This window comes from Rhamphochromis sp. 'chilingali' (genome assembly GCF_963969265.1).
Source record: "Rhamphochromis sp. 'chilingali' genome assembly, chromosome: 9".
Taxonomy (NCBI): domain Eukaryota; kingdom Metazoa; phylum Chordata; class Actinopteri; order Cichliformes; family Cichlidae; genus Rhamphochromis; species Rhamphochromis sp. 'chilingali'.
In genome coordinates, this window is record NC_137936.1 from 18,207,818 (window position 1) to 18,340,186 (window position 132,369).

Genomic DNA, 132,369 nt, shown 5'->3' on the forward strand with positions numbered 1-132,369 from the left:
GTTTGAGCATTATGAGAGTTTTTACATTCATTTCAAATGTTATAAAAAATGTGTGTGGGGAAAAAAAACGAAATCTTGTGTTCAATGTTGTGATGTTGGTTCAAAGGATGAAGACGCTGACTTACAATAGATTACAGTCTTTTGATTACAGATTACAGAACTTAATTTATAAGCACATCTTTTATGCTACTGAAGCAAATGAACATGATAGATGAGAGGCAAAAACTGTCAAATAATAGCAAGCATGGTTTATATTTGAGACTAAAAGCCTGCGTCTAAAACCAGGTTTTGAATTTAATGACTGAAGTTGTCTGAGAGTGTCGGAGCCTGGAAGCTGAAGGCTCTATCCCTGAGCGTCTGAAACTTGGAGAGAGGAATGTACAGCAACCACATGTCAACACAGGAGGAAGATTTCTCAGGTGGGGCTGGGGGTGTAGAGCTGAAGGAGATCAGAGAGGTACTGAGGGCCATGAACATGAAGGAACATGCAGGTAAGTCTTATTTTTAGCTTCATGTTGCTCGTGCCAGGTTGTGCCCTGTCTTTCTTTCAAAACAGCTTTAATTATTTGTGGCAAAGATTCAACAAGTTATTAGAAACATTCCTCAGAGATTTTGGTCCACATCAGCATCACACAGTTGCTGCAGATTTGTCTGCTGCACATCCATGATGAGAATCTGCCGTTCCACCACATCCCGAGTCTGGTCTATTAGATTGAGAGCTGGTGACTGTGGAGGCCATGTGAGTACAGGGAACTCATTGTCATGCTCAAGAAACCAGTCTGAGATAATTTGAGCTTTGTGACGTTGTGCATTATCCTGCTGGAGGCAGTCATCAAAATACCAGTTCGATGTGGTGATAAAGGGTTGAACATGGTCTGCAAGAGTACTCGGATAGGCTGTGGCATTTAAACAATTCTGTGTTGGTATTTAGGGACCCAATCTGTGCCAAGAAAATATCCTCTACACCCTCACACCATCAACAGCAGACTAAACTGTTTATACAAGGCAGCATGGATCTGTGCTTTACTGCTTACCACCAGATTTTGATAGCAAAAGTTCAGTTTAACCCTTGGTTTCCTGTTCTTAGTTGACAGGAGTGATCCTCTGTGTGGTATTCTGCTGCCGTAGCCCAGCTGCTTCAAGGTTCTGCTTCTTCACACCTTGGTTGTAACAAGTGGTTATTTAAGTTACCGTTGCCTTCCTATCAGCTCAACGCAGTCTGGTCAGTTTCACCCAGAAAAACTGCATAATGGATGTTCCCTTAAAATTCCGCCAAGCACAAAAATAAAAAACAAAAGCCTTCGTATTAATTACAAGGTTTCGTCTTCATTTTCAGTAGCAATATTAAGATGTTAAACAAGCAGACAAACATGTAAAAGATGAGGCAGTGTGAGTCTATGCAATGCAAATGAACAACGAGACCACTAGGATGTTGTGTGTCACATAGTCAGATGACTGAAGGACAAATGGCCTCTGCGTGATGCAGAAATTTCAGGCAGTCTTTTGCTTGGAGTACTGAAATTTTTTATGTTCAGAAGTGTAGAGCAGGTGCCAGCAGCACGAGTTTATGCCTTTTCATGATTTTGCTTACTGTATAAAAATTCTGTTTATATGTATGTGTATAGACCCAGCTGCAATTTTTAATATAAAAATATAATAATTAATTAGTTAGACCATATAATTAATCATAATATAAAATATTTGACTTGTAAACTGGTAAATTAAAGAGCTCACATTGTGACTCACTCTTTAATTCATAATGATGAGCATTTCTCTCCACTAGAGGGTGCTAAGCACCATCTGGTTCCCTGCTTTGTAGACCAGAGATCAGATTGTGTGCAGCTTCGATGTTTCGTTTGGATTTTCTTTTTAAATAATCTTATAAAAACAAGACAAAACAACCTGATTATTACACATTTGGGAACATAAATCTTCTGGATAGCGACCAAAGGCATCCATTAAGTTATACACTGCACATTATAATGAGGCTAGGAAGGGGTCCTCTGGCCTGTATTAGGAAAACTAATTCATGGAAAAGACAATAAATGACAGGAAATAGCTGCTGACTTACACTCTGACTGATCGATTGCAGACTGTTGGTTTAAGATGGAAATAATTCATATTTCCCAGCAACTATGCTTTAATGGGTCATTTATATTTAAAATAGACGGGAAACATGGAAGGATAAATGAACTGACCTATCAGCCTTGAGACCTCATAGGCACAAGGGCCAAAGCAAATATCGAGAACAAGTTACTCAATGGGTCCAAATAACAAGAGACACACAACAGTCAGGAGACGCTAAAAGAGACACATGAAGTGAAAAACTAAAAATGATGATAACAAATATCTGAACAACTTCTTTAATTCCACGAGTGTATCAGGACAGCACGAGATTTACCGATATGATCCAACACAAAATTATTTACATTCAAGACGACAATGACGAATGAGCACCTCGGTTTTATCTGTGTTCCCTTTTTCCTCTCTCTGCTTGGTTATGACAAGCTTTGTGTAAGTCCACAAATATGTTTAGTTCAGATAAGACTGACAATGGCAGGGTTAAAACAGGCCACCAGACAGAAAGCACAGCTATTCGCTAATCTCCAGGGACTGCAGGGATACACATAACTCGTGTGGATTGAGATCCTGGACTATAACTGGGATTTACAGTCACTTGGCAATTTCATGGATACAGTTATTTGAGGAGGGATTTAAGATCTCAGTTCTCTGTGGGAATAAAGTGGAATTGGTCTCCTGTGAAAATATTACGCATTATGCAAAGATCCATCAAAGAATTTTCAAAGGAAACAGGAAGAAATGAATACATAAACACCGTGAAGCACAGTCTCTGTGGTGACACAGATATATACACTTCATGTACACACACACACACACACATATATATATATATATATATATATATATATATATATATATATATATATGTATATATATATATATATATATATATATCTGGAAACTGGCGGGCACACCCTGAGAGGAAATATATGCCTGCATTTACACCAATCAGCCAAAACATTAAAATAACCTGCTTAGTGAAATGACCTCTTTGGAGAAAGGGTGTCAAACATAAGGCCTGGGGGCCAGAATCTTCCTGACACAGACACCAATCTGGTCTACTGGATAATGTGAAAGAGGGCGTAGTCTCGACTTTTAACTCTATTTTGGTATATTTAACAGCTTTTTCTGCTGATAAGGACTGCCCTCCTGCATTCATGCTACACTAAAGTATTAACAATTAGAAAAAAACAGAATTTTTGTTTGCCCCCATTTTTTTTTACTCTTAAATGTCTACTCTTAAAACATTTCTTGTTTGTTTGTTTTATAATGGGTCCACATTAAAAACAATAATAATAAAATAATTCTAAAAATGTGAATTAACAACAATGTTCTGTTTTATAATTACAGGACAGTCAAGGAAATGAGGTACCAGAACTTTTTCTGTAATTTTACACAATTATTTCTTACAATTTAACCCCAAAGTCATCCTGATAAAATTAGTTCATGTCTTATGGCAACATTTTTTTTAATCAAGCAGAAAAACTGAGACAAAATTTTGAAATTGCACTTTTTTCTTATATTAAGATATCACAGGCATTAAATGTGTAGATAAACCTAACCCACTTGAAATCAAAGTGGGCTATATGTGCCCCCTCAATGTAAAACAAATTTGGCATCCCAGCTTTGGAGGCATGGATGCAGGTTCACTGAGTCTGTGGAAAACTTTGTGTTCTGTGGAATGGACGTGTTGCCTGTGGACGGGGCTTTCTCGTGCCTTCGTGCAGATCCTCAGTCAGAATGAGTAAAGTTTGGAGGCCAAATCAACAAATCTGACTTTACGTCCAGTTTTTGCAGTGCGTATTGTGCACTGTCCAGCTGGAAGAGGCTGCTTCGCTAATAAGGTGGAAGAAACATCCAGATGAATGGCAGCACCTAAGGCTTCGCAGCAGGTTTTTGCATTGCAAGAGATGATCGGAATTGTTCGGTTCATCTTGTTTTTAATGTTATAGCTGATTGGTAATGTATATGCAGATGCACTCAAATGAATACAGTCACACCAAAGTAACTTCACTAGAATAGTCCCCACATCATAAGCCTAAAGGAAATATGAGACAATATGTGAAAACAGAGACGCGCAGACTCGGACAGCTTGTGTACATGAGTGGAACAAAGTGTCCTGGCAGTCAGACCTAGTCGAGGTACTCCAGCTCCAGACACTGCAGCGCATTATTGCTCGCTCTCCTTGAGCTGATCCAAGTTATTTAGTTGATGCGCTGAATAAGTCCCAGCGTCCTTAAATGTGATCGTCTGGAAACTGGCGGGCACACCCTGAGAGGAAATAGGCAATTTTTACACTGGCATTTGAAGCAAAGACACACTGCAGATTTTCAAAGGCTTCCTGTTAATCAGGTGATTGATTCTGGCATCAGTGTAATTTAGTACATTTGCAAAATAAGACTGAAAAGGCAAACTTTAAAAATAACACGGAGATAAAAGAATTGTGCTGTTAAGGCTGTAATATTAGCATTTGCAGAATAAAGTGATTTGTTTTCACCACTTGAGGTAAATTTGAGGTAATTTAAACAAAAATTGTTAAATTATTTAATACAGTATGCACAAAAAAAACTATAAACATACATTTTAAAAATAGAAACTTTAATCAATTAAAGTAATACGAGAAGTAAATAAGGCTATGCTTGCATAATAAAAAGCCAGGAAACCCTGCTCAAGTAGAACTCAAAGCAAGCAAGAACAAATAGGGGTTTTTTAGTCATTAGGTAAATCATATGTGAAAAGGTCAGTTGTTGCACCGATTATGAAGGCCCTGTCACCTCTGCTCTTTTAGCCTGGATCTAGGAGAATAGGGCTGCAAAAGTTATGTGCAGTTACTTCATCAGTAATGAAAAATGAACCGGTACTCAGTGACTTTCTTTACATAAATGTAATTAAGAAGCTGTTACATAAAAATGGCACGGAGTCAGGAATCATGCATGACATGTGTGATAAAGGCTGTGTGAAAAGGTAGATAGGAAACTTTTATTTTATTTTCTTGTGCATTTAAAGCACAATAGAAACACAGCTGATCCAAAACACAAAGAGCAAGCCAAGAGGACAAGAACAACTTTGTGGAATCAGGCCAGATCAGCACGTCTAATAAGTATTGTAATCAAACTGCTTCCTCCTCTTGGTGGAAGTCTGAATGAATGAGATAAAAGAGCAGGTCAACGGGTTTTCCATAAACTGGCTGCAGGTTAGGTCAACCAGGTTTGTAAATCCATGCAGTAACAACAACAGGATATTTTCACAAAGGCATACAGAGAGTCATTTCCCATCACCATCAGTGATCGCCACAACAAACAGCCTCAGTCCACGCACACAGACCAGCTCCACAGAGCTGATCTACATCACTTTATTTTATTTAGAAATGCTGACTGCATTGAATTATATCACATTCTGCAGCCGACTGCAACTAGTGTTGACTAAATGGCTGCCCAGAGCTTGATGGTTGTGCACATTCACCATCCCTTTGATGACAGGGCAATTGTCCAGACGACTGATTGGATCTTTCTGCAAACAGTTGCAGTCTGACTTGGACGGACTGCAATCACTCTTAGAGACATTGTTGAAATTTTGCAAAAAAAACCTGCTAATTTATAAATGCAGACAGACTTGTGACATTTTGCCATCAGTCTGAATGAGTCTTTGACCAATGACCACAGCTCAAAGGGACCCGACTCAATTGGCTGCCTGCAAATGTAATCGTTAAATGTGAATTTCTACCTATACAGATAATTTGGGTTCAAATAGACACTTTAAATGTTCATTGATGACACCAGTGCATAACTATAGACCGTAAACAACTTTTACTGTATTTTCTTTCAGGAAGAATAAATTATCAGCATGGCAGATGCCTCATCTGTTAAATAACTGAGGTCAGTCAGTGTTGTGTATTATTTACCTGCAGGCTGTGATAGCTGCAGGGAGCCAGGCCATTGGATGTGCCACAGTCACGTCTCACCTCTGAGCACAGACTGAGCTGCATGGGGGAGGAAAGTGAGGGATGAGCTGCACAAACTGTTACCACGCAAGGGTTAGACACCTTAAAGAGACAAAGAAGTCAAAGTTAAATCGTGAGAAAAATACAGATGCATGTTTGTGCATAAATATGATGGTGAGCACTGCTGTTTCACACGCACCGTTTGCGAGGCCGGGCTGTGCTGGGATGAATGCATAGAGGGCAAGGAGGTGTTATAAGACAGAAAACAGGGCTGCTGACGCCTGTCCACGGATGCTGAGGTGTGAGGCCACAGGCCAGATGCTGATGTAGATGGAGACTTTGTGTTCCTGCCCAGGCTGTTTGACTTACTTTCCCTCCGTTGGTATTCTATCGGAGATTGAAGAGCTGCAGCAGACAGGAAGATATGTTGCATTATTCAGACAGACCAAACTCTTAAATCAACAGTCGTATAGAAGAAAGACTGAGCTCCGGTACCATTAAGGAAGTTCCTCTGAGTCTCTAATATCTGGACCACATCACTGTGCCAAGCCTGCTGTATATCCGGAGATGATGCCTGCATGATGAAGCGCGTCACACTGCCGTCAGTGCCTCGAGAAGTCAGGACCAGACAGCAGGGATCTTCTTCAGAGTGCTCCTCCACACCAAGGCAGCTTACCTGCAAAACACAACATGCTCATTTTGAACATTAACAAAAGCACTCAACACTCAGCACTCAAATATAATCTCACCTTGATGCTGTTTCTAAAGGTGTACCCCGGCAAAGGGAAACCCTTTTTCTTATCAATTGGCTCACTGAAGATGACCAGCTGCTCAAACAGGAAGACCCGCCTCTCCCTCGCTTTGGACAGGAAGCCACTTTCCTGCTCGCTGACGGAGAAGGTATCCTGCTGGAGCAGCTTCCCCTGAGCCGTGATTTTCCCCTGAGCAGTACATATATCATATACCATTGTCAAAGAACACAAGTCATCCCGGATATGCGTCTTATTTTTTAAAAAACGGCGGATCTTACCTCAAAACCTTGGAGCCTTCCCACATTCATCATATCATTACATCGTTTTGGCACAAAACACATAACCTCCACTGCTCTCTGAGTCAGATGGATAGCAGTGAAAACATAATTTTAGTGTGCGATTGAAATGATAAAGCATTTTATTGGAGTTTCCATTTCATAATGAGCTCGTACCTGCAGCTCCTCCACATCCTTCCCAGCTTTGCTGTAATACTTCAAGAAGTCCTGAAGGTGCCAGTCAATAAGAGATTTATTTTAATTTTCATAAAATAAACTGAAACAACTCGAATAGAAAACTGTAACATAAAGTAAGGAAATAAGGACTTATAATGGTGCAGTATAATAAAAACCTCCTTGTGACTAGGATCAAAATCAGTGGCTGAATTTAAATTTTCATATTTGGCAACCGGTTGCAAAAAACTGGGTGACAGCTGTTTGCAACCAGTTGCCGAACCTTTTGCATTCACTTTGCACAGGTCACCTGGACCTGTGCAAAGTGAACGCACAGGTCACCTGGACCTGTGCAAAGTGAACGCACAGGTCACCTGGATTGAAGGAAACTGTCTCAAAATAATCTTAATCTCCCTCTGCAACCACTCTCAGACAGATTGGAGAAGGTTTTTAAATAGCTGCCCTCTAATTTATAAAAGCAAATGGATTTTCAATAAGTTGCAATCAGCATGAGCCTGAGTACAACTCGTTCGCAAGACATCTTTCTGCAATAGAGAACGTGACTCAACTGGTTACCCGCTAGTTGTATGCAAGGTTGCTGAGAGCCTACTCACAATTTTCAGTTGTGAACGTTTTAATTTAAGTAAATTAACCCTTTTACTATTTAATATTTTGATCATTTTGATGTTTCCTGAATCAAACGAATGACAGATTATTTTAATATTAACATGTAGCAGGTGCCATGCAAGTGAATAGGTCATCTTTTTAAGTAGCAAACCTTCAACAGTAGCTGATACTTCATGATCCTCTGAACAGGTTTGATAAGCAGGTCATTGAGCTGCAGCCTGTGACCCAGCTGTTGTCTGAGATCCTGTCAGAAGACAAAAATGGAAAGAAATGTGAAAAACAAGGGTTTTTTAGGCTGAAAAAGTCATCTCTGCGGACAGAGACCATTGGGCTCTCACCTCAAAGTATGTCTCGATGTATTCAGAGACAATGTGCTCGGACTTGGGTTTGTTCTGACAGTAAACCACATACATGTGAAGACGCCGCTCCTGGAAGTGGAAGAGGGATAATGGAAATTATTACAAATAAGTGTGGAGCAATGAGCAGGGTAAGAATTACACCTTAGTGTCCAAAGCTGAATTAGACATGCTGCAGAAACTTAAAGAAATAAAGATGTTTGGATCGAAAATCAAATCAAAATTATGAGTTTATTCTGTTTATATTCCTGCTGTAGCACAGCGATACGGATGCTCGACTGTAAAGTGCCAATAATCGTTTTCCACACCCTTCCAGTTTCTCCACATTTTGATGTTTTACATCAAAACACAAAATAAAAGTTGCTTTCTTTGTGTTTAATGTTGCCGTTTGCAATGATGATCATCAAATCTTCTGAAGTTTAGAGTAAAAACAACAAAAAAATTTAATAGAGCTCAGAGAGGTGTAGATTCAGCTCCTTTTTACAAACAGCAGGGTCTCAGTGGAAGCGTCTTCGACACTGATTGCTGCCTGTTATTTACCAGCTGCACCTGCAGTCAGCTGATCTACAAAAAGAAAACACATCTGCACAGCAGCAGGCCGAGGCATTACATCACTGGGGACTGTGATGACTAAATGTTCAGACTGAGAAAAAAAAAGGACACTAGTCTCTCACTGATCTTTAGGCTCACATGTTTGATGAAGAGCCGGGCCAGGCTGTCTGGATCACCCACACATTTCTCCAGCTCTCCCAGGAAATAACTGTGTGACACGAAGCACAGAAGGTCAGGCAAAAGCAGCCAACCAGCCAAACACACACACACGTACTCAGAGGCAGGAAACAAACAGCAGCAGGGGGTATGACACATGCTTAACAGCTATGAAACATGAGAAGTTTAGGGGGAAAACTTGTTAAACATAAGAGATGTTCATATTCAGAGGAACTCAGGGGGGAGACATTCTGACTCACTCCTTATGCCAGTCATAGATCTGGTGGATATTTCCAAACACAATCCTGTCCTTTCCTCTCAAGTCCTCAGGAACGCCCTGATTACCCATGGTGGCCATGTAACCCTGTATAAACACAAACATGTATCTAAGTTGCTTATTTCTATACGGGAAATAAACTCCTTTGCTTTTGGTACAAATTAAGCAATGTCAGGTGTTTCTTATATAAATACAAATAAGTAGATCATTTGAGGTGAGGCATACCTGCACTATAAGTCCAAGATCTTCAACATATAGCCTTTCTGTCTCTATCAGCTCTGTTAGCACGTATCTGAAAGACAAACATTAAAAAACATGATGATGATCTCAGGGCTCTGTGCGAAATATCAATCATAGTTAGTCACAGTTCTCTCAGCATAAAGGCATGAAACAAGGGCAAACACATAGCCTTTATCTATAAAAGGGAAAAATGATAAAAGAGCAAGGGGATCATTCCACAATTTGGGGGAAATAATTGAAATCGGACAATTGCCCGTGGTTTTCAAAGGGGCTTTTGGAACTGCCAGGAGCAGCTGGTCCATGGACCTCAGCAATCCTGAGGGGATAAAGAAGTTAGAGAAGTTACAGTATTTGGTATAATGCTTTAGACTTACATGCTCTTCTCTAAAGCAATGTTTCTCTCTTCTTCACTGTCCACTGTACCAGAACACTGGCTGGTTGAGTCATCGGTTACAGTACAGCTGTCCTCCCGTTGCAGAGTGTTGATGCTTTGACTCTAAAACACAAAAGGAAAACATTACATCTTTTGGCATTTCTGTAACATACAGTATTACATTCAATCAGAGAGGTCAGTTGGTTAAAGAGCTCTGGATGACTGTGAAATAAAGAGTAGAAAAGTAACTCTAGGTACTTTTATTCAAGTAGTATTGTAGATACAGCAGTATTTTAATCTGTATGCTAGTTAAAAATTCTGTTACTTCTTCCCCCACTGCAACACAGTGCTGTGGAGCAATCCATTCACACACACTAAAATCATTAGGCTTCATGCACGGCACATCCAAGGCAAGTTTATTTGTATAGCAGTTAGTAATCGCCGCGGGAAACACATCAGTGGGGCAATTTTGAGTAACCTGAGAATAATAAGCACATTTTCTGTGCTGCTGAGGAGAGTGTTGGGCAGACAGCAAGGTTAATAATGAGCAGTTTGTCAAGTCATATACTGTAACTGAGAGCCTGCTAACTGAAAAATGCACAGAAAGCTGTTAAGTAACAAACATCACTCTTCACCTAAAAGCACTGTAATCTAATGTGAATTTAACTGGAATCCTAATTTTTATCTTTTGCCTCAGTGAACAAGAGCCTATTGCAGAATCAGAACATGTTGTCAAGTAGATCAAATGTACATTTTATATTTGGAGAATGATTCAAATGTGTGGAGCTCAACTGGTTTGCAGGGATGCTCTGTTCTGCAATGACTTGCTGTTGTGCTGTCAGATAACTGGTAATGCTCTGAGATCAGGGAGCAGCTCAGCGGCTTCTCCAGCAAACAGTTTAATTTTCTAATTTATTCAAATTACTGAAAGAAAAAGCAGCAAGTACAAGTAGCACATGTACAAAGCACTACTACTTTAGACAATGTATTACACAACATCCCAACTTTCCATAGTATCCTGGCCCGATTCACCTGACAGTGTCCAGACTTTTTGCGTGCAAACAAATTTATGGAGCTGCTCATACATGCTGGTGATTAGTGGTTGTTACTAGTCTCTGCGCCAGGCTAACTGCCTTTTGGATGTTTGTTATACTGACCATACAAACCATGTATCCAATATATTTTCCAAACTATTAAACTACTCTTTTAAAGGGACAGTAAGACTGTTTATAGTAACCCAGGCAGCAGCAGAGTAAACAGTTAATAACTGAAAATAAATATGAAGCTACAGGTATCTAAGCAATGACATTTTTCTGCAGGGCCATGAGTTAAAAAAAGGCTAAAAGTGAGAGCAATCATTTATTAAGAAAAATAATGTGCTTTATGAGTTAAAGGATTAATTTAATCATTTAAAAATTCCTCTTATCACCTTTGCAAAGCTTACAAAACTTTACTCTGTCATCTTTGGAGAACTGTCCAACATCCACAGACCTGTTTCTCACCTTGCCTTTGAGGCTCTTCTTCTAATTTTGGCATGCACTCCGACCTCAACCCTAACCCTGTTAAAGGCTGTTTTCTTTACTTAATTACTTCCAGATGCGATCAACGAAAGCCCACAGGATTCAATCTACTCCACTCCCTCTCAAAGATTACTCAGTACAGTGTAGGGTTTCTGAGAAATATTGTCGGTGCTTTTATATATTTATTTGTGTGTGAGCGTGCACATGAAAAATGCAGCAAAATTGAGTCATAATGCACAAAGGTCAGGTGGTGTATATGAATAGGAGTGCTTTTATATGGGCAGGATGTAGATGGAGACATGTGCAGTGTAAGTGTAATTATGCTTTAAGTTATTCATTATCTGCTACAAGCTCTGCATTACATTATCAGAAGATTTAATAACAAGAGACACTCCATGGAAAATCTGTGGGAAAGTGCAGAGGACTTTACTGTTTTTTGTGTTTTTAAAATATATTCTTAACCAACAAATTGCCCAATTAATTGTTTAATTCACAAATCAAACATTTGCCTTAAAATCTGTCTAATAAAATGTTTTTTATGGCCCAGAAGAGGCAGCGGAGTTTCTATTGATTTGATTTTGCATGATAGAGCTTTAAACTGAATCCATCCATGGCAAGTCAGATTGTGTTCACAGACAATGTTTTCTAGAAGTGTTCCTGACCCATGCAGTAATTTCCATGACAGAATCATGCCTATCTTTCATATAGTACACACAATTCTGATTTGTCCCGTGACCCTTTGATGATATTATGGACTGTAGACGATGACATATTTCATCTCTTTACAATAAGTCTTTACAATTTTACATTGAGGAACATTATTCTGAAATTTTTCCACACGTTTTTGCAAATTGGTGACCCACTGCGTCTTTAAGATGCTATTTTTATACCCAGCTATGTTACAGGTCTGTTGATGCTTAATCTAGGTAGTTTTGTTTTTTTTTTGCTTGTTTTTTCTTTTGATTGTCAAATTGCAGTCCGAGAGTCAAAATACTTTAATTAGTAACATACACAGAGGAAAAAAAATAAACGAAGGGCTCTTGGAGTGTGCATATGAGTGTGTGTTTCTCAAGAATCTTTCATCTGATCTTCTTAACACTTGGCAGGTGTACTCCTGTTGTTCAGTTCTCATATTCTGGCTAAAAGCTGTTTTCTGTTAGGCTTTCTCAACAGTCTGACACACAGCCTGAGAGCAGGAAAGAGAGGCACATGCAGAGTCTCTAACAGAGGAGAACCATTACTTTAAGAACTTACATTTTAATCAGGGAGCTAACATAAGATAAATCTGAATGATACTCTATAGAGCTATGTCTAGCCCCCCACTACAGACTGGTGGCATGTCAAGGGTGTATTCCAGCTTTTAATTGAATTTCAATTCAACTTTTGTATAGTGCCAAATCACAACAACAGTTGCTTCAAGGCATTGCATGTTGTAAGGTAAACACCCTACAGCAGTACAAAGAAATAAGAGAAAACCCCAACAATCATATGACCCCCTATGAGCAAGCACTTTGGCGACAGTGGGAAGGAAAAACTCCCTTTTAACAGGAAGAAACCTCCGGCAGAACCAGGCTGAGAAAGGGGCAGCCATCTGATGCAACTGGTTGGCGTGAGTAAATGATGACAGGACAAAGACATGCTGTGGAAAAGGGCCAGAGATTAATAATAACAAAAAAAAAATAGATGAAGAGAGGTGTATAAACATAGTGAGTGAAAAAGGTGACTGAAGAAGACTCAATGCATCATGGGAATCCCCCAGCAGCCTAGACCTATTGCAGCGTAACTAAAGAAGGATTCAGGGTCACCGGATCCAGCCCTAACTATATACTTTATTAAAAAGAAAAATTTTAAGCCTAATCTTAAAAGTAGAGAGTGTGTCTATCTCCTGAATCCAAACTGGAAGCCGGTTCCACAGAAGAGAGGCCCGAAAACTGAAGGCTCTGCCTCCCATTCTGCTTTTAAATTATTTAGGAGCCACAAGTAAACCTGCAGTCTGAAGGAGATATCCTGGTCAGAAATGACTCCAAGATTCCCCACAATGTTGCTGGAGGCCAGGGTAATGCCATCCTGAGTAAGTATCTGAGTAGAAACAGCATTTCTAGGATTTTCAGGGCCGAGTACAATAACCTCAGTTTTATCTGAATTTAGAAGCAGAACATTTGAGGCCATCCAGGTCTTTATGTCTTTAAGACATAGGTGTCAAACTCTGACCCGTGGGCCAAATTTGGCCCGCAGCCTAATTACATTTGGCCCGCGAAGCCATACCAAATTACTATTAGAGCTGGCCTACTGGTATTATACAGCTAATATATATATTGTTTAGTATTAAGCTTTGCTTGTTCCATATTCAGTTTTACAGCAAAACGTGTTTGAGTCCATAAGAAAAGATTCATTCTTATATCTGGAGGATTAAATATATTTCAATAAATATTAACGTTAGCCCGCGACTTTGTTTCAGTTTTGAATTTTGGCCCACTGTGTATTTGAGTTTGACACCCCTGCTTTAAGACATTTCTGCAGTTTAACTAATTGGTGTGTGTCATCTGCGTAGCAGTGAAAATGTATGCTATGCCTTCTGATGATACTGCCTAAGGGAAGCATGTATAATGTAAACAGAACTGGTCCTAGCACTGAACCCTGTGGAACTCCGTAATTAACGTCAGTGTATGAAGAGGACTCTCCATTTACATGAACAAATTGGAATCTGTTATATAGATATGATACAAACAACTGCAGTGCAGTAACCGTAATACCTACAGCATCTTCTGAGAGCTAACGGGGCTAAGCTACCTGCAAAAAAAACTGCAAAGAGGCTACATTTATTACAAGTATCATTATTACTAAAGGACACCGAGGAGTAACTAAACATCTGACACACAGAAGGAAGGTGCAAGAGGGCCATGCAGCTACCAAGTTGGCTACAAGCTAAGTTAGCGAATCCCTTAAGAAATAGTGAGTGAATACTGTGAATATAATTAGCAGCAACAGAGAGTGTGCTGTAGACTGTAAATGAGTAATTCAAACTTGTTGTGACAATTAAACAAGACTATTTTTTAAATTGCATTGTCACATTATTTTAGTAAGGACTCGTTAACAACAAAAATGTAAAAATGTATATATATTTTACACCAGATACCTTTCCTGTTGCAATCCCCAAGGAAAATAAGAGTTTATGTCTACTTCCGGGGTCTTTTGCTTGTTCTGCAAATACATAAACCACTACAATATAGAGCCACCATGTTAAAGAAATGAGCTCATTGTTTTTTATGTATGAAAGATTCAAAAATATTGACTGATACTTCCGATTTTTAAATCACCAAATATGGGTTGGAATACAAAGCTCTTCATGCACACATGTATGTTTGTGTGTGAATTCAATTATACCTCTAACGTAGTCATCATTTAATGTGTTATGTTGTGGATCAATGTTCAGTCCTTAACTGCCCACAAGTGACACAGATCATTTAGATGACGATGATGGGCTGATAACTCGTGGAATAATAAATGAATTAGTATTGTCATGTTTTGGCATTCCTGCTGTGCTTACTGTGTGAGTTATTTCCTGTTTTATTTTGTTATCCTTGGTTACGACCTCTCAGTTGTACTTCCAACCTTTGTTCTGTTTTTTTCTGGACAACCTGCATTCAATTAGTCAGTCAGTCCCCTGAGAATATATGCCATCAGCTGTCCACGTTTCACTTACCAGACTGACTTGTCTGGATAATAGTCAAGCTTTTGTGCGCATGTTTGTTCCTAGATTTCTCAGTGTATCACTTTTGGGATTTTTTTCCTTTTTTCTGCCCATTTCAGGATTTGTTTTCTTGGATTTTGAGTTTTCCCTGTGTCTTGTGTGTCCTATGTTTGGGTCTTGCTTCTTCTGAGAACCATCATAACTACGCTTTCAAGTATTTATTGCACAAATACACAACAAAATTGTTAGTTGTTTTTTTCTTCATGTGCATCAATGTACCAGGTTGTATTCACAGCATGCAAAAGAAACATTTACTGCCTGTGTCTGATATGGATGAATTTTAAAAGTGTGCTTCTAGCAGAGTTACTTTTATGACTTCTATGAGACCTATTTATGGTGTTTAACTGCTGAGAAAGAAAGAGGCTTTGAATCAGTTGCATTTATAGGTGTGTAAAGACAGGTTAGGCGTAACATCATTACTAGACTCTGTGCGTTTCTGCCTTGCAGGAGGTCCGATAAGTAGCTCGGAGAAGCTGGATGTAAAGGAGAATGAACTGCTGGATTCAACAGGCCATCTTTCCACTCCTGGCAACAAAAATAAACTGTAATTAGGAATAAATATATCATTATACTAATATAGCATATCTCAGTACCGTAAATGAGTTTATATGTCTGTCTTAAATACTAACTGTGTCTCCAGAGGTGAGGATGGTGTAGTTATTGTGCACTTCCATAGGCCTTTGCTGAGTTTCAGTGTGGGAAAGGATCAACATTGGTTGCCTCCCATCTGACCCAAACATCTGCTTCTCGCCTTTCCCCGCTCCACTTCTGGCATCAGAGCTCAGCTTGCGGACGGGATTGGTAAGCCATTTCTTCAGAGTGGTGACAGGGTGCCGTGAGCCTCCAGACGAGGAGTGCGAGCAGGGACTGGAGCCGCCTGAGGCCTGGTGAGGCACAGAGCCCACTGAGGGAGTGATACTGCCATCACTGCCTGCCACAGAGTACGACTCTGCTGCAAAAGGAGCAAGAAAGAAGGGGGGGAAGAGAACATGAATAAAGTCCAGGAGCTAATTGCAGGGTATATCCTCATAGGTCAAATGTTGCAGACAGAATTCTGCACAAAAATGTTCAATTTCCTGTCTTTATCCCACACTGTAACTTCAGTAGCTGCAGCTACTGTACCTACGGGCACTAAATGATTTTAAATACCAGAGCTGGTCTGTTCTCACAAGGAAAGGCTAAATAAATTCAACTGGAAATGTTATAGTAAAAGTTGATTTGCGTGCATTTGTTATGCAAATTCACAGGAAAATGTAGTTAAAGCAATACTTTTGTAAAATAATAATCATTTTTTTAAAAGATCTCTCCTATTTTAACATTCTTTTACTCAACACTATATAATTTGATTTATTTTGTTATGCATTAAAGGAAATACAAACCCAGCACCAGAAAACAGTTGGAGCACTGTGTAAAATGTCAAATAAAAGTAAGCTGCCAAACCATGGATACTATCAGAAGCTTTTCATGGTCTTGCTCTCTTCTGTTTCATGTTTTCCAAGCAGAATTTCAAATTTTGATTTGTCTGACCACAGAACAGTTTCCACCTTGTAGCCTCAGGCAATTTTAAGCGAACTTCGGCCCAGAAAAGCCAGCAATGTTCCTGGATCATATTCACATGTGACTTCTTCTTTGCATCACAGAGCTTTAATCTGCATTTGTGGATGGCACGGTGATTTGTGGAAGTGTTCCTGAGCCCATGCAGTGATTTCCATGACAGAATCATGCCTGTTTTTAAAGCAGTGCTGCCCAAGAACAAAATACACAACATCCAATACTGATTTTCTGCCTTGTCTCTTGCACACAAAGATTTCTCCAAACCCTCTGAATCTTTTAATGATATTACGTACTGTTTACGGTTTACATTGAGGAGCATTATTTTGAAATTGTTCATCCATTTGTAGATTGCAGTTTTTTGCTGATTGGTGAATCTCTGCCCATCTTTACTTCCGAGGAACTCTGCCTCTCTAAGATGCTCTTGTTACACCCAGTCCCAAAACTGATCTGTTGCCAGTTGTTGTGAGCTGTTTGAGGGCCACTAACTTTTCCAGCCTTTTGTTGCTCCTGTCCCAACTTCTTTAAGATGCGCTGCTTCCATCAAATTCGAAAAAATGTTTTATTGTGAATAAAATATCCACTTATGAGATTTACAAATGATTGCATTTTTTTTTCTCAAATTTGGGGAATTGGGGATGTAGTAGTGTAGTAGTATTCACATCATTTAGTTAAAAAAGTAGGTATAAAAAGTTAAAGTTGGCATTATGAAGCAAATGAACTTGTTTATATATCGTGTTATATTATTTATTGTTAGTTAAATATTTTCATGGAAAACTAATGTTTTAGCTTGTCATTGTAGAGCATTTTCTTTAAAAAAAAATAATAAAAAAATAAAGTGGCAACTATGTCAGAACTCTTCTGGTAAATATAGCTAGTGACCCCCGGATATATATCATGTTCATAGGATCAAACCTTTCTGATAACACAAATTAAAGCATTTTAAAATAGTCACAACTGAGATCATCATGTTTGCACTGAATGTTCTCAGTCAGCAGCTCAGCCTGGACCAGTACCAGAGATGACACCATTTAACACCACAGCTGGATCTTGTTTCCAGCTTTAAGTCTCTCCACTGTGGAAACTGGTATCAAATCGTGAACCACACGGTTTTAATCAAGAGCTGCAACCTTAAAATTTCACTCTGTTTTGCTGATCATAGCAAAATGAAATCTTTCAGGAGCCCCATTTTGTCATTTTGGATTCTTCCCAGAAGCCACTCTTCCCTGTCAGCACATTTATGTAAGCTGTAATCATAATAACAAGCTTTCTAGAAGCCAGTGGAAAACTGGGTCAGCCATTTGCCAAAACTGCCTGATGCAGCCATTAAACAAGACACCATACTGACAATAAAATACTAAATCATGTGGGATTTTTTTTTTCCTGTTCCATTTTAACTCCTTTTATTTTAAAAAAGACTGGAAAAAAACTGTTCCCTGTGTACAAAAACAGACAAATATTAAATGCACTATTCATGATATTTGCACGATTAGTGATACCGACTGATGCTTTCAGCCGGCATGAAGATATCCTACAAAACAAAACAATACATTTAATGGAGGCTGCATTCAAGTAAGATTATATACTAAAACAATTGTCTGCTGCTTTATTCGTGCAGTGAATAACACAAGCCGATTTCTGTAATGGGATGATTTAGACAGAGGGGAGGTGTTTGTGTCTGTTTAGAGTTTGGGATTGTTGACACGTTCAGAGATGAACTTGTCAACAGCTTGCTTATATTCTAAATGAACATGCTGACCAAAAATAATGGAAGAGTCTGGAAATGTAAAAGAAATAATGGTGAATCCAAAACAAGATGAATTTAGAGGATGAAGAACACAGAAAATAGATGCATGAGAAGGTGAGAACAAGAAGTAAAACAGCTAGAAGACATTATCCAGTACTAACAATTCGGTTTATAACGTTCTTCTCTTTATGTTAAAAACAAACAAACAAACTGTGGAACAGCGGTAAGCAAGCAAGTTCAGGGTTCAAATCTGACTGACGCTTGCATATTTTCACTGTGCCTTCATGGGTTGGATGCTTTTCTGTGTCCCTTTCTCATCAGTACTGTCGCAGATGTCGACCCTGTCCGGGTGTACCATGCATGTTGCCCACTGTCAGCTGGAAACTACTAAGATGACAAGTTAGGATAATGAATGCATATATTAGTTCTCTGGACCACAGCAGAGTCACATCACTGGTGAGTGCTACAGCCAAAATCACGCACAGTATAAAATGATGTTTTTTTCAGTTAATTTTTTTTATTTTCAAAGCAGATGTTTCAATCAGTTAAGTGACTGCAGCATCTTTATTCAGCATCTCAACAACTATGTGATCCAAATAAGTACAGAACAAATTCAAACGAGTCACTACAAACAACCCCGAGCAGAGACTGCCATCTGGTCTCCTTTTTTTTTTTAAATAAAAAAAAAAAACAACTATCAAGGTCATTCATGAATGCTGTCAACCACCCCAACATCTGTTAAAATGAGGTATGTACAAATCACTGCTCGTTTTTCTGCAAATACACTAACATTTACCCTGAAATGACTCTTAGTATTCATAGTGGCTTCTCTGACACCCAGATCAGCGCTGAGCTGAGCAACTCAGCCGGTCATGTTTGTTTAAAATTGTTATGTAAGGTGTCATTTTCCAACAGAGCAACAGCTGGACCACCATCAGGACTTAAGGGAGTGTTTGAAGTGCATGCAAGGATGCATGCTGCTAATGCATCCACGCATTCAGACATTACAGACATAAGATTTTTATTTTAAATACATAGTTTTATATTCAGTTTAAAACCTGTTGATTTAAACTGTAACATTAGCAACTATTTTCAGGTGGTTTCACAACATAAATGCTCAACAACATACAGATCCATGGATAGATGAGAGTTTGGAAGAGGATAATTTTCTCTGCATCCATGCCCAGATGGAAGGAGATGACAGTAAATGAGACCAAAACATTAAGGAGGGGTCACTCACTCCAACAGTAATCCTTTCTGGTGCATTTTACTACAGTATGGAGTTTGATATGTGAGGGCAGAAACTGACTCACTGAACTGGAGTAGACCATCTGGGTAGTTGTGGATTATTTCTAAAGCTTCTAGTGAGTCAGCAAATCTTACCCCAGTTGGAATCACATCGAGAGTCATTCATAGTCAGTTATCAAGGAAAAGGAGGCCAATTGACCTTTTTTGAGCATTTAACTTGCTACTTTGATGTTTTTCCACTTTAAAGAAGTGTAGGTCCTCCCATTCTCTAGTTTTATAGTTAGTCTCCTGACCAGTGTCAGCACTGACCACATTTCCTTGATGTGTGCACAGAAAGAATAACTGAATAACTTTTGCAACTGAGTGTTCAAATAACTCACTTAAATATTTTGAATTAGTACCATGTCTGGCTCACAGTGAGTGACAGCAATCGGTACATATTATCTAATTCTAATTTTCTAATGCTTTAAAAATTATGTTAAACATTTTGCAACATAACTGAACGCTTAATTACAGTTAAAGTTACAGTTAACATCATAAAGTATTATCCATCCAGGAAATTAAATTGATTGTATAATTTGATAGAAAATCTCTCCTAATAATCAGATGCCAACATGCGCTTTCATTTATTTAATTTATTTATTCCAGTAAAATAGATTTAAACAGGATCTGATCGAGACCTACCTGTGCACAAAATACACACCTGTTTAGACATGAGCCGCAACTTAAAGCCCTGTTTATTTAATTCATAAAGACCTCATAGTACCATATTATACAAACTGATCACTTTGCTCTCAGACTGCTGGTTTACTTGTGGTTCCTAGAGTTTCTAAAAGTTGATGGGAGCCGGAGCCGGAGCCTTCAGCGATCAGGGCCCTCTCCTGTGGAACAAGCTCCCAGTTTGGATTCAGGAAACAGACATCCAGGAAACAGGATCAGGTGACCATAGGCCATCCTTTAGTTATCCTGCTCTTATAGGCTCAGACTGCTGCAGGTCCTCTTAGCACTTCTTCTCCACTCACCATTTTCCCTCCCTATGTGTTAATACACCACAGCAGCGAGTCACTACATGCATTTTTCCCCCACAAGGTTTGTTTTGTCCCGTCTCCCTCTGCTCTCTCTCTCTCTGCTGTTTTCTTTCCTGTCACCCCTCCAACCAACCACAGCAAACAGCTGCCCCTCCCTGAGTCTGCCAGAAGTCTCTTAAAAGGGAGATGTTCCTTCCCACTGTCACTTGCTCATAAAGGGTGGTCTGACTGTTGGTAACACTGTAGGGTCTTTGCCTTACAGTAAAAAGCACCTCATGGATTGCTACAAAATAAACTTGAATTGAACTGAATTTTGAATTACATTAATTTTACATGAGTGTAAATTAATTCTGCATGGGAAGTTCACTACAATATCAAACCATGAAAGATCCACAATGGAACAAAACAGTGTGTCAGCAGCACGTACACAACTTCCTGCATAAAGTCTTACAGCAAGATATTAACTTATTGTACACATGAAGTGCAATAAGTGATGATTTAAGACACAGACTGTGGGTTCCCCTCAGTGCTTGGATTACCTAAGAATAAAAAATAACTTTGAACTAACCCGCTTTTACTCATACTGGTTACTTACACACACTGTTCCTGCTAACGTCTATTGCTAAATACACGAGCTACACAGCGTACGCCATCTTGCCTCATTGTAGGTAAGGTTAAGGACAGAGTTTAGAGTGAAAAGATAAAAAGTAAGCATCACATTGACCATTGAGCACATACCAGAAGCACACATTATTGTTTGCATCGTGTAGCTAATGGTTCCCAACAAACACTGATGTAGAAATATATCACAACCGTGTTTCCTGTTCCATGATTTTAGGGCATTGTTTGTGTAAAATATGCACTATAAATAAAACTGCTTTGTCTTAGAGAAGACTGAAACCTTCCCTTGCTGCAGGTACTGTTTAACTTTATGCTGTGATGTAAATCTGGTTAAAATCAGACATTTAGTTCAGCAGGAAACATACCATTACCCAAAAAAGTGTAAGATGGCTAAGTGAGTGTGTAAACTCCTGTATATGGAGGTGATCTGTGAAACTAGACACTTTCATGCTTGTTACTCATCGGGTTTACTTCTACACATGCTGGCAAGGATGATGTCACACACACTGGCTAATTGGCTATTAATCAAGGCAGTTTCTGCGCCACAGTGAAAGAATGTCTTGTGACACACCGAAAACTGTAGATTTCCAAGCAAGTTACCCAAAAATACTTTAACTGGAAGTGTTTCTCTGTCTTTATAAATAGCACTTGGACATTGTGCCAAATGAAATGAGCAATCAGTGAGTAGGATCACAGAGTGAAGGAGAAGAAGGAGGTCTTGTAAAATAAAGGAGAAATCTCCATACCAAACAAGATAAACACTATAAAATGAGAAGAAAAAAAATGCTGAATAAATAAAAGGCATGAGCAAAAAGATGTTAAAAAGCAGTTAGTGTTTTAGTGTCATCTATGACTAATCCACAAATAGAAAACAGATATTTTTAGAAATGTCTAGAGGGGGGTGGCGGGGGAGGGGGGGGGGGGAATCACATCACTAAGAAGATGAGTATCCCAAAGGAAATCAGGAGGTGAGAAAGTGAGGCAATGCAACGCTGCTTTCATTTTCACATTTTACATGCCTGTTTGCAGGGTCTGCCACAGTGCGGAGAGCTGCCCTGTAATCACTTCCTGAAACAACTGGAACAACAGAGGATTTAAGGGTTGCAGTTGTGGGACATGGCTCTGTGTCTATGCATGTGCCTTTGTGTGTGCATGTCTTAATATGTGTGTATTTACAGCCGCATTAGCTATGAGGCAGTGTCACAGTATTAGGGGAATGATTTTTTCTACATAGAACAGCACTCAAAAATGCATCCAACGTGAGAAACAACCAGATGAGAATTTTTTTTCTTTTCTAGCCATGGCTATGGGCATATCCACCTAATCTCAGTAAACTAATCCTTAATCAAACAAATAAGGAAATCCAGTGAAATGCAGTTTGTTTGTCAAAGGCTTTTTGTGGAAGTGATTCATTATTTGAGCCAACGAGAAAACAAGGGAATTTCTACAGCAACCCACACAACACAGGTATGTCATAATGAAATAAGGACTTAGTCAGAACCCCTTGGCATCAAATTTTAATGCATCGAGTACCCTTACGTGTTATTGTTCAGTGTGCAAGGTTAATGTTGCAAATGTTCCAATGATGCAAAGGGCCATATTTTAACACAAACCACAATGCTTTCTTAAATCTAACCAAGTCACCTTCATCCCTAAATCAAGCCATGGACTAGTAAATGACATAGTGGGGGTATTCTGAGAACATGGCCCTGATCCAGGAGCTCACACCTCACACCACAGCAAGGCTGGGCCCAGCAGACGTCATTTACTAACAGTGCACTCGGACAATATTTAAGACAAAATGTAAACAGCTGTTATTAGTAGCAGTAGTAATCGTAGTAGTTATAGTGGTAGTAGTTTTAAAGACTTCCTAAATATACTAGGACAGCCAGACCTTGATCATTTTTTCATGCGCATGGTCACAGTATGAAAAACTGGATAAGATATGCCCTGACATCCTCAAGCATCTCGATGTATCTGCTGCAATACTGCATGGAGTTCTGAAATAGTGCCAATGGTTAGCAGACCGAAGAGGTGGTCCCCCTTTTTAAGCGAGGGTGCTGCAGAGTATGTTCCAGCTTCAGGGGATCACAGTCCTCAGCCTAGGAAGGTTTTTACCATGTTACTGGATAGAGGAGTCTGTTAACTGAACCTTTGAGTCAGAAGGTTTAAAGTTTAAACTTATTGGTTTGGAAAAGGCATATCTCTGTGCTATTTGGTCCATGAATAACTGTTGTGAGAGCTTGGTCCAGATTCCAAGGATTAAGACTAGCTCCCAGTTGTGTAGGACTTTAAATGCTTTCCCTTTGTCAGAGATTCTGTTCATAATTTGTATGGACATGACATTTTAGGGGCAAAGGGTTTACCCTATGGTCATGTTAGCTTCACTGACCAATGACCTCCAGCTCACACTGGGGTGTATGTACTGTATGTGTGAAGAGGCTGGGATGGGAATTAGGACTTCCCAGACAGAGGGCATGGTTCTCAGTGAGAATGAGTTGCTACCCCCAGTGGAGGAGTTAGAGTATCTTGTGGTCACAAGTGAGGGAATCGTTGTGGTGAAGAGACAGCTGAGTGTGAAGTGAAAGCTGCTTATTAACTGATTGATCTACAGTCCTGCCCTGACCTTTGGATAACAAACTGTTGGTAGTCACCAAAAGAATAAGACCGTGGATACAAGCAGCAGAAATGAGTATCCTTCGAAGGGCATCTGGGCTCTTCCAAGGTCAGGAGATAGCTTAGGAACTCAATCATTCCGGAGGAGCTCAGCTCAATCAAAATGAACCAGTTAAGGTGGTTTGGGCATCTGGCTAGGGTGCCTCCTAGGGAGATGTTTCAGGTTCCACCCCAGGGTGGACCAAGGACACGCTAACGAGATTATGTCTCTCAACTGATTTTGGAATGTCTCAGTATCCCAAAAGCAGGTAACATTCAGATAATTTTTTTGAAAAACATCCTTCTTGGCAGTTTACCTCCATCCATAGGATTATGATGATCTTCTAACAGGTGAAGTCGAGGGAAGAGATTTTTGGTTGAAAAGTTTGCATAACTTTTCACCTGAAACTTTCCTGTTTCCTGTTTTCCCGTACAATGAAATGGAAAATATTAATAATTACCCGAAACCGAACAGATGAAAGATACATGCAAATAATTAAAAGATTAAAAATCAAAAGTAAATGAGGAAGGATCGATGGTCTTTATTATATTGTATAACTGAATAAAAGCTCTTACTTTGCAGTGAAACTACAGAGTCTGAATGCATCTCCTCATATTACAAAATATGAACACTCTGCAACATCTTGCAGACACCGCAACAACAGATGAATAAACCTGCAGTAAAACTTCTACGTACCTCTGGCTTTGACAAAGCAGCAGCCACATTTGCTGAGTAGTTTTCTAAACAGGTGCTGACACCCACACCCTCGGTGATGGTGACTCCCTCTCATGGTGATGCACTTCTGCCGGTCCATTCAACACCATCAGAAATAGGCATAGTGCTGAGCACACACACACACACAGAAGCACATGCACACATGCACACACACTATTTCTGTGGTAATCCCCGCAGGAGAGAGGAAAAGTGTACACAGAGCTTCACAGCCATATTCCAAATTCGAGCAACAACACCTGATGGGGAAAAAAACTCCACCACTATCCCATGATTTGATGGCAAATCGCAGGAAAACCAGAGAGGCTGTTGAGGGCTTCGGCTTATGAGCCTCTCTGCGCTGGGAGATAGTGGGCAAAGATTATGAGAGGGACCAAAAGTAAGTGAGGGAGCGACAGAGGGGCAGGGAAGGGGAGGGGCCCTGATGAGGGAGGGATGGTAGCGAGCATGCTGTGCTGCTGCACCAGCATCTGTTTTCCAGTCCCTCCTCTCAGCCTCTCCCCTCCCCTCCTGATCCACTCTCGCTTCACACCTCCTTCATCAGCTTCTATTATCAGTGTTTGCTCTCTGCTTACCATTAGCAGGCATGAATAACAACGAGCATGAACTTTTCCACTGAACAGGCAAACAGTCATTTTCATTAGGCAATGCCTGCCTGTTGACTGGTCCACGTTTGGTCTGGGCTGGGTTAGCAAGAAAGAAAGTACACTATAAATCATGTTTTTCAAAGGAAGAAGTGCTTATTTGAATAATTTTGATGTTGACAACTATTTGCTACAAATTTGTTACCAATTAATCTCAGGTGTTCCCCACTTCCAGATTACAAAAACTATTCTACTTCTACTATTCAACACCACTTGACTCCAAAGGTTGCAGACCGTGGACTCTTAGTTAAAACAAATCACTCAGCTAAAGTAATAAAAGCTGAGAACACATTGTGTGCCATCACAACCTACTAAGAGACAACAAGCTGCAGATTTGGAAACACATCAACGACCCACATTTGTGTATTTCAGGAGTAGAGGGGAAAAAGTGAGAAAGTGTGAAAAGAAATACCACAAGCAGTCATAATTTCGTTTAAAGTCTATAAAAAAAAAAGCACCCCCAGTTACTCAAATGGGCCCGCACTCTCAGCTTAATCTACGATTTATGTTTTCAAAACTTTTAACTAAACCATTCTCTCAAATCAGTATGACAGCCTACTCTTCCCCGCTCGCCACCCGTCGATACCAAAGCACTGCCGTGGAAAAGCCAACATATGAAAATATCCTGCACACAGCCCACCGAGGTAGCTAGATGGAGGCGGACCGATTCAATCTCAAAGCCAAGATTAAGTATTCTTGACGAGATGATCTTACGAGCACAGCTGTCCGTGCTCGCAGCGGTGACTCAAGAAGATTTACGGGTAAACTCGCATGATCCCAAATGTGGACAAAGTCAATGAAGAAGGGGGAGAAAAAAGGAATAGAAGAATTTGACACAGCTTCATTTTTTACTATATGCAAACTGCACAGTTTCACACACACATGCAAACCAACATTCACACATGACCAGTGCAAATGATGACATCTCAGTCCACAGAGGGGGAAATTACGGCTGCAAAAATGTCAAAATGCTCTCGTTCTGCCGGCCGTCGAGTTAAGCTTTTAAAAACTCTGCTGAGACGATGATCCCTCTGAGCTGAACTGCACTAATCCCGCCACAATTTAGGATTACAGTCCGTGCGTGCATGTGTATGTCAGCTTGCGCATGCCTAATCAGTCAATATCTAATCACCAGAATAACATAATGTGGGGTTGCATTCGGTGTTTATTTTGGTGTGTCAATTCTAACTCTTGTGCATGCGTTGCTTTTCTGTCAAACAGCTCCCCACTATGGGTGATGTAAGAGTTGCACCCAGCAGCAAACAGTGTGTGCAAATCACTCACTACTCACTTTATAGCAAGTATTGACTATATAGACATTTTATAGCACTTTCACTACACTACCTGAATTCAAAGTATCCCACAATTCCTCGTTAAATGCCGTGTACAACCAGTGGTCACTCCCCAACCACTGTATAGTATCATGGATCAAAAATGGCAGACAGATGAGAGGAAAGAAAGGAGCACATGACACTGCGGTACCTTTGCAACCTGCGGTCACAGGTGACTTCCTGGCCCACTTCTCCCGAGTCCATATGTCCCGGCTATGACCATGCAACAACATTTTCTCCCTGCTGGTGTCTGAAATCTTATACATGGAAAAGACAAGCGAGTGATCAGTGAAGGGAATTGGATTTGTATTTTGATACATATATATGTGATAGATTAGGGGGGTAGGTAGATCCTACCAGACAGAGCTAATTATACCAGGCTAACACTCTGTTTCACCTCTCCTCCACCCCCTGTCTCTCTTATTTTTGCTTCAGCTTAAGTGGGTTCTTATCTTATCTGTGGAATTTCTCTTAGAGAACAAAAACGATCAGGAGAGTGGATGGTATCACAGCCTGGGGTCAATGATGTTCACTCAAGTTAAGCCAGGGTAATTGAATCTTAATAGTCAGCTTCTAGCCTACAAAACAAAAATGCAGAATGCAGCTAGATTTGCTGATCACCACCCCAACAAGTCTTACTGCATGACATGTGAGAAAGATCACATGCAGCTTATTTCATTTGAATAGATTTTTTTAAGGAAACCACACTGCTCTGCATGTTGTTGTCTTTGCATTTATGACAAATTCGAACGTGTGGCCATAAAAACAGCAAGAAGCGCGTGTCTGCATGCTGGCTAAATGACTAAGGCTCAGGATTTGGTTTTCCATAACAGATGACGAATTAAATTAAACTGAAATGAGCCCTATTTTAGGGCAAAATAGTAATAATAATTTTAATAATAATGTTAATTTGTTTGCACTCATATTAGCAAGAATGGAATCACTTTTAATGGATTTTGGAAGAAATTACATTTATGTGATTCTTTGCATTAGAAATCTAAAGACTACATGGCAAAGAGAACAAGATTTGAAAACAAAAAATATATAATTTGAATCAAATAATAGTTGCAGTTTTTGAAAAATTACTTATTTTCCTGTATTGAGATGTCTTCTTGTGTTATGTAATTCAACATCCATTATACTGGATAATATTTGACATAAATTAATACCTAATTAAACATTTGTTCAAAAATATGCTGATATATACATAAGATTTTATATGAGACCATTTCCTTTTATGTCACACGGGTACTCACTTTATCAAGCTTGTATTCCAGAAGTTCTTCATTCCTCCCTTTTTCCAAAGTCTTCATTTTTCTTCCTCTTGAGCTTCTTCTATCATTGCATCATCTTTCTTCACTTGGTGCTGTACTCTTTCCCCTCATTAAATCATCCGTGCGCCAAGTTTTGGACTTTAATCAAAGGTAGAAAACAAGTTAAGCTTAGGCTTCAGAGAAACATCCAACTCATCCTGCCTGACAAAAAGACAAAAGCAGACAGCTTAAACTTTGCAGCGGGTCTCCTGCGGGAAGATGAGGACAGCTGGTCAATTTCAGTGGGATTTCTCCTTAGGCCGCTCTGGATTAGAGAGGGTCAAGCCATCCAGACAGGTCCTGCCATGTCCAGCAGATTCCTTGGGCTAATTTCAGACTGTTACTGCATTCCCAGAACAAAAAAATATACTCAGAATAGTTTATTAAAAACCTCAACTGTCTTATTATTATAATTATTATTATGATAAAGAAACACAGACTTACTGCCTTTTCTTTTAAACCAGATTTGATTTAACACTTTTATTCCAGTTTGTGCTCTGAGGTAATTCCTGGAATGTAAACAATCCACAGATTTAAATCATGCCAATGAAGTTTGTATATCCCATACACTTCTATCACAGATGTAGGATGTCATCACTTTCACTCTGCTGTGACCAACCAAAAAGGTAAATTTGAGAAATACCATCCCTGAACTGCAGCTGTTTGGGAATTTCTTTGTTTTGGAGTCTGTCCCATCTATTCCGAACACACTGGTCATGTCTAATGGGATTTGACTTTCTGCTAGTTAGTCTTAACAAATTAATTAGATTCTTTGGATTAAAGCAGCTTACTGTTAACATTTTATACTCGTAAATGAATTAAAGATGTCCACCAATAAAAATAATTTTGAAGACTGAAAAAACTTTTATATGGTAGTAGCTACTTATTTCCAGATTTTTATAAGGTGGTCAAAAAGAGGAGTGTATTCCTGTAAGCTACATCGACCTCTAGGTGACCCTGTAGAGATTGCTCTTTTTTTTCTCCTTCATAATTTGAAATATGAAGGAGAAGAAAGCTATAATCTTTTATTTCACAGAAACATTATGAAGGATTATATTTGTTTGTCCACAGCTACTCGTGCACATGTTTATCTTCATTCTTATGACCGATCAGGGGTAAAGCAGCTCATCTACTAATGGGAAGGTTGGTGGTTCAATCCCTCGCTGCTCCAGACTGCATACCAAATATGTTTGGGAAACATACCGAACCCTGAGTTGCTTCCAATGCAATCATTCAAGTGTCAATGTGTGTGAATGTGAGACAGAAAGCACTTAGGCATAGAAAATGGGTGAATGAGTCATGCTGTATAAAGTGTTCTTCTACTCAAGTTGAGTAGAAGAACCAGTCCATTTACCATGTGAAATGTGTGATTTTAATATGTCGATGTCTGTCTCAGTTTTTTTTTGTACACAGGTCTCTTGTGAAAAAGAGATTTCAATCTCAGTGAGACTTTGTGTTTAAATAAATACTTCAATAATAATAATAACAACTGCATAGATAAATAGTCCTCAAAATTCAGAATGGTATGGCTGAATATTAGTCTAAACCTGCTACTTTGTAGCTTAGCATAAGGCCTTTTTAAACTGTTTAAGAGCAGTCCACTGCAACAGAGGAGTCGGAGCGTCAATCTGCATATTCATAAATCGGCAGTAAAAGTCGTAAAAGCTATTTTATTAAACAAGGGTATTATTTATGAAAAGTAAAAATCCAGATGTGGAGCTGAGGTGCTTTTTGAGGTTTGCATCAATGCTAGCAGTGGAACTTGAATAATTTGTAGAAGGAGAAAACTTAGTTCATCCAGCTAAGACATACTTAGCTTTTAACTGCTATTAAAAGATGAAGAGAGCAACAGGTAATCCCCTCTATAAAGCTGTTACAAGTGGGATGAGCTAAGCATAGGAGATGAGCACACAGTGCCTCAGTGAAGACTCAACGAAGACTCCTCCTCTTAGTTTTATGTCATGATGACAACATGTGGGATGGAAATGGGTAAAGTATCTCTGTTCACAGGCCTGGGAGGAAACGGCTCCTCTGCAAACAAAGCAGGAGGGCTGAAATCAGAAGTCATTTAGCACGAGTCACAGACAAATGCTGACAGGTTCATGCTACTTATGGTAAGTGTATGTATTTCCTGTTCATGTCTATGAGTGTCTCATAGTTTGACAGTCATGGTATTATTATTTATTACATAATGATGAATGACAGTCAATGCAGCAGATGCGCCTCTGAATTTTTATTTCTTTACTTCTGTTTTATGAACTGTGGCTTCACAGTTATGTACTGATATAAAATACTTGAGAAGTCTATACTGAGCGAATAAAAAAATGTACAGTTCAGCCATAACAGGTCATGGCTGTACCATCAAAACACCTGTCAGTGATGTTCTTTTTAGATAGATCTTTAAATCATATATTTGCAGTTTTGATTTCAGCGTAAAAATATGTAAACTTAACTTTTTGCTGTGCGGAGTAAAAATTATACAAGTCAAAAAGCAGAAGTGATTACTTTCAATACCTATGTTGGCTTCAGATTGAAGCAAGCAGGTTCACATGTGACCAAGATTACTCTGAGGTGGGTTGTTCCTCATTTAGCCGTGTTGTGTGTTCAGCAGGGCATTTAGATTCTTATCCAGTTAACAGTGAGGCAGCGCTGAGCTCGGACTCATGTCACACTTCATCTGTCACCAAGTGAACCTTTGATCTTCCTGAAGCCTGATATATAGCATGTTGTGATGAAACAACAGCTTTATGCTTAGAATAAGTGGACAGATTGTAAAACAATAGCTTGCTTTCCAGGAAGCCAAAAAAACATACATCTGACAGGAGGTTTCTGCCTGACCAGTTTCTTTTTTTGATATTGTTTTAGATGTAGACAAAGGCATTTGGGCCCATTTCACCTGTTCTGCTGGAAGATGGCCACTGCAGCGGAGGACCCCCACCTGGGATCAGGCCCTGACGATAGCGAAGTGTCTCCATCCGGGAGAGAGTCAGACTCAGATAGCATTCTTTCGGATGACTCGGTGCTTCCAGACTACACGCCAGAGAGAAGAAATGGGAGTGCAGCATCAACACTGTATCAAGCGTGCGCCCGTAATGAACCGGTCTCTCTGCAGACAGTGCTTGAGAGGGGGGTCACAAAAGAAGAGGCGATGGAGCTGGACATCAATGGCTGGGTGAGAGTCTCATCCATAATGAACTCATGATCTCTATGACTAGCAGTGAGCAACATATTGCAACATCGCTGATCTTAACTGTTAACTTCAAACCAACAGAATGGTTTAATGGTGGCGTGCTGTAAAGGTTTCCTAGAGATCGTACATGGACTTCATACCTGTCCATATGTTGACATAAATCACCAGGACAATGAAGGCAACACAGCACTGATGATTGCATCCCAAGCAGGTATGTTTTACCAACTTATTACAACTGGGGTGCTCACGAAAAAGTTAATTTGATGCAAGTGACATGTTTGCTATAAAATCTGTTTCAGTAAAGATGGGGATGGGTTCCCCACTCACTCTGACTGCATGGACAAACAGTTCAGGAAAGAGATAACTAAATGCATTCCTTAAATGCTGGTTAAAGCTTTATCAAGCAAAAAAGAAGCCATGTAAATGGACTAAAGCTCATTCAAAATGAACTGAGACAAAGTAGAAAATGGTACTTTGGTCAGACGTATCAAAACATTTGACATTCTTTTTGGAAAACATGGACAACAGCTGTGTCCTTCCAACTGACCATCCAACTTCTAAATCTTTCATCAGCTGAAAACATCTGGAACAACATGAAATTAAAAATATGTCAAAGGAGACCCAGGACTGTTGAGCAGCTAGAATCCTGTATCAGACAAGAACAGGAAAACAGTCTTCTCCCAAAAGTCCAGCAGGTGGTCTCCCCCGTTTCCAGATGTTTATGGACTGTTGTTAAAAGAAGCGGGGATGCTAGACAGTGGCAAACTGCCCCAACTGAGAGTTATTGGTGCCAGTAATCTCAAAGTGAGCTAATATTTTTGTATGTATGTTTTTGTTTGAACCTTTGATATGGTTTATGTGTTCTATTGTGAACAAAATCTGGGTTTATTAGGTTTGTAATTATTCCATTTTGTTTTTATATTTTACACAGATTCCTGAGAACTTCTTTGGGATTGGGATTGCAAATAGCTTGAGCTTGATTTAATCGGAGATTTAACCAGTTGCAAATATGCACTCAACTCGTGTTTTCTGATGCACTGTTGTATAAATTCTGTGTTTTTACAGGTCACATCATGACAGTGACGTATCTCCTGAACTATTATCCTGGAATAGACACAGAAATAAGGGATTGTAGAGGTTTCACAGCTCTCATCAAAGCTGCAATGACTGGCCGCACTGACGTTGTGGCAGCCCTTGTTATGGCTGGTATGTAAGAGTAGAGTGCAAAAGCACACTTTATTTCACTGGATCATTACCTATACATTTCAGCTACCGGTATAAAAACAAAGGTATGGTATATTCTCTGTTTCTTAATGCTTTGGGAAATAGCAAATATGAATAAATATCCATCATTAATTGAGACTAGACTCTTATAGAAATATGTAGCACGCCCCTGCGGGCGGTTTATCCTTCAAGCTCGGGTCCTCTACCAGAGGCCTGGGAGCTTGAGGGTCCTGCGCAGTATCTTAGCTGTTCCCAGGACTGCGCTCTTCTGGACAGAGATCTCCGATGTTATTCCCGGGATCTGCTGGAGCCACTCACCTAGCTTGGGAGTCACCGCACCTAGTGCTCCGATTACCACGGGGACCACCGTTACCTTCACCCTCCACATCCTCTCGAGCTCTTCTCTGAGCCCTTGGTATTTCTCCAGCTTCTCGTGTTCCTTCTTCCTGATATTGCTGTCATTCGTAACCGCTACATCGATCACTACGGCCGTCTTCTTCTGTTTGTCTACCACCACTATGTCCGGTTGGTTAGCCACCACCATTTTGTCCGTCTGTATCTGGAAGTCCCACAGGATCTTAGCTCGGTCATTCTCCACCACCCTTGGGGGCATCTCCCATTTTGACCTCGGGACTTCCAGGTTATACTCGGCACAGATGTTCCTGTACACTATGCCGGCCACTTGGTTATGGCGTTCCATGTATGCCTTGCCTGCTAGCATCTTGCACCCTGCTGATTGTCTCTGGGGCATCTTTACACAGCCTGCACCTGGGGTCTTGCCTGGAGTGATAGACCCCAGCCTCTATGGATCTTGTGCTCAGAGCTTGTTCTTGTGCTGCCATGATTAGTGCCTCTGTGCTGTCTTTCAGTCCAGCTTTGTCCAGCCACTGGTAGGATTTCTGGATATCAGCCACCTCCTCTATCTGCCGGTGGTACATACCGTGCAGGGGCCTGTCCTTCCATGATGGTTCCTCGTCTCCCTCCTCCATGGTGGATGGAACTATATATATATATATATATATATATATATATATATATATATATATATTAGGGGTGCAACGATACTCGTATCGATATTGAACCGTTCGATACAGTGCTTTCGGTTCGGTACGCATATGTATCGAACAATACAAAATTTGTAATTTATTTTATCAACTTTCCTTCTGACGATGCTGTCTGTGTTGAGCGCTCAGTAAATCTGCGTTCGACTACTCAGCCTAGGCTGCACTGTCGAGCGCAGATCCACTGAGCGCTCAACACAGACAGCATCATCAGAAGGACGAGCGCAGGGCAAGCTAGCGAGACAGAAGTTAAGCTCTCCTTGCAACATGGCAAATTGAACCTTCCCCACCCTCATTCAGATGTGGCGTTTGGAATTATTTTGGTTTTCATGTGACGTATGACCCTGAAGGTAAGCGCGTCATGGACTAAAGTAAAACAGTATGTTGGATGTGCCACGCAATGCTCAATTACATGGGTGGGAACTAGTGTGTTAGCGAGCAGTTAGCTCGTTAAAGTGTTAGCCGTCTAGCCCCACGCAGGGGTAGCTCGATAACGGAGCACTAGTGGGAACACAACGAATATGACTGCACATTTACGCCGACATCATCCTAGTGCAAAGACAAGTGGAAGCAGACAAAAACAACAAGCATGCATGTTACAAACTTTACCCGAGTCATTTAGACAGCCGTTAGCACATGATTCTCCTTATGGGGACCTGATATGTTTAATATTGTGGCGAGCTCAGACAAGGAGGAGAGGGAGGTGTCGTTTGGTCTTGCTTACCGTGAGCTAGCCAGGGAGCACAGCCGTTTATTGACATCTGCAGAAGAACACTGCCGCTAGCTAACTCCTCAGCGCGGCAACCGCACAGCAACAACAACACACAGAGCGCCCTCTGACCCCGGAAGGACACACCGTCGCAGCGAGAAGGCGTCACCCGTCACTATGGCAACATAAACAAAACATAACTGTACAAACAGAACCCTGAACAGCCCTGACCCGCTACATAGCCCCCGCCTAAGGGGTCAGTCGTCCCCGACGACCCCATTGCCCCACACAAAGTCCTGCAAATGTCCAGGTGCCTTCTTTTGGCGCACCGGCCGGTCACGACCGGCGGGGGAAAAGTCACTCGGGTCAGAACATGGGGTGCCACCATCATCCCACTTCTGACACTAATGTGGCGAGCTCAGACAACGAGGAGACGGAGGTGTCGTTTGGTCTTGCTTCCCGTGAGCTAGCCAGGGAGCACAGCCGTTTATTGACATCTGCAGAAGAACACTGCCGCTAGCTAACTGCTCAGCGCGGCAACCGCACAGCCACAACAACAACACACAGGGCGCCCTCTGACCCCGGAAGGACACACCGTCGCAGCGAGAGGGCGTCACCCGTCACTATGGCAACATAAACAAAACATAACTGTACAAACAGAACCCCGAACAGCCCTGACCCGCTACAATATGCTGCTGAGAATATAGCCCAGAAGAAGCGTATAGTATAGCTTTTATTTTGGAAAGAGCCATTTCTCTGTAATAAACTCTCTTTTCCAAAGATGAGTGACTCCTCAATCAGATACAGGTGTTACCGCGCCAGATCCGCGGCCCCGAACCGTAGTAAGGAAACCTCTGGCAGTTACTTGAAGGTTCCGTAACTGACTCGTAGCCGGCAACAGCTTACTATACAGGTCAACTCCGCTAGCAAAAAGATCGAAGGAGGCGTAGGAAACTGCTTCACCGAACTTTATTTCTTCTCTAAGGCACGAACACAGCGTACAGTGGGCTGAAACAGTTTACTCACAGCGAGCATCGCCGACACAACTCTGGCTGTCGAGGGAGTTATTATATTCCTTTTATTTATTTTCTTTCCGTCTCTTCTGTAGCTAACCGTTACTTTTTCCCCTTCTCCGCTCTCTCTCTTCACACACACACACACACACCAGGCAGTCCCGCTACACACATCCCGAATACATTTCCCATCAGGCTTCATCCTTAAAGGGCCATGCCTGTAACACAGGGCTTGCAAAATCGGGCTAGCGATTTTTCCAGTCGGGCTACCAAAATCTATCTCTGCCCTGCCCGTCGGGCTATTGTAGGAAGGAAAAATATATGTCAATGCTTTTGCATTCTTTCGGAAATGTAGCTGGGTAATTATGTCATTGGCATCGGTGAGCCACTGTCAATATGTGACATATTGAAATCGCGTTTGAATTTGCGCTTGTTTTTTGCTTTCACTTTGCAAATATCCAGGTGCCTTCTTTTGGCGCACCGCCGGTCACGACAGGCGGGGGAAAAGTCACTCAGGTCAGAACATGGGGTGCCACCATCATCCCACTTCTGACACCAATGTGGCGAGCTCAGACAACGAGGAGACGGAGGTGTTGTTTGGTCTTGCTTCCCGTGAGCTAGCCAGGGAGCACAGCCGTTTATTGACATCTGCAGAAGAACACTGCCGCTAGCTAACTGCTCAGCGCGGCAACCGCACAGCAACAACAACAACAACACACAGGGCGCCCTCTGACCCCAGAAGGACACACCGTCGCAGCAAGAGGGCGTCACCCGTCACTATGGCAACATAAACAAAACATAACTGTACAAACAGAACCCCGAACAGCCCTGACCCGCTACAATATGCTGCTGAGAATATAGCCCAGAAGAAGCGTATAGTATAGCTTTTATTTTGGAAAGAGCCATTTCTCTGTAATAAACTCGCTTTTCCAAAGATGAGTGATTCCTCAATCAGATATATTTATTTTTTTAATTATTTTTGTTTCAGCAACATTAAATTTAAAAACTGTACTTTTGAGTTAAAATATATATTTATAATTTTAATAAATGACAAATTAAAAAGGCATGAACATTTTTTTTGTATCGAAAAAATATCGAACCGTGACACCAAAGTATCGAACCGAACCGTGAATTTTGTGTATCGTTGCACCCCTAATATATATATATATATATATATATATATATATATATATATATATATATATAAACAACAGATTAGTCACTTACACATATGAGCTACTCAGCTAGCTCTTTTTGCTACAATTCAAACTATACTGATGTTCCATTAAAAGAACTTTTTACAGTTTGAACATACAAATGCTAGCCCCAACTGATATCACTGGATCGTTTCTGAAACTCTAACATCAGCTCTTTAACTCTGTCTTTCACTGCTCTAAATAAAGACTAAGAGCACTGCTAGTGAGAACGGCTGACTACATGGTTTATCTGACCGTATTTGAACCCGGCTAACTCTGCGCATATGTCAACGTGTCGGTGACGTGAGACTGGTTTAAAGGATCAGTCTGAGGACATTATCACATCTTAACAGATACTGACTCTGTAATCTTTACCTTACTAGACTTGCGGGCTGGTCGCAGATTAGTCGTTTCCTTATTTTTGGACTGCACGTTTCCTCAAATCTCTGCCAGGAGTAACACTTAGTCCAACATTAATATCATACAATAAACTGCCCTCATAATGAAATCCATAAAGATGGATTTCTGAAAGAGACTGTGGGAAAGTCAGCTGAACTTTACAAACCCCTGCCTGCTTTATTCTACCGCATTTAGACAGCATATCACTGTATCAGAAAATTTAAGTTAGTAAGTCAAATAAAACATTAGTAAACAGGCATTGGCACACAAGTCATTTTCACATTTCACAGTATGACAACCACAGATGTAGATAATTTTAACTGTGCAAAACGGCTCAGGGCTGTGCTGTAACTTAGTTATCTACAAACTGTGAGACAGCAACACGTTTATTGCAAGCCACCATGCGCCTCATGAACCTCGAGAACTCAGGTTTGGCATCAAGTCTGACGTGTGTAGGCTGTATGCGATAAGATTTACTAAAAAGTATTAATACATTATCAAGTCAGACACTTTGATGTTTAACATTTTTTTGTAGGGCAGCCCAAAACAGCACTTTAACAAGTTATTAATATGAACTTATTATTAATGAGTTATTATTAATCAGTTCTTGTGTTTGTTTTTCCTCGTGGTATTTCTTTTCAGGGGCTGACATACATGCAGTAGATTCCACCAGAGGAAGATGTGCTCGGGACTGGGCCTTTAAGACAGGTCGCTACGAGACCTTGCACCGTCTCCGTCGCCTCAATATGCGTCCAAGAGCTGAGCAGTTCTGTGAGGGTTATGTCCCTGAGTGGCCTGAGCTCAAGGAGAGAGTAGCCAAGGCCGTATCTCAGAAAACTCCCAGGGAAAAAATTGCCCAGCAGATCAAAGACACCTTTGGATTCAGATTACCTCGTGACCCCGAGGACAACGGGGTGTTGGACCACATGGTGCGCATGACCACCAGTGTCTACAGTCCTCTGATTTCAACTGGATGTCACCCACTCTGCCCCACGAGCCCTCCAGAGATTGGCAAGAAGCGTCTGGCCGTACAAGAGCTGGTCAGCAAACATACAAAAAAGGACCTTGAGGAAAGCTCAGTGTGCCACAGTAATGGCTCAGTGTCACACATTATCCCCACAATCCACTCTGCGGAGTCGATTGCTACGACATGCTGTGCCGACACCGAGCGGCGAGGCAGTATGCTCTCCACCAAAGCTGCCACAACTTTTATTTCCCGGAGTATGGGGAGGCGGAACAGCGTGTTCCCCTCTGGCTGCATCCCAAAGATCAATGTAGACAGGCCAACAGAAGCAACGCCAAAGAAAGAAAAGAAGAAGAAGAGGGAAAAGGGCTATCTGGAACCACCCAAGTGGAAGTACAAGGAGATCAAGGATGAGAAAAAAAAGGACAAGAAGAAGGCTGAAAAAGAAAAGGAAGAAAAGGAGAAAAAGAAGAAAGAAAAGGACAGCAAGAAGGCCAAAAAATAAGGTTTTAAAAAAGAAAGGGCTGTACAAAATATCCTTTGTGAGAAAAGTGAGTGTCTTTTCAACTCAGGGCTTAAAATGTTCAAACCAAAGAGCATTCAAGTGAATACTAAACTTAAATCTGAAAGGGAGTGACAGAGGAAGAGAACTGTAAAGACTCTTCAGAGAAGGTTTGAAGCATCTACGCTAAAAGCAGTACCTATATTTGGAGTTAATGTGAAAAATAAGTCTATTATTCTATTAGGGATTAAAAGACTTTAAAGAACTTCTTAAAAAAAAGAAGAATATGGCACAGTGCACAAAATCCATATTTACTGGCTCATTCTTACCGGTGCTAAAGCATCCATGATGTCTACCTCATTATTCAAATAAATCACAGCCACAGTACGAGTAGACCTGCCTCCATTTATAACATGAGATGTAAACCTAGAAGCATATATGCTACAGCTAATTTGTATTATTAAGTAGTATGTATAATATTTATACATAAGAAGAGTTTATGGATGAAAACATGAACTGAAAATACTGTATAGTGTTTAGACAACAAGCATCAAAACTCAGGATCTGTTTAATCTACTAGGTTTATTGCCACTTTGTGATATTGCCAATAATGTTTATGTAATCTTTGAATACCGTGCACACAGTCATGAAAAAGGAAGTTTGCACATGACTCCGTACAGTTATGTACAAAATCATGTACACCCTTACTGAAGGGTAGCCGATCAAATGCACTTGATTAACTGATCATCAGCAGGTGTGAGTTTCTATACAGATGCGGAAGTTTTGGCAGTTTGCTGATCTGGAGCATTCAGGTGTCTGTAAACACAATGCCACAGTCTTCCCAGGAGAGGATGTCCCAGGAGATTCAGCCCTAGGTCAGAGCGTGCAATCCTCAAAATAAGCTGCAAAAAAAAACCTCCAAGAGCTACATCTGAGACTCTACAGGCCTCAGCTAGAATGTTAAATGTTAAAATTAATTAGAGAACAATTAGAAAAGTGAGGCTTGTTTGCTTATCTTTGCAAAAGTTGCATTTGAACAGACCACAAGACTTTTGGAACATAGATCCAAAGAGGAGATGTCTGGTGGCGGCACATTTGGCGAAAACCAAACAGAGCATATCTGCACAAACACCTCATACCAACTGTCTCGCACGGTGGTGAGGCCATCTGCGAAATCTTGGCTGAAACTGGGTCATGCATCAGTACAACAATCTCAAACTCAGCAGCAAATCTGCAAACGCATGTCTGAAAAAGAATCAACGTGTTGCAATGACTCAGTCAAAGTTCGGACCTTAACCTGACTTAAATATTGTGGTGGAACCATAGATGAATGCCTGCAAACCTCAATAAAATGAGGCATTGCTTGAAAGAAGAGTGGGCTGTTAAGATGTGAAAGACTGATAAAGTCCTAATGCAAAAGACTGCAAAAGACTGGGTCAAATCATTGCTGCTAAAGGTGGCTCTTTATGCAGGACTTCATAGAGTCCAGTGAAAACTTCCTTTTTGACATTACTGTAGATGGATTTCAGCTGTTTGAAATTATAAAAATAAATGAATAAATAAAGGACAGTGAAGATCTATTAGTAGATTTGTTGGGTCTTAAAAGCACAGTGGTTAGTAATTTTATATCAACCAATTTGTAAATATAGCAATTTATAAATATTGTACCAGAGTATTGAAGGCACAGGATGTAACTGCGCAGTCTGCGTGTCTCCATTAAACATCTATCTATAGTTAATCTATAGATAGATAGATGTTACCTCCTCGCTGTCTGCGTGTGTCACTGCCTGCTGCTGGTGGAGCCTCTACACTACTTGCGCTGTCTCACTGTCTACATGACGGCTCACCAGATCCTTGGTTAACAACGTGTTAATGCGATGAACCTGGAATGCATTGATTATGGCTGACCTACGGATGTCACTCGCTGTCCTGGTTGTTCACACTGTCCTATACACAGCCTGCCAGGGTGAGTAACTTACTGTTTGTTTTGTCTGAGGACTGTCGCTACCGCTGTGGAGCCGACGCTCCGCGAAGTTAGCTGCTAGCTACCGCTAAACTAACCATCATTAACCAGAAAAAAACAGGTCAAACCTCCTGCTGTCGATACGGGGAGCCTTTCACTGCATGTTTATAAATCATGTTATGTTATCTGTCTATCTATGTTATCTCGTCCACGTCGAGGTTTGTTAGGTGAGTCTGATACAGCAGGTAAAATAGGAGCTCAGGTAGCAGTCTGTTTATACTGAGAGCTACCTTAAACACCAGTTCCTGTATGCGTCCTTTAAAAGCATCCAGGTATCAGGCACCTTTGAAAAAATGGCTTAAAGTGTTGATGCAGAATCGATTTAATGAAATTACTCGTGGGTAGGAGTGATGCGTTGATGAAACTCTGCTAATCTTCTAGCTACAAAGGTAGTAATGTGTGCATTATAGCCTATTGGAGTAATGCTGGACAGTAGGGATTAAATCATGATCATGGGAGCGATTTTGCAATTACTTTATATGGCGCTATTGATGATGTGTATCATAATATGATATAGCCCAACTGGCATTTAATTGTCCTTAGATGAGATGGTCACATGGGGCATGTCTGCTTTGTGCATTCATCTGAAAATGCTGCTTCACGATGAAGTCTGATGTTCATAATATATTTTCCCTCACATATTGTGTTTCTGCAAAAGTTTATTTTTAATTTATTAGTTTTTAGTATATTGAAATGCTCTAGACAGCAAACTAATGCTAGTTATTGATGTTATTACATTAGAAAATAGTTCCAAAAACTTGGCGGACATTTTTTTCTTGTTTTTTCTTTAACTTGTTGAAAGCTTTCAGTGTGGTTGAAAACAGGAAAATTAAAGTGAACAAAGTCGGTGGCTCAGCCTGCCAAATTCCTGTGCTGATTATGAAGGCTTGTGTCACTGAAAAAAGCAAAGTAGCATGCTTCCATTGTAAATTACTTTACCCACTTGAAAAGTTTTATAGGTAGCCATCTTTGCTTTTGCATTTCTATTTTATTTAATTTTTTTGTCAGACACGGTAGCTTTGTGCCGCTTGACATCTTTGTGGTTTCAAACACAACAATGTATATTAAAATTGTGACATTTCTAGCTTTGGAAAATCTGAAATGTCAGTCTTGTTTCATGTTTAGTCAGCGTTTATCTTCCTTTTTTCTTCTGTGGTTCTTCTATTTCTTGCGTCCAGTATGTGTGGGCATCGTGTGAGTCAGCACTACAAAATACGTAGCCCATTATATTTCCCCCTTTATCTCCTGGATGTGTGGCTTTCTTGTTGTTGTTGTTTTTATCAATCCCATCCGGCACACGGGCTGTTGAAAGGTCATTTTCCCACTGAGAATTCCCTGGCAGCTCTTTGAGAATAACTGGAATGCCACATCCCATTCTTGCCTAAATAGCATTACTCCATTTCAGAGGAACCCAGTCTCTTGGTTGCCTAATTATACTAAGCGAGTTATTAAAAAAAAGAAAAGAAAAAACACTCTCCTGCACCTAATGCAATGACTGCACTTTTAACACTTCCTCTACTTCATATTTTTAGCACTTTGCATTGAGATATTTAGTTATGCGGTATATTTTGGTTCGCCATCCTTGGCAGGAAGTAGCCTTAAACAGATCCCCCCACAAATCAGTAAGAAGCCAAAAAGGGAAATAGCTGCATGTTAAACAGCAAAGCTGATCATTTAAAAATATTTAGGCTTTATTTATGGCTTTATAAGTTGTAGTAGATAGTAAAGCTGTATGCCAAATTACCAATACCAATATCAGTTCTTCACAGGTGTACTACATGTACCAAATCATCAAAATCTTCATCACTTTAAGCTCACAGGAAATATAACCACACAGTAACATGTGCTTTCAATCAAACTGCAGCTTTAAAAAGGTGAAAAACAGACCTTTTTTGAATGATTTAAAGTAGTATGTATGTTTCTGAGATTTTCCTGAAGCTGCCTCACCACCCTCTCAAAGCACATTTCCATCATGCAATGTATTTTAGGAGAAGAGTGTGCTTATTTACAGGGCACAGTACCTCCTTTGAGGTGTTTTAATGTCTCCTGACATGCTAAAACCAGCCTACAATCCTCACATATTTGTGTGAGGTTTTGGGACACAGCGGTAAGTCTTCAGGCTGTTGCTGCCCCCTGCTGTGTATTATAGGAGCTGTAAAATTCTCTCTAACTCTTCAGTACTTAAACAGTTTTGTGCCAGCGGGTCACAGTTCGCTTGACTTCATGCAAGCTAATGGTCTTGCAAATGTTTTGCTATGTCTCTTCAGCTCTGTGGTGTAACTGCACCACTCCTCTGTGTAAGAAGTCTGACTTCCAGTGTGAGACCGATGGGGCCTGCACGGCTTCCACCATCTTCAGCAATGGAAAACAGCAGCACAGCCGCGGCTGTATCCCACAGGAAGATCTCGTGCCCCCTGGAAAACCGATCTACTGCCTCGGTGTAGAAGGCTACCTATACACGCAGTGCTGCTACACCGACTACTGCAACAGCATTGACCTCAGAGTACCCACTGGTGAGATTCACATTTAGTTACCTGTACTGTTTATATCACCAATGTCTGTGAAAGTCTGCTGTGCTAAATTAAAATTACATAGTGTTAAATGTCCTGCCTGTTCAGTGATCCCTCCAAAAGAAATCCACATAATATTCCACATTGGGAATCACCAGTAAAATTTAAATCAAAGCTGTGGGAAGTAGGGGGACAGGTTCTAGTCAGCTGTTTGCATATAGCCTTATTGTATTTCTTGACTGTCTTAAAAGACTTTGTAGTTGCAATGAATGCAACTCATTTACTCACATGCGTCTCTACAGAGGTTTAATTATTCTGGTGTCTTGGAGTTAAAATATAGTGTGTATATTTTTCCCAGCTGTGCGGATGAGTTCACTGAAGTTTTGGCTGTTTACCAAACAAAACAGAATAATTTGGATATTTTAAAGAAAATGAGCCTTTACAGGATTAATTTGCAATTACTCTAATTCAATATTTTTGTGATGCTTTTTCTTCCATTCCATTGTGACTCCATCAGAAATCGGGGGAGGCTACGGCCCGGGTGGGACATGGAGGCTCGTGGAACTGGTTGCTGTGATCGCAGGGCCGCTGTTCCTGCTGTGTCTGCTACTGTTGGTGGGTGCGTTCATATATCATTATCACCGGAGGGGCTACAACCACAGGCAAAGGCTGGAGGTGGAGGATCCGTCCTGTGACCATCTCTACCTGGCCAAAGACAGATCCCTGGAGGATCTCCTTTGCAATCTATCCACGTCTGGTTCAGGCTCTGGTCAGTACGCAGTTTGGTGGTGGAACTGCAGCCTGACAGTCATGTTGTGGATCTTCATCAGCTGGTATCTAGTAATCTTTTTCTATTGTCATTTTTTTTTCTGGGCAGGTCTCCCTCTCTTTGTCCAGCGGACTGTAGCCAGAACAATCGTCCTGCAGGAGATCATTGGTAAGGGGCGTTTCGGGGAGGTGTGGCGAGGACGCTGGAGGGGTGGCGACGTGGCTGTGAAGATTTTCTCATCCAGGGAAGAGCGCTCCTGGTTCCGTGAGGCTGAAATCTACCAGACGATCATGCTTCGCCATGAAAACATCTTGGGCTTTATAGCTGCTGACAACAAAGGTGCAACCCAGTTATATGCAATATTTAATTTATTTAGTCAAAGAAACACAGTTCATCTTTTCAGCAGTTTACAAGACCTTATTATGCATTTTTGTTTCACTGTGCTGTATAATAACTAGTTATCCTAAAGTAAAATGATCATTTCTCGAGTATCTTCATTTATATGTCTCTCCCTTAGACAACGGGACGTGGACTCAGCTGTGGTTGGTTTCAGATTACCACGAGTACGGCTCTCTGTTTGACTACCTAAACCGCTACTCCGTCACTACCGAGGAAACGATCAAACTGGCACTATCAGCTGCGAACGGCCTCGCACATCTGCACATGGAGATTCTTGGAACGCAAGGTAGTGTTTGTTATTCTATTGTGTAATCATGTTAATTCTATTTATGTGTCCTAGATTACACTTTCAGTAAATATGCAGTTTTTTACGTATGTTTCAGGTACTACATGTAAACTTCTGCCTTGAGTAAATAGCCTTCCTTGTTCTTCTGTATTGTGGCTGTGTTTGGAGTCTTTGTCATAAGATGATCAAGACACCTCCCTGATAGTATTGTTTTAGATAAAGAGTCTCTTTCCTGTACAGCCACAGTCACAGTAATGACGCAGTAACACAGAGGCAGGTCAAGTTTACTTTCTCATTTATACTCACCAGCCAGGCAAACCTGTTCAGGTGTTCCATATCTCCATATCTAATCAGCCAATTACATGGCTCGACTGCATGCATTTAGGCATGTAGACATGCTGAAGTTCAAAGTCTTTTAACATGGCATGGTCAGATGGGCTGGTCTGAGTATTTCAGAAACTGCTGACCTGCTGGGGATTTCCCACACAAACATCTCTATAGTTTACAGAGAATGGTGTGAAAAAAGAGAAACAATACAGTGAGCAAGACATTTGGAAGAAAATGTCTGGTTGATGCTGGAGGACCGAGGAGAATGGCCAGACTGCTCTCAGCTAATAGGAAGGAAAAAGTAATTCAAATAATCATGTATTACAGCCAATGTGTGCAACTTTCAATGCACAACGCATCAAACATTAAAGCAGGAAACTGAGGCCACATTACACACTGGCTCAACAAAATTGCACAATAGAAAAACAGGAGATTAATTTCATGAATGTGCAGCAACTGTGTGATCATGTGATCTGTCATATCAGTATGGACAAACATTTCTGAGGAGTGTTTTACTGCACCTTGTTGAATCTGTCACACAAAGAATTAAGGAAGTTCTGAAAGTAAAAGGGCCAACCCAGGACTAGGAAGGTGTACCTAATAATTTGTCTGGTAAATGTATTCATGTAGAAACGACTGGCAGTTCAGAACATCAGTTTTCTGACTTATGTTTAAACTGGTATGCTGTAATTCAGTTTCATAAGCCAGTGAATTTAAGCATTGCTTGTGTGCACCTCCCTTACACTCTGTGCATATCTGCGTTATCAAAAAGTGCTTTGATCAACACCTTTTATCACTTCCACAGTAGTTTTAACTTTGCCTCCCCCAGCCACAGACAGGAAAAAGGCATCGGGCGTTGACAGCTGGACTTTTCCGTTTTTTGCAAGACTCTGACGTAACTGGCTTGAGTCAACAGACTATGTCACAACCTGATATTTAAATGTTACTCACAGAGATTGTGCACTGACAAAGGCGACTGTGATATTTTGTAATGTTTTGCATATTTTGGTTAATCAAAGAACAATGTTTTTTTTTGTTGAATGGGCGTGTAAGCCGTGTTAAGTTACAAAACAGCTGCTTTTCAGTGATTTATGTTCCATTTTTTTAAGGCTTGGTCTCACCTATACTTATCTTTGAACATTTTTCTCTGTTGAGTCTGCTTGATCATAAATTGTTGCAAAAGTGGAGGAGTAATTCTAACTTGTAGTAAATGAAAGTTTAAAAAAATGGTACTTGCACGAACAGGCTCTATTTTCATGTTGACAAAACAATTAGATGCAGAAGAAAGTATTAACAAGTGACTGTTTTCCTTCATGTCATGATAGGAAAGCCAGGCATCTCCCATAGAGACTTGAAGTCCAAGAACATCCTGGTGAAGAAGAACTGCACCTGTGCCATTGCCGACCTGGGCTTGGCTGTCCGTCACGACTCTGCCACGGATACGATCGACATCGCGCCCAATCAGAGAGTGGGAACCAACAGGTCTTTCTCATCTGCTGACTTAACGCTGACCATCGTTTCTCACAGATATCTTCTGACATCTTTCCCAGAATATCCCTTTATCCTTTACGCCAGCACAAACCAGGACTGTGTTTATGTTCCCCAGGTACATGGCCCCAGAGGTTCTCGATGAGACCATAAACACAAGACACTTCGAATCATTCAAATGTGCTGACATCTACGCTTTAGGCCTGGTCTACTGGGAAATTGCACGCCGCTGTAACAGTGGAGGTTGGACTCTCTTTGTTTTCTCTTCGGATACTTGAACTGCCTTGTTTGTTGTTGTTATTTTTTTCCTCTCGTTGGATATGCCAGAGACGGCACTGATCTGACCTCACACTATTCTGTGTTATCAGGTATCCATCAAGAATACCAGCTGCCCTACTATGATCTGGTACCGTCTGACCCGTCCATAGAGGAGATGAGAAAAGTGGTGTGTGACCAAAAGCTTCGACCCAATATTCCAAATTGGTGGCAGAATTACGAGGTATGAAAATTAAGTTCAAATCGAACTAAAATCTGCACTTACATCAGAAAGATCTTACTTTTGCAGTTTGGGCCTTTATTTATATTTCTAATTATAACATTGCATTCATCATCTTAAACTAACAGTGTAACCTCCACTTAGGTTCTTTGCTTGTGGTGTTTCTGAACTACACTGTTGGCTTTGTTACAGCTAGGACAACACATAATAGAGTTCATTCATTTCCAAGATTCACTAGTTTGTGAGTCTTTTAGTAATTTCTGTGCAGCTCCATGTGTAGCGTGATAAAGCATAGTTTCCCCCACCAGAGAGCAATGATTACTTTAGTTTGTTAGACTGAGGCCACACCTCTTTATCTTTAAATACACACATTTGTGAAAGAGGTAAAGAGAGCTCACTAAATTCCAGTGTGGTACTGTAACAGGATGCTAACAGTCAATTCATGAAATCAACTGTAAGTGGTATCATAGCAAAGTGGATGCATTTAGGAACTACAGCAGCTCAGCCGCAGAGTGGCAGACCATGTAGAGTTACAGAGCAGGGTCACCAAGAGCTCTTCAGCAGAAAAACTGTGCATTAGGGGCTTCGTGGCATGGGTTTGCATGGCTAAGCAGAACGTGTGGAGGCACTCTGGTATTTTTGTTTGCATACATTGCAAATCTTGATCACAGTTCCCAAAAAATCCACATTTGTTGAGATTTTTTTTTAAGCCAATCATGAAAACTTTTTAAGTTTAAATGATATTTTTCACAATGATCTTATGTTTTTGTTTCAGTTTGTTATATATATTTCCGTGTTGCCTTTTCCGTAATGTGTACAGATCATTGGTGATCTGCATTCATGCTGAATCTGATAGCCCAAACTACAAAAATAAGACCCAGAATGAAATAAACCGGGTTATTATTAAAACTGCTTTTCTACATTGTTTTGATTCTTATTAGTGTTTTATGTGAATGAATTAGGGTAATCTGATACTTGTATTCTTCAGTATAAAGTAGCACTCAAATGCTGTTCATAGAGTGTCTGAACTACTTTGTGTCATCACCACCATTATTTATATTGCAATACAAGCTCTTAAGCCTTACTGGTGTTTTCCTTGTGCTTATCAGGCCTTGCGGATCATGGGTAAAATCATGAGGGAGTGTTGGTATGCTAACGGAGCTGCACGCCTGACGGCCTTGCGCATAAAAAAGACGCTGTCCCAGCTCAGCATTCAGGAGGACATTAAAATCTGAGCATGTGTGAGACAGCAGAGCACTGAAGAGGACCCGGCCCCTCCATCCAGACTGAGAGGAAGGGGTCGGGCCTTCTAAAGAGATGGCACAATGAAGAGTGGCACTTTGTAAAATTTTACCGCACAGACACTTCTGTCAGGTTTGAAACCACTTTATTTCTGACAAACCCTACCTCGCTTTACCCAGCCAAAACATACAGGAACACCTTCCCTGTCTCATCCTTAGCTCCCGCTGCCAAACCTCGCCCTCTTTCCTCACCCTGTACGCTGCACTAACAGTTTCCTGAATTTCTTGTGTATGCAGTCATTAACAGCACATGTACTTAACCAAGTTACATTTTAAAAATCAGTTGCTGGTGTTTTATTGTTTCAAAGTGTGTTGACAGTAATTATTAGTTAGTAAACAGCATTTGCTTGTTTTGTTTTAGCAGAAGAGCATTAACTCATTTATACTGATTCTGTTATATCAGTAATTGAACACTGTGCGGGAGCTTGTGGGCTATCTGTGTAGGTTAATTCCTGCCATACCTGCAGCATTCAAAGGAAGATTTTATTGATACCAGTGTCATAGAGATCAGGACTCCTGGTACCCTTCAGCCCAGGAGAAATGAGGCCTGCACAGTTTTTACTGTTTCATTCTCTCAGAGTCTGAACACAGTGCAGAAACAAATAGAAAAAAGACTGTGGGGGACTCCTTTGTGAGTTTGTTATGAGATTGAAATGATTGCTAATAGGAACAGATAAGCTGTGAGTAATATTTACATTTCCTGATTCCTGACATATTGCATTGCTTAGAAATCCTTTAGCACAAATAATTCACCTGATTTTAGTCTGTTCACATTTAGAAAAGTACATATTTAGGAATTATTAAACATCACTAGGATGAAGAGCAGCAGCTACTGCTGACTTTGATCTTCATTAGCTTCAGACCACTCACGTAAAATACAAGATGCATGCAGATCCATGTGTTGTATGTTAGTATCATAGTCTCCTGTTATGAATGCATAACCTCAGATAAGCTTGTATACACAACATTCAGATATTACACTGCCCCTTCAGTGCAGTCCAGAATCCATGTTTAAGCTCATATTTTATACTCTTACAGCATGTCAGAGGTTTTTTTTTCCCCCCAGGGCACTTTCCTCCTGATCAAGTATATTTACTGCACTGCACATACACTAGCCTTTTAAGGTGATACTTCAGTTTAGGTCTGAGTGTGTTTTTAGATGACTTTTTTAGCCTTTTTTTTTTTTTTTTTTTTGTAAAGACAAATATTTACCAAATTACTTTGTGACCTGTGAAGTAACATCATTGTAGTTGTCAGGTGACCTGCTTATAGTACTTTATTACTGCCAAGCAGTATAAGTTAAGTTCATATTTCTTTCTGTGCCCCCGTACCCCCATCATGCTATACCTCCTTAATGTGCATATTTTGCCTTATGTATATCACTTCACTCTTAACATTGTCAGAAATCACTGCATTTTTTTTTATGTATTCAGGAAAAATGTGCACTTTCTGTCTTGAGCTGTATGCAGATTCTGCAGGTACTGTTTGCATGTATTCATGTGAAGTCTGACAGACCAATTGTGCACTACTACTGACCTCGCTGCATTAACACCAACCTTTTCTCAGAATCATCTCCGGCCACGGCCTCCAGTGTTTAAAATCACGCCACTGAAAACGAGAATGTTTACACAAATCATGCCAGTCAGATGACCTACCTTTCTGACTGAAAATTGTAAAGATAATTTTGCTTTTCTTTAATCTCTGGGAGAAAGAAGTGTTGAAACTAAATACTGCTGAAATGCCTTCGTGTTAGCTCACATTTTTTTTCCAACCTGTGTTGTTTTTTTTTAAAAAGACCGGGGAGCTCTACTGAATGTGAAGCATATTTATACTTTGTTTGCCTTACAACTTAAAAGTGAATATTGCGTTCAGTGTTTTTAATACTTCGGTGTCTGTATCCCTTTGAAGGAACGCTGGAGTGAGAGTCAAAACAAAACAAATAACAAAAAAATATATATATATATATATATATAGGTATTATATTACATGTTGTAAAACTCTGTTTATGTTATTGAAATTATTCTACTTAAAAAAAATCCTTCAGGACAATTATCATGTAACATTCAACACAAATGTAATAAATTCAGTCATTTTCCTATGTGGTGTCCTATTTCATTTTCGTCACCCTCCCCACTCAAAGAAATATTTTTATACTCAAAGGGGGTCGAGGATTGTATTCATGTGAGAAATTAGCCACTGAAAAAGTTAGAATAAATACAAGCACTCTTAAAGAACCTTTATTGCTCATTGTTTAAATTATAATATCACTGTAGATTAGTACAAAAACTGTGCAGTTACATAGTTGTACACAATCCATTTCACATATCCTAAAACAGGAAGTGTGACATGTTCCTCACTTTATCTTATTTAGAAAATAGAAAACGCTGGTATGTAGTGATTTTGATAAAGTCAGTCCTCTAAACGCAAAAAAACCCATAAAAACTACATAAACCTATAACAGCCGATGTTCTGACACAGTAAATAAATCACATCAACACAACACAGAACAAAGAAAACAAAAGTAGAATAACTGAAAGTAATGGTCAAATTAACAAAGTAGGACTGTTTTTTTAACAGAATGAGATTTTGGAGCACTGAAGCCATAAGCAGATCCCTTTACGACTAATAATGACACCGGGGTGTGTGTGTGTGTGTGTGTGTGTGTGTGTGGGGGGGGGGGGGGGGTCTCTTGAGTAAAGTATAGAATCCATTACACATGCAGTTATAAGACAACACACTAAAATGGCAAAATATAACACCTATAAATATCCGGAGACAAGCACTCAAAGAGGATACAGCACAGTTAATGGTTGTCTTCAACAGCAAATTCATTTTAGACTTCACTCTAAGTGCTCTTCCAGGTTTGCTTCGTGGCTGTCTGGCTACACAACAGATTGAACTCTGAGGCCTTGGATTCTTTACAGAAACCTCATTCAGGTGTTTTGGGGGAAACTTATCAGGCCAAATAATGGTTCATTCTTAACTGAAAGGTACTGAGTGGCTGTATCCACTGCATCATGCTGATACTCGAGTAGAAAGGGCAGTCTAAGGCTGCACACCTCCACCAAAGCTTTCATCCAGATAATTTTTTTTTTTAAACCAAATGAATTTGAAAGGTCAGTGATTTTTATGTTGGCCCCAGTTTTATATATCAAGTAAAGGGGAACGGGTCACAAAACCTTGGTGGAGGTAACTACTCAATAAGTCTTTGCACATTGGAAGGGTGAAGTGGTTCAAATTGAATATGGTAGTTTGTATGTATGTATGTATTTATTTTACCAGCATTTATATAATCAAGTTAACTGAATGAGGAGTAATATCAATAACATCATACTACTACTTACTTAATCAGAGAACAAGGCTCAGAAAAGGCTCTGATGTGTTAAGAGAGTGCTGATCAATCCAAGCTGCACAGTTCAAAATCACCCTATTGACAGGCTTTATCTGTGTAGATTTCAGCTTTAGATCAGAAGAAAAGTGATGCCAGCAAAAGGCAAAACAGGAAAATCAGTTTTCCTGTGAGGTTACAGACTATTTTATTATTGGAAATGTCTAAATGTCCTATATGTTGCTGGGTATTCCTGAGCAGCTACAGCTCCCCTCCAGAGGATTCTTGTGCTTCTGCATCTTTCTTGGTTTTCCAGTGACTCAAAATTTGGCTCAATTTACAGGAGGTTCTGTATAAGCTGTAGAACCAAAAAAATATTTTATATAGTTTAAAATTCACAATATTTTGGTTTCTGTAGACAAATAGAATTATTCATGGGTAAATTACAAAAAAAACAAAACAAACAAAAATTATTGATAGAACTTCCATTTGCTGTCATAATTCCCCTCTTACAGGCTTGGTTATCTCCTCTCCTATGCTCTGGTGTCACCTTTAAAATGTGCAGCCTTTCATTTTTTGAGTAACTTTTCCAATTTGTCCCTGTAGGCAGAAAAATCAAATAATCACTTCAAGTTTATGTTCAGTGAATCCCCCTTATATAAAAAAAATAAAAAATAGGTAGGCTTCAGTACAGAAGTGTACGTACTCTATTCTCTATCTGTAAGCACTAAGGCTTGGAGGATATCCGAAAGGGAGACGATTCCCTTCACCACCTCGTGCTCATCCACTACCACCAGCCTGTGCACCTGCAGGGAACACAAGAACATCGTTGGTGTTACACTTATCTCAGCAAGGTACCATTTTTACATAAGGAACGTGGAGAGAAACTGGTGTAAGACAAACTGTACACAGACAGCAGCTTTGATAGCAGAAGTAACAAAGAGTTGTTTTTTTTTAATATGATTTCAAATTATGTTTTGAAACAATTATGACAAGAGGTGTGCACACAAATACCACACAAAAAGGCCCCGGCATGGATTCAAATGCAGGATGTTCTTGCTGTGAGGCAAACGGGGGTGTGCTATTATTTATTATGGTGCTGATTTTTTTTAATGTATACTTAGTTCTTTAACTGAGTAGTTTGGAATAAATCACAAATTTAACAATACCTATTTTGTCCATCTACATGGCCTTGCTGCAAACCCTCGGTTTATCCTCTTTTTGAAACAATGTAGTAATATGCTAATTAGACATGTGGTAATACTGATTATAATCCTAATCCTCATTCATCTCATAGTGAGCCTTGATACAGCCTCTGAATTTCTCCTCTGCCTGAAACAAACAGCTTTAGCATCTTTCCCTTTAAGGCCACCCTCTCTTTAGCCAGCCTTCTCCTGATTTGCTGCACCTCTCAAACAGAATGTTTGAACAGCAGGTGGGTGAGGCTTCTATAGTCACAGGCAGAGCTGTGTTCCTACAATGACCATCACAGGGATATCACCTCTCACTGAAATCATACAGACCTAACAATGGGGGGGGGGACTCTGAAACAGAGCATGAGAGAATACTTTTACCTAAACTGACCTCAATATTTTAAACTTTTATATTATATAGATGGAAAGAGAACATAATGAAAGGCATAATAAGTCCCCTTTTAATGAATATTTAATTTTTCCTACAGCTGCAGTGACAAAACACTGAAAGTTAAAGCTCAAAATCTGCTACTCAGATTATGCATGATAAGGATCTTAAATAGTGGATGATTGACACATGCAGTAGATAATGTGAACAAATAATGTGTACATCCTCTTCTCACCTCAGCCTCCACCAGTCTGTTGATAATGGCCTCGAGGGTGTCATGCCTGTTGCATGTCAGCACTCCTTCAAAGTACTGTGAGCGATGCTGCAAGGCTTTGGTCACCGTCACATCCAGGTTGTTGTACGTCTTCTCTGCTGCTAGATTCTGTAAAAAGACATGCTCTTATATGATGCTTCTAATGCATTGTTCATGATTTACTGTCATCATAAAAGTGCATTTATGGTGTCACAGACAGCACAATGTGCCCTGTCAGATGGTGGTGAGACACCTAAACAGCATGCAGTGAGTGCTTATAACTTACTATAACATCAAATTTTGAGTAAATGTCCACCACTCGACCTGCGAGACAGACACAGCACAATGGAGCATAAAATTCAAGATTTCTGAGATGGTTAATGGAAAACCAACAGGGGCATCATTTCAGTCAGTCCTCATACCTTTGTCATCAACAACAGGGAGCGCTGACACTCTCTGCTCAACAAAAATACCCAGAGCTGTGTAGAGCGGTGTGTCTGCACGGACCACTGCTATGTTCTTGAAAGTCCCGATATTCAGTTCTTCTAAAGTTTGCCTCAAGAACGAGGGTTTTGGCATCTCTGCTATCTGAAAACATAACAAGCATTTTAGATAACTGAATAAAAACTGTGGGTGTTTTAGTTAAGGAAATGAGATATTCCCAGACTACTTAACTGCAGACTCTTCTCTATTCAAAACAAAAATGAAGATGGCAGATGATTTAAAGTACTTAATGCAGCTGCAGTGTGGTGAGGAGGTGAGGAGCCCCGGGGGACTTACAAAAAGCTTCAAGAACTTGAGAATCCTCTTGTGTGTGAGAATATAGAGCGTGTTCCCCGTCAGCGGGTCAATTACAGGCAATCTGTGAATCTTGTTCTTCAGCAGAGATGACACAGCATCGTACAAACTGTAACACAGAAAGTTAGTTAAAGTTATTTAGTCTGCTAAATGAGACAGAAAACGACTGAATAAAATATTATGAAGAGACACATTGATGAGCAACTTTATTAGTTACACCTGTTCAGCTGCTCATTAATGCAATTATCTAGTCAGCCAATCACATGGCAGCAGCTCAATGCATGTAGACAGATTTTACTCTGAACACTGCATGTTTGTTAGCATTTCAGAAACTGGTTATCTAATGGGATTTTCCTGCACAGACATATCTAGGGTTTTTTAATAATTAAAAAAAAACCAAAAAAAAAACCACAACACTAAAAAGGTGAAAAATGCCTCGGTGATGCCAGAGGTCAGAGGAGAATGGCCAGACTGCCTCAAGCTGATAGGAAGGTAAGAGTAACTCAAACAAACACTTTCTGCATACCAACCAAAGTATGCAGAAGAAAATCCCTGAACACACAACACACTGAAGCTTAAAGCAGAAAACACTGAAAACATCTGGAGCATCGAGAGATGAAAAATATAACAAAGATCGTCCATGACTGCCGAACAGCTAGAATCCAATATCAGACAAGAATGAGACAACATTCCTCTTCTAAAAGTCCAGCAGCTTGTCTCCTCTGTTTCCAAACTGTTGTGAAAATGAGAGGCAATGATGCAACAATGGTGTTATATAGCCCTTTAAACCGCCAATCATGTGTTTTATTGTGAATCTCAGCCCATCACCACTTGCCCTATTTTTTGTTGTTGTCGGTTTTTTGGGGGGTGAAGGGGGGTGGAGGGGTTACTTTATTTTTTAGTTATTTGATTTGTATGCGAGTGTTGTGTTTATATGATTATTTGTGCAAAATGTGAATACAAAGAAGAAAAGACACACTTTTTCAAAAAAAAAAAAAAAAAAGGACGCTACACATAGCTAAATATGGCCATGTCCCAACATTTGAGATGCGTTGTTGACATCGAATTCAAAATTATTGTGGGTGGGTTTGCCATGTTTGGCAAACACGCATTTCATTCGTTTTTATTTAGATTTCAACACAGGATCAACACAGGAAGGTTTGGGGGAATCGAGGTTGTATACTCTAGCCTTTCCTTCTCAATAGTATATCTATGCAAAGTGATTCTGGTCAACAAACTAACATCCAAAGGGACTTTTCAGAGTTTAATATTATAGTGCAAATAAGCATTCACAAACTTAAAATAGCACATTCTGTTACTTACCTTGCATTAGGAGATATGCTAACCAGGGGCTTGAAAGAGTCTTGAAGATACACCTCTATTGGAAATAAGAAAAGACAAATATGAATTTTCCCTTTAAGATATTACAAGTACATTATGTTACATATTAATAAAGGATTTTCACCTCTCCAGGTTTCAATTTTGTGCTCTTCCAACTCATATATCTGAACCTGAAAATTTACAATAAGTGAATGGAGGGATCAAGTAATGCAGAAACGAAGAGAAAGTGCATGTTTGACCAAAAATAAGGTAAAATATACATAACTAAAACAACCATGGATGGAGTTTAAGTTTGAGATTTAATTGGTTACATCTATTCAGTGTCTACATCTTACCAATGGAGATTTGTAATAGCGATGAAGAATGTTAATGAAGTCTGTGATGGTTAGCATACCTGCAGAGCAGAAACAGGAGTCCATTATTATTAAACTTCTTTTTTTTTTTTTTTTTTTTACTTTTAGTGCAACAGAGCCAAATGAAAGTTACTCTTACCAACGAAACACTGCTTCTTGCTATCCCATAAAGGCGCAGCTCGCACCCCGTTAGAAACAAGAGCAAAAAAGGCCTTTTTCACCTGAGGATGAATTGCACAACAGATTAAAGCTATACTAGATCATGAAAAATATATGTATTTAATTTAGGGCTTTTGTTTTACCTGAAGTGATGTATCAAACACAACTAATTTGGAGCTGGTGGGCACAAGGTCATAACAACGATGGGACTTCATAAACCTGGTGTACACATTGTGTTCTGGATCTACAGGAATGAGAATCAGCTGTCACTATTTTCTAAAAATAACTTTCCCAGCATGACAGACTGTGTTGCAAGCCCCTTACCTTCAATGACTGGGTCCTTCTTGCTCTCAAGATCATCAATAGTTACTGGAATCTGAAAGATAACGTTTATATCACCAAATGAAGTAATATTTTTTGGTTGCGTTCTATTATATCACACCAATATTGCTCTGACGCTACAACACTTTATTTTATACATTTTAATATTTACAATTTTTGGGGCACAAAAGAGATACATCCATACAAAGCATTTCTAGAAATAACCTGATATTTCTAGAAGTGGTTATTTCTAGAAAAATGGTTGTGTTTATGTAAAGTTTCGCAACCTGATATATTGGGTAAGATGTGGGAATGTCTGTTTTTGACATGCACGGCAAAGTCAGATCTGAAGTTTATTGTTTGTTTTAAAGAAGTTTATCGTAGCTGATGTCGGAAAAAAGTTTAAAGACCGTGAGAAGTACAGCCCAATGAGTCCTCTGATAAACATGTATTCACTGGAAGTGTCGCTGACAGGTCAGCTGTTTCCAGAGGAGTCATGAAAACCACGAAAATGTGAACAGTTTCATTGTTTATGACTTGACTCTGAGACGTGGGTAACTGTACTTTAACACCGAGCCATAGACTGCACTTAAGCAGCTGGCTAAACATCAAACAGTATAACTTTGCAGTCAAATAAGATCCTCTGTAATTAGTGAGATAATTTTGTGATTTCTAGGTGTCCAAAAAGACTCGGTTACACTGACAAGTAACGAAACTTTGGAAAATAAATAAATAAATAAATACTATAACAGAAAGGTTAGCGGAGTATTACCTAGCCTGTCAGTCAGTTGACATTACTGAGCCTGTCGAGGTGACTTTCTATTTACGCTAAGGCTCTTAAGCTGCGTCATTATGTCGCGTATTGTTACATTTGACTGGTAATTGTGACAGGTACCGGGACTGATAATTATATCCGTTTTCCTGACAACTGACTAAGCGCAATAATAAGCGGGTTGGCCCCAACGACCACTCCACCAAGAATTTGCTCGCTAGCTAGCTTGTACCGTTAGCATGCTTCAAAAAGTCGGGTAAGTTCATTTGGTTTAAACGTGAGAAAGCTGGGTGGAAAACCTCTCTGTATATGCAAGCTACTAACTTACACACTCCATGTTCCATTCGCTGATTCGCTTCTCTGTAGCCGGTTTCGTGTGCAGCTCTCCAAACCTCGAAGGTCTTCCGCTAACTAACTAACAACGATCAGCATGAATGGTTGTGTTGTCTCTGCCGTAATTGCCGTAATATTGCCGCACTCCAGGGATGTCATTTTAGCTCTGAAGCAGGTAGCGCTCAGGAGTAAAGAATTTGTAGTTTGTTTTATTATTGTGTAAATAAAAAAGCGTTTAGGAGTCCTATGGAATATTACTTTTAAGGAAAACTGAAAAATTCCCCAACTATTTAGAGTTACTCTGTTGTCTTGGAACTCTTGCATTCAGATGCTACGTAAAGTTGGTTGAACAAAAAAAAGTTAACGCTTAAGAAAATCTTCTCTAGTGCTTTTTGGCTCAGACAACTTCAAAAAAATAAAAAAAGGTTTTGGTTGGTAAGGTATATTCAGGTATATACAGTAATATGTGGGACTCAGCCACTATTGAGCAGGATGAAGATGGGAAATTGGGGACATTGGTAAATATTGAAAAAACTGGCTGAGAAAATATGTGAGTCTTCTCAGTTTCAGTTTCAGAGCAGAATAATTAGAAGCAGCATAACCTCTAACATATAACAATAATACTATATAATAAAAGAAGAAAGTAGACTATACACGTCACAAGCATCTCTCTCTCACACACACACACACGTACAGGATGGGCCATTTATATGGATACACTGTAATAAAACGGGAATGGTTGGTGATATTAAAGTCCTGTTTGTGGCACATTAGTATATGTGAGGGGGCAAACTCCTCAAGATGGGTGGTGACCATGGTGGCCATTTAGAAGTCGGCCATCTTGGATACAACTTTTGTTTTTTTTTCAATAGGAAGAGGGCCATGTGACACATCAGACTTATTGGTAATGTCACAAGAAAAACAATGGTGTGCTTGGTTTCATCCAGTATCCGTAGTTTCAGGTGCTGTACATCTCGTATCTTCACACTATAGACAATTGCCTTCAGATGACCCCAAAGATAAAAGTCTAAGGGGGTCAGATCGGGAGACCTTGGGGGCCATTCAACTGGCCCACGACGACCAATCCACTTTCCAGGAAACTGTTCATCTAGGAATGCTCGGACCTGGCACCCATAATGTGGTGGTGCGCCATCTTCTGGAAAAACTCAGGGAACGTGCCAGCTTCAGTGCATAAAGAGGGAAACACATCATCATGTAGCAATTTCAAATATCCAGTGGCCTTGAGGTTTCCATGGATGAAGAATGGACCCACTATCGTTGTACCCCATATACCAAACCATCACTTTTGTTGTTCCAACAGTCTTGGAGGGATCCATCCAATGTGGGTTAGTGTCAGACCAATAGCGGTGGTTTTGTTTGTTAACTTCACCGTTCACATAAAAGTTTGCCTCATCACTGAACAAAATCTTCTGCATGAACTGAGGGTCCTGTTCCAATTTTTTGTTTTGCCCATTCTGCAAATTCTGTGTGCCGATCTGGGTCATCCTTGTTGAGATGCTGCAGCAGCTGGAGTTTGTAAGGGTGCCATTTGTGAGTAGCTAATATCCGCCGAAGGATGTTTGACTAATGCCACTCTCCAGCGACATGCGACAAGTGCTACGCTGTGGGCTCTTGCTGAATGAAGCTAGGACAGCCACTGATGTTTCTTCATTAGTGACAGTTTTCTTGTGTCCACATTTTGGCAAATCAAACACGGAACCAGTTTCACGAAACTTAGCAAGCAGTTTGCTGACTGTAGCATGGGAGTTGAGTGGTCTCGTAGGGTGTCTTGCATTGAAATCTGCTGCAGTGACCCAGTTGTGTGTGTGTATATATATATATATATATATATATATATATATATATATATATATATATATATATATATGCACAATTTTACACCTGATAACTGTTTTGCAGAGCAGTAGAAGCATCTCCCTTTATGAATATTATCAGAAATACCACCAGTATCTCTTTTATAAGGCAAAAACATTGTGACTTAATTGCAGTTTTTGGAAAAATACAATTTTGGTTTGACTCAAATATAATGCCAGTACTAACTACCAGTACCATTTATTTTCAAATAATATAAATATGGCTATTTTACAGGACACTGAAAACCCAAATCACACCTCTAAATTTCTAAAAAAAACAAAAGAAAAAAAACCCTTTACTACACCGAACTCAATATATTTCCTTACTCCTTCTCTTTGTATTTTCCACAGTGATTTATTTCTTCCTCATTAATAGCTGAACTTTTATCTGGTGAGACTTCTGCACTGTATCTGCATCATCTGTATCACATAAACAAAGAACTACACGCAACTTAAATCCCATAGCTTTATTATTATTTGTGATTTTTTTTTGTAAAGAAAGTATGTCAATATGAATATTTAACATGATTTCAAAACTGAAAAAGAACCCCTTTTTATGCATTTAGTTTAAGTAGCTTTGGGAATCACTATAGAACAACAAAAAAAACCCAATTTGAATCATCTGCTAACAGCAAAAATTTTTCATCACATATATCACCAATATAATCAATATTCACAATATAAGGATGCTCTAATATATTGGTATCTGCATATAATTGTCCTATTGACCGTCATTGGCCTGTTAAATAATACTAGATGGACTGATGTCAGCAGTTATAGTTTCTCTATTGAGTAACATCAAATTTGAATGGGTAGAGTACTCAAATCTTGTAGTAAAGGGCAATAAAACTTAAAATTAAAAAATAAAATAAAATTCTTGTACAAAAAGCAGATTTAATAAAACTAATTTCACAAGCTAAGTTCCAAAAAGGAACGGGGGGAGGGGGGGGCAAAGTCATCAGGCACATCAGATGAGTAACAGATTTATTTATATACAAAACTGTTTACAGCAAGATTTCTGAATCAACATTGACCCATAGGAAAATATTGGTGTTCAGGTGTACGACACCTACACCCAAGGTGTCAAGTTAACAGAAGGGGGGAAAAATACTTTTAAGAGCACCTTGAGTCATGAAAGGAAGCAGATGAGGGAGTTTGAACAACAGTAAGGCACAAGACACAGCATCACCAGCTTCTGTTCAACCATCGTCATCAATTTGCAGCTATTCATTCAGCACAGCACTTGATAAAAAGTTACAATTAACCACTAAAGGTACAACATCGGGATTATGGGGAGAAGCTCCACAGTTTGTCACATATTCATAAGGCTACAGATTCTATGAGGAAAAACAAAAAACACATCATCATTAAGGACCTCAAGTATCTGACTGCAACCATGCAAGTCCACAGTTTGAATTCAGTGGACTGCATACCATACTGACTTGGCTTTATCGAACCCACAGGAACCATCAAATCAAAACCACCAGATCAAAAAAAGATAATAATAAATTCTAAGCTAACTCAGGCATTTTGCCACTTAACCTTACACAATGTTAAAAAGTATTTAAAAAAAACCCTCAATGTTCATAATTAACAATGCACATATATGCATAAACTCTACTTAGGATATTTAAGAGAGCAAAACTGCATCACTCAAGAGATAACCAATGATACCAAAAACCAATTTCTAAGATTAAATTTTTATTTTTATTTTTTTTTTAAAAAGGCCATAAGTGGTAAATAGCAAAGATCTACTCAAATCTATCCTAAATCTCTCTGAGTGCTGTCCATAACATCTTTATTACAGTTAATCAGAAATTAAAATGTAGAAACAATGACAGTCTGTTTATCAGAACCTAAGATGTGAGTTGTCAAATATTTGAATATATAACAGACTTCTCTTGTCATAAAGACACAGCCCCACAGTTCATTAGTGAAAGGTACCTGAAGATGAGGAGACAAAGTTATTACAGTGAGGACTGTGAAACCACAGTGGGATATCTAATGTACAATGTCAGTATAGGCTATCCAAGGAAACCCACCATTTGTAAGAAACAATGACACTTTAACACCACATTTAAAGCAATGTGAACTGCGACTCTGCATCGATGCCAAAAAAGACCAGCTGAAGTAATACACCAGTCCTCGGAAAGACCATTAACCAGCCATCACTGGAGAGTAATAAGGCATATGCCAGTGATTTCTCAAAGATTAGGGGGGGAAATGATGCAATCAACATGAAGCAACAAATCTGAATGTCTAATTTTTTTCCGAGGATTTTGTTCAACTCAAAAAAAAAAAAATAAATAAAAAATAAATCAAGATTATGCCCAGACGTAGCTTACATTTCAATATTGGAAGGTGGTGTTCATCAAAGATGCTGCTTTGTTTAAAACAGAGTTTAATCCTTGTTTTAGAAACTTCTGTCTCAGTTTATCAACTGTCTGAGCAGTTGCTTTGCTATGTAAATTAATCTAACATCACAATGAAGCAGAAAAGTTCCACCGCTGTGTCTTGGTGTCGGTGAGGTCACGATTGGCAAGCTGGTGAAGTTGTGCCTCCTGTCTTCAGTAAGTTAGCTTACTGATGTGTTGGATACACTTTCACATCACAATGCACTTCTTCTCCTCTGGGGGAGCATTGCCATCAGCTTTCTCCATCTCCAAAATGATCCGCTTGAAAACCTCCACAGCAGTCTGCATCACAAGAATTTTGCCATTAGAGTGTTAATGTTCTCAGAAATTAATGTGGACTCGCTAGCATTCAGAGTTAGCATTCAATAAGATATTTCTCACTACCTCGTTTTCCTTGGCTGAGGACTCCATGAATGCAGCACCCCAGGAATCAGCAAGTTTTTTTCCCTCCTCTGGCTTGATAACCCTGAAAGGAAAAAAAAAAAAACAAGCAAAAAAAACAAACAAAAATAAATACATAAATATTAGAATATTAAAAACAAAAAGGTGCCATTGGTACAGTTACCATTCTACTAAGATATATTTTTACACTTTCCGAAATCTGGATTACCTTTCCATATGGAGATCTTTTTTGTTCCCTACAAGAACAGTTGGGACCCTAAAAAGACAAAAGCCTGATTGTATTAAACATAACTTAAAGAGAAAAAAAAGAAAAAAGAAAAGAAAAGGGAACAAAAAGACAACATAGAAAATATTGAAATTTAAAGAACCAGCTAAACTTACTGAATCTTCCCAACCATGTCTAGCAGTTTATCATGTAGAACCTGCACAACTTCAAAACTGAACAGAAAGATATTTCAGCATGTGAGACACTGATCAGACAGTAGATTTAACATACATCTTATGTATCTATAATTTATCACGATAAACATTTTGTACAAAAAAAACCTAAAAAAACAAACAAACAAACTACAGCCTGGAAAATTATAATAAAGTGGATTTGATTGAAAAACACTTTATGACAGTAAGAAAAAAGAGAATATAACATGACTGCAAAAAATAAGGGTAAAAAAAAGACTACACTTGTGTTTTCTGATTAGTGTATTATCAGCTTCCCTCGGAGGCTATATCTGAAAATATGTCAAATCACAGTGTTGGTATGATTTTCTAGAAACAAAGCATGGCAGTTGTAGTACAAAGAGTCTGGAAACCTGTGCTAGTGTATCCAAAATTAGTCCCAATCATCAACTCACCTCTTCATGGAAGTCACTGAATAGACAAGGACATAGCCATGGATGTCCATTGAGTGGGATTGTGGAAAAATTGAGTACTCATCCTACAGACAAGGGCAAATAAGACATCTGAGCACATGTTATGACATGGGCAAATTATCGACTGAAAACAAATGCTCGGCGTTAGTTTACATATTAACATAAACTACTTACTTGTCCAGCTGTATCAACTAGCTGAAGATTGAAGTCTTGACCATTCACACTGACCATTTTGTTAAAGGCTTTGTTAAAGGAAAGAAAGGTGAACTAGTTTTACAATTCGCTATATGCAATCAAACAGGAAAAAATGTCTTTGTTGTAACACTGTACCAAAAAAGAAAAAACTAATGGCAAACTTACTGTTTTCAATGGTGGGGTCATAGGAATCGACAAACTGCCCTTCCACAAACTGTATTGTAAGGGATGACTTTCCTGAGCGTTAAAAAATAAAATAAAAACATAAACAAACATTATGCAGTTAGTTACAATTATTCTGAGACATGATTTAAACATCTTGTGCTTGTTGTTGATTTCTTGATCGTTTAAGCCTTTATACTGTAGATAAGTAATTTTAACGCACTACAAATCCTACAAATTCTGTAACCTGGTCAGGAATTTAAGATGTATTGCCACAGTAAATGTTTCACATAGTTATTTTAATGTCCAATTATAGTCCCCCTGTGGTATCTAGATAAGCTAACATGTTTTAAAAGTTAGGTAATGAAAGCAAAGGATGGCTGGCAAAAAGTGGAGGACTGTTCTTCTGATAGGCAACTGCCTCGAGTGCCAGTGTCCTGCAGGTTTTAGATATCACCCTTTGTCAACGTACCTGAATCAAATGATTAGTTTATTACCAGGCCTCTGGAGAACTTCAGCACATGTTGGGGAGGTAATTTAGCCATTTGAATCAGCTGTGTTGGATCAAGAACACATCTAAAACCTGCAGGACACCGGCACTTGAGACCTTGAGTTGCCTACCCCTGTAGACGTATCTGCTATACAACCATAAAATGCTGACATGTAGCATTCCTATGGGGTTATGTTCTGTTACAGCTATAAACGTTTTATGAGTATATACAAATTTTATGTAGGCATGTAAATGAATTTAGAATTATAATTTATCTAAGTAATGATGTGATAAAAGTTTTCACAGTGACAAAAAAAACTGATATTTCTCTGTAAAACACCTGCACATATTATAGTACAGTTTCTGAATCAGAACTGTAGATTATTTAATTATGGACATACAGAAAGAGAAACGTTTTTAAGTGCTATTTCAAAAGAACACAGTTTTAAAGGAAGTACTGTACAAAGTCTTAAATCTTAAAGATACTAACAATTAAGTTAAATTACATGTATATTTCTTTAAATACCAGAATTTTTACTTTTTTAAAAAAATTTCTAATTAGGTAATTAGGTTTAGTTTTCAGTTAGTGGGTTTGTTCATTTCAGTTTGGTTTTTATTATTTTAGTTTCATTTTTAGTTTCTGTGACAAATACTGATATTTCTCTGTAAAACACATGCACCTATTACTATACCGATGCTGATTCAAAACTGTAGTTGATTTATTTGTAGACTTTTAGAAAGAAACTCTCTTTCAAGAGTTTTGTTTTTTAAAACAACAGATTTTAAAAGGACATACTTTACACTCTCCTTTTTAATACAGACGCCGACACTTGTGTAAACAAAAAGTCACTAGGCCAGAACAACAAATTATGGCGCTTCATTGGTCACACAATGAGGTTTCATAATTTAAACTAATTTAAATAATACAATAAGAGGTTTATTCTTGTTGCAGATTGAGTTTCTTAAAATCTGGACGTTATGATTGACCTGCTAAGCTAGAAGTTTGGAGCACACATTACTTGGCACTCCACCAGGGTATCCCCGGCTAAGTTTATTTTCACCGGTCACCTTTCATCTAGAAACGTGTGGATACAACTGTACAGCAACACTGGTTGACTTGAAGGTGCTTTAGTAGTTAATGTAGAAGAGAAAAAAAGAGCCCTGAGAAACAAAGGTAAGCTAGCGTTACTGTTGTACTTCGGATACGCTCACAAGGAAAACAAAGCCAGGACGTTAGCCTGTTACCCAAGCTAGCTGTGCAAGAGCTCGAACCTGTACTCACCTACAGACCGGTAACCTATAACGGCGATCTTTCTGTATTTCGGTTGAGGCATTGTAGTGAAAAGCGGTGTTGAGTAGGTCTTTGAAAAATGTAGTACACCACCTATATTTACTATCTAAGCAAACTTTTATCGCCACATTCGTCTCGCGTCACGTGACAACAACAAACTTTTTCGAGCCGCCGCTCGAGTTCTCCGCTGGGCCTCAAACTGGAACTGCAGAGTTTAGCTACCGTAAATACAGCTTATAGTCGTATAAAACTAAGCCCCTGCCTTCATCCAGTACATCATCGATTCTGGTGGGTATTCTGAAAGGATGTAACTGTCGTTCCAACCCAAAGTGGAAACGGGGAGGGGGGGAGGAAAAAAAAAAGCTGGTTCAACGCGGTCGCTGCTATCTGCAAGTCAAACTGACGGAAACTGTCATTGTGTAAGCACACCGTCGTAAAATCAGCCCACACGTCAGAGCGGCACGGGCCGTTTGCACAGCAGAGGTCACTCTTTGTACGTCCCAGCGTGTGCGTGACCACCATACTTACTTTTTTTTAGACTTTTCCAGACCGACCTTCAATGCACAGTACTCGGAGAAATGTCAGATAAAGCAGTGTTGATTTTCCAAGTTTCAGTGCAGACATGATTTTTTTAGACTTAGGGGGCATTCTACAATTGGGGGACAATTTACTTAAAAAATAATAATAAGCAATAAATCAAAGGTAAACGTTTTATGATATATATTATTTGTTGTGTGCTATGCAATTTTAAAGATATTGTGTGGAGAGAGATTTGTAAGTAATTTTGGACCCGCTGAAGTCTAAAAGAAATTACTGTATCTCTGGCAAATACATACTCAGGACTGTTTAATAATATTTCATATGTTTTTAATAAATGTTTGTAATGTTTGTTTTACCAGAGTTGCATATCTGTGCTAGTTTTAGCGTTTTCTTGGAAAAAGATGTCAGCTGCAGAATGTGATGTAGTGTGAAAGTCGAGAATGAATTTGGGTAACATGTTAAAATGACACTCAGAAAAGATTAAGGAAAAATAAAAAATATGCCAAAGAGGACTGACTTTTGGTCTAGCCATGGTATTAGCACATGTCAACTCCTTTTTGTCATGTTGCTTACTTTTTGTCTCTTCCTTTTCCAGGCCAAGTAGGTTTCAGGAAGTTGATTGCACACACGCTGTGGGAAACAATTTGCAGAATATAATTGTTGTTCTTTAAAATATGTTGATGTTGAATAAATGGTTTAAAAAATATAAGGGACATATATGGATGAACAGAAATTGTGGATTTATATCTTATTTTAACTGTTATATTTGACATGGTTACCAAGAAGCTGGGATGAGAGAGGAGGAGTTATAGGTTTGGACTATTTAATTAGTTTTTAGGGAGGTTTTTTTTTTTTTTAACTTTTTTTTAAATTATTATTCTTAATTCAGTTTAGTTTCAGTTAGTTTCATAGCAGGTTTGACCATTTGAGTTTTTGTTGTTTGAAAATGTTCAGATTTTTTATTTATTTATTTAGTTAGTCAGTTTCAGTCTTTGTAAGTATTGTTTGGAGGGCATATGTGAGACGCACGATTTAGGAAAACTAGTATAACGTTCAGTCTTGTAGAAATCCAAGGTCTCAATAAACACATCCACCAAAGTGTCATCATAAGGAAGATTGTTTCCACCACTAATTAATTTTTTTTCCTGTAAGTTGATCAGGCTATCTAACGTGAAAATTGGAGATAATAACTTGACATTTTTCACTTGCTTCTTTTTGTTGTCATTTTTCTTCAGTGGCAGAAACAAGCCTTAATATCACCACACATGTTGTAATAACAAATTTTACCAAACCAACAAATACTAAAACAACATTTCCTCTAAATGTTTTATTTCCTTTTGGTTTTTTCACAAAATAATTTCAGTTATTTTTAGTTTTTTAAATCTTTTTAAAATGCATTTCATCAGCTTATAATGTATTTATTCAAAATATGAATCTCAAAGATAACCACTAAAGGATATCATTTTAATACACTGGAAAAAACCACACAATTTACCTTTTGTAAACACAGTAGAGTATGTGGCAGGAAGAGAAAAGTACCCAGCTCTGATCCACAGCAGTAGTGGGAAAAGTATTATGATTCCTTGCTGAGTACAATTATCTGTATATTGATGCAAAACACTTTTAAAAACAGTCTGATGGGAAGAGGAATCACTCATTGCTGGATCAGTGACTAAAACCTTTGCCCAGGTCTTTAAAACCTGTATGAGCACCACCGGGAAAATGTGCAAAAAAATTAGTGCTAGTGCCAGCTGCCACAAACATATATACTAAAACTGAAATAAAAAGAAACGTGTATTTAATTATTTATTTAGGCTGGGTTAAACAATGCCGCAGCGGAATACATTTATTTGAGTGACTTGTTTATATGTTCAGCTGAAGTCATAATCATGTTTAAAAAAAAAAAACGTATTCTCTAACAGTGAAGATGCATACCTCACCATTTAGTTATTTCGTTTAAGACAAGACATACTGGGAATTGATCAGGAGCTGTAAAGAAATCTCTCTCCAGAAGAATGCAGTCCTAGGAACAGAAAGCATACTGCATAGAACCCACAGGCTTGGGATCTTAGCATCTGTTGTGTGTTAACACAATGCCATAATCTTCCCAGGAGTGGATGTGCTAGCAAATTCACGCCAAGGTCAAACCATGCAGTGCTCAGAAAAAATGCCAAAAAAACCCCCAAGACTCACATCTTGGACTCCATATTCCTCAGTTAGCATGTAAATGATAAAGTTCATGACAGTACAATTAGAAAATAACTGAACAAGTATGACTTGTTTTTAAAGGGTTGCCATGAGAAACAATCTTCTCTCTTAAAAGAATATAGCAGCACAGCTAAGGTTTGCAAGGTTACTTTTGAAGAAACCATTAACAAAGAAATCTTGGGCTATTTGTAACTAAAAGTGGTTGTGTTGAAAATATTTTTAATTTAATATTCAACATAAATTATTACAAATTAATTTGCATGCTTGCTTTATGAGCCGGGTGATGGTTGTGCAGTTAACCAGAGCTCTGGGAAACGGGTAGCTGTTGCTGCGTTGGAGATGTAACCCGGAAATTATTTGAAGCTGGAGGTAAACCCTGCCAGGAAATGCTGCTGTCATAATCAAACAGATGAAAATACGGAATAAGCTCACTGAAACGGCCCTTACAGGGAAAGGTAATTTAGTAGTTACTGGACAACTGGGCAGCTTTAAAACTACTGCTTCTGTGGTGTTGTTTTATACAAGTCAGCTTTAAAGCTGCTAGGGGAGCAGGCCAACAGCTAGCGGGCAAGCTGTAGCATTGTGGCTGGCTGTGGGTGCCATAGCAACCGTTTAGGAAACACTGGCAGTAGTGGCTAGCTCGTTAGGCTAGCGTTGGTTTGTTATGCTAGCGTTAAACACGACGCCGAGGAGTGTCCAAGTCAGCCCTAGTTAATTATTGTCACAAGTCAGCGCTATCTACTCGCATCGCCGCGCATGTTACTTAATTCCAACTTTGCTCCGTGCTTTCTAGCAAGCTGTCGGTGATGGCACACCGCCGTAACGTTAAAGTGTTAAGTTTAGCTAACTTGGCCAACGGTAATTTCCATCACATGCAGTAGGCTAACGTTAGCCGCCAAGGCCGTAAACTTAGGTTACCTCAACGCCACCGTTATGTAAACGTTTGCACCGTTTTTTGTCGTTTATTGTCTCAATTTCCGATTTAATCTTTCTCATGTTAGATTAGCGCAACTTTAAGTCACTTTAGCAGCGTTGTCATCGCTCACCTCAATTGTTAGGGAGTCTTATCTGGGGTTGGTAAGGTTAGGTATGATGCTGAGATTAGCTGCTAGTTAATTATTTTTTTTGATTGATCTTATTGATAGCAACAGACACGGATTTGATTTGATTTTTTTAAATTGTTGTTGTTATAAATGAATGGCCGTTCTTGCGCCGCAACAACAAATTAACGATATTACGTCTTAGTTAGAAAATTAAATGTAAGCGTTTATTTAGTTTTTTATCCCTTTGTTAATTGAAAGGGGTGTAGTCTAACGTGCTGTTTACAATCTAAGCCACACCACAATTACTTGATTTCAGAAAATGTCACGTTCCGACCTCAACCTGCAATAATTCATGTTTAAAGAATTAAGCGATTGTAGACAAATGGTTAGGTTTGTGTGCGTGAAAGAGAATTTATGTTTGTCACAAATGTCATTTCAGTATTCAGTCTGAACTAGTATGGATGTTGATGACTGCAATGGACGGTCTTACATATCAGGTGCAGCTCTGATTTATTTAGTCACCCATATATACTTACCTTCTAAATTAGGCATGTTTTTTTTTTAAATGATATATCTTATTTTGGTTCTTTTCTTGGCAGCAGGTAGTGGAGACTCTTCATTGGAAAGAGAGTTTTCTGGAGCTCTTGGAGGTCCAACAGTGAGCACCCCAAACAGCAAGGAAAACTCTCCCAGTCGCTCCCTCAGTGGTCAGTGAGAACTTATAGCATCTTCATTAGTTCCATCTATATGAAGCTTTTTATTCTCTCAGTGTGATTGTCAAATTTTTATTTTCTAATCTAGATAAATATTTTTATAATCTTCTTCTCATAATCAGATTATGTTTATACATTAATAATATGAATTTTAAATTAACTTACTGGAGCAGCACTATTCACCCTACAGTGCTGGGGAAAGTATTTTACAGCATTGTGAACTACATCCCATGATTTCCCACTTACATGTTTAAGATCACCGAACAAAATTTAAATATAGTCCAAGCAAATACATTATATAACATATATAACTGCAATCAAGCATTTGTGATAACTAGCAGTGATTCTTTCACATTGCTGTGGAGGAATTTTGGCTCACACATCTTTGGAGAATTGTTTTCAAAATGTTTTGAAAACACTGTTGGGTTTTCAAACATAAATGACCTGTTTAAGCTCATGCCAAAGCATCTCAATCTGATTTAAGTCCGGATACTGACTAGGCCACTCCAAAATCTTTTTTTATTTTATTTTATTTTTTTTAATTTTTAGCCAGTCTGAAGTAGGCTTGCTGGTGTGTTTCCAATTATTGTTTTGCTGTATAACACAAATGCGCTTGTACTTCTGTAGCCAACTCCATTAAAGTGGAGTTGTATAGTGATGAAGACCCAGGTCGGAGTACTGAAGATGAGCGAGGAGAGCGGGTGGAGGAAGGAGGTCCAGAGCAAGGTTCTGAGGCTGTCACAAGCTATAGAGAGCTCACCAATTCTGAAACTATGCCAGGTGGAGCCACCAGACTGCCAAATGGAAAGCTCAAGTGTGACATCTGTGGAATGATCTGCATTGGGCCTAATGTGCTTATGGTGCACAAACGCAGCCACACAGGTGATCAGTCAGTTGAGTTTGGATAAATATAGAGATGGTATCTTTGCTTGTTATTAATGAAACTAGGTCAGATGAGGGGGGGGACGACATCTTGGAATTTTATAGAAAATCAGCATTGTATACAATTGATGTACTATATTGACTTAAAAAAAACCCTTTGAGGTATAGTTGCAACTAACTCAAATTTTTTGAAATATAAATTATGCTTAAGAGGTTGAGTTACCAAGTTTAAGTTTTCTACAGGTGAGCGACCATTTCAGTGTAATCAGTGTGGCGCGTCCTTCACTCAAAAGGGAAACCTACTCCGCCACATCAAGCTGCACTCAGGGGAGAAGCCCTTTAAATGTCCCTTCTGCAGCTATGCCTGTCGAAGACGGGATGCACTTACCGGCCATCTTCGCACTCATGCAGGTAGGACAGATTCAAGCCCGGTAGGTGTTTGTGTGTTGTTTGCTTCAGTTTTGTTTTTTCCATTGTAGTGTACAATAACAGTGAAAATGCTGTATTTCCACTTGTTTTACCAGTGTCTTCTCCAACTGTTGGGAAGCCGTATAAGTGCAGCTATTGTGGCCGTAGTTACAAGCAGCAAAGCACTCTGGAGGAGCACCGTGAGCGCTGTCATAGCTATTTACAGAGTCTGGATTTCCAGCAGCCAACCAGTGCACCAAATTCAGGTATGTGTTCATAGATATAACTTGCACAGTATGGTGTTAAAGAAATACCAGCCTCCTAAAGGGAGTGTAGTAGCATCTAATGTAGACATGTAGTTTGCCAGCTTAGCAAGTTAACGCTTAGAACCCACTTTATCCAAACCGGAATTTAGGCAAACACAAATAGAAAATCCTAAAATAAAAGTAATAATAGTTTGTTTATACTCTGTACAGGAGAGGAAATGAGAGAGCTAGAGTTTATACCAGATCCTCTACTGCAGCCATCCTCAGACAAGATGGCATTTATCGATCGGCTCGCCAACAGCATCACCAAACGCAAGAGATCCACGCCACAAAAATTTGTAGGTGAGCATTTGGTCTCAGTGTGGACGGTTTCAGGAAACTCAGAAAGCAATAATCATTACTTGAATTGGAATACAGCATGAAGTAAGACAGAAATCTTTTGTTGTGCTTATATTACCAGCCACTATAATTTTAGATATCCAATTAGCACACAGTATTTATTTGGTTAGGAAAGGTCTGAAAGCTGCTCTCAGTATAGCAATCTAACTGAAAAAAGAAACACACAAGGAAAAAACTAAGTTTTGAGCATCTTGTAAAATTAGGAAAATAACCAGCATCATCGTAAAATAGAGAATGTATCCAAAATGCTGACTGTCATTGTACTGTATTATAAAGTCATATCTTTCTGTGTTGCAGGGCAGAAGCACATACGCCTCAACCTTGCAGATACACCTTACGAGCTCACTGCTAGTTTGGATAAAGATGGAGACATGCACCCAGTGGACCTTGATGCCCCACACTTTACTGGTCTGGGAGGAGAATATGTAGGTGTTGCAGGTACTGGAAGAGGAGGGGTATCAGACACACTCAGATCCTTGCACCTTCCCACCAGTCACTCTTCAAGTTTATCAGAACTCAGGCCGATTCACAGCTTCAGTCATGCTCCTGTTCCCCTTGGGCCAAGGTTAGATTGCACAGGGGCAGGAGCTGGCCTGGGAGCTGTGGGTGTTGGGAGCAGGGAGGCAGCAGAGGGTCACGAAGACCTGCCTCCGGGTCGAAATCACGCCCCTTCTCCTAGCAATGGCTGCCAGGATTCTACGGACACAGAAAGCATGGCAGATGAGCCTTACAACAGCTGTGCTCCGACTCCGACTTTGTACAGTAACAACGGCCATCACCTCCTCCACTCTAACAACCATAACCCAGCACCTCCACCCATCGCACACCACAGGAGTCGGGGCAGACACAGCCCCAGTCATGCCAAAGACCGGGAGATGAAAAGAGAGGATGGAGGCCATTCTGCTCTCCCTCCTCCCACACATGCTCCAACACCGAGCTCACCTACGGCACCCTCTTCTACCTCCAAGGAGACTTTTCGGGTTGTAGACGGGGAGGGGCGAGCTGTGCGCTCTTTCCGCTGCGAGCACTGCCGCGTGCTTTTCCTGGACCATGTTATGTTTACAATCCACATGGGTTGCCATGGTTTTCGGCAGCCTTTTGAGTGCAACATCTGTGGCCATCGCAGCCAGGATCGCTATGAATTTTCTTCGCACATTGTCCGTGGAGAGCACATCTTTGACTGAGAATAAAAGGACAGCCTGCTGCCCTTAGTTTTTTTTAAATTTTTTTATTTTACACTGAGAATGGGAACTGGTTGAGTTTGGTCTGCACAAAAGCGAAAGGCATCTGTGATGATGTGAAACTGATGTTCCTAACGACACCGACACAGTTGGCATTAGTGGAAAGCTCGTGTATATGTTTAAAGAATTAGAGTAGTAGTTGCTTTCTGTCCACTTTTAACAAGAAATCTATATTAAATTATTAAAGTAGATGAAGAGCCAACACTTTTTCATCCACAGATGTGCCTTGCTCTAAAATTCAGAATTTTAGCTCTGCTGCACACATTATTGTAGACAAATCTGACTTTTGTTGCTGAAATCTTTCACCCCTTGCACAATTTAGCAGAGATGAAAGAAAATGCTAAATATAAAGTTTGTAGGCTTGCAATCCCTACAGAATTTTTTTGACACCTTCTAAAAGCACTTTTTCCAATTAAGTGATTCTCAAACAGACTTTAGGTTTGGCCAGGTTTTTTCCTAGCCCGGGGTTGATTCTGTACAAGTTTTATAATGCAAAGTAAAGTGCAGACCAAACTTAAAAACCAAGTCCAAGTCATGTAGACTTTAATGTTTGAGGGTTTGTCATTGGAATAGAAATGCACTTTGGTTTCAGTGTGAATGGAGTGAACAGAGTGTGTGTGTGTGTCTGAGAGAAAGGAAAGCTGCAAGATTGTGTGTGATTGTTTTTGAAAGTAAATTTAAAACGTAAAATGGAAAATGAAGGCCTTTATTCCTGTGAGTGAATGCCGTGTTGGAAGTGTATGAATTGTTTTCCTTTTCTATAACTGCTTTTGTTGCACTGATACCTGCCAGAATACAATGACTATATTAAACTATTTTATAGAATACATTAATGACCTGCACATTTCTCTGAAAATGTGAGGGAAGAACAGGTGGAATGTTTTTCTCACTAGGAACAGGATTCGAGCATCACTGCCACAACTTGAGAGATTACCGAAGGAGGTTTAGGTGTTCGTTTTCTCCCCGTACAAAAACTCCCTCATATGGCAAACCAACAATAATAATCAACAAATCTGCTTATGCTGTATTTAAACATGATTTTGGTGTTGCGTCATTGTCCCGTGCCTTTCTACACGTTTCTGACCAGACTGAAGGATGTGAGATATAAAATCATTTCTGTCTTGTAGTTTGACTGTAGCTTTTTAATCTATCTAACAGAAGTCTGGCTCCCCCCACCACCCCCAACAGTTTTATCAGCAAAGATCAATTCTGATGCCTGAGCAATGTTGATGATGATGAAATGTGCATGGCTTTTGAAACATGCTGCTATGACATGGGTGTGCAGTAAATCAGTAGCACTTCACTACCGTCCTCATGGGTTAGAAACAAAGACTTTTATTTACATTTTTTTCCTGTTAGGACATTTTAAACCAGTCGCTTGAGTTACAATAGAACGAAATGGGAGTCTTTCATATCGCTTGGGATATATATATATATATATATATATATATATATACACACATAAAACAAGGGGAAAAAAAAATATCCTGTCTTGGTCATTTGTGTGGAAATGAAATGTGAAGAGAAATGTGTCAGCTTTTGGTTCTATTTATTTTCATGTTAAAACAGCAGAGATGGTTGTTGTAATCTCTGTGAGTAATTAGTTTAACACAAGCACAATACGTTTACTGTTGAGAAGGATGCTTTGAATTCTAAATTGAAGACTTGTGCACAAAAATTAAAACTTAATTGATGTTGACTGTAGCTAGGGTTTCTTTTCACATCCTCAACAACAACAAAGATCAATCTGGGACATGGTGACAGATTTACCAAAGATACACAGATATTTGCAGAGAAGACTGGAAAAACAGTGACTCTAGTCAAATTCATCAAGTAACTTGATCCCATTAGTTTTTTTTTTTTTAAGTTCAGACAGTGTCTTATTGAGTAAAGTTTCCCTTGTAGTTATAACTGGTATTTCCTATTTTCATAATAGATGCCCAAGAAATATTACTTCCTGTAGAACCTTCACAGTCAGATCTAAGCATATTTTGGGTCATGTCAGTGTTTGAGAATACTGAACTTTATCTTGACTTATATTTAAACAGCTTTCTGGATGTTTTGTTCTACAAAGAGAAATAAAACAGTAATCATTTTTAAACTGTTTTTAAGATCAGCAGTACCGTGGTTCTCTATAAGCACCAAATAATTTCCCCAATGCTGAGCCAAAGAACCACTGTTTCCTACTGTTAAGCACTTTTCCCTACTACAGTGGCAAAAAAATGAAAACATAAAGTAAATAATATTTGTACATAAAGTATAAGTTACAAGAAAACCTCAAGGTGTTCTTGTTCTTTTAATAACGCTGTTATTAAAGCCTTGATATATTCAAATTTTTTTCTCTTTGCAGAAGATCTTTGAAAATACATGACATAATGTTCAGCTTATTTCATTTGATGGTGGATTAATTGTTACAAGTGGATCTACATTTGTTTGGTTATTGTTTCAGTCCTTTATTGTCAAAGTGCAGTAAGGTGATCTGGTTGCCACTCTAGTAACACAACCTAAACACATTTTAAATTTTTGTTTCTCATCAGGTTACGGTACTTTAATATTCTAATCATCTTGCCTTAATTTGTGAGCAGACTGTTAAATTAAGTTGGGACTGACGTTAGTTTGCAAATCAGAATCTGAAAGTTTCTTGGGAGTCTAAAAATCTACAAAACATTTGCAGTAACACCAAAGCTAGCAGTGTCACTTCATATCATCTTACACTGTGTATATTCTCATTTAGGCCCACGTGACTTTTCTCCAGTTGGTGTGACGTGCGTGAATTGGGTTGTTGCTGCTGTGCCTTCCGCTGGAGGTCTTAAATGTGTTTTATGTCTAAACGGTTCAAATTTATTTTCAGTGTGAAACTTTATGCTGTGTTAGTGCAAGAGGCTCCATGTTTTGAGTATACCTCAACCCACCACTCAGTGACCCTGCCCAAAACTAGTCTTTTTTTTTCTTTTTTTTTTACCAACAATCCATTAAATACTAATTCATCAAAAGGACTTGGGTAATGCTACTTAGGAGCCAAAGAAAAATACTGAAATAACTTAATATTTGATGTATCCAGTTTTGTTGACCTTCAGTGAAATATTGTACAAAAACATTCAAAGTAAAAAGGTTTTACTCTATTCAATGGTTCAGTTCTTTGACAGAATTTGGATATTTAATTAACAAGTTCTGCATTATTAGTGGAGCAAATTCACCATTAATTCATGTGTGCTACAATGGTAATGTGCTTTTAAACCTGATGCATGTGGTACTAATGCTGTTTGCTCCTCAGCTTACACCCAGCCACCTTTGTTTTAATCTTAAAGACAACCAAATAAACAGTCTACTCCAGTTTTAGCCTATACTTACAAAAATAAACTCCAGCTTTGTGGTATTCCGTGTTTTTAAACTTTCCTTGTTGCACTTTGTTCTTTTCAGTTTTTCTAACCTGCATTTCCCTGCTCTCCAAGTGGTCTGATATCGCTTTAAGTAACCGCAGAGCGTTTTTAAATGTATCATATGTAATTTTGCATTTGCATAATTTGATCTTAAGCTACTGTTAGTTTTGTACTGTAAAAAAAGTTATTCCAAATAAAATATTTGAGCAGTTTGTCTTTCCTATGAGTAAACATCGTTCAATTAATGAGCTTCACACGTTCATGTTTTTGTGAAGATTTCTCCATTTATTTGTCAGGTTTACAGCATTTTCAATTTCTGCTTTACACGGGCTTCGGAGGAGCTCTTGGTGCACCAGCCTGTAAAAGAGAAACATTCTTAGATTAAACAGGTGTAACCACGGATGGAACTTTGCCCAAGTTATACTTTTGTGTTCCTGTTATTAGTAATGAGATTATCTACCTAATTAAGGTGCTATACAAAAATAATTCTAAACACTTAATGGAGCTACACAACAGGAGGTAAGAACTGTGTTTAAATAGTACTTACAGCAGGCCTAAACCTGGGTGGTGGGGTGCGGTCTTTCCTGGCCTCACAGGAGCGGTTCCTCACCACCTTGCTGTGGATGGCACAGCTGACACAGTAGTGCAGCTTCACATAGAGCTTGGGCAGAATATATGCTGCAGAGTGGACAAAGGTACAGATGAGTCAAATCATCGGGATGAAAAGGGGGTTTTATGAAATTAAGTACAATACAATACACTCACAGTCGAAGACGCTGGCCTCTGAGATGTCTCTCACGGCTGCCGCCTCCACGATATTCCTGATCACAAACTTCTTGATGGCCTTGTCCTTGGGGACACAACGGGCACAGTTGGTGCAGCGAATGGGCTGCACATGCCCACGGCCCTTCTTAGCACGACCGTTGTTCCTCCTCTTCTTGGTCTGCCAAAATACATTAAGGGTTACCAATGACAAAGTAAACCTGAGTAAAATGTTAAAACAGAACTACATTAGGCAGTCTCAAAAATTCAGCTGTGTTAAGGTGGAAACAATTAACAATCACAAGAATATATCTGCTTTCCCCTTGAAATCCCACATCAGCACTGGTTTCAAAACCTTTTCACCACCACCCAGCCACACCAGTTATTAACACTGGCCACAAAGCAGTCGCTTCAAACTGACGGTCTAGTTTACTATAATGTCTCAACGTTAGTGGGAATCAGAATACTTTATTGATCCCTGGAGGAAATTATTTTTTTGTTACAGTGCTCCATTATAAACCAAGGGAATTATAAACCATCAGTTTAAGGGAACCCCTTAAACTGATGCACGTGCAATCTAGTTCCACATACACGTATGAACTAATGCCATCAATCACGAGACATTTAATCATTATTGAGTTTTGTACAATCATCTATCACTCTTACACGGTATGACTGACTCAAGTCACGGTTGGGGCTTACTGAAAAATACATTTTTAACCATGAACTGTTATATTTTATCGGTTGCTTTGTCAATCGCTGTGATGTGGCTTTTCTTTTTAGCCGCATCTCTTAGCTATGTTACAGCCCAAACCTGCACCGTCGTTATCCTTTGCTAGCACACGGAACACATGCACAAAATGGCTAGCGTGCTAACGGCTAGCATTAGGCCCAAACTCATTTTTAATCGTCCAGGATGAGAGTTAATATCAATTCTCAGTTTTGTGACTTACACGTGGGATTAAAATACCCAAAGAAATGTAATTATGTGCCACTAGTCGACTAAAACATAGGTTTATTCTGTTTTCACGATTCGGCCATCAGTGAAACACACTCACCATGTTGCACGGGAAGCTGGAAAGAGGACCGGAAGAGGTTGCACCGTGAGAAGTAGTGCGGATGCTCCGCCCTCTAAATGTTACGAACAAAACGACGAAGTCCATTGATGTCTTGCTTTACTTTTCAATATTTGCAAAAGAAATGTGGCTATTGTGCACTAGGCTGAAACAAAAGCAAAAATATTGATTTTTTTATGGGAAATAACAAAAACAACAACATTAAATTCGCGGAGGGATATCAAAACGCGCTTAAAACTCCACGCGTCTCCCGAGTGAGCGGAGTTAACAGTTAAGGCAATGCTGGAACGGCAAAGGCGGTGTCATCGGCCTAACCGGTTATTAAAACAAGCTCACCTGCGACTAAAGCCCGTTAAAAACTGGATTTGTCTAGCTAAACAACAGGTTCTAATTGTTATTGAAATGAGAGTCAAATAAATTAATCACATTATCTCTCTATATATATACATATGTATGAATATATAAAACTTGGGGTTCACAGCAAAATGGCCTTTAAGTTCACTATATAAATATCAGTATGGATAATAACACCAGTACCTGAAGATATTTTCTTAATCTGACAGCAGAATTGTATTAAATTACTATATTACATCATCATTATTATTATATTGTATTGTATTATTATACTGGCACACTCTTTCTTTTCCAGGAAACAGTGTTTAACTAGACCAAAATTGGCTGTGTAGTTGCAATAAAGCTACAAGACATTATGAGTCACTGTGCTTAAAGGACAGTGTAGTGCTCAAAAGAAAAGCAGGTGAAATGCTGATAATACCACATTAGAATAATTTTTCATGACTGTATTCTGATTAAGGTCCACATGACTCTTTTTACAACTTGATCTTGGGGTTTCATGCGAGTTATCTTCAAAAAGGAAAAATGGTCCAATTTATTTATGGACTTATTAGGTGATGATCAGTACCGCAGAGAATATCTCTTAGTGGCACACCACAATTTGGCTTTTAATTAATGTGTCTTTAAACATAAGCCTATTCAGTGGACATCTTTCAAAGCTTCCTGTCCTTTCTCTGTACACGAATGAGCAGGTCCTTACAAAAGAGAGTCTTTAAAATATTTTCAAACAAAAGGCCCAAATAAAAAAAGGTGGTTTAAACTCGCTGTTGTTACATGAGGATGTGAAGCAGGTGCTTCTAAACAGTCCCTTTATGCTTCTTCTGGTGAAATAACTTTTAACAAATGAGGGTTTTTTTTGTAATAAATAAACATCTAAAAGTCTGCTGTTCCATTGGTTTACAGCTTACCAGTTGCCCAAATTAGTATTGCTATAAAGTAAATGTGATCTTTCTTTTCAGTGACTGAACTGTAGGAAATTTATCAGGATTATGACAGCCAACTCCCTGGATGATGATATGATGTGTGTCTGGACACATCCCACTAGATACTAATATTTGACCTGTGAGTCTTTGCTGTTGAACTTCAAAATTAAAATACCTTTCTTATTAATCCTACCCACACACTCCACTTTTCTATGTCACTGTATTTGCTGTTCTCTGCTCTCTCAATTGCTCCCAAGATGATTTCCACCTGTCAGATCAATGCAGGACAGTGCTTCTGTATGTATGTTTGAAGCTGGCATGCTGCATGGACTAAATATACATTTGATTTGAGATCTGAATACAGTGTGAGCCTAACCTCCTAGAAAGAGCCTGTTCAGATACAAGCACTGTCAGTTTCAGGTTCTTCACCTGCAATTTTCTGTTTGTCCTGAGAGGACACTTAGCACATAACAGCCTTTAAAGTCTTGGCATACTACCAATGGACAAGGACCTACTCTAAATCCATCTCATCTCAATTCAACACAAACATAAAGAACAAGTTCAATTAAAAAAACATTTATTTAAATAGTTCAGTGATTTGTCCTTATTTCTTCTTGATCTTCTTATCCTTGGCCTTCTTTTTGCTAGCCTTCTGGGCACTGGCCTTTTTGTAGAGGTAAAGTCCCACCAAGCCCAGCAGAGTGGGCACCAGGGCCAAACACACCAGGGGGAACACATCGTTGACCATCCTCTGCCACTGCGTCTGCTGCGAGAGTGAAATCACCTCCACCTCGAACTCTAGAGCAGCATTACCTAGGACAGATCCATATCACAGTCACTATTCTGCAAAAAGCTCTTAAAGGTTATATCTATTGTTTATGATTATATGTTACATGAGTCAGAAAATAAAGGGGAAAAACATATAAAAGTTAACTGGAGAAACAAAAACAATGTAATGAAATGCTTCCACGCAACGCAGTGCCTCTCTGCATATATTTTCAGAAATTAACTCGGAAGAATCAAATCAGGACACATCAGAAGATATCGTTTCCCCCATGTAGCAGAAAGGCTTAGACAGGGGGGTGCAGCTCATCCTGAGGGCATGATCAGACTCTCTCAGGCAAGGCAAGTTTATTTGTATAGCACAATTCAACAACAAGGTGATTCAAAGTGCTTTACAGAGACATTAAAAAACAAAAACAAATAAAAAGCATGATTTAAAATAGATTTTTTTTTTTAAAAACAGTCAGTAAAATCAGAACAGTAGATAAAATCAGTAGTTAAAATGTAAGTTTTGAAATTTAAGCTTAAACGTGTGGATTTGGTGTTTTATTCAAATGCAGCTGAGAATAGGTGAGTCTTCAACCTGGATTTAAATAAACTGAGTGTTTCAGCTGATCTGAGGCTTTCTGGGAGTTTGTTCCAGATATAAGGAGCATAAAAGCTGAATGCAGCTTCTCCGTGTCTGGTTCTGACTCTGGGAACTGATAAAAAACCGGATCCAGATGACCTGAGGGATCTGGAAGGTTCATACTGGGTCAGGAGGTCACTGATGTATTTTGGTCCTAAACCATTCAGAGCTTTATAGACCAGCATCAGAACTTTAAAGTCTATCCTCTGACGGACAGGCAGCCAGTGTAAGGACCTCAGAGCTGGACTGATGTGGTCCACTTTTTTGGTCTTAGTGAGGACTCGAGCAGCAGAGTTCTAAATGAGCTGTAGTTGTCTGACTGATTTTTTAGGTAGACCTGTAAAGATGCTGTTACAGTAATCAAGCCTACTAAAGATGAATGCATGGACTAGTTTTTCCAGGTCCTGTTGAGACATCAGATCTTTTATCCTTGATATATTCTTGAGGTGATAGTAAGCTGAAAGAAAAGCCACGAGTGATCGCCTTTATCTTATGGTAAAACACTTCTACTGATGATGAAGGCCTTCAGTTACTAAACCTCACTGAAACAGACCACTGATGGTCAGTTCATGAGTGACCTTAGAACTGAAGAAGCTTCTCGGATGAGAGATGAAACGTCTTCAAGTAACTTAAAGAAGTCCAGATGCTTTTCTTTGCAAGCTCCTTTGAGTTATGGCATTCACAAATTTAGCTGCCCAACAGTGTGACGACTATACCCCATCAGCCTATTATGGCTGATGGGTAATAAAAGTACATCTTAGAAACCTGGTATTCAGATGTGTGGTGGAACAGCAGCTTACTAAGATGCCTCCTATACTTTTTTTCCTTTAATTTGTCAAGTGTTTATCTACATATATTTTACTGGACAAATGATCTCTTTTTATGGTGTTTTGATGATGGTGCCAGAGAGTGTGGGCACGTCGCTGCAGAAATGTGATTCCTGTAAATCATTAATTCTTTAACCAAACTTTGTATGACCTGTCATCTTGTCGTCATAACTATGTATAAACTTTTAAATACGGGTCGGTATATATTTAATGTTTAAATACTGTATTTTGTATTTATATTTCTGTCAGAAGTTTTTGCATCACGTGAGGGAGTATTGTCTTAATTTTGTTATGCTTGCATAATTATAATAAAGACTCTTGAATCTCCGTCATGGAAACAGTTGCTTTTGCTGTTTTTGTCGTTCATCTGTCATCCACTCAGCATTTTTTTTAACAGATCACCTAAAGCTGTAGTCCTGGAACAGACTTCGCTGGATTTGACACCCATAGGGTTTTCCAAATTTGCCTTTATATTATATATACATATGGAAATATGATATTGATTTTATATTTGTCACGCTGCCATGTGCTGTAGGATATTTCTAGTCTAGTACCTGGAATTGTTGGAGGGTAACCTTTCTTTCCATATGCGAGGTGAGAGGGAATAGTGGCTTTGATTTTCTGCCTGAATGAGAGAACAGAAACATACAGGAAGCATTCCTCAGATTCACTTCAAAACTATCCACTTTGGTATTTCTGATTTGTGACGGCATGCATCGTGAATTAACTGGTTTGCTATTCACTTACCCTTCACAGATGCCAATCAAGCTTTGCTCCAGACCTGATATGAAATTTGTACAGAGACATTCGATCAGTATAAAAAGCACGCCCACCACTAATTATGTAATATAAGCTAATCAGTCTGACAGAGCTGCTCTTAAGGATTGTCATTCGATAACTTACCAGCGATGACTGTCCTCTTCCCCAGCTCGACAACAACAGGATCCCGGGATAGAGATGTGTCAATCACCTTTCCATCCATCAGTTTACCCTGAAAACATTCAACAGGAAGAGTGAGGTGGTGCCGAGAATTTTTAAAAAATGCTGAGAGATTTCAGTGGGTGCATATTTTACAGAGGCAGGTTTGAGCTTAAAGAAGCGTGAAACACTGTCTTTTTAACCACAAAACACATTTATTGCTTTAAAGATAAATACAAGAAGTCATTAAATATATATATATATATATATATATATATATATATATATATATATATATATATATATATATATATATATATATATATATATATATATATATACATACGAACGAACATCCAAGAATACATTGGGAAGATGGCCCCAACTGACCGAGTGCTCAGTGAATACCTCAGGCAGCAGAAACCCAAGAAAGAGGAGGGAGACGAGGAACCATCATGGAAGGACAGGCCCCTGCACGGTATGTACCACCGGCAGATAGAGGAGGTGGCTGATATCCAGAAATCCTACCAGTGGCTGGACAAAGCTGGACTGAAAGACAGCACAGAGGCACTAATCATGGCAGCACAAGAACAAGCTCTGAGTACAAGATCCATAGAGGCTGGGGTCTATCACACCAGGCAAGACCCCAGGTGCAGGCTGTGTAAAGATGCCCCAGAGACAATCCAGCACATAACAGCAGGGTGCAAGATGCTAGCAGGCAAGGCATACATGGAACGCCATAACCAAGTGGCCGGCATAGTGTACAGGAACATCTGTGCCGAGTATAACCTGGAAGTCCCGAGGTCAAAATGGGAGATGCCCCCAAGGGTGGTGGAGAATGACCGAGCTAAGATCCTGTGGGACTTCCAGATACAGACGGACAAAATGGTGGTGGCTAACCAACCGGACATAGTGGTGGTAGACAAACAGAAGAAGACGGCCGTAGTGATCGATGTAGCGATTCCGAATGACAGCAATATCAGGAAGAAGGAACACGAGAAGCTGGAGAAATACCAAGGGCTCAGAGAAGAGCTCGAGAGGATGTGGAGGGTGAAGGTAATGGTGGTCCCCGTGGTAATCGGAGCACTAGGTGCGGTGACTCCCAAGCTAGGCGAGTGGCTCCAGCAGATCCCGGGAATAACATCGGAGATCTCTGTCCAGAAGAGCGCAGTCCTGGGAACAGCTAAGATACTGCGCAGGACCCTCAAGCTCCCAGGCCTCTGGTAGAGGACCCGAGCTTGAAGGATAAACCGCCCGCAGGGGCGTGCTGGGTGTTTTATATATAATATATAATATATATATATATATATATAATATATATATATATATATATATATATATATATATATATATATATATATATATATATATATATATATATATATATATATATATGTGTGTGTGTGTGTGTGTGTGTGTGTGTGTGTGTGTGAGAGAGAGTTATTGATGCAATAAGAAGACAGACTCACTTGGTGAGTTTCTCAGATGTGGATTAAGTCTATGCCAACCCTGAAAAGATTAGTAATTAACTTCTCTATTGCAAAAAGTTCTTCGTCTAGGACTCGTCTTAATCCATGTCTAGGAAAATAAGCCACAGTGCTTACACCTTAAAGGAAGGTCCTGACAGTTTTGTAATTCACTGTCTTGCTAAGAGTTAGATGAAAAGACTGATTGCCAGGCATGTCTGTGGTTGGATTACCTTGGCACTAAGACGGGAACCAGGAGGGAGCTAACGGAACAAAATCTGCCTTCCAGCTTTCTACACATCCACAACACATCACTTACAGATGTTAGAAACAAATTTTGTTACTTGTGACAAAACAAACTAGCTCTTATTTCTGTTTTCAGCTAAGCAAAGCTACTGTAGCTCCAGTTGGTTATCTAATAAATATATAAAGCTTTTATGCAACTTTCTGCAAAAAAAAAATTCACCATATATCAGTTTTTATAATATAAATGTTGGTAAACGACCCTGCGACAGACTGGCGACCTGTCCAGGGTGTACCCCGCCTTTCGCCCTATGACAGCTGGGATAGGCTCCAGCGCCCCCCGCGACCCTGAAAAGGATAAGCGGAAGCGAATGGATGGATGGATGGATGTTGGTAAACGAATGACCAAATATGAGTCAGATATGAGCAAAATATTTCCCTGCAGCAGATTCTTTGAACACACTTTCATTTAAGCAATCCTGTGCCATCTGTGTCACTTGAGTCCACAAAGAGCTAAATCATGAAGCGTTAATTAACAATTAAAAAGCACTCAGAGTCTAATTGAACCCTTAATGAATGTCTTTTTAACACCAGGTGAACTAGAGAGGTGCAAAAACAAAATGTAAGTTTAAAGATTCATAATAAATAAACATGTTTTTCATTTGCCTAAACTGAGTAACCAGGGTGTAACAGCGTAGCAAATGTTTTATTCTCTATTCAAACTGTCTAATTTCTTGTTGTATACAGTTTTATTTTTATGGGTATAACAGTGATGCTTACAGTTTTCTAGTTTTTTGTCTTTTTCGACGTTTGTTGTGAGTTGTTGCCACCTTTGAAGCACAAGATTTTTTTTTGTATTTGTATTTTTTATTATCTGTTCATCCATTTCTTCCACTTATCTAATTCAAGATGGCAGGGAGGGCTGAACGCACCTTGGATACGTTGGCAGTCTATCACAGAGCTAATACAGAGAGACAGATGACCATTCACATTCACACCGAGGGGCCAGTTTAAAGTCACCACTTGACCAACTGCTGCCGTAAGATGGACCCGTGTTGGAGGAGCAGAGGACAGTGATCTCAGAGATAGAAGTAATGGGATTTTGATAAACTGACACAAAGTCAAGACCATGTAAGGTTTGTTGCAGCCATGTGTCCCACTGCGGATATTATGCATCAGCACTGGTAGCACTAATTAACACGTTTGCCTGTGGACTGTGGGAAGTTTGAGTACACAGAGAGAAAATGCAAATGCCACACACACTGGATGTGAACCCAGAATTCCCTGTGAGGCATCAGCAAACTAACTAATTTTTATATTAATTATTACTCCAGGTGAAAAAAAGAATTGCAGCAGTTAAATTTGGACTTCTGGGTTGTAATGGCAAAATTATGTACTTTAAAAAGCCAATTTTACATAGTTTTTAGCCACTTGAAATCTATATAATTAATCAGTAAGTTTCTATATTCAGGTTGAGTGGCAAAACTACGAGCTGTGGTCTTGGTACTGCTACTGCTGACGTGTTGCACCGCCCCATCGTTACACAGTAAAATCAGAGTGGATCTCCACATAAAACCACATTTAAAGCACACAGTGAAGCACTGGCTGACGATCAGAGCCGTTCAGTCGCGGCAAAGCCTTTGTTTTATTTACGTGTGTACGAAAATGCACAAACACAGCGCAGGTCCACATGGTTCACGCACACGGTGCCACATAGACAAGAACCGCGCACGCACTCAGCTTCTCTCCTCGCAAATCTCAGTGAAGCGATACACATCAGCAGCCGTGGACTCACCGTGTAGTGGATCTGCAGCGTGTCTCCCATTCTGGAAAGCATGGAGCAAGTTTCGGGTTTCACCTTTGGTCAGAAGAGTTAGCTGTTAATACTCATGCATCTTTGTGGCTGCAGTTGTGTTAGAGCTGCTGCTATTGCATTGTAATACTCACCAAGGTCTCCACCTGCAGCTCCTCGGGGGCGTCATCGTGGTCTACCTGCGCGAGTCCACAGGTGAAGACTGCGAGAAGGAGCAGAAAGACGCCCGTCCTCATTGTGAACTTCTGGGAAAGAGATGCCATCCGACAACAACAACTTCCGTGTAGGAGTCTTCTCCACTCATCAGCAGAGCGAAAGAGAGTGAGAGAGCCGTGCCCGTCGACCTCTGCGTCCAAAGTGGCTCAGCGCCAGGTAATGCTGATGTGTTGTAACACTGTAGCGATAAGCCCTAATAGCTGCTGGACGCCGTCCCAACACCTGGGTCCTCCAAAAGAGCCCGCCTCAAACATTCCGCATGCATCCCATCAGGCTGCCGTGGGTGTCAAGCGGAAACTCTGCAGAGGCGCTGGGGGGCGGTGCTGCGCAGCTTCTGCAGGCTCTCCTCCTTCACTGTGTGGCTGCTCCATGCTGGAGAAAGTCGGCGTGCTGAGGAGCAAACACCCCTCCGCTACAGACGCCACGTCTCCCTATGCCCTCCGGTTTAGACTGCAGGAAACGTAAAGGTGATGGGTAGTACCCAGCTTTAGTCCGGAAGTGATGTAAAATAATGTATCGTATTAGAAATATTCTAGAAAGTCTTTGTTTTGTTGTTTTTCTGAAGAACAGCATTATATTTGATTTCTCAACCAATGGTCAACTGATCATCAGTTTTCTTTTTTTCTAAGATGCCCCGCTCTTAAAGGTACAGTAAGTAATTTTTAGGTTATTTAATAGAAAAGCAATCAATGTTGTAGTCATAAACACACACTGATGTGTGTAATTACGTCTTCCAGCAAATTGAAATTACACATGGGAGCGGGAACTAGGTTGTGAAAGCCGCCATGTTGCTTTGCCATCTTGAATACAAGATGGACATCCATGTTCTGCTTAATGTTTTATATATGTGGCTAAAGACCGGCCATGTACTAGTTCATTCTGTTCATCTGGACGTAGCGTTTTTAGTGGGAGAAGAAGTGTTAGGTCATTCATCCAAGTGACTCCTTCAGTATCAGCTGACTGCACATTTCCCCAACCTTATAAACAATACATTTACATATTGAATGAAACTAGCAACACTAACGAACAATGGGCTGTGAAGTCAGTTTCTTGATCAATAATATCCATATTGTCATGACCATTGCATTGATCAGTGATCACTGACAAATGGCTATGAGTACCGTTCAAAAAGTTGGGGAATGTCTGCAATCACAACACTGTAAGATGGTGAAATATGTACCCTCAGGCCCCCTCGATTCAGAAATGGTCTTTCCCTTTTCACGTGGCCTCCTTGACTCCCCACTCAAACCAGCATTCCTCCCTGTCCAGGATGTGTACATCCTCATCATTGAGTGTCTACTGGCCTGTAGGTGTAAATAGACTGCGGAGTTTTGGCCTGACGAGTTAGCTCTTGTGTGTTGTGCCATCCGCTTAGCCAGAGGTTGTTTGGTTTCCCCCATGTATAAATCACGGCAACCCTCGTGGCACTTAACAGCTTACGCTATATTACTCTGTTTGTCCTGGGGGACCCGATCCTTGGGGTGGACCAGTTTTTGGCACAGCTTGTTTTGGGGTTTGAAAACCACAGAGATGCTGTGTTTAGAAAAAATGCGTCTCCACTGTTTCAATACTCCTGACACATTAGCGAAAACCCTGCCAGCAGCCTCATCCAGATGAACAGAGTCACCTTTGTAATTTAAAGATCATAAATTGATCTTTCAAGCTACATATAACCATTTAACATTTGTACATGTGTTTTTTCATAATCTCTTTTTTATTGTGTCTCCCCTCCCTCATCTCCACCACCTCTCCTCCTCAAGCCTCATTTCCTGAAAATATGTACGAACATGCTTGTCAGCAGCAGACATGTGACCCCACCCTCTAAGGACAGCTGACAGCGAGCCGACCAAACAACAGCAATAGTTGCATATAAGATAAAATTATGCCAACTAATGTTAGACTCAAGTGTCCTAAGAATCACACTTTCCTTCCGATAAACAGTTTCATTACATTCTCACATTGTATGAGAGTTTATTTGGTGTTTCAGAGTCCAACAATGTTATCTCCACTTCAAAGTAAGTTTCACTAACGCTATCTAACAGCAGCTAACAGCAGCTAACAGCAGTTACAGCAGCTAACAGCAGCTAACAGCAACACTTTCTGATTAAAAAAAAAGTGTTAAAATAATATCCTTAAGAATTCACCTCTGTATCACTGTCATCAGACAGAAATGAGCTTTACTGACTCATCAATCATGTTAAACTTCTTTCATAAAGTTTTACAGCCTCCTCCAGCGTAAATAGACGTGGACGCTTTTCACCCAGCGTATTGACAGCTGAGGTAAACAGGCTGGCAATATACAGTCACTAGAATTATTTGTAGTACAGCACCTAGTGTAGCTACCATCATGCACTTGAAGTGGGAGGGGCAAGAAAACCAAAATTATTTGACTGCAGTCTACTGACATCCACTGGTGAGATTTTACACACTGTAACTTTAAAGGGGACAGAAAATCACGTGCAGTAAAATACAAATGAATGAATAGACAAATATCCAGAAATGCTGTACTGGGCTGTGAAACATAATGACATCTTTAACGTAAAGAAAATGTGAAATGGTATAAATTCAGGTACAACTGGTCAAAACATCCAACATTTTAATTATGTCAGTCTCTCTGTGCCACCCCATATAGTCACAGTCATGCATGCCAAATTGATTATTTGTATCGCAAATCTGTTGTGTTTCATTTCATTTGTATTTTTATGTCTTCCTTAAATGCTGCCAGTTCTCAAAGCAAATTTTAAAGAAATGGCCTTCAGTCTATACACATTTAACTCAGGTTCTCTGCAAGAACACTGTCCCAGATTGCAGTATTTGTGCCACATGCTCATGTGTTAGACAAAGGATAGTTTTTCGTGCAGAGGAGTTAATTATAGTATTTAGCTCTGGTGTTAACTAAAACAAACATATAGTCTTGCTTGCTATGTGATTCTTCCAACACCGCATGCCGGGATGAAGCACCATGTGGCTTAGTCATATCCAGAGACCAAAATCTAATTATTTGACTGAACTACAATGATGGTGATAATATTCTGATTTGCCATTATGCGTCGTGGTACAGTTCGTATCTACATGATAAATCAGGTTGATTTATGCTAAACTACTTCCTCTCGTTTATGCAGTCCAGAATGATCATTTGCCATGTTACTGTTACGCAACAAATGCTTTACTTTGTTCCCCATCTGTGCAGGGAAGTATTGCACAAGTGTTACTAAGTTCTGAAAAACAATTTCAACCATTTCCTGAAAACCAAGTAATTTTGCACATAACAGAAGTTTTATGTAACATTGTGTCGGGCACAGTGGCACTTGGATTTCTTTCATTTACAGTTGCACCCATGCTGAAGCTGATGGTGATTGACTCATTCAAAATAATTGAAGTAAATCTGTAGCTTTTAGTTGTCTCTGGGTGAACCTGCTGAGCTGGTTTAAGAAGTTGTTTTCTCAGCACTTGTTATTGTGACTGTTGTTTGAACCTGTCCTAAAAATGCTCTAGTTCCATTAAAACAATTGCATGTGCTACATTACATGTTTAATTTTTTGCTTGTGCATTAGTGTAATGCAACATATTATTCACAATTTCAGTGTTGTCATAAGCAAGAATACTTCTATGTGTTATGTAGTACCATCAGGGAGCAGTCTGATTGGTCACAAATTCTTTCTACAGTATGTCAATGACTTTCAGCATACAGCCTGTTGTAAAAAGTTGTCTTCATGAAAAAGAACCATGAGTTCTGCAAAAGACAGTCCCAACATCATGAACTCAGTCTGGTCTCAACAACACAACGGTGGAGGCCCATAAATATACTATAAACTTATTCATGCAAACTTTTTATTGAATTCTACTGATCATTGAACTCCAAAAGTCAGCAGAAAATGCCACATGTCTGCTTAATCAACCACACTGGCTGCCTGTACCACAACAAATGAACTATGAAATACTCATGATAACATTTAAAGCTCTTCATAGTCTCTGCCCTGCATATTTTACTGATCTCCTCCAGTCTTGCACTCCTCCCCCACTCCCTGTTGTCTCTAGGTGCTAGATTGTCCTCTTATGCTACAATAAAACGTTCTAACTCTACTGTTCAGGAACTGATTTGTTTTCATATTGTACTTTGCAAAATCAAGATAAACTAAAATAGTAAGAAGAGAACATCTACTTAACCCCAATCAAGATTGTTTTAATTGAGTTAAAAACAGGTTTGTTATTTCATTAAAGATTATACATCCATAGTTTATGTAATTGAATGCATTTATGCTTAATAGGATCTCCACAAACTAAACCACTTTAAAAGAGTATTCCCTGAACTGGGGCAATGGTGGGTTTTGTGGCATCTGGGAAATGTTTAGAAATTCCCATGTGTTACAGCACACTGTGATGTGGGTGTCTGAGAAACTGTGCAGCTGATAGGCCCTCGAGGCACTGGTGATAAAATGAAGAGCACAGGTGTAATTAATAACACTGACGAAGCGTCTTTTCTGTATATTTTACCTCAGTGAGGAACAACACTGAGACCCTAAAAATGTTAAACCTAAACTGACTGTGACTGCTGTTGGTGTTAGTGCAGTTTTCCTGCTCTGACATGTCAGAATTTTGCATTTAATCCTAATAAGGACCCCAACTTTTGGACTTTTTCATACATGGAGCAGCTGGTTGTTTTTCCATGGTGTGCAGTGTAAATTTATATGTCTCATTCATGTTTCAGACTATTTACATGACTTAAGATTTCAAAGATCCAAAAGATTGCCCATTGATTTAAAAGCACTGCATATCTATACAGTTGTTTTCCCATAAACTGGCTCATTTAAATGAGTGACCTCATTTAACCAACTCAACCAAGCATGAGGTAAGGTAGAATGCTATGTGTAATAAGTATTCTTATTTTATTTCACCCCCTGCAAAAGACTGGAGGCTCCAAGCAGCTCCTTAAGCAGCATGCTGTTACAGTGTGTGTGTGTGTGTGTGTGTGTGTGTGTGTGTGTGTGTGTGTGTGAGATAGAGAGAAGGGGAGTGTCAATGAGTGCTTGTCATGAAACATACTTGAAAATGAGGGTGAGAGACTGCAAAAACTCCCCCCACCGAGAGCCAGAGGTGGACAGAGAGACACACAGGAGACCCTGGCTGTCCACAGCCCACTGAATAATGCTCAAGACCCAAGGTTTTTATTGTTTCTAAAATATATCTTATTCACTTTTTCTTTCTGACCCTTGTACTGTTGTAAGAAGTGAATTTCCCCAGTGTGGCGTTAATAAAGTCTGTATCTATCTGTTTTCACTCCTCACTTCCTTTTTAAAAAAATCCTCTTTACTTCCTTTACCTCTTCCTCATTTAGCTGTTTGTATTAGTTTTGGTGTTAGTTTTAACCTTTTTAATTATTAAAGGCTGAACAGATAGTTAGTTTAGAATAGATAACCCATTAAAGAATTTACTGAATCGAGTTGAATCTCAGTCATAGGCATCTCAAAGCCTCATGATTAAGGTTCAGACAACCCATTTGCTAATGAGTAAAATAAAGGACAGCTTCCCTATACATTTTTAAATGTTTATTAGTGTTGAGTAGCTTGCTCAGCATCCTTTCACAGAGTTCCCGGTTTTTGTGTTTCAGTCTAGTTTCTATTTTTATTTCAGTTAACCAAAATACTAACTAAAATTCACGGTTCGCTCTTTTACGTGACGTTTTAGTTAACTATAATAATCTTACAGACAACCTGGTTTTGTTTTTAAAAGAAAAGAAAAACAGAGAAGAGTTTTTACAACCTTTTGGTCGTATTGTACTGTTGAAGTGACACCTGCTCTCGCGAGATCCCGCTTGCTGCTGAGTCGCTTCTCTCGGAAAGTGTCGTGAGACGTTGATAGTAGAGGACTGCTCGGCTAAGGTAAGTGAGGATACTGGCTCCACCATCAGCACGACAAAAATCCATGTAGTTCCCGGCAGGTGATGAAACTGTAGTGGAGCAGATGTCTGTCCGGTGGGGGATGTATTAAGCTCCGGGTAACAACGAGTGACGGCTCGCTAGCAGCCGGATGCCCGCTGAGGTGATGAGCGGACGGATGGATGAATGGGGCGGATCAACACGCTAGCTACGGTCACGTCTAATCGATTCCGCGATTGAAGCAAACTAGACTGATAAATAGAGTTATTATAGAAGCGATAATTCGGGGGGGAAGGCGCGACTTTGTGCAACTAAGCTTGGGTAACGACGAGAGATTTTACAGGAGCCCCGTGTAAGGGTTACCTAACGTAGCATTCCGGGCTAACCTGAGTCACTGGCAGCTGAATGAATTCTATCAGACCGGCACATCGCGGCCCTTCGCCCACCTAAGATCACCATTTAATGAAATATGCCGTGTTTGAACCTGCGGTAGCTGGATGAGGAGAGGAGCTGGTGTCAGAAACAGCAGCAGGGTGCCGATCGTGTTCAGCACCATGGACAGGGCTGCGGGAAGTCCTCGTTTACTTTTATTTTCTAGTCTTAAATTTCACCTTACTGAGCCTGTTTACTCGCTTTCTGAATAGCTGTCAGCATAGGACTGTTTAATTACTGCACTTACAACATATTAAAAACTAGGCATTGGGCAGCTCTTGTCCACATTAAAAATAAACATACAATCAACAGTGTTTGAGTACCTTTTATAGTTTCATTTGATTTGTTCGTCTTTGGCTTGTGTGACCTTACTTGAATACTTAGGTGGTGGAGTGTGCAGAGCATATTTTGCAGCCTTAGAAAAGAAATCCCACCTGTGTTGAGTATTTTTAGTTATTTTTGTCCCTTGAGTTGTCATTTGACTATTTCTACTTGCTGTGTCCACCCTGAAAGAAATATCCTTCCTCTTGCTGCTTTCCCTGAGGTTATCCCTCCTTTCCCCTTCGTGCTGTATAGATTTTACACCCACCTAGGGCACTTTTTTAAAAATCATTATTTGTGTCTGATATGACTCGGTGTAAAAGTAATCTAAAGGGAGAATTTTAGTCATTTGTCCCTGGTTATGACCAGATGGCTTTGTTATAGATGTGTTCAAGCCACGCTCTGTAATATAGGACATTTTTCATGTGCTTTAAGGGCTTGGCACCATTACAGGCTAACATTTGAAGGAGAAAAAGCATCAGAAAGGGTCTGAACAGATTGTGCTGAAGCCTGGAGTCATGGCATCTCCATCACCCGCTCTGTGATAATGACTGTGGGCGAGTAACACAGCTTTGCACCTGTCTTGCTGCGTGCATGTAGAAGTGAGATTTCTCTGGCTTGATTTTGTCATTTTAGTGTTTGAGAGGTGAGAGGAGGAGTGAGCCAGAGTATTTACTGGATTGTAATTTAACAGACTTGACAGTTTGGCTCGTTAATCATTCTGTCTCATTCCAGCATGTTAATAATTAAGACCAGCATGATTGCTTCTCAATGTCTGTTTCTTTTCAGCCCTCCTAAAAAAAAAAATCAATCCCCGCTGGACAACTGACACTTTGCAGAAAGGCCTCAAGCACTTAAACTGACGTTTAGGAACATCGTCTGAATCATGGGGAACATTTTTGGGAATTTGCTGAAGAGCCTCATAGGGAAGAAAGAGATGAGGATCTTGATGGTGGGGCTTGATGCTGCTGGAAAAACAACGATCCTCTATAAGCTCAAACTGGGGGAAATAGTCACCACAATCCCAACAATCGGTATGTGAAAGCAGCTTTCTACTCGCATCAGCCAACAGTGGATATGATGTTTTGCTTCACGCACTGTGTGACCTCTTATTTCAGGGTTCAACGTGGAGACAGTGGAATACAAGAACATCAGCTTCACTGTGTGGGACGTGGGTGGGCAGGACAAGATCCGTCCTCTCTGGAGACACTACTTTCAAAACACGCAGGGTGAGCGGAGCTAATCAGAGGGTCACAGCAACATAAATGCTTGCATTTCTCTTCTTCTAATGCAAATGGTTTATTTTGTTTCTTACTCTTGCCGCTGCAGGTCTAATCTTTGTGGTGGACAGTAATGACAGAGAGCGTGTGAACGAAGCGCGAGAGGAGCTGATGAGGATGCTGGCTGAGGACGAGCTGAGGGATGCCGTGCTCCTCGTGTTTGCTAATAAACAGGCAAGAGACTCTAGTGTTACGTATATTCATACACATAGCAGGCTCATAGCAGAGGGTGAGCCCCCAAATACCAGCTTCCTTATCTGTGTAATTTTAAAGCAGTTCTGGAAATTAGGTGGCATTAAATTATAGTGTGAGTTGTAATCATTACCAGGGTAGTAAAAAGGTAGTAAAACAGTCATTGTGACATGAACTAATGGGTAATCACAGATGTTACTAGTCACATTAGTGAGGTCAGTGATATTTAGGTGCAGACTTATAATTAACATCATGTGATATTCCACATCGAGAAAGGTTTTCACAGGAGTATTAGGGAGCAGTTACTTTCTAAGCTCTAATGTCTTAAGACTACTCTCTAATGAAGCAGGAATATTATAGAGCAGTTTAGAGATTAGTTACTCTGTAATAATACTATTATTATATGTTATAATACTATTGTTATGCTTTGTTAAAGAGCTCTAATATTCCTGTGTTTTCACAGGACTACTCTTAGACTCTACTACAGAAAAGTTACTCTCTAATACTCCTATGAAAGAAGAAGACTTAGAGAATAACTACCGTATTTTCACGACCATAAGGCGCACTTAAAAGTCTTAGATTTTCTTCAAAAAGTGCGGCGCGCCCTATAGCGCGGTGCGCCCTATGTGTTGTAAGGAGGACGTAGTAGAGAACACCATGAGAACGTTAAAGGGTGAAGTGTGGGCGTTGATCGTATATACCGGGACAATCGCACATACCTGTATAAAAGAACAGGTATGTGCATTATGCAGGACATCGTTGTTTTAACAACCCTGAAAATGGCAAAGAGACACGCTTACGAAGCACAGTTTAAACTGAAGGCCATCAGCTACGCGGAGGAACATGGAAATCGAGCAGCGGCGAGAGAATTTAAGATTAACGAATCGATGTTTCGCAAATGGAGGAAGCTGGAAAACAAGCTCCGGCAGGTCAAGAAAACGCAGCTGAGTTTCCGCGGACATAAGGCGAGGTGGCTCGAGTTGGAGGAAAGACTCGAGCGGTGGATCATCGAGCAAAGAGCGAGCGGGAGAAGCGTTTCGACGGTCACCATTCGGCTAAAAGCAGTTTCACTAGCTGAAGAGATGAACATTGAACATTTCCAAGGAGGTCCGTCTTGGTGCTTTCGTTTTATGAAACGGTGCCATTTTTCCATCCGGACCAGGACTACGGTAGCGCAGCAACTTCCAGCGGATTATAAGGAAAAGCTGGCCATCTTCCGCTCCTACTGCAGCAAACACATCGGCGACAAAAACATCCAGCCCAGCCACATCACAAACATGGACGAGGTCCCGCTCACTTTTGACATCCCGGTGAGTCACACTGTGGAGAAGAAGGGGACCAGCACGGTAGCGATACGCACAACGGGGTATGAAAAGTCTTCTTTTACTGTTGTGCTTGGCTGCCATGCTAATGGACAGAAACTGCCGCCTATGGTGATTTTTAAGCGAAAGACTTTGCCTAAAGAGAAGTTTCCAGCAGAAATCATCATTAAGGCAAATGAAAAGGGCTGGATGGATGAGGAAATGATGAAAGACTGGCTGAGGGAGGTGTATGTAAGGAGACCAGGTGGTTTTTTCCACGCATCACCATCGCTCTTAATCTGTGACTCTATGCGTGCCCATCTCACAGCCGATGTGAAAAAACTAATGAAACAAATGAACTGTGAGCTTGCTGTCATTCCGGGAGGCCTGACAAAGGAACTCCAACCGCTGGACATCGGTGTGAACCGCCCGTTCAAAGTAAGGCTGCGAGCGGCCTGGGAGCGATGGATGACCGGTGGAGACCACAGTTTCACTAAGAGTGGAAGGCAGCGCCGGGCGAGTTACGCCACAATTTGCCAATGGATTGTAGATGCTTGGGCTAACATGTCTGCTGGCACTGTTGTTCGAGCTTTCGCAAAAGCCGGCATCGTTTCCGAGGAGCCGCACGGCACGGAAAGTGACTCTGACGGTGAAGACAGTGAACCTGGCATGTTTGATGGAGATTTAGCGCAGCTGTTCAATTCAGACACAGAGGATGAGGACTTCGATGGGTTTGATTGATGATAAAAATGTGAGTACCAAACTTTGTTTTGCTCCTGCTTTATTTTTAAATACGCACACTTGTATGCTTGTGTGTTGTTGATGATGACGATTACCGGCAATAGAAATGTGAGTAAGGTACCGAATTCAGGTTTGCTCCCGCTTTATTTTTAAATACGCATACGGTACTTGTATGCGCCCTATGGTCCAGTGCGCCTTATGTGTGTGTTAAATACAGTAAGGGCACACATAACTGAGACTGCGCCTTTTAGCACAGTGCGCCTTATGGTCGTGAAAATACGGTACCCCTCATACTACTCTCTAAAGCTCCTGTGAAAACACTGGAGTATTGCAAAGTAGTAATAATAATACTCCAGTCAAAATAAAACATGCAGAAAATTCATCCACGCAGAGATGGAAAGCGCAATTTTCTCTCCTCACTGACCCGTCTGCTCTTTGACAGGACTTACCAAATGCCATGAACGCCGCAGAGATCACAGACAAGTTGGGCTTGCACTCTCTGCGTCATCGCAACTGGTACATCCAGGCCACCTGCGCCACCAGCGGCGATGGCCTCTACGAGGGCCTCGATTGGCTGGCCAATCAACTCAAGAACAAGAAGTAAGAAGAAAACTGGAAGAAAGCATCCAGCGACCACACCCATACCAACTTTTTATTTCTTTTTAGGGATGAGGGTGCGGGTTGAGCACCGAGGTTTTTGATTGATAAAAGATTCTGGGTCTTGGGTGGGGGCGGCGGGGTGTCAGATTTAGATTTTTGGTCTGGTCCTTCTGGTTTTCTGTGGTTATAAAAAAAACACATTCTCATGTTCGTATCTAACCAGTCACTCACAGACACACACACAGAGACACACACATATGCACACTAACAATAAGCAATCACAGCAGGCACTTGCTTTTCCTCCGTCCACCTCTCGTCCACCAATCGTCTTTAGGTATATAATGTACTGTATGTTAGTCTCTAGGTGCTGTGTCGAGTCACATGGGACTCCAGCAATGAGTCCAATCTGACTTTGTTGATGTATGTTTTCCCGTTGTCAGTGGTCCATGAAAGGAACTGTTCCACGTCCTGTTTTTTTTTCTTGTTTTTGTTGTTTTTTATGTCTTTTCCTACAGAGTTCCAGAGCCATGTTTGAGAACAGTCACATCTGGCAGATTCATGTCACAATGATTAATATGATTGCTTTGCTTTTCCTTTTGACTTGCGAGCGTGTACTTGAACTCCGCAGCCTAGACAGTATTATCCCAAGCAGCTCTCTGACGTCTTTTGATATCTGTGCCATGTTTCTACTCCCCGTGTGGCAACCCGAAGCGTCGAAGCCGCCGTTTTTAAATATTTTAAAACGCACAACACTCTTTCTCAGTTGCCTCACCTGCATGCATCCTGCCACCACTGTTGGGTACTTCTCCATCCAGAGAACCGCATAGATGTTATTTGTATGTTTTCCCCCCTCATCGTGTTCTCGCGCCGTTTACAGTAGGATGCGCAAAACTATCCGAAATCACCACTTTTAGTGCAGTTGGTGGCAACATTTGCTCAGAACAACAACAACAAAAAAAAGCCAACAAAAAAAGCGACTAGTCAGCTTTATGGTCTTTTTAGATGTGAAAACAGCATATAGCACATTAACTCAGCACAGATGGCCTGTGCTGCTTGTCTATACGAGTACTCGAACTGCGTCAGGTTGCTCTTGCTTGTGTGGATTTTTTTTTTTTTAATTTTTAAATTTTTTGTGTCTAATTTGCATACCGGGGGGGTGGGGATGGGGAGGGGGACGATGCTGTAACTGATAACTCCGTATTACTGAATGTGAATATTGTTGATGAATCTATAAGTGGCTGTAATGATGTTTATCTGACATGCCATCATTTCAGTGATGTATCTGCATAAGTCATGCAAAACGAAGCAGGGTAACCGGATTGGTATGTCGATGTTGTAGTTTGCAGAAATTCACAAACCACCAACTTTCCGAACAGCAGACGGGATTGCGGCGTCGCCACTGATACAAGCAGAATCCGCAGACTCCTGTCAATGAAACGATTCCTTTGTGCCACACATGGGTACTGCTGCCACTCATATACCAGTCACAGTGCAACACGCTGTGCATCCGCCCTACCAACTTATCAGCACATATCCAGCATCTGTTGTAACCATGAGTTAGATCCTTTGGTTTTTGTGGCCTTATATTCCGATTGATTTCCTCTCACAGAGTTTGGTTTCATACTTACCAGTAAAGAATGATTTATTCCTTATTGCCCTCTAACGGCAGGTTTCGCACCACAGCTCACTATGGTAAGGCAAAGATTTCGTCGTATAATGTGTTCTTTTTCTTTTGATTTTTGCCCGTATACTTGATTCATATTTGGTGGTAGATTTCTTCAGTTCTCTTTGGGGTTTAAATGAACTTTGATGTAGACTGTGTCTGTGAAACAATCAGTGCAGAGAAATAAAAGATTCTGATGATTCATTCTGTACCGTTATAGTTACACAAGTAGATTTAAAAAAAAATGTTGAAGACCATGTTTCAATGCTGAATGCATGGAGACATCTGTATGTGATGTAAGAAACCAAAATCCTGCTGTATTACGAATAAACCCATTTTCTGAATGATCTGTCTCATCAGCTGGGAGCGGGAACTAATAGGCTTCATTGCCACATACGTACAGCTTCTTCTTCTTGTTTTGGCTGCTTACACAGCACCATTTCACCCTGGCATTTTCCTTTGTCACACCAACTCTTCTGCACATCCATGAATCTTAGCTGTCTTTGTTTTTTTTTCTCTGGCAGCTTCATAGTCAACATGCTTTGTCCAGTACATTCCCCGTCTCTGACTTTGTTTCCAAGCTGCTCAACCTGACCTGTCCCTCTGATGTTCCAATCCTGTCCATTATGGTCACTCCTAGTAAAAATCTTATCATCTTCAACTCAGCTTTCAGTCCTTTTCTCAGTATCACCGTCTGTAAACCGTACATGGCAGCAGGTCTCACTACCACCTTGTAAACTACTTCCTCTCTTGCTGCTATTCCTCTGTCACAAATCACCCCTGACAGTCGTCTCCACCCTACTCCACCCTGCCTGCACTCTCTTCTCATTCTGCACTCACCTGTCTTGTGCACTGTCCATTATCTTGGATTGTTGACCACAGGTATTTCAACTCCTCCACTTCATTACACTTCACTGTTACACCTGCCTCTATGTCTACGTGACAAATGTCTTGCTGTGACAGGCTCCAACCAGGAGAGGACACTGTTCCACAATGATATCTGTTCGGTCAAAGAGGTCCCAAAGCATTAATCAAATCCATTAAAAATTGAAAGGTTTATTTGTCCTCTGAGACACCCCTGCTGAACAACATGCAGTAGCTGACATGATTTTAATTGTTCATCTCAGGCAAGATCGGTTCAATCTTATCCAAAAGAAATAGAGATGGTCATAAGTGCGTCCATTTCCTCTAAATCAGACTATTGCTACTCTTTAAACACATGCTTGAGCCAGCAAGAGCTACTTAGATTAACGCTTAAGTGTGCTGCAGCTGGACTCCTCAGAAATAGATATATATGCATAACTCATACATCACAAAACATATGGAATAATTCCTAAATCTGCGGTGAAAGGGGAAATATACTGTCATGTGAAAAAGGAAGTCCACCGTTTGTAGAGCCACCTTCAGCAGCCATAAGTCAACGTAACTGTTTTCTGTAATCAGGGTCTCGTTTTGTCGTAGAGCAATTTCAGCCTTCTTCTTTTTTTTAATTTAAATTTTCAGTCCATTGAGGTTTGCGGGCATTCATTTATGCACAGTGTTGTAAAGGCTCACCTTTCAGCACATTCACTTGACCAGATGCACCTTGTTTCTTTTCCTCACCTTTGATTGGGTGTGGTGCTTGCCCTTAATTGCACTCACCTGTCACTCGTTATATAAGGACTGCAGTCACCTACAGCTCACTCTTTCTTCACTCCCACATGGGGCAGCAGCTGAGGTGAGTTTCTGTTTGAGTCTCCTGAGTTTATGTATTATTTTGAGTTACTTAAATCATATTTTATTTCCTTTCAGAGATGGCAGTCCATGTGTCTTTCCTTTACTGATTTGAGAATAAAAGGAGAACCCTGTGAATGATTGATGACTGCTTATTTTCATTCTAATCGGATGAGCCCATGATGATGACTACTTAAATCCTGAGCCTTCCTCCAGAACACACAGCTCCCTTATTTTCAGGCATTCTGTTGTAGATTTATTGCTGTCCTTGCAATCATTGTCCTATTGTGTGATTTACATGTTAGACAGTCTCACTGGCCTCTAAAATACTTTGGTACACATGGGAGTTCATGGTGGACTCAATGACTGCAAAGTGTCCAAGTCCTGTGGCTGCAAAACAAGCCCAAATCATCACCCCTCCACCACTGTGCTTGACTCTTGGTATGAGGCGCTTGTGCTGATCCTGTGGTTTTTGCCAAACAGAGCACTGTGTATTATGCCCAAACATCTTCACTCCAAAGGGATGTTTGAGAGGTCTTGTGGTTTATTTAGATGCAACTTGATGCTAACCCGAGCCCTGCTGCCATGTTCTTTATCCTAGCAACCTTTCCAAACAACCTCTCAGCCCGTGTCTAACTGTAGTTTCATATCTAACATGCTAGCTGAGTCTTGTAGAGTTTGAGACGTGGCTCTTGGGTTCCTTGCACCCACTTACCTTTCTGAACTTTTAACTATGCATATGCCCAATGACAAATATTGACATATGGAAAAAGTGCATATTTAGGAGCTGAACATTTTAGTGGTGTGTACAAAACAGTTTAATGCACTTTTTCATGGTTTGCATCAGGTGCAAAACGAGTCCATTTACTTTCACTACTCTCAGCTTTGCCCTGAAGCACCAACATACTTCAGTTACACTTCAGTAGTTTTCTGTGAGATTTTTCTTTGGTAAAACAGCCTGAGAGTAGAGTGTTAATTTGAGCATCAGGTTCCATTAAAGATGTTCAAGTCTTTTAATGTTTCTCTGAACTTCTGTTCCTAAGCAGGCAGCTTCTGTGAGGAGAAAAAGGAAGGAAATGCTTTTGATAATGATTCCTGTCATTGGTAAAACATTAACCATTTGTTTTTGAGTTTCCTTCTTACCTTTAGGCAGGGGGGGGGAGAGAGAGGTTATACATGTGAAGAAAAAACAAACTTGCATCAATCAGATTTATGCAATCAGTGTCAGTCTTTGTTTTCCACTGAAGTTATTTTGCATGGCAGTGTGTGCGTGACATGAACTGGAGGTTCAGGAAGAGCCAGTTTCCACAGAGCTGTTTAGCTCGCTCATCCACTGTAACTGGTACACGGTGTTTGTGTGAAGATAAACAAGATGACAACAGATATGTTTTTGTTTTTTGTTACAATACCTCACATTAGTTTGGTTTAAACGTGCAGCTTGACTTACTCCCCTGTACTGAAACTATTCAAGAACTGCCTTTGTTATACAAGCAAATAACAAACTTTGCAAGGAGTCCCAAGTACAACTGTAAAATCACGCAGGAGCAATGATATGATGCAGCAATAAAAAATTTTAAAAAAGCAATCGTACATTTTCAGACTTTGAGGAGGTCAAAGTCCTGTTATCAAGAAAACAGATGTAAGAAACATGCCATCAGATCATATGTGGAACATGCAAAGAAGCAGAGAACAAACTGAAGACGTCAATCTAAGCATTTGTTGTTTTCTGTAGCAAAGGAATATAATGGGAGGGAGTGACTTGCATGCGCTGACTGTAATAATAAAGCTATTTACACGCGCAGGAAAACAAGACGGATAAATAAGGGCTGAATTTTACCTGATTTAACGAATGATAAAAACAACAACACAAACTTGTTTGCCTGAATAATGTTGGGGAATTTACCCACTCAAAGTCTAGCTACATTTAATCACTTTACAAATTATGATAACAGATACACGCACACACTATCAACAAAAAACGTTGTCTTCATGAAATATTCATCACATGTTGACAAACAGCAGGAAGAAAATGGCCCAGAACCACTATTGTGGCACACATTTGTTGCTATTTTATTGTCATTTTTAATTCACACCAATATTATTATTATTACTGAACTGTAGACAACAGAACTGTGGATCAATCGGCCTCACGTACAGAGAGGGAAACTGTTTTCTGAAGGCAACACGCGTTTTTAATACAGTTTCCAACTGGACATAGGAGCAAATGTGTGAACGCATTTTTCAAGTTGTTTTCGATGTTTCTACTGGCTTTCTTTTATGCTATTGTGTGTTGCGCGTTTTGCTCCCGCCCACAAAAATCAGTGCTAGAGGAAAACAGCCGCTCCCGCTACTGATTGGCTCCGCGGTGCGCTCCAATCACCGCGATGTAGTGACTCTTCTCCACACAAACCCGAGCGGTCGACTAGTAAGGTTGTGACAAATGTAGCGAAAACACAAACAGGTTTTGTTTGGTTTTGTTTTTCTAACTGGATGTACTCCTGTTCGTGAAGACTAGAACAAGTTGAAGCAGAGGATTAAGAAAACGACAGCCGAGTAGTGGTCTAAATGGTCAGACTCGGAAGCAACGAGGGGATTTGGGAAGATTCAAGGACACATTTCTTCTCTATAAATACGATGGTGATGTTTATTTGATTCGACGCCAGCCTGGAGATTTGAATAAGAATGAAGGTCCTTGTGAAGAAGGTGCAGCAGGTGCTCTACGTCCTGCTGCCGTGTGTACTCCAGCTCTGCTGCGCTCAGACTCAAGGAGGTGGGTATAAACACCCGCACACACATATTCACACACGTTTATTTTTATCATTAGCCTGGGAGAGGAACGATGAATACAGTGGCGGTCCTAGGCTGTTTGGAACCCTGGGTGAACACTCCCCCCCCCCCCCCCCCCCCACACACACACACACACACACACTAATTAATGTTATCTTGTTGTATCCCTGTTGTGGTCAGTGCTATCCTCTATGTTGTTGCATGCTGGGGGCAGCAGGTTGAGGGTCACAGATACCAACAGACTAAATAAACTGATCCACAAGGCCAGTAATGTTGTGGGGATGGAGCTGGACTCTGTTAGGGTGGTGTCTGAGAGGCAGATGTTGTCCAAGATATGGATAATACCTCCCACCCATTCCATGACGTCCTGGCTACTCACAGGAGCACGCTCAGTGAGCGACTGAGTTTACCAAAAAGCGCCACTGAACGACACAGGAAATCATTCCTGCCCGTGGCCATCTCCCTGTACAATTCCTCCATCTAATACACTGTAAACACTGCAATAGTTACACCCTTTTTATACACGCTCTTTTTTACTCTGTAATATTCTTGTCATATTTTTTTTTATATTTATTTCTAATCACCAATTTTAATCCTTGATATTTAAAACTGAGTGATCTGTATACAGGGCTGGACTGGGACAAAAAATCGGCCCGGGCATTTTGACTAGAGACCGGCCCACCAGGTATTATACGAAAAAACATTAAGCCTTTGAATGAAAACGAACGCTGTTGTGACAGTGATGTACGCTGTCTTATTGGTCTATGTATGATTTCTATACGTTGTAAACCAGATAAAAACTTTGGTTGTAAGATTCAGATAATTATTTAATAAAAGCGAGATATTTTAAATGAGAATAAGAAAGAAAAGTATTTCTTTGTGCCCCTCTCCCTGTTAATGCCCTACCTGGCCCCTGGCAAAACTTTGCTAGACCCGCCCCTGCACAGTTACCAGCTGTCAGCTACACAGAAAGGATCCTGGGGTTATTTGTCGCTCAGAAACAGTTCATAACTTCCCTTCAACTCATCCATGTCACCTAAAAGGTAAACCTGTTTCTCCATCACCTGTTCAGCTCTGATGATTCAATAAGGAAATCTCCTGGTTTCATCTTCATGTTTCCCTCTCACCAGATAACCAAACCGACATAATGACCAGCAGCTTTTACAGCTGTGGTTCCAGCAAACATCAGCTGATACTAGAAATTAATATGAAATAAATTCTAACAACAGCTGATCAAGCTTAAACATGCTGCTGTTGTTTAGCGCGACAACCGCTGGTTTCTCCTTTCTGGCGCAAAGTGGGCGATAAACAAGCGAGAGAGAAAAGCCGATCAGCTGATCATTGATCAGTTTCACGATTGAATGAGAGAAGAAGAGACAACTGACAGCGTAAAGACAGAGAAAAACTCCAGCTTTGTGTCTTTTTCTATTCTAGCTGAAGTCCGGGACAAACTGCGTTCCTTTTCACCTCAATACGAAACGCGTAATATTTTCTCTGAATACGGAACAATTCTGTTTTTTAGGGGACAGTTGGCAACTCTAGTAACTAACCTTATGAATAAAATAAAGTTCACTATCAGTAACATAGCACCATAACCACCCAGCTGTAGAAATTCCGTCATGCTAGCTAGTACGCAGTACAAGTTATTGTAACTGACGGTAAAAAGTCAGCACAACGAAAATAAACTCCACCTAAACTTGGTTTATATCTGACCCAGATAGACTGCAGGTCATAACTTCTTACCTGAAGTTCAGTTCACCTGACACTCGGACCGGCGGCTGCTTCGGGTCTCTCCTCCTCCTGCCTCACCTTTCCCTCATCCACCTGGCCTCTTGTAGCAGCTCCGCCATAGCCACCACCAAACAACTGAGTTGTTTTTACACATCTGTCAGCATCTGGCCAATCCATCACCTTTCATTGTTTATACTGTTATAAAAATACATTTAAAAAAAATCATCGGCCCATAAAAACCAAAAATCACCATCGGCCCACCGGGCAAATGCCCGGTATGCCCGTGGCCAGTCCAGCTATGTCTGTATATATTAGTGCTATTTCTTAGATGTGTAAAATCTGTAACATCATTATTGTTTGGAGTTTAGTCTGTTACTGTTACTATTTTTACAATTTCTTCTTGGACCAACTGTAACCCACATAATGTCCTTAGGGATTAATAAAGTGTTCTGATTCTGATTGTTTCAGGATGACCTGCCATTATCCAATGACACATCTGCTTACCTGTATCTTTTGCTCGTTTCTCCTCTTCTTCTTTGCTCTTTTTTTTCTAAACTGAGCACCTGATGGCTTAGAAGTTTTCTTGTCCATCTTCCATTGGTTTGAATTTTGCACTCCAGTATGACCCATCCCCTAACCCAAGGTTCACAACAACATAACCTAATAAATCTACACCTTAGTTCACAGATTTGCTTTGTCTGGGTTTATTTCTGGGATTTCACACAACCCAGGATTCAAATCATGAATACATAATGGGCTTGGATTTACAACATTATGAATGAAATGTGCTCTATTTGGAAGCAGCCGGCCCCCCTCCCCTTTCGACGGGTTGTGTGAGAACACTGCAAGGGAACACTGCAAAGGCTGCAAAGGCAAGGAGAGAGGGCTGGCAGAAAGTTGCTGACAAATTAAACTCGTAAGTAATTTAATAATAATAATGGTAAATGGCCTGCATTTGTATAGCGCTTTTCTAGTCCCTAAGGACCCCAAAGCGCTACATTCAGTCATTCACCCATTCACACACACATTCACACACTGGCGATGGCAAGTGTTACGGCCCTAGCCTCTCTCTCTCTCCTGAGGGTGCCTGTGTGGGCGTGTCCCACTACCTCCCCTGCCTGAGATGCCACCTTTCCCTCCTGTACAGCTGACTCCCATCAGCAATTAAGGGTATTTAAGCCCAGAGCAGGGTGAGCTCTGGGCCAGAGTGCCATTTTGTGTGGGTCCAGCTAGTGAGCTGAGTGTCTTGTGGTGTTTCCAGCTAGTGAGCTGAGTGTCTTGTGGTGTTTCCAGCTAGTGAGCTGAGTGTCTTGTGGTGTTTCCAGCTAGTGAGCTGAGTGTCTTGTGGTGTTTCCAGCTAGTGAGCTGAGTGTCTTGTGGTGTTTCCAGCTAGTGAGCTGAGTGTCTTGTGGTGTTTCCAGCTAGTGAGCTGAGTGTCTTGTGGTGTTTCCAGCTAGTGAGCTGAGTGTCTTGTGGTGTTTCCAGCTAGTGAGCTGCGCTTTCCTTTTGACTTTTTGCCTTACTGACCGACGCCTGAGTTTTGTTTGTTTCTTTTATGGTGATAACGGCTTGTCCGTCTCTTTTAGTTGAATTACTTCAATAAAACTGTTTTATTTAACTGTTTTGCCTCCCTGACTCCTTTTTCTGACCCGGTCACTTTTGTTACTTCCCCCTCCCCGCCTAGACCCCTCAGGGGAACGTAACACAAGCTACATTGTAGCCACAGCTACCCTGGGGCGCACTGACAGAGGCGAATAATAATGGATTGGAGTTATATAGCGCTTTTCAAGGCACCCAAAGCGCTTTACAATGCCACTATTCATTCACTCTCACATTCACACACTGGTGGAGGCAAGCTACGGTTGTAGCCACAGCTGCCCTGGGGCAGACTGACAGAAGCCAGGCTGCCATATCGCGCCATCGGCCCCTCTGGCCAACACCAGTAGGCGGTAGGGTAGATTTATTATATTACATTATATCCTCTTTCACATTAGAGCCACAACAGGACCCACTAGAACATGGGAACAAGTAAAGGTGAAATATAAGAATATTCTACAGAATGGTACTATTTATCACTAATATTGCTTTTAGTCTCTTGAAAAGAGACCCTGAAATAATCTGTTTGTTTGTTTATCAGAATCAGAAACTTTATTGTCATTGTCACGAGAACAACGAAATGAAGAATGGTCCCCGATCATTGCATCATCCCTGGCAATATCAAAATATAAATAAAACAATAAAATTCAATAAATAAAATAGATGGAATACTTAAAATACTAATAAGATGTAACAGTAAAACATTCACATACATTCCCACACACATGCTATAACAGCAACCAAGAAAAGGGCAGAGCACAAAAAGACAGGTGGTGGTCCTGCACCCCCTCGTCAACAAGTTGGTTAAGTAAATAATACCCTCACGGGAAAATCGATATGTCTCTATGAGCACACTGTCGCGCTGAGCTAAAGGATCCTGTCTATCCCGCAATATACGCTGAATTCTGAAAACTCTCCTTATCAATCTTGCACCTTCCGCAATGGGTTGGTCGCGTAAACGGACAGGACATGGCTGCGACAGACTTCCCAAATCCACCTTCGCTTTTATAGCCGTGGTCCCTCATCTTGATTACACGAAGTAATTTACTATTACTACTCTAAAATATGAATTACATCTGAAATAATCAAATACATGAAATAGAATGATTAATAGTACATTTCCCTTTTTTTAGGAAATGGCCTGTATGTATCTGTATGAAATCAATAAAAGAATCAAATACTGCATTATCTTTAGTTACATTGATAATATTTATTTATGGAAAAACAGTGGAAAAATATCGCTGTTGCTTTCGTATAAATGAAGCGGACATACCTGAGTGGCCGCGATCTAATCCTGTTTACATAAAGTAAACCTGCTCCCGAGCAGGTTTACGCTTACAGCTCTGTTGCTATGACAGCAAGTCCCGGATGAGCTTCGGAGAACCGAACGATCAAAGATCACGCGAAATCGTCAACAATCTAATCCAGCTAACTTACTTAGCGAGGTACGAAGAACGGGCCCCTGGTTATTAAATGCCGCTCCAGCCAGCCAGAGAATCCCCCGTCGCCCCGCCCCTCTCCTCCCTGTGCCGCAAGCAGCAGGCACACCTCGCAAACTGAGGGCGCCCTTACTCCCACCGATCGGTGCCTATGACATCCCCAAAATGCGCTGGCATGATGTTTTCTTTTCTTTTCTTTCCTTTCCTTTTTTTTCCTCCTTTTTTTTTTGGCCGATGCCCGTGATGCTGCCCCCACCACGATGCCGCCCTGGGCAACCGCCCATGTCGCCCTTATCAAAAATCGCTACTGTCTGTGGGGTTTTTTTTTATAGTTTAAAAACGGCTCTTAAACTTGCAAGTTGATCTTTAAAATCAAGCCAGAAAGGTGTGAACAGATGCCTAGATACAGATATCCAAGAAACCAAGTAGCTGTGTGGTGTCTGTTTGTCAAACTGAAGGCTTCCACTTTCTTTTCTGATAGGAGCCAGTTTGGTCTATCTGAAGGTAGTGGCACGCAGCGCTGGCACTACGGTTTCATAAGTTAGTGTTTTGGGATTGTACCCTGTAACCAGATTGTAGACTGTAACCAGTGTTGAGGTCATTACCCAAAAAAAGTAATGTATCGAACAATTTCACCTGAAACTCATTGACACATACACACACCAGTTAGCTATGTAAACCTATAGGCTAGAGTCAAACACACCAACACAGTGAGGAGACAGCCCAAAGCCACCCCAGAGTGATCTCCACAGCCACACAAACAGCCACATTTCTAAATATGTTTCTTTAATTGACAGAACATCTCTCTGCTGTGCTAACGTGAATGGAAAGTGTTTATTTTTAGCTCATTAATTAAACTGTTAAAACTGAACATGATAAACTAGGTAACGCAGTGTGCTGGAGGTTGTGGGAAATGGCTCGCTGTATACTGACGTGGATAGCCTTTTAAAAATCAGATGATTAATGAATTCGCTTTTTTTAAAAAAATCTAAGAACCTTTGCTTTTCGCAGTGACCGTTTGTGACGGCACCAAGAACTTTCTGAGCACGATGGGAAATTCAGAAATCATGTACAACTTGATGAAGACGAGGTACAATAACTGCGACATTGTGATAGGAAACCTCGAGATCACCATGATGGGCCACACCAGAGACTTCAACTTTCTGGAGGTGAGGTTGCAAACATTACGAACAACAAACCAAGAGAGAGTTTGACTACCATTTTCTCCAGCTAAACAAAAACAAAGCTGAGGTAATAGTCTTTGGCGCCAAAGAAAAATGATTACAGGTCACCAGAGAACTTCAATCTATACATCTAAAAACCACAAACCAGGCGAGAAATTTGGGTGTAGTGATGGATGCAGACCCAAACTTAGAAAAACACATTAAGACAATAACAAAATCAGCTTACTATCACCTCAAGAATATTTCAAGGATAAAAGATCTGATGTCTCAACAGGACCTGGAAAAACTAGTCCATGCATTCATCTTTAGTAGGCTTGATTACTGTAACAGCATCTTTACAGGTCTACCTAAAAAAACCAGTCAGACAACTACAGCTCATTTAGAACTCTGCTGCTCGAGTCCTCACTAAGACCAAAAAAGTGGACCACATCAGTCCAGCTCTGAGGTCTTTACACTGGCTGCCTGTCCGTCAGAGGATAGACTTTAAAGTTCTGATGCTGGCCTATAAAGCTCTGAATGGTTTAGGACCAAAATACATCAGTGACCTCCTGACCCAGTATGAACCTTCCAGATCCCTCAGGTCATCTGGATCCGGTTTTTTATCAGTTCCCAGAGTCAGAACCAGACACGGAGAAGCTGCATTCAGCTTTTATGCTCCTTATATCTGGAACAAACTCCCAGAAAGCCTCAGATCAGCTGAAACAGTCAGTTTATTTAAATCCAGGTTGAAGACTCACCTATTCTCAGCTGCATTTGAATAAAGCACCAAATCCACACTTTAAGCTTAAATTTCAAAACTTACATTTTAACTACTGATTTTATCTACTGTTCTGATTTTATCTGTTTTGATTTTATATACAGTTTTGTTTGTTTGTTTGTTAATTAGTTTGTTTGTTTGCTTGTTTTAATCAATTTTAAATCATGCTTTTTATTTGGTTTTGTTTCTAATGTCTCTGTAAAGCACTTTGAATCACCTTGTTGTTGAATTGTGCTATACAAATAAACTTGCCTTGGCTTGCCTTACCATTATTCCTTTCACTGCAAAGGTGTCACCGACAAGATGAGTAAGGATGTGAATCAACCATTTTCATTCTGTTGTGTTTGATCGCTCTCTGTAATGGATTTTGTCTCAAATCCAGAATGAGCTCATTTATGCCCCCACCCCTTTTGTGCTAGTCATGCCACTGAAGTCAGTGACTAACTCAGTAAGCAAACACGCCCCTGCTGATTTGTGACCCTGATAACAATTTGATTGAGCAGAAGAATTGACAAATTACATTTTTCTCTTCCTTGTTCTTTTCTTTTGCCTTGCAGTCTATCAAGGAGGTGACAGGGTACATCCTTTTTGCTATCAATGAGTTCAGCCGCCTCCCACTGCACCACCTGCGCATCATCAGAGGCAGCACACTGTATGAGGACCAGTATGCCTTGGCTGTCATGGTCAACTATCAGAGGGATGGGGAGCATGGCCTTCAAGAACTGGGCCTGACTCACCTCACAGGTACACAGAGAGTCACTCATTTGATGTATAGAGTGTGTTTAACATGTGGGAGGCTGGATTGGAGCAGATAAGAGGTCAAGTTGGATGTGGCACTCTTACTGTTGGAGCTCCCACATCTACACAGTTCAGCCACACCTTTAGAATACCGGTTGTTGAAACGCAGCAGTGTGTGTGTTTGTGCCCGTGTGTGTGCTTGTGTGTATAGAAGTGATATGAAGTCCCTGGAATGTACCATGTGCTCAACCGCTCAACTGCCAGTGTAACATGAGCTCCAGCACATGATACGTTTGCTGTGTAGTAAACAGAGAATGGCAGAGTTTGTTAGGATGAGGCACAGGCCTGTTCGGGCTTGCTTTCCTAATTGTACTGCCCCATTTACACCTATGTGTACCTTCTACAGAGATCCTCAGGGGAGGAGTGAAGATCATCCGGAATAAGTATCTGAGCTACGCCCCGCAGGTGAATTGGCTGGACATAGTGAAGGATGGAACAGCCCAAATTGTGATAGAGGACAATGGGCCTGAAAGTGAGTGCACTGGGTTGTAACTACACACATAGATATATCTGCGTCTTGTTTTTAGGAGCCAGAAGTGAATCCGTTTGAGCCGACAGGTTAGAATCTTAAGCTAATACTAGCAAGCTTAATGTTAATGTGCATCCATAGACTGATGCATTGCATTACCCAGACACAAATACCTGCTAATTGTACTAACATACAAATAAAATAGTAGAATTTCACTCCACAAAATGATGCAATTAACCACACAGAAAACACCCAAAAACCTCCTTAAAAGGTGCAAACACGACAAACATGGTAAAGTGGACCATCTGAGGTGACACCTAGCAGACACGTGGTGGTCTAGCAGCCCCTGGTCTCAAACTTCAAAGCCTTAAAACAATTTAAACATGTGAGTCATTAAAAAAAATAAGCACAGAAGGTCAAATTAGTTCTAAAGACAGAAACCATTTTTTGTTTAAGTCTGTAAACATGTTTACACTGGCGAAACGTCTTATTGGAGTTAACTCGCACTTGGATTCACCCTCAACTGGCCATTAGAGGAACTGCAGGCTTCATTTTTCAGCGCTGCAAGTTGCATCTTGTAACTTGTTGAGGTTTCATTTTTTTCTTCTGCTGAACTTTGGATTTAAAACAAAAAACAAAATCTGAACTTTTCCTTTAATTTAAGACTTTTGTTCTGGTTTTGTATTAAAATGCGGAAACTAATAAGAGTTTTTTTTTTTTTTTTATCTCAGAGCCTTGTCACAAAGCCTGTGGAGACGTGCCATGCTGGGGTCCAGGAAATGACACATGCCAGATCTGTGAGTCATATCAAGCACCTTTATCTTTAATGTCTTGATTTTCCACGCACTGGTTACCTTGTGAGATGTCTCACACATGAATCATGGCTGCTGCCAGAGTTGTTCATTTACATTGCACATTGTTAATAATATACGTAACTTCAAAGTTAAAAGTTTAATATGCATCTACGGTACAGTTTTAGTTTCACGCCAGGTTTTTACAAGCGTCGACTCTCTTACAGTGACAAAGACCGTGTGCGCCCCTCAGTGTAGTGGCCGCTGCTTTGGTAGAAACCCGAGCGAGTGCTGCCACGTTGAGTGTGCTGGAGGTTGCACTGGGCCCAAGGATACAGACTGCTTTGTGAGTCCAAGTCTTCCACAGGCTTTAATGAGAAGATATTTTCACATGTTGCAGTACAGAAAACGCAGATGTAAAAATAAAATGTTCCTCTGTTATAAATTGCATTTTGCAGGCCTGCAGGAACTTCAACAACTCGGGCTCCTGCGTGCCTCAGTGCCCACAAACTGTGATCTACAACAGGCTTACATATAGAATGGAGCCCAACCCCAATGCCAAGTACCAGTACGGCTCTATTTGTGTGACCCAATGCCCCAGTGAGTCCCACACATGACAATATTCACATAAACTCAGAATTTATACATAGTTTCTTCCTGTAAGATTGCTGTTTTTACATATTTTTAATCATTGTTATGACTGCGCTGTTCAGCTTTCTTCACAGTGTTTACTGAAGGCTTAACGCAGTCACTGACGATCATTTATGCATTTATTCTCATGTGTTTTCTGTTTTTTTTAATAGAAAACGTTGTGGTGGATGGCAGTTCATGTGTGAGCAACTGCCCATCTAATAAAATGGAAGTGGAGAAAAATGGTGTGAAAACATGTGAGCCCTGCAAAGGCCTCTGCCCTAAAGGTATTTCATGCAGATCGAACTCAAGCTCTCTCTACAGATACCTTACAGCTTTGCTGTTATTAACTGTTTCCTTCTCATCTTTTTTTTTCCCAGTTTGCCATGGCACAAGCTGGACTGATTCAAACAGCGAAACGGTCGATGCTCGCAACATAGAAAGTTTTATAAACTGCACTAAGATCCAGGGAAGTCTTAACTTCCTGGTGACGGGAATAGAAGGGTAAAAAAAACTTTCTTTCATAAAACGCAGCAAAGATTTAAAAAAAAAATTCTCTAGATCAACCTGCACTTTTTTGACGTTTTTGCAACATGCTTTTCCTTTTACTTACTTATTTCATTTTGGCTCAGTGATGACTACAACAAGGTACCACCCCTTGATCCAGAAAAACTGAAAATCTTCAACACGGTGGAGGAGATTACAGGTGTGTGTATGTTGTGGGGTTGTGCTTTTTTTTTAGACTGTCACTTAGACTGCTTTTATCTTTTTATGTTATTTAATGCCATTTGCAGTCTGGTTGAGGCTTCTGAAAAACAATCTCTCTGTTTTCAGACTTCCTCAACATCCAGTCGTGGCCTGCAAGCATGTCTGACCTGTCAGTCTTCTCCAACCTCCAAACAATTCAGGGAAGAAAACTTTACAAGTGAGAAACAGTTTTTTTGTTTTTGTCTTTTCTGCATTGTTATGCAGACAGAGTATTTGCTGGAATATAAAAGTAATTTTGTTTTTATTTTCTTTGTTATTTCTAATTTTTATCCTATCTTGTTATCCTGTTTAGAGGAGTGATTAGTAAAAGGTACAGTAAAGATTTCACATGCTCACATCTCTCTATCTCCTCTTAGAGCCTACAAATGTTCTGTCCGAATCCGTGGTGTTGGTATTTTTCAGTATGATTTTTTTCAGGGGTAATTCAGCACTGGGATTGTTTGGTTAAGCCGGCCGTGGGCACAACTTTTTAAAGCTGGGAGAGGCAGCATGTTTTTGACATCAATTTGACAAAGAAAAAGCTCTTTTCAGGCTGGTCTCAAGCTTCAGTAAATGAGAGGAAAGCAAGATGGGGTACATCAGAGTACTTTTACCTGGGTTTAAATCCCGTCTGAAACCAAAAGCACTAAAGCATTAAAAACAAACCGCCTTCTCAGCTTTAATGAGTTCACATATAACTAAAGAATTTACCAAAGTAGATTCTACAAAATTGATACCGCAGTATCAGTTTTGTTGTAGTATTTCCATACTACATACTACATGATGCATGAAAATACTGAAGATTAAACATGAATATGTTTGTTGGCTGTTTGTCTTTTTAAGTACACGGGTTATGCAATTTGAAAAACATGACATTCAGACACCGAATCACTGAATTCATATTGTGTCTAAAAGGTATCAAAATGAATAGATGGTGACAAACTTCTCAAAGAAAACACACTGTGAAAGATTATATTACATCATTAAATGTGATCAGTAAGAACAACAAGAAACACAAAGTGCCACACTGCTGGATTTTGTGCAAATACAGCTAAAGTGCATTAATTGTGTTTGTAAACCTTAAAAAATAATGTCTGACATCATGTTCTTGAAAACTGCTAAACCTAAAAGAAATATGGCTTTCAATATTCACTTTGATTTTGTGGTATTTTAAACAAAATTGGAACATTTTCATCCACTTTCTGACCTTTATTTACTTCCTGCTGTTCTACAGGAGCTATGCACTCCTGGTGGTTAAGATCAATTCTCTGACCTCGCTGGGGTTGCGCTCGCTGCAAAACATAAATGATGGTGCCGTGTACATTAAAGGAAACAAGAATCTCTGCTATCATGATACTGTCAAATGGACACGGCTTTTAGGCTCCCGTCCACAGAAACGTTCAAAGCTCTTAGTCATGGCCAACAACCAAAAGAAGGGTGAATGTGGTGAGTGGGGGCGGACCATTTAAAACTTGCAAGACGTGATTGTGAACAATGGCTCTGCTCATAACATCGTTTCTGTTTTGGTTGCGTCCTTAGTTAAAGAGAAGCATGTGTGTCACCCGCTGTGCTCCTCTGATGGCTGCTGGGGTCCGGGTCCAGACCAGTGTGTCAGCTGAAAGAAATACAGCAGGGGAGGAACCTGTGTACCAGACTGCATGTTCTTAACTGGGTCAGTATTCACAAAATGACGTATAAAGCGATTATTAATATAAAGCTTTAACGGTGTAACATGTATGCAGGTTGTTAGAGAGTGAATGACAAGAAGGAGTGGTATTAAAGAAACAAGCAGTGATTTAGAGAATTGATATTTTCTGATGGTTTCAAAAAGAATTTACATTTTAAAGCACAAATACTCGCACCCTGTTTGAAGTGCCACATTGCAAATAGATTATGTGCAAATACAGATAAAGTACATGCTTAATCGTATCCACCGTGCTCTCTGTGCACAAATCAGCAGGGGAGACAAATTGAATAACTGATTCAAATGCATTGCCGCCCAATTCTAGTGTGTTATAAACAATTTTCCCTCTAAACTGCGCGCGTGCAGTCTCTGCGCACAGAAATCTGCGTTGCGCACAAAAAAAAAATCTAACCTGAATTGAAATTAAAATTAAAATGTTAACAATTTTTGTTTTGCAGTGTTAGTCAGTAAGTGACTGGCTGCTCCTGTATGGGATTAGAACGATGCCAACCTTATCCCGTAGTTCAGCCAATAATGCGATTCACATTTGTATATACGCAGCTAATCAACGTCGTTGACAGGCTATGACAGCGTCCTTGTGTGCCAAAAAAAAAAAAAAAAAAAAAAAAAAGCGTCCTTGTGTGCCGACACCGGTAGCAAAGCGACGTGGCTGATGTGGAGTGAAGCCACGTTAATGACAACGTGTACAACCATTGGAGATGTGAGCAGGACAGACGGCACAAATGACGGAAAAGTGTGGACTTTATACCAGTTTTTAAATTGTGTTGATAAGCCACGTAAAACCAGACTTATGATAAAAATATATGTAATGTTTGGTTTTCTTCCTGAATACTATCGTTGTTTATATTTACTGCAGGAAGAAACGGTAAAAACAGCGATTTATAAAGAAAACCTCGAAAGCACTCTCCGCCTGTGAGTGAAAAAACAAAACAGGAAAAAAAACCCCACCCTTTCCTATTGGTCGAACAATGTACCATGTCGACCAATCAAAAAATGATATGGCAACCTGGCATTTAGTTGTTTAGGAAAGGGTGGCGGTGTTTTGAGACGTGAGAGATTCGCAATGTTTAGTGCAAATCTTGTGTAGTTAGTGTGCAGCGACTGCTGAATGTTACAGGTGTTACAGGAGTGATACATCTCCTGTTGTCAGGCCTGCAGGTATCAAGCTGTTGTTCTTCTTTATCTCATAGTGGACAGAAATGTTTTTTTGGAGTGGCACAAATAATTTGTGTGGCATCAAATTTGATGCAGAACACCTGATTGTTCTGTAAATAGTTTAAAATGTTTATTTTAACAAAAAAAAAAACCCGCCTTGGCTGCATTTTTAGGTAAACGGCTGCAAAAAACATATTGCATAACTCAGTTACTTTTTTGAAGAAGTAACTATATAATTAATTGCCCAACATTGGTCATTATATTGTTCTGAAGGCAGGACTGTGATGCAGTTTTCTGCCTCGCCATTAGAGGGCGCGGCCGTTTTGTGAGTAATGTTTTGACTGGGATGAAAAATGGTGTTCATGGAGGCGGTGTGAATCACAAGTTATGCTCGGGAGCAGTTTATGTGGGTTCATTGAGAGTGTGCGTCCATAAGACTGGTGAGTTTCAGGATATTTCTTGTGTAAGAAGGATAGCCTGTATGTTTATCACTCTATACATTTTCTATACATTTTCTTATTTTCTATAAGTTATCGCTAAGCTAAGCGCGCTAAGCTAAGCAAAGTTCGCCTAGGCCATACTGAGTTCGGTTTCAGTTGGTGATTTGTTATGTGTATTTGCCTTCTTTAGTTGGCATCATAAGTGAGTGGGGCACAAGAGTTAAGTGATGGAAAGATGTTTATTTTCTTTGTTGCCAAATATGGTTCAGACTATAAGTAAAAGCCGCCAGCTTAGTAGTAGGGCCTATAAGACAAGTATGTGGCTGTAATATATTATATTGTGATTATTGTTGTCTATAATTTGATTGTAATTTGTGTTCTGTTTTTCCATTCTGTTTGTAGAACCACACACACACACATATACCCACGCCCACGCTAAATCTGCCATTAAAGAGTTGAACAATCATCCCCTGTCCTCATTATTTTCTGGAGGGTCATAGTGGCACTTGACCTGTGCACACCCTGCGATCACCACCGTAGAACTGAACCTCATATCAGAAATCATCATAACAAAATTGGTCCTTCGAGCCGGATCAGGTGATTACAGAGTGAAGATGGATTATGACCCCCAGAGAGCAGGTGCACGTCCATGGAGGGCTGTGCGACCTCCAGGATGGATGACTCAGTATGAAGGCTACACACTGCCACAACTGCTACATTGGAGCAACAGCAGACTAGAGAAGGATACGCCAAGATGACGCCCTTCACCCAGACTCCTGGTTCTATTGGAGCTGCAGGACAGACCCCAGTGTCATCCAGCATCCCTCAGGAGTTCATGAACATTGTGCAGCAACTGCAGGAGGACAACAGGCAACTTCAGCTGATGGTAGGAGACATGAGGAGGCAGATGGACCGTAATGTCACCACGTTGGAACCAACCTGCTTACGTTCTGCCCAGCAACCAGGGGGCTACATTTCAGCTGATGACACTTGGGTCTCCACACCTCTAACTACACAGCCTTTTCCCCTGAGACCAGAGCAGCACAATATATCCTACACACAGGATGCAGCTGAAGAATGGCCAGTACCACCACCTCCAGTTTTTCTCCCGAGAGATCATTCTGATCTACCAGAGGTACAGTCTTTTCCACCTCCACGGCTACCAGCCATTGCACAAGAGCATAGCCAACGCTTACAAGAGCTACAGTTACAGCAACCCTCAGCCACTGAAGCTCCTGACTTTCAGCCTTGTGCACCACAGTCCACCCCCTTATCTCGATCACTAGCTGGACCTAGTTTCGACGCGAACATGCTCCCCCCAGAACAAGTGTTGGCTCCCACTACAGCTGTAGCTGTAAAGGAGAAGACCTACAGAGGACCATCGCCCTCCATCCCAGAGTTCACGAAGGGTGATCCCAGGCAGTTTGCTAGATTAAGGCTTGCCCTAGACAATATTCTCCCCTTTGATGCAACCGAGAGGTTCAAATATCAGGTCTTATGTGACCACCTTAAGTTTGAGGAAGCTCTTTTAATTGCTGACTCCTACAGTAACTCACCTCACCCCTACTCTGACACGATGGCCTCGCTCACTAAACATTACGGTCAGCCGCACCAGCTGTCACTGCAGAGGATAGCAAAGCTTATGGATGAGCCCAGCATCCGCCCAGGTGACACAACTGGATTCAGAAGGTTTGCACTGAGAGTCCGTGCTCTGGTCGGCATGTTAGAGCAACTTGGGGAAGATGGACACATAGAGCTGCAATGCGGGTCTCATGTTGCTAGACTGACACGAAAGCTACCCCAAGACCTACGTGCTGCTTTCCGCCGCTACCTTTACCCACAGAAAGATGGAATACCATCATTGAGAGACTTTGCAGAGTGGCTGGAGTATGAGCTGGTCATTCAAGAGGGCGGAGATCACACAGAGAAGGTAGAGGAGAGCTCGAGAGACAGGAGCAGCATGAAAAGAGATAAAAGAGCCACCAAAAGGACTACCACCGTGCTGCACGGTGCAACACACAACACTGCCCCCCAAAGGTCCTCAGCCACAACCCCTTACACTTCTGAGGTCCAAGACAAGCCCACAGCTTATTGTCCATATTGTAATAACACTCTGCACTTCCTAGATCAATGTGTCAACTTCAAGATGCTGACTAAGGAGCAGAAATCAACTTGGATTAAGTCCAACAATCGCTGCTGGTGTTGTGGGCGGCACCACCAGGCCGCTCAGTGTCGACTTAAAATGCAGTGTAAGGCATGCAGGGGAAAACACCTAGAGGCCCTCCATGAAGTGAATCTCAGACCTGCTGCACCCAATCCACCAATGGAACACGTCGCTGTGCTTCTGAAGATAACCAAAGTGCTCCTGCAGAACGGTGAGCACACCCTGGAGACATTCGCCATATTGGATGATGGATCTGAGAGGACGATCCTTCTCCCTGAGGCCACTCAAAGACTGCAGTTACAGGGCATGGCAGAGAGTCTTACTCTACGTATGGTGAGACAAGGATTGAGAACCTTGCATGGTGCATCAGTGACAGTCAAAGTCTCCCCTGCCAGCCAACCATCCAGAACATTCACCATTGAGAGAGCCTTCACAGCTGATGACCTAGGCTTGGCTGAGCATTCATACCCCGTGAAAGCACTTCAACAGAAATATAGACACTTGAGAAGGCTTCCCTTGCAGCCCTTCACAAATGCCCAGCCACTCCTTCTGATCGGCTCTGACTGTCCTCACCTAGTAACGCCCATCAAACCTGTGCGCCTAGGCTTACCTGGAGGACCAGCTGCAGTCAAGACTAGACTTGGTTGGGTACTACAGGGACCAATTGTTAACTTGTTATTTTCTGTTTTATCGCGAGAGTACTGTTGCCCGCGAAGTGTTGTTGTTGTGGTGGGTATAAAAAATGGCGGAACGAATAAAGCGCTGTGAATTGCTTGCTAATTTCTTGTTTTTGATTTATGTATGTTATGTTTTGTTTTACTTCATATGTTTATATGTTTCATATGTTGTTTGTTTAATTTAAGACAAAAAAAAAATTAAATGAATGAGAGGTAAAACTTGAGGGGGTAGGGACAAATAAGTAAATACTTCAGCCTACTCCTTTTCAAACAAATAATGGAATGATATTTTGTAATGATTGTGAAGGCACATGTTTGAAATGTTTGAAATAAAAATGAACTGAACTGAACTGAACTGAATGAGAGTACGACGTCGTGTCTTTTGAGTTAACATTGGTAGCAGAGGATGGTTTCCAATTACAAAGTACCACCAAAGCTTGATGAAGCCAGGCCATACGAATGCTGGAAGAATGAAGTCAATATCTGGAGACGAGTTACGGAGCTGGATAAAAAGAAACAGGCACTCGCGGTGGCGCTGGGGCTCGAGGGAAGAGCCAGAGAAACGGCCATGGAGATACCCGCGGAAGATTTGGACAAAGATGACGGTATGGAAATACTACTTGCAAAACTTGACGCGGTGTTTCAGAGAGAAGAGAAAGACCGCGCTTATGAAGCCTACTCGTGTTTTGACTCCATTGCAAAGAACCACAGCATGTCGATGGCAGACTACATTATAGACTTTGAACAGCGTTATAACCGGATGAAAAAGTACAACATGACGCTGCCTGACGCTGTGCTAGCATTTAAGCTTCTAGATACAGCTTGTCTTGATGAGAAAAGTCGACAGCTTGCACTGACAGCGTGCACGGACTTAACGTTTGCGTCTATGAAGTCTGCACTGAAACGGATTTTCGGAGGGAAAGTAACCGGAGTTTTCAGCGGAATTCAACTGAACCAAGAAGCAGTTTTCCTTACGGAACAAAAAGGTCCCAAATACAAACGAAACAACGGTACTTCATCGCGGAGTGGACAGCAACAACCACTACAAGGTACCAACCCAGTTGACAAGTTTGGCAAGCGAACAAGATGTGCTATTTGTCAGAGCACTTACCACTGGGCGAAAGACTGTCCTCATTGTAATGGTGACCAAGTAAAGCTAACTGAAGATGGGAAAGTGGAGGAGTGTAACATTACTTTGTACACTAAAGCCTCAATGACAGACTCTGAAATCTTCCTGACTGAGGCACTGGGGTCAGCCATTATTGATACTGCATGTACACGTACAGTTTGTGGTCAGAAGTGGCTAGATAGTTACATGCGTGACCTCAGCCAAGGCCAAGTAAACAAGCTGTTGCAATCAGAAACCCCCAGCTCCAGACCATTTCGCTTTGGGGATGGAATTGTAGTGTATTCCAGCAGAAAAGTGAAACTTCCAGCCAAAATTGGACAAACAAAATGTGACATTGAAAGTGAAGTAGTTCCTGTTGACATTCCACTACTACTGAGCAAAACGTCTCTCAAGAAAGCAGGGACTGTTCTAGACATGGAGAATGACAGTGTTGTCATGTTCAAGCAGCCTGTTCCCCTAGAGCTCACTAGTTCGGGACACTATTGTGTGGACATTAGAGATGAAAATACTACAGAAAGCTGCAATGAAAATGAAGTTCTCATGGTAACTGCTGAAATGTCTACAAAAGAGAAACAGAAAGTCCTTGTGAAACTTCATAAGCAGTTTGGTCATGCATCTGCAGAGAGGTTATTGAGGCTCATCCAAAGCTCTGGCAATACAGATAAACAATGTGCAGTTATTCTACAAGAGATAGTTCGTGACTGTGACATTTGTCAGAAATATTGCAAAACCAAGCCGAGACCTGCTGTTGGTCTACCCCTGGCTTCTGAGTATAATGAGACAGTAGCGATGGATCTACATGAGCTGGAGCCCAATGTGTGGTACCTTCACATCATCGACCACTTCACACGCTTCAGTGCCGGCAGCATCGTAAAGACAAAGAAAGCTGCAGAGATCGTCAACTCCTTCATTCACACCTGGATAAGCATTCACGGTGCCCCCAGACGGCTCTACACAGACAACGACGGAGAGTTCAACAACACAGACATTCGGGACATGGCTGAAAACTTCAACATTGAGGTAAAAACAACGGCGGGGTATAGTCCCTGGAGCAACGGACTACTGGAGAGACATAACATGACACTTACAGAAATCCTCCTGAAGGTAAAAAAGGAATGAGGATGTGACTGGCACACTGCGCTAGACTGGGCCCTTATGGCCAAAAACAGTATGCTTAATGTACATGGTTATAGTCCACATCAACTTGTGTTTGGCCAAAACCCCAACCTTCCTTCTGTGTTGATGGATAAGCCACCTGCCTTAGAGGGCACAACTGTAAGTGCAAGAGTAGCTGAACATATCTCAGCATTACATGCTTCCAGGAAAGCATTTACTGAGGCAGAGTGTTCAGAAAGGATCAGGAGAGCACTACCCAAACAACTTGGGCCTACAGATGACAAATATGAGGCAGGAGATAAAGTATACTACAAACGAGTCGACTGTACAGAGTGGAAGGGTCCAGGTGTAGTTATTGGGCAGGATGGAACTGTTGTATTTGTAAGACATGGGGGGACTCTTGTAAGAGTACACCAGTCAAGATTGACTAAAGTGGATTCACAGACTGGAGATAAACAAATACCACACAGTACTACTGATGATGACAACAAAGACGCAGTTGAAAATGATGACACTGACACACCCGATGGTGAACAGAGTATTAGTGAGGAAGAAGACATCACTATTGACAGAGAAACTAACACTACAGAAAACATGTCTGTCACACACACTACAGAAAACATGTCTGTCACACAAACTGCAAATGAGCCCTCTACACCCACTGATCATGTCTCTGCAAATGTAAAGTTAAGATAAGGACAGCTGATTGCTTTTACCAACAGAGACAACGGTGTTCAACACACAGCCAGAGTGCTAGGCAGAGTGGGAAAAGCAAAAGGGCAATACAAAAACTGGTACAATGTGCAATATCTTGAGCATGATGGTAGTGAAGGTGAAAAGAAAGCTGTAGACATGTCACTTGTTGATGGTCTTTGCACTGAAGCTGAAAACAGAGATGCAGATGTACTCACAACAAAAGATATTTCCTTTGATTCTGCTAAGCAGCAGGAGATTGAGAGCTGGCAAAGTAATGGTGTGTTTGATGAAGTGAAAGACCTGGGTCAAAAATGTGTGTCTACTAAATGGGTCTGTACACTCAAAGAAACTACTAATGGTGTTGTCCCAAAGGCTCGACTTGTGACACGGGGGTTTGAAGAGGTAAATACTAAAGAACTACAGAAAGACTCTCCAACATGTGCGTCTGAGTCCCTCAGACTGGTGCTAGCTGTGATATGTCAGAACAAGTGGAGAGTAAATTCAATGGACATTAAATCTGCCTTCTTGCAGGGAATGGAACTGTCAAGAGACATCTATCTTCGTCCCCCACCTGAAGCTGGCAAGGACAATGTTCTATGGAAACTGAAAAAGTGTGTTTATGGACTTGCAGATGCTTCACTTTATTGGTACAATAAGGTCAAAGACATTATGCTCAAAACTGGTGGTAAAATATCACAGGTTGATCCTGCAGTGTTCTATTGGCAGAATGAACAATCTGAGGTTACAGGAGTGCTTGCATGTCACGTTGATGATTTCCTTTGGGCTGGTTCAAGTCACTTTGCAACTCATATCATTCCTGTACTGAGATCTACCTTCCTTGTGGGCCGTGAAGAACATAACAGCTTTTCTTATGTTGGTATGGACATTTGTACAGTTAATGATGTAATAGAGGTGCATCAACAACTTTACATTGACAACCTACAACCGGTTCAGTTACAAGCAGCACGGGCTGTACAGAGGGAGGCTTCCTTAAGTGAAACAGAACGTGAGCAACTCAGGTCAAAAATAGGACAGATTTTGTGGGTTGCCAAACAAACAAGGCCTGATGTTATGTTTGACACATGTAGCCTTGGATCTAATATCAAAGATGCAACTGTACAGTCCATTCATGAAGTGAACAAAGTTATCCGTAAACTTAAGGCAGAGAAAGTGACTCTTAAGTTTCAGCACTTGGGTAACAGTGAGGATCTGGCATTGGTTGTTTTCAGTGATGCTTCATTTGGCAACCTTCCTGATGGCGGTACTCAAGGAGGGGCATTAATCGTCCTTATGGATAAAGGAGGAAAGTTTTGTTCTCTTTTCTGGCAGTCTAAAAAAATCAGGCGCGTGGTCAGAAGTACACTGGCAGGAGAAACTCTTGCCATGTCAGATGGAATAGACAGTGCTGTCTTCCTGGCAACACTTTTTTCTGAGCTTACAACTGGTAACACTGGTCTAAACGCTCTTCCTTTGATCTGTGTAACTGATAATCATTCCTTGTTTGATGCACTCAAGTCTACTAAGCAGGTTACAGAGAAGAGACTGAGGCTAGAAATGAGCAGCATTAAAGAGCTCATACAAGCCAAGAAAATCAGACAGGTTTGTTGGTCAGATTCAAAATCTCAACTTGCTGATTGTCTGACAAAAAAGGGAGTTTCACCTTTAACCCTTCTAAAGGCGCTAGATGAAGGACTCTGGATACTGTAATCCTTTGTCTACAAAGTTGTCTTTGCATTCAAATGTACCATTGTTTATTGTGTGCAATGATAGTATGCTTTAAGTAAAGCAAAGCACTTTTGAAATGTTTTTTTTGTTTATATAAATATATACATATATGTATACAAATGTTTACAGGGGTGTGTTTATACTTTTATTTAATTTTTTTTTAAGAAAGAGGGAGATTGTTAACTTGTTATTTTCTGTTTTATCGCGAGAGTACTGTTGCCCGCGAAGTGTTGTTGTTGTGGTGGGTATAAAAAATGGCGGAACGAATAAAGCGCTGTGAATGAGAATACGACGTCATGTCTTTTGAGTTAACACCAATCCCCTCCCTTAAGCACTATGCTCAACCGCGACAGTGCCTCTTCCTCTCAACTGCCTCTCCTCAATCAGAGCTTCATAGTCAAGTAGATAGGCTTTGGCATCTCGACACTCTCCCATATCGGAGTGAGAAACTAGTGACACGTCTCGGAGGGAAGAGCAAGCTATGAGGGTTTTGGAGGCAAAGACGACAAGACTGAATGTCGAGGGAGTAAACAGATATTCAACTCCCCTTCTGCGTGTCAGTGATATGCCTACACTCCGGAGCCACCTGAAGCAGTACTCCCCAATCTACGTGGCACGGAGAAGTGCCTCAGTCGAGACCCAGAGAAGACTAAAGCTTATCAAGCGAAGATTACAAAGTTGATAGCAGCAGGCTATGTCAGAGAAATCAGTGAAGAGGAAATGAGGGCCTCCAAAGAATCATGGTTCATCCCCCACCACATGGTGACACACAACGGAAAGAACCGTGTGGTGTTTAATTGCTCATTCGCCTATAGCAGGGGTCTGCAACCTTTAACACCCAAAGAGCCACTTGGACCTGGTTTCCACGCAAAAGAAAACACTGGGAGCCGCAAGTACTTTTTGAAATCTAAAATGAAGATAACACTGTATATATTATTTTGTTTTTTTACCTTTATGCTTTGTGTGAACAACTAAAGTAAGTAAGTAAAGTTTATTTATCAAGCGCTTTTCACAGACAGGCAGTTACAAAGCGCTGTACACAAATATTAAAATAAACAATACAATCAATAGACATTATACACAATGTAAAAGATCAAATGTAAATAATGTAAAGAATATAAAATACGTAGATCAACAAAAGGCTTGTTTGAACAGAAAAGTTTTTAACTGCTTTTTAAAAGAATCCACAGATCAACTAAGGTGTGTTGCTTATGAAATCCATGAAGTGCTACAGAGAAAATTACATTTTATTCATGTAATTAACACATTTTGAACTCATAAAGAAATATAACAAAAGGAAAGACACCCAGCTGAACTAAAATGATCCATGTAGCAAACAAAAACTGTTGTGAGCCGCCACCCTTATATCGCCTTTGGGCTTTTGGAGCCTTGATCTGACTTTTAAAAAATAATTGGAAAAAAAAGCACAATGCTGCTAAAACAAATAGATATTTGCAAAATTCTGCCTAAATATGTATTTTACCTGGTTAATGTGTGTGGCGGGGCGTGGTCTGCAGTGCCGCTGTATGGGAGTCGGACGCACCTCAGCGGCACCCGCAATCACGTCTCGCCACCTTAAAGTCTGTGCTCTCTCTGCTGTTGTGTTGTCAGGCTGTGAGCTGCAAAGCTACAGCTGGCTGTATGCGTACAGCAACCGTGTGTGAAAAGTGGTCAATAAAGAGATGCTGAAAAGAGTGTTCATGCAAACATTGTCGGGTCTGCCGTGGTATGTTTACAATGGGACTTCTGGTCCCAAACCTCTGTGCGCAGCGTCTGCAAATTGGGGCTGTACGAAGTCACTTTCATCTTCACGCAGGACTGTAAGCTGTCATCTGTGAGGCGTGAGCGGCGTTTGTTTTTAACATAGTTCACGGTGGAGAACAGCTGCCGACATAATATGGATCCGAAGATCCATATTTGGCCTACCTGGGGTCGAAAGTCTCGATAAATGCATGCCGTTTCAGCGGGTACACCGGCTTCCGCGAGTGTGACGCTTATTTTGAGCGATGAAAAAAACAAGATATAATTTTATTTTTATATTTCAAAATCACAACAATCTTCCAATTTAGAACTACAAGTTAAAAAAAGAACTAAACATTAAAAAAAAACACTTCAGCTAAATACTTCTAATTTAATTTCCCAAACCACCCGGAGCCGCAAAATAAAGACTAAAGAGCCGCATGCGGCTCCGGAGCTGCGGGTTGCCGACCCCTGACCTATAGGGATCAGAACCTCAACGAGCTGCTTTTACCAGGCCCGAACCTGGGGGCCTCTCTTCTTGGTGTGCTGCTACGCTTCAGAGAATGCTCCATCGCAGTTAGCAGTGACATCAAGGGGATGTTCCACCAGGTGAGGCTACTGCCCGATGACCGGCCACTACTACGTTTCATCTGGCGCGATCTGCAAAGAGACACCCATCCCAAGGTGTAGAATGGCAGGTGCTCCCCTTTGGGACAACATGCTCACCATGCTGTGCAATTTATGCACTCCAGCGACACGTCCATGACCACAGTGACCAGGGAGATGACGTGCGTGACTCCATTGAGAAGAATTTTTATGTTGACAACTGGTTACAGAGCTTCTCTTCTCCAGATGTGGCAACAAAGGTTGTGGACAAACTACGGTCACTATTATAGGAGGGAGGATTTGAGCTAAGACAGTGGGCCAGCAGCACCCCAGATCTCATCAGCCATCTACCAAAGGAAATAAGATCGGAGAGCAGCGTACAGTGGCTGAATCAAACTGATATGGACCCTCAAGAATCTGCTCTAGGTCTGCGCTGGATGTGCTGCTCTGACACTCTGCACTACAATGCAGTTGGAGAGGAATCCTCCTACCATGAGAAACCTCTACCGGGTTCTGGCGAGTCAGTATGACCCACTAGGGTTTCTCGTCCCCTTCACAACGAGGGCGAGTACTAGTCCAGCAGTTGTGGGACAAAAAGCGTGAGTGGGATGACCCCCTGTTACCAAGTGAAGGTGAGCTGCAACATCTGGACAACATCAGTCTACAACGTTGTTATGTGAGCCCAGAGCTGGACAAATCCTACAGTAGACGTGAGTTGCACATCTTCTGCGATGCATCTCCACAGGCATATGGAAGTGTTGCCTACCTACGGACGGAAGATGCTGCTGGAAAGGTGGAAGTTGCTTTCCTGACTGCCTGCTCTAGGGTGGCTCCTAAACGGCAGATCTCCATGCCACTTTTGGAACTATGTGCAGCCTTGACTGGAGCTCAACTCGCTAGCCTGCTGACCAAAGAACTCACCCTACCACTATGCAGAGTGGTGTTATGGACAGACTCCACCACTGTCCTAACATGGATCCAGTCAGAGTCCTGTCATTTCAAGGTGTTCGTTGGAACTCGGATAGCTGAGATCCAGGAACTGACAGACAGACAGTCTTGGCGTTATGTGACAACATGTGACAATCTGGCAGATGATCTAACTAGGGGTAAAAGGCTACAAGACCTCACAGTCCAGTCCCGTTGGGCATGTGGGCCCCTGTTTCTGCATCTACATCGAGACCAGTGGCCAGAGCACCCAGCCACACCATGTACAGACTTTGCTGAGGAGCAGCGTAAACCAATAACTTGCTTAGCTGTGTCTACTGACTCTATCTCCCTGCCTGATGCACAGCAGTTTACCAGTTTTAGCGAGCTTTTGGAAGAAACAGCCAGGTGCCTTCACGGGGCAGCTGGTGACAATCTCACATCAGAGAACTACAAGGAGGCTGAGCTTATTCTGCTGAGAGCTCCTCAGTTGTATTGGACCCTAAACATCCAGTCACCAGACTACTCATCCGACAGGCTGACAGTGATTTGAAACACCCAGGAGCAGAGAGATTGTTTGCAGATTTGAGAAGGAAATACTGGATTCTTCGCGGCCATGAAGTCATAAGAAGTGAACAGCGCTCCTGCCCTGAGTGCTAAAAATGGAGCCAAAGATGGCTGACCTTCCCCTTGCACGCCTACGATTACATCAGCCAGCCTTCTTCTCAACAGGCATCGGCTGCTTTGGGCCACTGCAGGTGAAGGTTGGTCGGTGTTGTGAAATCTGTTTATGTTGTCCTAGTAAGGCTACCATGAGGGCAGCCACTAGAGGTCGCTAGGAGACCGGTGTGTATATGTGTTTTCCAGAAATTGATGTAGCCACGTACTCTGCTGCTACAATTCAATAAAAAGCGGTTCGTGCTTGAGAACCCTGCGTCTTATTGCCTCCGAACATGACAGTCGGAGAAATGAAAAACGCTGGGGCCTGCTCTTCAAATGCTTGACGACTCGTGCCATTCATATTGAGGTGCTGTCTAGCATCAACACCGACTCATTTCTAATGGCATTAAGAAGATTTGTCTCTCGTCGTGGGAAACCAGCTGAGATACTGACATCCTCTGTTTGTACATTTTCTATAAGCTAAGTTATCGCTAAGCTAAGCGGGCTTAGCTAAGCTAAGTTCGCCTAGGCCAAACTGAGTTTGGTTTGAGTTGGTGATTTGATATGTGTATTTGCCTTCTTTAGTTGGCATCATAAGTGAGTGGGGCACAAGAGTTAAGTCATGGAAAGATGTTTATTTTCTTTGTTGCCAAATATGGTTCAGACTATAAGTAAAAGCCGCCAGCTTAGTAGTAGGGCCTATAAGACAAGTATGTGGCTGTAATATGTTATATGGTGATTATTGTTGTCTATAATTTGATTGTAATTTGTGTTCTGTTTTTCCATTCTGTTTGTAGAACCACACACACATACCCAAACCCACGCTAAATCTGCCATTAAAGAGCTGAACGATCATCCCCTGTCCTCGTTATTTTCTGGAGGGTCATAGTGGCACTTGACCTGTGCACACCCTGCGATCACCACCGTAGAATTGAACCTCATATCAGAAATCATCATAACAATATACTGTATTTTGCAGACAGAGAGTTACAGGACTCTCTCCCAGACCACAGACTCATACTCATAATACAAGTCAGAGCTTTATAAAAAAAAGAAAAAAGAAAGTTGTGTTTTCAAAATTGGAGTTCAAGTTATTTTTACTTCCAATAGTGTTAACATACTACACTACGGAGCCCCGCAAGGGACATGGGAGAAAAAAAAATTAAGATAAACTTTTGCGAGTTTGTTTTGCGAGATCTCGCAAAAGTTCATCTTAATTTTTGGTCATGAACAAGATTTTTTTTTTAAATTTTCATTGTAAGTGGGCTAAAGCAGTTAATTAAAAGTAGTCTAACATAAATGTAAATGCTGTAATTTGATTATTTTAATAAACCATGTAATGGTTGGATGGATTCGATGCTGGCATGACCACAGTGCTCACGTCTGCTGTTGCTCACAGTGGTCCAAAGGATCGCTCAGGGAGTTTGCGTGTTCGCTCAGACACATGAAAAATTAGAGGGAACATTGGTTATAAGTGGAGATCAAGAGTGATTACTGTGTATAGGTCTATACATTGTTAAGGAAAATCCTGAGCACTGGCCCTAAGATGTGACTAATGTCTGCTGTAAGTCTTTGAACTTGAATAGAAACTAGCAGAGGGAGTTTGCTACTAAGTCAAGGGAGTGTCTGCCCTGTCACCCTGAGTGTAAGGTCCAGGAGGAGAAGGAGACGTACACAGGCCCGGTATGTTTGACATAAAACTTCTAGAAGGGAAAAAAAAAAGAACTGGAATAGGGCTTCTGCTGCCACCTAGCGGCCTTACAAAAAATGGCTGTCCACCATAATGCCACTCGCCTTCAACTCTTGCAAAAACCTTTCCGATTTTATTCACCCTTTTTTTTTTGTCTGCAGGGAGCAAATAAATGTCTAGTTTGTGCCAGCCTGAAGGATGGCCCACACTGTGTCTCCATGTGTCCTGAGGGTGTTATGGGGCAGGAGGGAACCATCTTTAAATATCCAGACAAGGAGGGCAACTGTAAACCTTGCCACAACAACTGTACCCAGAGGTAAGTACAAGTGGAATGATGTAGTTAGACACACACAATTTGCTTCTTTAAACTGAACTGAACTTTAAACTGTATGTTGATTTTGTAGTTTGCAGAAATTCACAAACCACCAACTTTCCGAACAGCAGACGGGATTGCGGCGTCGCCACTGATACAAGCAGAATCCGCAGACTCCTGTCAATGAAACGATTCCTTTGTGCCACACATGGGTACTGCTGCCACTCATATACCAGTCACAGTGCAACACGCTGTGCATCCGCCCTACCAACTTATCAGCACATATCCAGCATCTGTTGTAACCATGAGTTAGATCCTTTGGTTTTTGTGGCCTTATATTCCGATTGGTTTCCTCTCACAGAGTTTGGTTTCATACTTACCAGTAAAGAATGATTTATTCCTTATTGCCCTCTAACGGCAGGTTTCGCACCACAGCTCACTATGGTAAGGCAAAGATTTCGTCGTATAATGTGTTCTTTTGATTTTTGCCCGTATACTTGATTCATATTTGGTGGTAGATTTCTTCAGTTCTCTTTGGGGTTTAAATGAACTTTGATGTAGACTGTGTCTGTGAAACAATCAGTGCAGAGAAATAAAAGATTCTGATGATTCATTCTGTACCGTTATAGTTACACAAGTAGATTTAAAAAAAAATGTTGAAGACCATGTTTCAATGCTGAATGCATGGAGACATCTGTATGTGATGTAAGAAACCAAAATCCTGCTGTATTACGAATAAACCCATTTTCTGAATCAGCTGGGAGCGGGAACTAATAGGCTTCAATGTTACATACGTACAGCTTCTTCTTCTTTTGGCTGATTTCACAGCAGCTCATCTGCCTCCATTTCACCCTGGCATTTTCCTTTGTCACACCAGCTCTTCTCCACATCCATGAATCTTTGCTGTCTTTGTTTTGTTGTCATCCTCTCCCCCTTCCTCTTCACCCTCTACACCAGAGACTTCAGCCACAGCACAGAGACCTGCCATCTTCAGAAGTTTTCTGATGACTCTACAGTGGTTGGATGCATCAGCAGGGATGATGAGACAGAGTACCGGGCTGTGGTCGACTCCTTTGTCACGTGTTGTGAGCAGAATCATCTTCAGCTCAACGTGGCAAAGACCAAGGAATTGATCGTGGACTTTAGGAAGACCAGGAAACACTTGACCCCTGTTTCAATCCAGGGGGTCAATGCTGACATTGTGGAGGACTATAAATACCTCTGAGTATACACTGACAATAAACTGGGCTGGGCTAAAAACACCACAGAACTTTACAGGAAGGGCCAGAGTCGCCTCTATCTTTTGAACATCTGCCGGACAATGCTAAAGATTTTCTACGAGTCTGTTGTGTGTTGCATGATGGGGGAGCAGGCTGAGGGTCGCAGATGCCAACAGACTCAATAAACTGATCCGTAAGGCCAGTAATATTGTGGGGATGGAGCTGGACTCCCTTAAGGTGGTGTCGGAGAGATGGATGTTGTCCAAAATAAAGACAATGTTAGTTAATACCTCCCACCCACTCCATGACATACTGATCAGCTACATGAGCACATTCAGTGAGAGACTGAGATTACCAAAAAGCACCACTGAATGACACAGGAAATCACGTCTGCCTGTGGCCATCTGCCTGTACAAATCATCCACTTAACACACTGTATACTGCAATAGCTACACCCTTTTTGCACGTGCTCTTTTTCTTATTCAGCTATTTATCAATAAGTGACTTATATGTATATATATATGCATGTATATATTGTGTCTATTTCTTACTTAGTGTATTGTCTGTCTTTGTTACTGTTTATACTGGAGCACTGTAACCAAAATAATTTCCCGTAGGTATCAATAACGTATTCTGATTCTGATTTTCTTCTCTGGCAGCTTCATAGTCAACATGCTTTGTCCAGTACATTCCCCGTCTCTGACTTTGTTTCCAAGCTGCTCAACCTGACCTGTCCCTCTGATGTTCCAATCCTGTCCATTATGGTCACTCCTAGTAAAAATCTTATCATCTCCAACTCAGCTTTCAGTCCTTTTCTCAGTATCACCGTCTGTAAACCGTACATGGCAGCAGGTCTCACTACCACCTTGTAAACTACTTCCTCTCTTGCTGCTATTCTTCTGTCACAAATCACCCCTGACAGTCGTCTCCACCCTACTCCACCCTGCCTGCACTCTCTTCTCATTCTGCACTCACCTGTCTTGTGCACTGTCCAATATCTTGGATTGCTGACCACAGGTATTTCAACTCCTCCACTTCACTGTTACACCTGCCTCTATGTCTACGTGACAAATGTCTTGCTGTGACAGGCTCCAACCAGGAGAGGACACTGTTCCACAATGATATCTGTTCACAAAACATATGAAATAATTCCTAAATCTGCAGTGAAAGGGGAAATATACTGTCATGTGAAAAAGGAAGTACAAAAACAAAGTGCACCTAATGAGTCCACTGTTTGTAGAGCCACCTTCAGCAGCCATAAGCTGAAGTAACTGTTTTCTGTAATCAGGGTCTCGTTTTGTCGTAGAGCAATTTCAGCCTTCTTCTTTTTTTTAATTTAAATTTTCAGTCCATTGAGGTTTGCAGGCATTCATTTATGCACCGCTCCCTTATTTTCAGGCATTCTGTTGTAGATTTATTGCTGTCCTTGCAATCATTGTCCTATTGTGTGATTTACATGTTAGACAGTCTCACTGGCCTCTAAAATACTTTGGTACACATGGGAGTTCATGGTGGACTCAATGACTGCAAAGT

General features: G+C 40.6%; 10 protein-coding genes across 14 annotated transcripts; 5 read left to right on the forward strand and 5 right to left on the reverse strand.

Moving 5' to 3' along the window:
• Positions 1-4,242: 4,242 nt before the first annotated feature.
• arhgef25b (Rho guanine nucleotide exchange factor (GEF) 25b) lies at positions 4,243-28,188 on the reverse strand. Of its 5 annotated transcripts, none has more exons than XM_080890844.1 (17): positions 27,890-28,188; positions 26,785-26,890; positions 15,705-16,027; positions 15,496-15,600; positions 9,806-9,927; positions 9,417-9,483; positions 9,175-9,278; positions 8,897-8,966; positions 8,189-8,278; positions 8,002-8,094; positions 7,227-7,277; positions 7,053-7,130; positions 6,772-6,963; positions 6,518-6,698; positions 6,222-6,427; positions 5,984-6,061; positions 4,243-4,353 (listed from the first exon to the last, which is right to left on the reverse strand). In XM_080890844.1, exons 1-17 carry the CDS (start codon positions 27,944-27,946, stop codon positions 4,252-4,254), a joined length of 2,025 nt encoding a protein of 674 aa, XP_080746970.1. In that variant the 5' UTR covers positions 27,947-28,188; the 3' UTR covers positions 4,243-4,251. The 5 variants fall into 5 exon arrangements, with proteins under 5 accessions (XP_080746970.1, XP_080746967.1, XP_080746966.1 ...); XM_080890841.1 differs by having other exon boundaries at positions 5,984-6,124; positions 15,705-16,024; positions 27,890-28,187; XM_080890840.1 differs by having other exon boundaries at positions 5,984-6,124; positions 27,890-28,185.
• Positions 28,189-29,732: 1,544 nt separating this feature from the next.
• ankrd33ab (ankyrin repeat domain 33Ab) lies at positions 29,733-38,207 on the forward strand (the record flags this gene model as incomplete). Its single annotated transcript, XM_080892027.1, has 5 exons — positions 29,733-30,060; positions 30,812-31,118; positions 31,218-31,347; positions 32,202-32,342; positions 37,381-38,207. The coding sequence occupies exons 2-5, from the start codon at positions 30,858-30,860 to the stop codon at positions 38,205-38,207; spliced, it is 1,359 nt and encodes a 452-aa protein (XP_080748153.1). The 5' UTR covers positions 29,733-30,060; positions 30,812-30,857.
• Positions 38,208-40,030: 1,823 nt separating this feature from the next.
• Positions 40,031-49,892, forward strand: LOC308402891 (activin receptor type-1B-like). The gene is made up of 9 exons (XM_080892026.1): positions 40,031-40,170; positions 42,495-42,740; positions 43,255-43,506; positions 43,615-43,845; positions 44,024-44,191; positions 45,844-46,000; positions 46,125-46,249; positions 46,375-46,505; positions 47,612-49,892. Exons 1-9 carry the CDS (start codon positions 40,104-40,106, stop codon positions 47,735-47,737), a joined length of 1,503 nt encoding a protein of 500 aa, XP_080748152.1. The 5' UTR covers positions 40,031-40,103; the 3' UTR covers positions 47,738-49,892.
• A 132-nt stretch (positions 49,893-50,024) lies between these two features.
• prkag1 (protein kinase, AMP-activated, gamma 1 non-catalytic subunit) lies at positions 50,025-57,184 on the reverse strand. The gene is made up of 13 exons (XM_080891187.1): positions 57,038-57,184; positions 55,941-55,992; positions 55,760-55,860; positions 55,597-55,678; positions 55,440-55,498; positions 55,229-55,274; positions 55,087-55,141; positions 53,746-53,872; positions 53,388-53,553; positions 53,252-53,289; positions 52,948-53,094; positions 51,838-51,937; positions 50,025-51,731 (listed from the first exon to the last, which is right to left on the reverse strand). Exons 1-12 carry the CDS (start codon positions 57,044-57,046, stop codon positions 51,839-51,841), a joined length of 981 nt encoding a protein of 326 aa, XP_080747313.1. The 5' UTR covers positions 57,047-57,184; the 3' UTR covers positions 50,025-51,731; position 51,838.
• A 2,702-nt stretch (positions 57,185-59,886) lies between these two features.
• rhebl1 (Ras homolog, mTORC1 binding like 1) lies at positions 59,887-65,148 on the reverse strand. Its single transcript, XM_080890502.1, has 8 exons — positions 64,731-65,148; positions 62,962-63,033; positions 62,776-62,843; positions 62,584-62,666; positions 62,114-62,170; positions 61,941-61,988; positions 61,715-61,796; positions 59,887-61,612 (listed from the first exon to the last, which is right to left on the reverse strand). Exons 1-8 carry the CDS (start codon positions 64,780-64,782, stop codon positions 61,520-61,522), a joined length of 555 nt encoding a protein of 184 aa, XP_080746628.1. The 5' UTR covers positions 64,783-65,148; the 3' UTR covers positions 59,887-61,519.
• Positions 65,149-68,034: 2,886 nt separating this feature from the next.
• Positions 68,035-73,640, forward strand: LOC308402170 (zinc finger protein Eos-like). Its single transcript, XM_080890839.1, is given in 9 exon segments — positions 68,035-69,027; positions 69,133-69,237; positions 69,871-70,125; positions 70,369-70,536; positions 70,650-70,799; positions 71,010-71,141; positions 71,496-71,642; positions 71,645-71,790; positions 71,792-73,640. Coding segments are annotated over 9 exon segments (1,734 nt in total). The 5' UTR covers positions 68,035-68,987; the 3' UTR covers positions 72,383-73,640.
• Positions 73,641-76,081: 2,441 nt separating this feature from the next.
• Positions 76,082-77,744, reverse strand: LOC308402232 (small ribosomal subunit protein eS26; the record flags this gene model as incomplete). The annotated part of the gene is made up of 4 exons (XM_080890920.1): positions 76,082-76,176; positions 76,367-76,497; positions 76,585-76,825; positions 77,640-77,744. The coding sequence occupies 4 exons, from the start codon at positions 77,742-77,744 to the stop codon at positions 76,141-76,143; spliced, it is 513 nt and encodes a 170-aa protein (XP_080747046.1). The 3' UTR covers positions 76,082-76,140.
• Positions 77,745-79,494: 1,750 nt separating this feature from the next.
• Positions 79,495-86,239, reverse strand: fkbp11 (FKBP prolyl isomerase 11). Its single transcript, XM_080890463.1, has 6 exons — positions 85,747-86,239; positions 85,595-85,657; positions 82,076-82,163; positions 81,920-81,953; positions 81,727-81,797; positions 79,495-79,747 (listed from the first exon to the last, which is right to left on the reverse strand). The coding sequence occupies exons 1-6, from the start codon at positions 85,873-85,875 to the stop codon at positions 79,539-79,541; spliced, it is 594 nt and encodes a 197-aa protein (XP_080746589.1). The 5' UTR covers positions 85,876-86,239; the 3' UTR covers positions 79,495-79,538.
• Positions 86,240-91,640: 5,401 nt separating this feature from the next.
• arf3b (ADP-ribosylation factor 3b) lies at positions 91,641-98,578 on the forward strand. The gene is made up of 5 exons (XM_080890464.1): positions 91,641-91,707; positions 93,247-93,491; positions 93,576-93,686; positions 93,787-93,911; positions 96,414-98,578. Exons 2-5 carry the CDS (start codon positions 93,344-93,346, stop codon positions 96,573-96,575), a joined length of 546 nt encoding a protein of 181 aa, XP_080746590.1. The 5' UTR covers positions 91,641-91,707; positions 93,247-93,343; the 3' UTR covers positions 96,576-98,578.
• A 3,709-nt stretch (positions 98,579-102,287) lies between these two features.
• Positions 102,288-116,908, forward strand: LOC308403282 (receptor tyrosine-protein kinase erbB-3-like). Its single transcript, XM_080892575.1, has 15 exons — positions 102,288-102,717; positions 108,512-108,669; positions 109,999-110,185; positions 110,586-110,711; positions 111,440-111,505; positions 111,727-111,845; positions 111,958-112,099; positions 112,303-112,416; positions 112,510-112,633; positions 112,762-112,835; positions 112,964-113,054; positions 113,190-113,207; positions 114,111-114,322; positions 114,416-114,548; positions 116,579-116,908. Exons 1-14 carry the CDS (start codon positions 102,630-102,632, stop codon positions 114,493-114,495), a joined length of 1,599 nt encoding a protein of 532 aa, XP_080748701.1. The 5' UTR covers positions 102,288-102,629; the 3' UTR covers positions 114,496-114,548; positions 116,579-116,908.
• The last annotated feature ends 15,461 nt before the right edge of the window (positions 116,909-132,369 follow it).

Excerpts from the sequence above, each read along its gene's own strand:
- fkbp11 (XM_080890463.1), bottom strand. The coding sequence starts at position 85,875 with ATGGCATCTCTTTCCCAGAAGTTCACAATGAGGACGGGCGTCTTTCTG. Across the intron at positions 82,164-85,594 it reads CGCTGCAGATCCACTACACG|GGTAAACTGATGGATGGAAA; the intron begins GTGAGTCCACGG and ends GAATGTTTTCAG. Across the intron at positions 81,954-82,075 it reads GAAGAGGACAGTCATCGCTG|GTCTGGAGCAAAGCTTGATT; the intron begins GTAAGTTATCGA and ends ATTTCATATCAG.
- LOC308402891 (XM_080892026.1), top strand. The coding sequence starts at position 40,104 with ATGGCTGACCTACGGATGTCACTCGCTGTCCTGGTTGTTCACACTGTC. Across the intron at positions 40,171-42,494 it reads CCTATACACAGCCTGCCAGG|CTCTGTGGTGTAACTGCACC; the intron begins GTGAGTAACTTA and ends ATGTCTCTTCAG. Across the intron at positions 44,192-45,843 it reads GGAGATTCTTGGAACGCAAG|GAAAGCCAGGCATCTCCCAT; the intron begins GTAGTGTTTGTT and ends ATGTCATGATAG.
- arhgef25b (XM_080890840.1), bottom strand. The coding sequence starts at position 27,946 with ATGAAGACTTTGGAAAAAGGGAGGAATGAAGAACTTCTGGAATACAAG. Across the intron at positions 15,601-15,704 it reads TCCTCACCTCTGGAGACACA|GAGTGGAAAGATGGCCTGTT; the intron begins GTTAGTATTTAA and ends TTTTGTTGCCAG. Across the intron at positions 8,279-8,896 it reads CCCGGCTCTTCATCAAACAT|GAGCGGCGTCTTCACATGTA; the intron begins GTGAGCCTAAAG and ends TTCCACTTCCAG.
- LOC308403282 (XM_080892575.1), top strand. The coding sequence starts at position 102,630 with ATGAAGGTCCTTGTGAAGAAGGTGCAGCAGGTGCTCTACGTCCTGCTG. Across the intron at positions 110,186-110,585 it reads GGGCCTGACTCACCTCACAG|AGATCCTCAGGGGAGGAGTG; the intron begins GTACACAGAGAG and ends TACCTTCTACAG. Across the intron at positions 112,417-112,509 it reads CAAAGGCCTCTGCCCTAAAG|TTTGCCATGGCACAAGCTGG; the intron begins GTATTTCATGCA and ends TTTTTTTCCCAG.
- prkag1 (XM_080891187.1), bottom strand. Across the intron at positions 55,142-55,228 it reads CAAAATTGAAACCTGGAGAG|AGGTGTATCTTCAAGACTCT; the intron begins GTGAAAATCCTT and ends TATTTCCAATAG. Across the intron at positions 53,290-53,387 it reads CCCTGTTGTTGATGACAAAG|GTCGAGTGGTGGACATTTAC; the intron begins GTATGAGGACTG and ends TCTGTCTCGCAG.
- rhebl1 (XM_080890502.1), bottom strand. The coding sequence starts at position 64,782 with ATGCCTCAACCGAAATACAGAAAGATCGCCGTTATAGGTTACCGGTCT. Across the intron at positions 62,844-62,961 it reads TGACCCCACCATTGAAAACA|CCTTTAACAAAATGGTCAGT; the intron begins GTAAGTTTGCCA and ends CCTTTAACAAAG. Across the intron at positions 61,613-61,714 it reads CCTCAGCCAAGGAAAACGAG|ACTGCTGTGGAGGTTTTCAA; the intron begins GTAGTGAGAAAT and ends CTTGTGATGCAG.
- arf3b (XM_080890464.1), top strand. The coding sequence starts at position 93,344 with ATGGGGAACATTTTTGGGAATTTGCTGAAGAGCCTCATAGGGAAGAAA. Across the intron at positions 93,687-93,786 it reads CTACTTTCAAAACACGCAGG|GTCTAATCTTTGTGGTGGAC; the intron begins GTGAGCGGAGCT and ends TTGCCGCTGCAG. Across the intron at positions 93,912-96,413 it reads TCGTGTTTGCTAATAAACAG|GACTTACCAAATGCCATGAA; the intron begins GCAAGAGACTCT and ends GCTCTTTGACAG.